At 42.7% G+C, this 141,004-nt stretch overlaps 10 protein-coding genes across 21 annotated transcripts in view; 5 read left to right on the forward strand and 5 right to left on the reverse strand.

Moving 5' to 3' along the window:
* The first annotated feature begins 3,603 nt into the window (after window positions 1-3,603).
* Window positions 3,604-16,941, forward strand: brpf3b (bromodomain and PHD finger containing, 3b). Its single transcript, XM_071513619.1, has 13 exons — window positions 3,604-3,643; window positions 3,686-5,177; window positions 5,329-5,485; window positions 5,785-5,916; window positions 6,606-6,734; window positions 9,078-9,390; window positions 9,954-10,256; window positions 10,958-11,566; window positions 12,306-12,387; window positions 12,499-12,587; window positions 13,498-13,592; window positions 14,070-14,224; window positions 15,527-16,941. Exons 1-13 carry the CDS (start codon window positions 3,604-3,606, stop codon window positions 15,708-15,710), a joined length of 3,780 nt encoding a protein of 1,259 aa, XP_071369720.1. The 3' UTR covers window positions 15,711-16,941.
* Window positions 16,942-17,470: 529 nt separating this feature from the next.
* On the reverse strand, window positions 17,471-26,986 carry nr1h5 (nuclear receptor subfamily 1, group H, member 5). Its single transcript, XM_071513824.1, has 10 exons — window positions 26,890-26,986; window positions 22,814-23,212; window positions 22,170-22,310; window positions 21,644-21,768; window positions 20,495-20,593; window positions 20,289-20,385; window positions 19,279-19,395; window positions 18,790-18,879; window positions 18,551-18,664; window positions 17,471-17,796 (listed from the first exon to the last, which is right to left on the reverse strand). Exons 1-10 carry the CDS (start codon window positions 26,984-26,986, stop codon window positions 17,594-17,596), a joined length of 1,482 nt encoding a protein of 493 aa, XP_071369925.1. The 3' UTR covers window positions 17,471-17,593.
* Window positions 26,987-33,476: 6,490 nt separating this feature from the next.
* On the reverse strand, window positions 33,477-42,410 carry LOC139639640 (lysosomal amino acid transporter 1 homolog). 2 transcript variants are annotated; one of them, XM_071513792.1, is made up of 8 exons: window positions 42,335-42,410; window positions 39,002-39,195; window positions 38,774-38,903; window positions 38,561-38,648; window positions 37,811-37,971; window positions 37,625-37,717; window positions 36,420-36,605; window positions 33,477-34,714 (listed from the first exon to the last, which is right to left on the reverse strand). In XM_071513792.1, the coding sequence occupies exons 2-8, from the start codon at window positions 39,190-39,192 to the stop codon at window positions 34,628-34,630; spliced, it is 936 nt and encodes a 311-aa protein (XP_071369893.1). In that variant the 5' UTR covers window positions 39,193-39,195; window positions 42,335-42,410; the 3' UTR covers window positions 33,477-34,627. The 2 variants fall into 2 exon arrangements, with proteins under 2 accessions (XP_071369893.1, XP_071369884.1); XM_071513783.1 differs by lacking the exon at window positions 42,335-42,410 and adding an exon at window positions 39,798-39,860.
* Window positions 42,411-45,149: 2,739 nt separating this feature from the next.
* On the reverse strand, window positions 45,150-72,926 carry trim33 (tripartite motif containing 33). 6 transcript variants are annotated; one of them, XM_071513727.1, is made up of 21 exons: window positions 72,329-72,905; window positions 67,106-67,224; window positions 66,307-66,460; window positions 65,616-65,748; window positions 64,036-64,152; window positions 63,764-63,878; window positions 62,223-62,369; window positions 61,810-61,927; window positions 61,238-61,521; window positions 58,211-58,405; window positions 56,386-56,586; window positions 56,121-56,253; window positions 54,755-54,818; window positions 53,908-54,061; window positions 52,513-52,653; window positions 52,214-52,440; window positions 51,491-51,602; window positions 51,327-51,401; window positions 48,779-48,931; window positions 47,151-47,201; window positions 45,150-45,954 (listed from the first exon to the last, which is right to left on the reverse strand). In XM_071513727.1, the coding sequence occupies exons 1-21, from the start codon at window positions 72,903-72,905 to the stop codon at window positions 45,730-45,732; spliced, it is 3,495 nt and encodes a 1,164-aa protein (XP_071369828.1). In that variant the 3' UTR covers window positions 45,150-45,729. The 6 variants fall into 6 exon arrangements, with proteins under 6 accessions (XP_071369828.1, XP_071369844.1, XP_071369803.1 ...); XM_071513743.1 differs by having other exon boundaries at window positions 52,214-52,653; window positions 72,329-72,926; XM_071513702.1 differs by having other exon boundaries at window positions 52,214-52,653; window positions 53,908-54,043.
* A 12,192-nt stretch (window positions 72,927-85,118) lies between these two features.
* Window positions 85,119-89,526, forward strand: bcas2 (BCAS2 pre-mRNA processing factor). Its single transcript, XM_071513771.1, has 7 exons — window positions 85,119-85,294; window positions 86,715-86,807; window positions 86,903-86,973; window positions 87,581-87,742; window positions 87,882-87,932; window positions 88,036-88,116; window positions 88,769-89,526. Exons 1-7 carry the CDS (start codon window positions 85,202-85,204, stop codon window positions 88,893-88,895), a joined length of 678 nt encoding a protein of 225 aa, XP_071369872.1. The 5' UTR covers window positions 85,119-85,201; the 3' UTR covers window positions 88,896-89,526.
* A 2,463-nt stretch (window positions 89,527-91,989) lies between these two features.
* On the reverse strand, window positions 91,990-96,157 carry otud3 (OTU deubiquitinase 3). 3 transcript variants are annotated; one of them, XM_071513805.1, is made up of 8 exons: window positions 96,059-96,139; window positions 94,708-94,938; window positions 94,348-94,496; window positions 94,062-94,174; window positions 93,835-93,957; window positions 93,512-93,644; window positions 92,910-93,097; window positions 91,990-92,831 (listed from the first exon to the last, which is right to left on the reverse strand). In XM_071513805.1, coding segments are annotated over exons 1-8 (1,104 nt in total). In that variant the 5' UTR covers window positions 96,061-96,139; the 3' UTR covers window positions 91,990-92,666. The 3 variants fall into 3 exon arrangements, with proteins under 3 accessions (XP_071369906.1, XP_071369913.1, XP_071369919.1); XM_071513812.1 differs by having other exon boundaries at window positions 91,993-92,831; window positions 94,708-95,011; window positions 96,059-96,157; XM_071513818.1 differs by having other exon boundaries at window positions 92,719-92,831; window positions 92,957-93,097.
* A 4,174-nt stretch (window positions 96,158-100,331) lies between these two features.
* On the forward strand, window positions 100,332-111,066 carry tmem240a (transmembrane protein 240a). Its single transcript, XM_071513846.1, has 4 exons — window positions 100,332-100,388; window positions 100,795-100,901; window positions 104,433-104,641; window positions 110,912-111,066. The coding sequence occupies exons 1-4, from the start codon at window positions 100,332-100,334 to the stop codon at window positions 111,064-111,066; spliced, it is 528 nt and encodes a 175-aa protein (XP_071369947.1).
* Window positions 111,067-112,503: 1,437 nt separating this feature from the next.
* On the reverse strand, window positions 112,504-124,033 carry LOC139639551 (uncharacterized). Its single transcript, XM_071513676.1, has 16 exons — window positions 123,947-124,033; window positions 122,659-122,735; window positions 122,478-122,579; window positions 122,249-122,308; window positions 122,095-122,164; window positions 121,099-121,264; window positions 120,890-120,959; window positions 120,288-120,443; window positions 119,074-119,130; window positions 118,826-118,951; window positions 117,915-118,039; window positions 116,855-116,906; window positions 116,698-116,768; window positions 116,422-116,589; window positions 115,984-116,092; window positions 112,504-115,887 (listed from the first exon to the last, which is right to left on the reverse strand). The coding sequence occupies exons 2-16, from the start codon at window positions 122,701-122,703 to the stop codon at window positions 113,956-113,958; spliced, it is 3,309 nt and encodes a 1,102-aa protein (XP_071369777.1). The 5' UTR covers window positions 122,704-122,735; window positions 123,947-124,033; the 3' UTR covers window positions 112,504-113,955.
* A 2,066-nt stretch (window positions 124,034-126,099) lies between these two features.
* Window positions 126,100-130,776, forward strand: LOC139639615 (succinate dehydrogenase [ubiquinone] iron-sulfur subunit, mitochondrial). Of its 2 annotated transcripts, none has more exons than XM_071513754.1 (8): window positions 126,100-126,212; window positions 128,143-128,276; window positions 128,378-128,463; window positions 128,657-128,793; window positions 128,928-129,044; window positions 129,642-129,743; window positions 129,872-129,994; window positions 130,099-130,776. In XM_071513754.1, exons 1-8 carry the CDS (start codon window positions 126,147-126,149, stop codon window positions 130,177-130,179), a joined length of 846 nt encoding a protein of 281 aa, XP_071369855.1. In that variant the 5' UTR covers window positions 126,100-126,146; the 3' UTR covers window positions 130,180-130,776. The 2 variants fall into 2 exon arrangements, with proteins under 2 accessions (XP_071369855.1, XP_071369863.1); XM_071513762.1 differs by having other exon boundaries at window positions 126,124-126,209.
* A 679-nt stretch (window positions 130,777-131,455) lies between these two features.
* The window catches only part of atp13a2 (ATPase cation transporting 13A2), a 21,978-nt gene continuing 12,429 nt past the window's right edge, over window positions 131,456-141,004 (forward strand). The window contains exons 1-10 of one of the 3 annotated variants that reach the window (XM_071513632.1): window positions 131,456-131,566; window positions 136,945-137,021; window positions 137,648-137,815; window positions 138,436-138,494; window positions 138,633-138,699; window positions 138,779-138,858; window positions 139,681-139,758; window positions 139,847-139,916; window positions 140,095-140,229; window positions 140,370-140,436. In XM_071513632.1, coding sequence (XP_071369733.1) covers window positions 131,554-131,566; window positions 136,945-137,021; window positions 137,648-137,815; window positions 138,436-138,494; window positions 138,633-138,699; window positions 138,779-138,858; window positions 139,681-139,758; window positions 139,847-139,916; window positions 140,095-140,229; window positions 140,370-140,436 — 814 coding nt within the window. In that variant the 5' untranslated portion in view covers window positions 131,456-131,553. Of the gene's footprint in view, window positions 131,567-135,936; window positions 136,063-136,944; window positions 137,022-137,647; window positions 137,816-138,435; window positions 138,495-138,632; window positions 138,700-138,778; window positions 138,859-139,680; window positions 139,759-139,846; window positions 139,917-140,094; window positions 140,230-140,369; window positions 140,437-141,004 lie in introns of those variants that run through there. The other 2 variants (XM_071513650.1, XM_071513641.1) reach the window with 2 other exon arrangements.

Raw genomic sequence — 141,004 nt, forward strand, 5'->3', positions numbered from 1 at the left:
AAAAAGTAAAACACTGCTAGCCATACTTAGCTTAGCATTCCAGCATTTTGTGGCTTTGTGACGCGTAGGATAACGCACATCCACACCACTGTTAGCAAAATAGTTTTTAAGAATTCAATACCATGTTAAAGTATGTAATAACTTCGTCATACGTCATGTCCATGTCTGTTACTTCACCCATTTTCAGAATACAACGATTGGCAAACAGGATCCAAAAATCCCATCATTTTTGCTATTGGCGAAAAAAAACCAAAAAAACTTTAAAGCCCCAAAATGATGACAACACTTTTTTTGTGACCAAGTTTTTATTGAATTTTACACTTGAGAGGACAATATTGACTATTTCTGCTTTCGAAGGTTCCTCTTTTATGCATTCTTTTGTTTGTTGAGGTGGATTCTGATGGGTTTTGAAGCTGCCATGACAAAAATAAAAAAAAATCGCTAGCCATACTTAGCTTAGCATTCCAGCATTTCATGGCTTAGTGAAGCCAGGATAATGCAACACCTGCACCATGGTTGTTTGCATTATTTTTTAATTCAGTAACATGTTAAAATATGTAATAACTTCATCATATGAATGTATAATTTCAGTTGGAATATGTGCCCATGATGATGTGTATGATGCTGTGAGCAATGAACCCTTATACTCCTGTCTCTGCTTGTAACATTTTGTGATTAACACTATAGTGCTTTATTTCACTCTCGCACACAGTTTTACACCCATACTATTTTGGCTCTGTTAAATGTGTAGTAGCATATGCATAACTATTTGACTGGGTACTTTATTAGGGGCTGATGCATGATGTGCACTGTTGAATGGGGTTATATGAAATTCTATTGTTTGGTTGTGTATTTGGGGTGGGGTCCTGGACTGGACTTCTTGCTGCCCAGGAGAATGATTTTGACCGCATACTACCTTAAAATACTATATTAGTCTGTTACCTTTTCTCTGCGAGTGAATGCGTGAGAGCGTGTGTGCATGTGTGTACACGCATATTCATGTCTTTTGCAATGTGAACATGAATAAACAATTAAACCTATGCATGTGTGTGTGTGCGTTCACATGCACGCACTGTCTATGTACATGGGGTGACAGGTGGTTCAAGTGATCTCTATGATCCCAAAATGATTAGAAATCTATGTAGTTCAGTAATGTGTAGACAATTTGCGCTTTGTTAATTTGTGTATTGGATAAAATTATACATTTATAATACATGAAGTTGTGATATATTCATATATGGATATGCTATGTTGACCTACTATATTAGAAGATCTAACAGTGCATTCCCCTATTCTGTAGCTCGCGCGCGAAAATCATGGCATGGTGACGGGGGGGAGGTGGGGGTTCGCTCTCATCAAGTTAGCTAGAGTTGACCCACATAATAGCGGAAGTCAAACGATTTTGGCATCAAAATAAAAGCGTACAATTTAGCTCCCGATCTAGCCTCAGAACAATTACACCACTGCTGCAGGTTTTTAGAAGTAAACCTAGTAGACATCCTTGTCTGGTGTTATGTTTTGTGAATGATTGCTTAAGATTCAATAAGATGATAAGATACATTTTTCTTTATCTCTGTGGGAAGATTTACTTGTTACAGCAGCAAATAATGATAGGATGTATCAAGGAAAACAGAATATAAATACAAACTAGACTATATACACGAATACAGCAAATGGAAAACATATGTGACAATTACAACACGTATGATTAGTATAGTAAATAGTATGTTGTATTTTTGTCCGTCCTGTAGGCTCCTGTATACAGCACCTAGCCTAGGCATGTATGGCTGTTATAGCGTGAAGTTGATATTAACATAATTATTTTTTCTCTTTGGTATGCCTACTTCCTTTGTATTATCAAAACAATATTCGTTAAGGGTTTTATTTTGAAAGATTTGCCCGGAAGTCGTATGCTTTTACTTTGGCTAACATCAACTGAAAATATTAGCGCACATTCAGGGCTCCAAATAGCTAGCCAGCTAGCTGAGGCTAGCATTTATCCCTCTCACAAAACTGGGTCGACAACAAGCTGTTTCTCAGACTGAGTTGGGGCGTTTATAGCACTCATGTTCTGAGTTAGTATTTTGTGGTGATTGCCCGTTTCCCAACCGCCGTGCTGTGAAGAAACGGACGCGCTCTAAAACAGTGAAATATACCGGCTTAAACGGCCAAGGAGTGGAGCTGGCTAGCGGTAGCTGCTAGCTTTGGGAGTATTGCTAGTGAGGCTACTGGCCAGGCAACCATTACTGTTAAAGCGGCTTTAGACAGGCTGTCGAGGTACCTGTGTCAGTCACGTACCATAACAGGTAAGACGGTTTCAGTTTACAACCTCATATCTATGAATGGCAGAATAGTTCATGACTTTTTACTGCATTTCAGCCAGCAACGGTTGGAATTGCTCTACCGCCTTGTCAACGCCAAAGCATGATATCTAGCTAACGTTTGTGCTATCCATCTGCAAAGTTAGCAGGCTAGCCGGTATCGTTACTTGTCTCTGTACTTTTACGACAGAGTATACTATCGTAACACTGTTAATTTCTCATCCTGAATATATGCGTTGAACAGTTGTTACAAAAATCTAAAGCTGCTGTCATGATGTAAATAGGAGAGGAGCTTTTAACAATGTTTTAAAACTGTAAATATGGCTGACATTTTACTCTCAAAATAAGGACACTGATCTGTAGAGGCGGTGGCATTCTGGACGACGATTGGCTCCGGGGTGGATCAGTCAAAATTCCGCGGAACGTGATTGGATGAGCCCGGTGTGTTGTGGCTAGACTTGATAGTAGTTGCCAACAGTTTTATGAGATAAAGTCGTGAATAACACTGATCATTTGTCTTCACTGTCCATGTATGTTTTGGCTGTGGATACCAATCCACAATTTGACAGTAGGCCAGCTGTCATCACACTGAATTATGATGCAGTTAGGTATTTGGTGTGAGGTAGTTTCGTTTGCGAGAAAGTGTGTGAAGGAATGTTTACACTACAGTTACCACGACCATAACCCTGCCCCGTAACATGGAGCAGAAAAATATAACCCACGCAACTGTGGTCTGGGTATTTTTTGAGTGTATGTGTCAACGAAACTTTATAATTCTTTTAGCCTCTCGAGACTTGTAACCGGATTTGATTCAGAGCTTTCCGGATCAGTTTTTCTGACATTTTCACAGTGATGGCATTAATTTTGGCTCATTACTGTAATGATTTCATTATTCAAAACAATACGCATTGCCATACAGTGATGCATATGGAACATCTTTTATTGAGACATATTTATGTCAAATTAGCTTCACTGAGTGTTCCAAAAAAAAGACAAAAGTCTTTGTTTACACTAAATTCTTTCCTGAAATTGTTAATTGATGTAGAAGAGATGAAACTAATGATTCCTTTTGGGAAATTAATTTGTTGAAGCAGCGGAGAATAAATCTAGATAAGAATAAGACAAACAGTTAGTACATTAGATAATAAAAGCAAATAATTACAGCAAAATAGTTACACTGGCAATGGGAAATGTACTGTATGCGTGTATCGTTGTCACATAACAATTTTGTCTTTTATTAAACTTTTTAAACCAGCAGGAGGGAAAGCGTGGTCGGAGGCCTATGAGGAAGCCACGCCGAAGAGGCCAGCTGGCCGGGGGAGGTGGAGCTGGAGCTGGAGCTGGAGCTAGAGCTGGAGCTGGAGCTGGAGCTGGTGGCAGGAAATCTGATGGGGTGGTCGGCGGGCGCGGGGGAGCCCGCCAGCGCTCCCCTTCCCCCTACAGCCTCAAAGCATCTCCCAGCAGAGAGACCCTGACCTATGCCCAGGCCCAGAAGGTGGTGGAGGTGGACCTTGATGGCAGGCTCCACCGCATCTCCATCCTGGACCCCCTGGCAGTCATCACTGAAGATGAGATGATGGCCCAGGACATTTCTGAGTGTAACAGCAACAAGGAGAACAGTGAGCAGCTATCCCCTCCCGCCAGCAGTGCCCACCCTGTACGCAAAGCCACCACACCCCGAGGCCGCAGGAAAGAATCCAAATATTCCTCTGTCAGATCGCCCCCATCCTCCCAGAACCACTGCCCCAATTCTCATTCACAAACACCGGACAAGTTAAACTCATCGCACCATCACCACATGACCCTCCCTGAACCTAAGTTTCGCGTGCTAGAGACTTTCAAGCCGGTCGAGGCACCTCCTCTGCCCACAGCCTACTACCGCTACATCGAACGCTCGGCAGAGGACCAGGAGGCCGAGGCGGAATACGACATGGACGAAGAGGACATCGCCTGGCTGGAGATGGTTAACACCGGCCGGACGTCAGAGGGTCACTCGGCTGTCTCGGCAGACACCTTTGAGCTCCTGGTGGACCGGCTGGAGGAGGAGGCGTACCGGGAGGCCCGCAGCCGGGCGCCCTCCCAGAGCGCTATCGACGACGATGCCTTCTGCTGCGTGTGCCTGGATGACGAGTGTCTCAACAGCAACGTCATCCTCTTCTGCGACTCCTGCAACCTGGCCGTGCACCAGGAGTGTTATGGAGTTCCCTACATCCCCGAGGGCCAGTGGCTGTGCCGCTGCTGCCTCCAGTCTCCTCAGAAACCCGTCGACTGCGTGCTCTGTCCAAACCGCGGCGGCGCCTTCAAACAGACGAGTGACGGGCGCTGGGCGCATGTGGTCTGTGCTATCTGGATCCCCGAGGTCTGCTTCGCCAACACGGTGTTTCTGGAGCCGGTGGAAGGGGTCGGTAACATCCCCCCCGCCCGCTGGAAACTGACCTGCTACCTGTGCAAGCAGAAGGGTCGTGGCGCATCCATCCAGTGCCACAAGGCCAACTGTTACACTGCCTTCCACGTCACCTGCGCCCAGCGTGCTGGCCTCTTCATGAAGATCGACCCGGTGCGAGAGACAAACGTCAACGGGACCACATTCTCTGTTAAGAAGACGGCATTCTGCGAAGCCCATTCGCCGCCAGGCCAAGAGACCGTCTCGGACGAGGAGGAGAGCGGAGGAAGAGTGGTGGGCGGCAGGGGGAGGGCTAGCAGGGGACGCAGTGCCTACACTGAGGTTCCCGCAACGCCGAAACGAGGCAGGAAGAGCGATGCCACGCAGGGTAAAAGGAAAGGGAAGAAGAGCGCAGAGGCAGCAGCACGCCCTGCTTCACCACTCGTCATAGTGCCTCAGATACCCACACAAAGGTATGAATTGCTTTGTACCTGAATAAAATCAAAGGATGCACACATGTAAGACACATACAAAACACATTTTTCTTTAGTGGAGCTGTTTAAACTGATGTCAGTTAATCTGTAGATGATGAGACCAACCTGTATCTCTCTCTCTGCTGTACAGGCTGAATACCATCTGCAAAGGAATCCTCTTCCAGAGGAAAAACCAGTTCATGCAGAGGCTGCACAGCTACTGGTTACTGAAGCGCCAGTCAAGGAACGGCGTGCCGCTGGTCCGGCGTTTGCACTGTAACGTCCAATCCCAAAGGAATACTGAACAGGTCAGGACAGGAAACATTACCACAGGCTTTGGACTAGGTTTTGACTGATACGGGTTTTTTGAAGGCCAATGCCAATATTTTTGGATTGAAGCTGGCCAATATGAGCCAGTCCTACTTTGGGCTACATGTTTGCAGAGTAGCAGAGATAAAAATTGGAAAAACAAAGCTACAAGAACATTCTTATCTCCAAAAAATGCATTGGCTAAAAAAATCTGCAACAATTTATGTTTGCCTTAGTAGTATTTATTTGTCTAATGGTGTGATAATGTGTGCTTGTGGGTATCCGTTGTATTTTTTAGCCTGAGGTGGATGAGAAGGTTTCTGCAGCAAGAGAAGCACTGAGGTATTGGCAGAAGCTTCGGCATGACCTGGAAAGAGCCAGGCTACTGGTGGAGCTCATCCGCAAGAGGGAGAAACTCAAACGAGAACAGGTAACATGCAAGGATAAATCTCACATACTAGGAGGCTGACTGTGCTTTATATTTATGCTTGTTATTTGAAAATGTGACCATACATGTACATTTTGAATATGACTGAAGCTAATAATTCATATATAGGCCTAATTATGGTTTTGCTGCTGAAGTTGCAGTGGATTTGAATCAGTAATATTGAACAACTGTGTCCAGACTTGCATACTATTTGTCTGAGCAATTACATCCAAATGAGTTTCACATCTTGGTAGTGCTATCAGTTCCAAACCAGAAAATGTGTCCTTCATTAAAAAATGAAGAATATGGAATAGGGCTTGGCACATTTACCTTGATAACAATAAATGAAACAACGATTTTCTTTACCTTGGTGCACAAATATTGCATTCTCCATTAGGGTCACTGACATCAGTGTCATTAGTATTGGCCAAACTGCTTTGCTAGCTCAGTCTAGTAACTAAAATATTTGTCCCACATGAATTAGCCACCACAGTTGCAAACACACATTGTCATACAAATACATTTTTGGTATACCGCCCAGCCCTAATATGGAAGCTACATGTATTGCAGTATCTGAGTATGCAGTGTAATCAAGTGTAGTGTTGTAGTTTTGAATAGTTTGGATGAGAACTCTATTCTTAGCCTGCCCCTCAGACTTTTTCACTCTCCCTCTCATCATATGACCCCCGCAGGTCAAAGTTCACCAGGCGACTCTAGAGATGCAGTTGACCCCAATGCTGGTGCTGCTTCGTTCCACTATGGACCAACTACAGGAGAAGGACACGGCCCAGATCTTTGCAGAGCCGGTCAATATCAAGGAGGTAAGGCATTTCACTGTTATAATAACACTGGTACAGGAAGCATACCGCCTGGTCTCAATTTGATGCAAGCTATTTCATTACATGGTTTATATATGAGATTACTCTGATGCAGGGAAGCATCCTGTACTTAACATTGTGAACAGTCGACATGTAGCCTTTAATGTTTATGTTTATGATGGTCAGTGGTTTGTCCGAATGTTGCTTGGCTGGCTGTTGTAGCTCAGGATGTAATGAAATGTAGAATCTGGTTTGGGGAGCTTTTTCTCTTGCAGGCTCTGCTGTGGTAAAGTCTGTATGATCAAGAATATTCAAATGATGTATGGCAGGGCTATTCAATTATATTGTTCGGGGGGCCACATTGTCAGAAAGCTAAGGGCCCGGGGGCCGGATATTTCATTATGTATGTACACTTGACACAACGCGCCACCACATTTTCAAAACTTTTATTTCGCTATATTGCAAAAGTAGCCTAATCATAAATTAAAAAAGAAAATAAATAGGCATTCTTTAAATAATTAGGCCATGTGCTTAATTTCATTTTCTTTATTTACACATATTTCTCAGTCCAGTAGCTGTTGAATTGCCAATTTTCGGCATCAACTTTTCTTTTCTTCAGCGTTGATAGTGACACTGATGATGTCATACGATAATTTGCATATCAATATATACTGCTGCACTTGTTATGCACGCCGCTGACTCCGCCCACCCGGGCCAGTTTCGGCGTACGCCGGTAGCAATTACAAGTGGACCCTATCCTACAGTCCCTGCTCTCAGCAGAGGGAGGAGCTACGCTGTGATCATCAGACCTCTCTGGATTAGACAAGCAAGTAGAGAAAACCAGCATCAGCCGTACCAATTTATTGCCAAATGCTTTGGGATTCAACACATTAACATTGCTTCCCATGGTCAAAAAAAGTCGCCAGATTTGTTGCTAGTCGCTTCTGAGAAATAAAGTCGCCAAGGGGGTCTGAAAAGTCACTAAGTCTAGCGACAAAGTCGCCAAGTTGGCAACACTGCACCTACCCGAGTATGTAGAACAGAATCTAGTTTACAGTACACAGGAGCGCTCTGCTGGTTTGAAGGATTTATTGTTTTTTATTTATTGTGATTTTTTTTCTTCAGGTTTCAAATTGAATTTATTTGTAAACAGAACTGATTGGCGGGCCGGTGAGACTTGATTGGCGGGCCGGAGTTGGCCCGCGGGCCGCCAATTGAATAGGCCTGATGTATGGGATGTACTGATGTATGGGATCGATTGTTCTATTTCCTACTTGTTATGGGTCTGTCATGCTGTATGTGAAGCTGTACTTGCCTGGGAAGAAGGGACACATTTCTGAGCAATCAGACAATAAAGACTTATCGTATCGTAGGATGTCATGACGGAGACAAACATTAGAACTATACAGCGTTCAACCTTAACAATTTTTTTCCACTTGTCCAGTATGTCATAGATCTACTTGCACCTTGCATGTTTTCACAGGCTTAGCAGGCAGAAATGAAAATAAACACATTTTCAGAAATTGAAGTAATTACAAAATGTTCATAATATACAGCAGCAAAATAACTGAAAAATCTACAAAAACATAAATAAATGATTGATTGTGAATACATTTGAAATTCATGATTTGTAACAAATCAGTAAAATTCCAATATTCAAATCGGCCTGTGTTCCATTTACTGTATTCATAACCAATTGATAGAAACTTTTCTGTAAATGTAACCAGCAGTGACATGGAAAAAAACAACACCAAACCTAGAGTAGAAATTCATGAGGCTGGTAAGTGTCGATCTCCACTATCAGCTAGCATTTTTGCTAGCATACAGGCTTGGTGTTGTTGGCTCTTGGCACATGACATGCCACAGTGTGTGTTTGCAGCAACTGTCAGTGCCGATAATGAGATAGCTCAATCCGCCTTAGCCACAAATCACAGACAAACGGCATAAAGGGTACAGGATTGATTCATTGTGTTCAACCCAAGGAAATGGGTGCTTCCACAATAAAATAAACAGCTCTTTTCTTTTCGCTTTGTGATTGAAGGTCGCTGCCACCATGTCTACTTCTTAAAGATCTCTGACTAACTCTGAGGTACAGTCCACTGTGATTGTTCAGAAAAAGCAAAACCTAGAGGAGAGTCAAAGATAACAGGCTTATCATCGGGTGAGAAATGGCAAGACTAGAAACTTTTTTGCCAGAAGAACTGGCCCAAGTCAACCACTTACTGGCCCTGGGCCAACAGGTTATCCGTAGTGAATTTTATGCCTATGCATGCCACTAAGACAGGTAATATCATTTGCGTCTCCATTTCACTCACTAACCCATGTGGTGTTGTGTCATGTACTCAGGTCCCAGACTACCTGGAGTTCATCAGCCAGCCCATGGACTTTACCACTATGCGCTCCAAGCTGGAGGCTCACGCCTACCGCTCCTTGGCCGACCTGGAGGTTGACTTCAACTTGATGGTGGCCAACTGCCTCCTCTACAACGCCAAGGACACGGTTTTCCACCGGGCAGCGCTGCGCATACGGGACCTGGGTGGAGCCATCCTGCGTCACGCCCAACGGCAAGCCACCAACACTGGCCTGGACCTGGACACCGGCATGCACCTCCCCGAGTCGCCCCAGAAACGAGACTTTTACACCTGCACATGGGAAGACGGTAAGTTACACTGTTGGTATGTGAGAGCAAATGGGGACGATACTGCATGTGATTATAAACAGTCTGCAGCACTGGAGATGCAACAATGTTCAAGGTAGTTATATCTCTAGGCAGTGATTTGGAAAGCTGTGCTGTTTTTAGACCCTTTTGATATTCGGCAAGGAGAAAAATAGCTGATGGTTAAAACTTATTTTTAGAAGTCACAGTTTTCTCAGTATAGTTCTCCTCCATTATGTGGTGGGAAACAACCAACTTGATTCTTTTGGACTGTCTGACAGTAGTGAATTGATTTACGACCGGTTCATTTGACTCACCTTTGCAAAAATGACAGTTTTTAAGCCAACAGCACTTTGGGTACTGCAAGTGTGTCAGCTCATGTAGAACTGTAGCGCAGTCCAACCACAGACACTGACATTTTTTTATAGAAAGATAATGAACATGGGCACAATATATCAGCTAATGGCAGCTTTGATCCAAAAATGTCAGTATTGGTCGAACCCTAGTTGTAAATGCATGCCAGCCACAGACTCTAACTAACACTAACTCCTCCCCATCCCACCCAGTCGACAGTGTGCTGGATCCAGACAACCGGCTTCACATGTCGGTGGAGGAGCAGCTGAAGGAGCTGCTGGACAAGCTGGACTTTGTCACCTCCATGCGAGGCAGCGGCGCCCGAACCCGACGCATCCGCCTGCTCCGCCGCGAGATCAACAACGTCCGCTACCGGCAGGGCCAGCACCCCCGCCACGCCCTCCACAACGGACACCTCAAAGAAGAAGACGACGACGACGACGACGACGAGGAGGAGGAGGAAGACGACGAGAAAGACGCCGAGCCGGACAATGCCCTGTCGTCTTCTGATAAAGGTGGGTGATAAAAGCACTGACGGTTTAACAGTATGAAATTACCAATGCATGTACCTTTAAAAGCCACTATTTTCAATGAGACCACTTGCGAACATGAGCTAACGGAACATTGTCCTCAGGTAATTGAGCCAGGGTCCCCCCCACGCACCAACCCCAACCACCCCACTGTCTACAGTCTAGTAAGTAGGGGCCCACAGAGTCTCGTTAGCCATGGCTGCCTCACAACTCCTCTCTCCAAGTGCACTCTATGTCTGCACCCCTTCTATACATCACTCTCATGGACTCACCACTCTCCATTGGCCACGTACAGTCATGCCATATCATCCCACTTCTGACACCAGTTTAGTCAAATGAAAGGATCTAGCTACCATAGAGGAGGGCAGCTGAACACCTGTGATTTGTGCCAGTTAAGTCATAAATACTGCCATGTTACCATGTTGCTGGTGTACGTTCAGTTTACAGTTGTGAGAGCAAAGTTATTGATCCACTCGTCTTGATAAGGTGTTCCATACCTTTAACAAATACTTAACAACGTTTAGGGCTGTATTTGTGCCAGAATGCCTGACGTAAATCATTACAAATTGACGTCATTCTCCAATGTGAATACTGCACCACCGCATCACACTACATACTAAATGGACATTCATTTAGAATAAACTCTTGGAATGGAATTTAAATTACTTATCCTCCTCATCTTCCAGAGGACCTCAAATCCACTTCGCCCCCAACACTGGAGCCTACCGGGCCGGCTCCTCCTCCTCGACAAGGGGACGCACCTCTGGAGCCTCCCACCCTGCGGCCAATCACCGGGGAGCCCCGGCCCGCGAGCTGGCCCTGCAAGCGCCTCAAACTAGGTGCCGAGCTCTCCGACAGCGCCACGGGGGACATTAATTGCACTAAAGCAGAGGAAAAGCCGGCGTCGCCACCTCCCATTTTGCACAGCGGAGGGCCAGCGGTGGCTAACGGTCTGCCGGAACTCACCACCCGTCCACGGCCCACCACCGGGGGAGTCGGCCGACGCACCTCTGTATTGTTCAAGAAAGCAAAAAATGGAGCGAAGCTCTTCAGAGAGAGAGACAATCCCTTGCTGAATGGGAAAGGGCCGCAGGAGGACAATACAGGCAACGCCCCTCCAACACCAAACTCCACGGCCAGCACCCCATCCTCCACGCCTTTCTCTACTCCATCCAAGACCCCACAGAAAATCCCAGGACCCCCCACCCTCACTACGCCTGAACATTGGACCCCCAGTCGAGACGTCGGCTCAGACAGCGAGCTGGAAAAGACACCGAAGCATACACTGGAAAGCGGTGAGTAGCCTAACTCGGTAGTTAATTAGACAAGGCGCCCCCCCCTCCACCCCCAGTTTGACCTTCTCCCCTCAGGTGGGCATTTTAGAATAGGCTACCCAAGGCAGTGACCACATAGGATGTGTTTTTGAATATGCCTGTGCCTTTCAGTGGTTTGGTTGCAGCAGGCATGCGTCTCCATCTCATGCTCAACTTCAAGCTGAGCATGTCACAGCCGTGCCACTCAATGTCAGATAGAGAAAAAATTAGCAGCACCTGGAGGGATGCAAGAAGCCTCCTACCGTTTCCCAGTGAGTAACGTTAACTTTAGCTACATCCTCCGTTTCCAGGGGCTCCTCATCCTCTTCTTCAAGAGCAAGCAGAACTATAGCCAACTTTCTCTTGGCATTCTCTTGTTTTTATGTTCAGCAACATCATCCCTAGTGTTAACTAGCTAAGATAGCTTGCCAGTTGTTGTAAAACTTGGTGTTGCATAGCAGCGAGAATGATGTAATGCTCCTTGCGTCCTTTGAGCTTTTGTTCTTTCTGTTACTCATGATGCTCACAGCTGAGCTTTGCGTTTGAGCAGGAGGAGAAGGCGTCACATCGGATCATGGCCTAAGACTTCTTTATGTGCCCTTTTCCAGCCTAGGTTGGACAATAAAAATGTATTCTATTCTGTTCTGTTCTAACCAGTTGTCCTCTTTCTCTAGTCATTTCAATTACCGCTGTTTTGAGACTGCTTCCCTTTGGTTTTCAGGACTGACCAATGGGTTCAACAAGCACAAAGACGGCGGGTCCGACTTGGAGTACAGCCCCTGCCCGGTCCTCCACAAAGAAATGTAAGCCATAGTGGATCTGTTCTCATTGTCTGGTTTTCGTGGTGATTGTCATTACATCCCAACTCTGTTTCTCATGTCACTGGTTGATGGTTGCAATGTGGCGTCTTACAGCAGCTCACCACGCAAACGAAGCCTTGGGAAACCAGCTCTGTCCAAAGTTCCCTTCCTGGAGATGGTCAATGGAGACTCAGATTACACTGGTACAGACATTTTTTTTTTATCCTATGCAGGAATATTAGTTGTGATCGCAGCTGAGGTTGGGTTTGTTATTCAAAAAAGGGTAATGTATTAACACATGACTCATTTCAAAATTAATGATCAGTAATTACTGTACACATTATATTCCTTTTCCATTACTCCAGAATTGGAAATTGCATCTTCTCTTACCTTCAAAAAATAGGATATGGTAGTCCAATGATGTCCAATGTCCTTGTCATCCAAGTAGTGTGAATGCTTCCTCTTGGGGAAAATCAACTTGTTTTGCCATTTTCTGAGCTTGGAATTATAAGTTTCTATCTAGGTGGAGTGCAGTTCTGAGAAATTAGCTGATGAAAAGATTGAAACGACTGAATGAAAAGAGTTGACATACCATCGTGCAAAACTGTTATGTACTTTCATTTTAAATATTTAACCCAAAAAGGTTCTTTTTTAAAACATAACACCACACAAGCATAAAGTAACATTCAGTGATCATGAATATGTGGATAACAAAATTTTGATTTAAAAAATAAAAAGTCATACAGCACAAACATTAAATATCACAAGAATGAATCAGTGGATGGAGGTGGGATATCATTTTTGGATAATTCAGCTTCAATCTGGTATTTAGAGGGGGTGATTTTATCAGTACTTAAATAAAAATAGTAATTCATAACACTGCTCATTACTGTGAAAAGTAATATTACTGTAACTACTGAGCAACATCTTGCCACCCAACACTGAGAGCTGATAGTGGACCAGAACCAAGTGCAATGTAGTAAAACACCAAACAAATATGCTCTCTGCATAGTATTAATTTGGGGTTACAAAGTACAATATGTTATGACCTTATTTGGTTCTGTTTATTTTCATCATATTCAGATGATTTGACCCTCTGTTGTCTTCATGCAGGCAACTGCAGCCAAATGTCTGAGGATGAGACGGAGCTGGAGCCTCTAGATCTGGTGTGGGCCAAGTGTCGGGGATATCCCTCCTATCCTGCACTGGTAATTCCTTACTCCTCTTAGGACTACTGAAGCAGGATCACACATGACATGAACAGGCTGTCAGTAGGTGGCAGTTGCACACAGCTGCTAAATATGCAGCTTTCACCAAATCCACTTTTTCTGAAATGATAAGAAAACAGGTTACCAGTTGGGATGAAGTTTTTCTGAATCAGATAAATCCAAAATGCCAAAAATGTTAACCAGAATACACTGAATTCAACAGTAGAATAAGCTTAAATTAATATATCACCAGAAGAACTATAATAAGAGCTGAGGAGAAAGATAGTAGGGATTTTTATTTCAGGATTCAAATATTCCCTCTTTTCAATAATACTTTTACCCTTGTGTAGTATTTTGAAATGGTTTCCCACAGCCAGTATGTATGCTGTTAAATGTTATGTTGTATAGAGAGTTGTGATAAGCACCTAAAGCCTGTCTACCAGCTACCCGTTGCGCTGACTGTGCGTTTCTCCCCAGGTCATCGACCCAGAGATGCCCGAGGAGGGTCTGCTGCACAACGGGGTTCCCATCCCCGTCCCGCCCAAAGATGTCCTCCGTCTGGGGGAGCAGAGGCAGGAGGAGGCAGGCGAGAGGCTCTACCTGGTGCTCTTCTTCGACAACAAGCGGACATGGTGAGGGTCGAACCTATTGACATGCAATGTGATACTTCATTCATCCCCGTAGGGATATTTTCTCTTTTCTCTACAGCCACTGCTGTAACGCACATCTGAGTCTTGTGTCTTTGTAGTATTAACCTTTGAAGCTCTAGCCTAGTCAGTCTCATTATTGTTGCTAATATGAAGCAATAATAATCCTGCGGAGTATCATCCCTCACTCTGGTTTAGGGCTGAACGATTTTGAAAAAATAACTGTGATTATTTTGAGTGATTATTGCAATTGCGATATGATTTGTGATACTAGACGGAATGATAATTTTTTACATCATTATTCTCATTTTCATTGAAAAATGTATTAAAATGATTATGGTGTGATTCTTGCGGGGATCTGTACCAAACAAAGATGTTTTCTTAAGTCTGTAGAATATGATGTGTAGGCCAGGACATCTCTGCAGCACCACAACATTTCATTTAAAATGGTATTTTGACACATTTCGCCTTTAACAAATATTGCGATTGGAAAATTGCAGTAGGCCATATTGCGATTTCGATAAAATTTCGATTAATTGTTCAGCCCTACTCTGGTTTGTGCCTCCTGAAACAGAAAAATAGTGGAAGAATTTTTTGTTGAGACATTCTGATGTCACTTAAATTTGTCAGCCAATTTAGTGCTGTGAAGAATGTACTAGGGGAAGACAGACTGCATATTCATGATGAGGGCTCAATTCCATAGGAGATTCTCAAAAAGGAGTCAGATCAGTCAAAAAGATAATTTCTACTCGGGATCTGCTGCCTTTTTCTATTAATATGATTTATTCAAGGTCTCCATGGGCCTTGAAAATCCTTGAAATTTGTGGATTTGACAAAAATAAAATAAGGCCTTTTAAAGTTTTTGAAAACAAATGGATGGCCACGAAATTACCTGATTGTCTATTAAAATGCAGCACCCAGATTCATCAGTATGCCTCTGCTCTATGGCTCTCTCTCCACTTCACATCCTGAAGAAAGCCCTGTGATGGAGATTTGTGTTGCTATAGAAGCAGTTTGAAAATGAAGGGTTTCACCGGGATTTCTTGACAAAGTTGCGAATAAAATATGAGCCCTCTGTGATGTCTAATTTTGACCAATGTAATGTCTTAACCCAAAACATGTCAGTCATTGAAAAGCCCTAATGTCCAAGTGAGTGTGGGAACTCGCAAAATTGAACATTAATGATGAATAATAATACAGACATCAAAAGCAAAGGACCCCTAAGTGGGCATTGGCACTGTTGTTCAAAGGCCTTCATCGTTCTGGTCTGTCTCTCCTGTGCTGCAGGCAGTGGCTCCCGCGCGACAAGGTGACGCCCTTGGGTGTAGACGACACGGCCGACAAGCTGCGCATGATGGAGGGCCGGAAGACCAGCATCCGCAAGTCTGTCCAGGTGGCCTACGACCGGGCCATGATCCACCAGAGCCGCGTCAGCCACGACCACGGCTTCATGACCTCCAACTACCTGTAGAGGGTGACAGTAAGCCCCCCCCCCCCCCATAGTTACCCACTATGCATTTCTCCTCGGTCTTAAAGCGGCGGGACGGACGAGAGAAGAGTCCCCTCCCTCCCCCCGCGCGAGTAGAGAGTAAGCCGTGTTCCCACTGTGGTGTGATAGGAGTGTGTTGTGGCAGCACGGGGTCTCGGACTGTAGTTCTTCATCACCAAACCACTAGTGTCTCGCAGAAAGAGCGGTGGTATATGCCTTCGTGTCATTATTTAGTAGATGTGGAGCTCCGGATGTGAAAGAAGTTCCCTGCAGTTCCCGCGTCCCTGTGGTCAGTAAGCATTAATTAATTGTTTTCTTGAGGTAAATGCTTACTCCACTCGACGCGCTTGGAGCTGTGCGGCTGGATCAAATGTAAAAGAATTCCCCTCTATTTTGTATAATGCTACTGCCAAGGAATCAAATTGTCAGAAAAGAGATTTCACATATTTATATGAAACATGGAAGACGTATGAATGGATCACTGCCATCTTTTATACAATAGCTTTTTACATTTTAATCTTTTACAAAAAAAAAAAACACTTGTATATTGTAAAGGCACACTTTGTGTACATATGTATGTGTATTATCATACCCGATCTAATTTAATGTCGCTGTTTTAAAATGCGTTATTTCAATCAAACCCGCAAGGGGTAAAGAGAGGCTGTGTATATTTGTGGAGGAAGAAATAATTCCCGACTTGCTGCAGAGTGTATTTAGCTTGTCTTTGATGTAATTTCATTGTGCTGTGTGTGAGCGCGTGTGCGTGCGTTCAGAGCACACAACACAATGACCCGTTGTTCTTTATATTTGAATTCTCTTTTTGATACAGAGAAAAATAATTTATTTATGGAAGACAGAACTATAGAAATAAAGTTATATTGGTTGAAGCTGAGAATTAAATCTGTTATTTAAAACGAATGGAATGAGGTTTTAAAAACATACCAAGCCAACATTTTACAGATATTGACTTCAGGTGTTGGGTTTATACTGTCGTTGGCGAGCTTTCAGTCCTGACCAACCCCGATGTTCACTATAAACACCCAGAATATTCTATTTATTGTTGAGTGTTCCTCGGAGCCCCAGTTTATCGAATGGAAAAAATACACCTTTATAAGCTTGTACAAACTGCAGATTTTACCTACTCGCCAAATACTTTGTCTGAATCAGTATTTTCTCATATGGGGAAATAAATGCTCTATTAAAAACCTTTTGGGATTCCTTAACTATACTGTCCTTTCTATTCTTTTTTTTCCATCTACATATAAACTTGTTTCCTAGCTTGTAACCACTTTGCCAATCGCTAGACATGAACACTTTTAAAAGCCAGATAGTCACTTTTCCATTGACAAACTCCAATAAGCACATTCATTTTTATTTTAACCTTATTTAACATAGTGAGAAGTACTGTAAGCGTATGTGTTAGTTGTATAGTACAGGTATAAAATGACCTTTGCTTTAACAAAACCACCACAGCCCACAATCATCATTTCAGTCACATTATAAGCTAATGGACACAAATAATTGCAATACTAACATACATTTCAGTCAAAATGAGCCCAAACAAACTGAGAGGAGGGTGGAAGTTGTCGGTGTGAGCTATTAGAGAATAAGGATTCAAGACAATCCTTTTAATCCAATGCAGTCAGATCAATGTTGGGTGAAAACCTTGTATCTCCAAGATGTTAATTTTCCATAACCTAAGAAAAACTTGATTTTAGCTTGACCGCCATGCATTTTTGAGTTTATCCAATGGGTTTTGAAAGGGTTTCTAACCCAAGGGGTCATAGAATTTTAAGAATTGGAGTTAGGAGGTTTTCACATGACCACAGTGATTTGCTTGCAGAAGGAAACGCATTAACGCTCCATCAGTGTCCGGGTTGCTGTCTGGTCAGGAGGAGGTGGTTGTGACGGAGGGTCCGCAGCTCCGTCAGTCTGCCCAGGAGGCGGCCGAAGCGCTGCGGTCCCCCGCGAGGAGCTCCGCCCTGGGCCCCGCACACCCTGGACAGCAGGTCCAGGATCAGCTCTTGCGTTTTCTCGACGCAGCCGGCCGCCTGCAGGGACGCCCGGTCTGCGAGGACAGAGGCACACAGAGAGAGGCTGGTTCATATCGCCCGAAACTGAATCTGTTTCTTTATGTTTCTTTCCAAACATGGAAGAACCACATGGAAACCGATCCATTCAAACTGTGAAACGGCAATCTATGGGAATCCATGATTCTAATGCAACGTTTTGATCAGATTCCATAAAAGTATGCATGAACATGTTATTTTCATTCTTAATCTTACTATCCTGTTTTGTTTCAATGGAGAGTTTTAGTGTCCCACGGGCTAAATCCTGTTTCAGAGGCTTTTCCACCCTGACAAGTACAAAATTCTGGGGGAAACACTGCTTATTTGTACATTTTTTGGCATTAAAATGGTCCAGTTTGAAGCTACTGAACACAAAATATCGGCTGTCGGTATCTATCACCTATATAGGTCGAACACTAAAGTCCAGCCAGACAGCAAGAAAACAGAGCAGAGCAAGTTTCAACCCTGACAGAGATCCAGTGTCCTTGAATGAAGCAGAAATCTATAGGCAGACAAGCAGCGCTCACCCACAAAGACCTACAGAGATAGACTGAGTTAATCATTGTAGAGGCACCATTTCACTATCTGTTCAAGAGCTCCAGATAAGTTTATAATCGTTATTTACCCACATTGGAACAGTTGAATACTGCATGTGCATCTCTTGACTTGATAAATGATTGGATTATCTTGGACCAAACACCCACAAAGTAAAAAAAAAAAAAAAAAGAAAAAAGTAAAGATTTCTCCTCTGACCTGAGCAGAGCAGAGCTGTAGCGGTGAGCAGGGCGTACTCGGACTCGGTCACCCTTAACGCCGCCATACTGTGGAAGAAGTTGAGCACCGGCCCTAGAAGATCCTCACTGGTTCCTGTACATGCAAGCAAATGGGAAATACCTCACTTCTTTTTATATGAAATACCTTGAAACTCCTTTCACAGAGCAGAATACTGACTTAAAAACGATTGTTTCAAGTGGCTGTATCCATGGACTCACCTGAATTGACCAAGGTCCTACTATGGATGTTTTCCTTGGACTCTACGTTTCTCAGCCAGTAGTGTGTTGACATGTTGAAAGGCTGCAGGGCTGATAATAGGGAAAATATAATAACACTGACAACGCTTTTTGACCCCCTTCCCAAACTCCACTTAGATGAAGAAATTAACCTTGCCAGCTCATATGACCGACAATCCTTTGCTGCAAAAATCTACCATCAACCATCTTAGTGCAGTTTTGAGTCTTAAAATCTTATATTTCTTAAAACGTGAAAGAATCTGCTCATGTGATTGAGATCATTTCAACTTGTTTCCAATGCAAATCAACTGGTTTCCAGAATTATCTTGAATCAAGCGTCATCTTCTTGATACTAGAAGAGCGATCTGCCTTATTGCGCATTGCTTCAAGAAAATTCTCTGAACAAACAACAAGCGTTGGAAACAAGTGGAATTACTCCACACCACAGAGATGTTTTCTACAGGTCGGTACCTGGACTGGGGCTCGTTGGGTTGTGGGAGAACTGCTGAGCCGAGAGCAGGAACATAACCTCCAGCGAAGAGCTGGACAGGAGAGCGCTCTGGTCTGAGAAATCCAGGAGGTCAAAACCTGCATGGAGAACATCAACATTTGCTTTTTTCCCATTTAAGCCATGTAGGATTTTCTATAAATAAAATGTTACTTGAATTCTGGAAAACAGAACCATCCATTAGCTCATGTGCTGCTTTCTATCAACATGTTTTTACTCCTTTCCTATACTGCTTTTGAGTCTATTGGAGGTTATTTGTTAAGTTTTGCAGGGAACCAGGCCCAAAGAACACTCAAATTTTAAGGAAGCTCATTTGACACAATGATAAACATGGGTTTCAAATGGGTATAACAAGGGGTGGGACTTTCCATACCCCAGCTTAAGTAGTAGTTTTTATTTTTATAATGTAGAACAATGATCAAGCAAAAATTGCCAGAAAACTATCTGGAAATTTGGAAACCATATCTAAAAAAAACACATATGGGAAGTATTAAGTAACAATGTTCCCTATAAACTGGTAGTTAGTTGCACATTGCATATCTTATCAGTCATTGCTTCATTTTGTCCCTAGAAATTTAGTGGGTATAAGGAGGTTTGGACGTTTTGGTGGCAAATGATATTATGTAGATGCAAGGACTTTGATATAGCTTAGATTTGATAAGCTATCAAGATACCCTTGATTTTGAAATCGCTTCTGTAGCAAATTAAAGGTTAACACCAGTAACTTCATTGGACATCTTTGACATCATCAAATCATCATCATCATCAAAACAGTAGTATTACTTTAAAAGAGGAAGGCACCACAGAGCAAGAAACGGCTCCTTTCTTTCTTATATCCCCTTTGAACTGGAAGCAAATTTAGCATCATTTTCCCTTTGTTGCTATTTGGTTTCTGTGTTAATCTGGCATTCAAATGAACACAGAGGAAAGCAGATTTTAGATTTTGAAAGTCACTTATTGGAGTTCATCTTACCCGGCACTGTCCTGGCAAACTGCAGCAGTCTCTGTAGGTGAGGTGATACTACATCAGACAGACCGTCCCCTTCATCTATACATGGCCACTCAAACACCTACGCAAATACAGACAGCAACATACAGCAAGCAATCATGAGGGATAAATGATAAAAGGAAACATGTTTGGAACTACTAGTAGTTTCTCCACAAGGAATCGTGACCCACCCTGCAATGAGTGCTGTCCTGCGCCCTGTACTGTCGATGGGCCTCCACCATCTTGTCCACCATGTACTTCTGTTCTCGGGATAAACTGGCAGACAGAACCTAGTGCAGAGGCAATAAAGCAGGGGGGTGTTTGATGAGGAGAACCAGCATTAGCATTACATGATGTTGTCGCTTTCGCATTTTAAAGCTACAATATGCAACTTTTTTCACATTAAAATAAATAAATGGAATATACACGATCAGTCTGTGTGTGTCTGTGACCCTGTGTGACCCCCTGTTTACCTGAAATTTACCTTTCAATGATGTTGGGACATTTTGGGGCCAACCAACCAACCAATAAACCAACCACCCAACCAACAATCAAACCAACCAACCAACCAATCATCCCACCAATCAAACCAACCAAACAACCATCCATCTATCTAACCAACCAACCAAACAAACAACAATCCAATCAACCAACCAACTAACCAACAATCAAACCAACCAACCAATCAACCATCCAATTAACCAACAATCAAACAAACCAACCAACCATCCAATCAACCAACCAACCAACAATCAAACCAACCAATCAACCAACAATCAAACCAACCAACCAATCAATCAACAATCAAACCAACCAATCAACCAACAATCAAACCAACCAATCAACCAACAATCAAACCAACCAGCCAATCAACCAACAATCAAAGCAATCAACCAACAATCAAAGCAATCAACCAACAATCAAACCAACCAACCAACAATCAAACCAATCAACCAACAATCAAACCAACCAACAATCAAACCAATCAACCAACAATCAAACCAACCAACCAACAATCAAACCAATCAACCAACAATCAAACCAACCAACAATCAAACCAATCAACCAACAATCAAACCAACCAACCAACAATCAAACCAATCAACCAACAATCAAACCAACCAACAATCAAACCAATCAACCAACAATCAAACCAACCAACCAACAATCAAACCAATCAACCAACAGTAAAACTAATCAACCAACAATCAAACCAACCAACCAACAATCAAACCAATCAACCAACAGTAAAACTAATCAACCAACAATCAAACCAACCAACCAACAATCAAACCAACCAAACAACAATCAAACTGATCAACCAACTTGTGGTCCAGTACCTGTCCTGGTAGCCTGCTGGTAGAGCTGACCCTCCTGCTGTCTGTGTTCTCCTCCTCCTCCTGTCCTCTGGCTTTACCTCCTTTCCTCAGTCTTTTGGACTGGCACTGCACCTCTGTCAGCAGGCCTGGGGACAAACCGCTCACCTTCAATCACCTTCACTAGATCTGAATGTCATTTAGTGTTGAGTCTTAAACTAATATTTTTATAGAAACAATTGAAAAAAAAATTACCAATGGGGTGAGATAATTTCACTTGATTCCAATGTAAAGCAACATGTTTCAAGGATTTTCTTGTATTAAGTGTAATTTTCTTCATATCAGTGGAGGGATCTGATTTATTCTGCCTCATTTCAAGCTATTGACACTTGTTGACATTTTTGCAATGCATGTTGCTTTTGGAAAGCAGTCCTAACCAAGCTATGTCCAGTGATTTTAGTATCACTCATAATTCTTTCTGCATTACAAAAAGTAAAATGAGAGTTCAAGCACATGAATTAGGTGTCATTAGAGGAGGAGTTGCCCTCACATTCGGCCAGCATTCCCACGGCGCGGCACTTCCTCAGCCGGCAGTCTTGGCACTTCCTCCTCATGTACATGTCCATCTCACAGCCACCGCCACTCTTACAGCGATACACAGCCTTTTTAGTCACACTCCGCCTAAAGAAACCTTGTGGGGGAACGGGAAAAAGAACCAGATGAGGTTAACTAAAGAAATCTTTACTTGAATAGGTGCCTGTCAAAATACAATTACAAGACAAAAACCTACGTCAAATGCAAAGACAGCAAGGTAAGAAATGTGAGAACATAAAAACAGACCATAAGAGGGAGGGAGAGAAAATCAGGGTCAGACTGAGAGTTTTCAAAGGCCGATACAGATACTGATATTATTGGATTGAAAGTCAGCTGCCAACAGATGATATTTTGTGTTGATATTCAATGTCTTTTGACCATTTGACCATTTTCATGTTATTGGCAGCATGGAAAAGCCTCTGAAACAGCATTTAGACCATTATGGGACACTAAAACTCTAAACAATAAAGAAGGGGGGAACCTCCATCATATCAACGGTGGACAACATGACAAGCTGAGACCCGACTTTTAATAAAAGGCCAACATCGACCCGATCAAACCAATAGATCGGTCTAACCCTAGACAAAATACGTCCTTTACCTTTGCAACCCTCGCAGGTAAGAGCGTTGTAGTGATACCCGGACGCTTTATCTCCACAAACCACGCACAGCTCGTCCTGAGCTCGGCTCTTCCCTCCCGGCCCCACTCGGGTCCTCCGCCCGAGGGCGAGGGGCAGTCCTCCCACCGCGACCACCTGAGCCAGGCCCCCGCACTGGGGCTCGGGGCTGGGATCGCAGGGGGCCTCCATGCAGTGAGGGCTGTAGAGGTAAGGAGGGTGGCAGGGCTGGGAGGAGGAAGAGGAGGACGACGAGGTGGAGGAGGACGGCGATCCATAGAGGGAGAAGGGGAGGTTGACGGGGCTGTACTGCTGTTGGCTGTACGGGAGCGCCTGGAGGTCAGGGTCCTGAAAGGGGAAGCCCAGGGGGTCACCGAGCATGTCTGGAAAGGAGAGAAGGGAAAAGACCTGAGCAATTAACAGCTTGGATTATTTCATCACCCCTCACAATTCATGTTTTTAATCGCTGATGCTCATGTTGGGCATAAAGGCAACTTTTGCTGATTGTTCTAGAAAATTATAACCCAGAACTAGGTTTAAAAGACTGGGAAATGGTATATACACCTGCAGACTTAGACACTGGAAGTACATTTTACCCAGTCAGTACCATGAATAATGACCATATTGGGGAAATGATTGACTCTGCATGTATTGTATTCCCATGCCTGACGAGTCGGTACACATCTGCGTCCAGCCTTAGGTCTCAAAGGCACCAGCAGTGACGAGATCAGCCCCTGGCCTCCCAAATCTGAACTACGGAACAGAAAAATAACATAATGGAGGGAGACTGATTGTCAATGAGTGTATCTGCGTTTGGCCCGGCCTCGCGACTCCCCCTTGCGCAATCATAACCGGGAAAGAAAAAAGTGAACGAACGTTTCGAGCAGCGCGGCTATGACGGTCACACTGCCTCGGAGTCAAAGTGCGTTGTAGGAATGTGATCCTTGTCCACCATCGTACGTGATTCATGTGTGACTTCATTGCTTTTATGGGTCTTGGGGGATACAATAAAAACGAGCTGAGAGTGAGAGCTTGTGAACGAGTTTGAAAGTGCCACAACAGGATGCAGCTGAGAGTTTGAGAGTTTTGATCAATATTCCGAGCGCTGTAGTCAGCCGTTTATGTCCGTTCAGCGATGGAAACATCTTTGAGTGTGGCGCAGCAGCTTGTGTTTTGCAAGTCCTTGCTCCACTGAGGAAAGGCCGCTGGCAGCCGCTTAAAGCGCAGCTGGACCAGGACGAGGACTGGTCTGGGATCTGTCTACACATTAAATGGAGAGCCCACCCAAATGTCAGTGCTGTTCGAGATGGAAATTACAAGGATGATACATTTTATATTAAGCTGGGTGTCAGTTTCATTCACTGACATTAACATTGACTCTGATTTATTTTGAACTAGAAGGACACTCGGAGAGCGCAGACCTCCGCCAAGGTTCGTGCTATTATTGCTTGTTCGTGAGTCGGATCCGGATCCGCTCCAAAATTGAATGGGTTCTTCCTTGGCCCATGCTACACCCTTCCACGAAGTTTCATGAAAATCGGGCCAGTAGTTTTTCCGTAATCCTGCTAACAGACAGACAGACAAACAAAACGGCACCGAAAACATAACCTCCTTGGCGGAGGTAACTATGGTTGAAGAATCCCTTTAAGCTGGGATGGAGGCAACAGACCACCCTCTGTGGTTAATGACGAATTCATGCAGCACTGTGAGTAATGTCAGCAAATCAGCATTGTTTTGGTGAACCATTAAAAATAGACCCTTTAAACTAAATTTGGCAACAAGCGTAGCAATCTTCCCATCCGATCACTGTTGACAAGACTCCCTCTCATCCTTTCACATCAACTCCCGGAACCACTGGCCTTGCTTTCCCTCTCTTTCCCTCGCCATGTCCCACATTCCTTAGAACTACTGCCTCCATGTCCATTCCTCATCAACCTATCACCTTCAAAGAACCATTGCTCCCTATCGTTGTGTCAAACAAGATCTCCAAGGTGATGAACGAGTCTTTCCCTCTCCTGTTTTTGTTGCGCGGTGATGCTGAAGAGACGGACGGCCCTGCCTTTTGACCCATGGGTGTTAATTGGTGACACCCATGGGCCACCAATTGGGAGAGTTGGGACAGTTCTACACCTTGACCCGTGGGTGTCGAGGTGTAGAACTGTGCGTACCTTAGCCCATGTCCTTATTTAAGTCTCGGTCCTAGGTCCAAATGTGATCTTGTTGTTTTTAAAATTATAATGGTGAGCAAGCAAAAATCTCTAGAAATGTATTTGGAAGCCATGACTGAAAGAAGAATTCTAATGTTCCCTCTAAGCTGACAGTTTGGCGAGCTACATCTAATAATTTATCACACTGACCAAATCATATCATGTCAGTCATCAGTCATTGTTCCATTTGTCCTGAGAAATTTAGTGGATATAAGCAGTGCGTCAACTGAATCAATGGTTCTGAAGGGCATGTATCAATTTGACTCCTCCTTTCTCCTCTTACTTTCTCTCTCCAGATGTTTCCTGTCTTAACCAGAGTGTGTGTGTGTGTGTGTGTGTGTGTGTGTGTGTGTGTGTGTGGGATGGGGGGGGTTGGGCGTGCGGGGGGTGGGGGGTGGGGTTGGAGTCCATGGTTTCTCGTCATGTGACAGAGCCGTGGATAGCACTGTTTGTAAACCATTTTAACGCTGTCTAAACACTCGTCAGCCTCCCTTCCATCCCACGCACGCTAGGGAGCCAACGACACCAGCGATCTACCCCCCATCGAGCTCCACCCCCCCCAACCCCTTCACAAGGGCAGGAGGGGAAGACAACAGGGGGGGGGGGGGGGGGAGTTTGTTGATACTCCTCATTATAAATAGATACTCCGAATGCACGCTCGGGCCCCCTCCTTGCGCGCTGGAAAACGCAGCGAGGCCGGCTGAACTCCCTCAAGAAGATTTTTTTTTTTTTTTTTCCATGTCAGCGAGTGCTCAGGGGCAGTAAATAAACACTTAACATTCATTCATCAATCGCGAGGGTGAATGAGACGAGGTTGCGCACATGTAAACTGCAGCGGCGGACATGAGTGTGCAGAGTACAGTCACATCCTCGTTGTGCAACAGTGTAGAAATTGACATATTTCAATTCAGCTGCATTGCATTGCATTGATTCATCTGCTTGCATGTGTGGGGAACAAGCTACTTTATCTTAAACTAAAGCTTGATTAAACTTCATTATCTCTGAAAGCAGTGCATAAAAACTTCAGATATCAATGAAATATACTGCCTATAGTTTTACAGTATTAAAGTAGGACTGAGGTCAAAGCAGGTCAATATTCCTGTTTTTCTTGGATGTTCACCAGATCTAAAATTTCATACATTTCTGCCACGTTAAAAAATTTGGTTAACAACCTGTACCTGCCAATGTCCCTAATGAACCATAAAGTTATGCAGCATCATTTGAATTCACTCAAATAACTTTGTGACATGAATGTTCATGTCTGAAGAGAACAGTCTATTTCATACACTTGTTAACTGAAACAAATGTTGGTTTAAATGGGCTTGATTTAAAAAAAAATGCATTTATTGGTAACCACATGTCCCTAGTCTAGTCAAGAATAACCATAGTAAAAGCTAATGTCAGTCCAACTTTAATGTATCTGTTGTTGTAAGTCTATATATCAGCACTGATATCACTTCTTATAGCAGTAGAAGAAGAAGCATAACTGGAAGTAGAAGCAGATGCAGTAGAAGTAATAGCAGAAGTAGAAGAACAGGCAGAACCAGACGCAGAAGTATATGCAGAAGTAGAAGCAAACGTAGAAGTTGAAATAAAAGAACCAGAAGCAGAAGGAGAAATGGAAGAAGTAGAAGCAGAAGTGGAAGAAGAAGCAGAAGTTGAAATAGAAGAAGTAGAAGCAGAAGTGGATGGAGAAGCAGAAGTACAAACAGAAGAATTAGAAGTAGAAGCAGAAGTGGAAAGAAGAAGCGGAAGTAGAAATAGAAGAAGTAGAAGCAGAAGCAGGAACCAAAGCAGAAGTAGAAGAAGCAGAAGTAGAATTAGAAGAAGTAGAAGGAGCATTGTGGGCTCACCATAGTACTGGAGTTGCTCTGTGGGGCAGTAGCCATCTGAGGCAGAGAGAAACCCCCCGGCCGAAAAGCTCATCTCCAACTCAGTCCACTCTCTCATCTGGACAGAAGATCCTCTCTCCGCCTAGTAATACAGGAACTGTCCTCAAACACACATAAACACACACACACACACACGGAGACAATCACTCGGAGGATTCACAGATATGAAGGATCTGGGACGTTCAGAGACATTCCTCAATCCCCGGGACGCGTCCAGGTCTCTTAGCTGTCCGAACCGATATCCCAGCCTATTTTTAAAGCAAAGGGCCCCCGCGACACCGAGAACAGAGAAGAAGGAGAAGAAGAGGAGGAGAGCGCAGCTGAGGCTCCGGTCTACGGCGGGTGATGCACTAGAGGAGGGCCGGCGGTCCCCCGGGGGGAGGGGGGAGAGACACAGGGAAAAAGCCGGGACACCCAGGAAGGAGAGAGACGGGACGGGACTCGGGTCCAAACAGCTGGTCCTGGCTGGGACTTCACAGATCAGAAGGATGAACGGATGGAGGGAGCGAGAGAAAGCTGGAGATATCCTCCCTCATGGGTGGGGGGGGGGTCCCTCATGGGGTGTGTGTGTGTGTGTTGCATGTTCAGGTTTGGCCTGCATGAGTGTATCCCAGTGTGCAGCAGCTGGGCTGGGCTGATGAGACATGTTCTCAATCTAGTCTTCAGGGTCAAATTAATGAATTCCCACCACTGAATTACTATACTTACTAGAATAAGACTTATGTATCGCTTTGCTGATAAATGGGCTGTTTATTAAAAAGAAAATCTGGATCAGCCAGAGTCGTCCACCTCTGATATGATGGTAAATATGTAATCAGTTTGGTAGAATTGATCAATACTACACTGGTTGTCTATGGGAAGCATTTAGTGATAGTAATGAGACTCCTGGTTTCAGTGGAGAGTTTTAGTGTCCCATGATGATGATGAAACGCTGTTTTTGAGGCTTTTCCACTCTGCCAAGAATAAAATCCTGGCGCAAACACTGACTAATTGTAATTTTTTTGTTATTTTTTGGGATGAAAATGATCAAATTTGAATTTAGACCACCTTTACTTGACACAAAATATTGGCTATCGGCAGCTTCAATCTAAAAATATCAATTAAACCCTAATCCTGATATTGCCGTTATTTACTTAAAATGTGTGTTTGAGTGTGCGTAATGTACCAACATGACTGCGCGTTTGTCTTCCGAGCCTTGGGAGTGTGTTTACTCGGCCTCTTGTTTGCCACTGCTCTGTTTGTGCTGCAGTTAATATTGGACAGCGGTGAGATTTAAGGGGCTCGGGGACCTCCGCCTCCCCCGCGGGCCGCTCGACCTCGGGCCCGGGCAGAGCCAAGGAGTCGAGGCCCGAGCTGCCCCCCGAGGAGAGAGAGGAGCGACCCCGACGCTGGCCCGTAAACTCCTCACCAGGGGCGTTAGACATGCAGCATGCTTACTGAGGATTAATGGCGTCCTCCCACCCGCGTATCATCCCTTCTCTGGCTCATTATAAAAGGCCTGTTCCCAACCCAAGCGCTGCGTTAGGAAAGAGGGAACGCCGATGTTCTTTTCCCATTGCTTACTGATAGCTGGAGCCGTCACTGATGGGATGGCGATGACAAATGAAACAGGAATTTGGTTGAAACAAGGTCGTTATGTCCAAAGTGCACACTGCGGCGGCGGGACACGATGCCGACATGGCCTAAGGGTAAACACAAAACTGTTAAAGCAGCTGATTGGAGACAACAGGCGATCCGAGAGCAAATAGGCTCCTAAATCTAGAAGAGGCTGTTCTGTAACTGTAGAACGTAGCATCAAACTAGCATCAGCAAATAGACCTAAAATAGATCTATATGGTTTTATGTGGTGCCAAAATTTTACCCAAGCAACTGCTTTTTTATGTTTGTCTGTTTTTGTGATATAGAACCATACAAAACACGAAAACCCTCACCCATGGAGACATTAATGATGTAATCTACAGGGTATTTGCATGTCTCAGAAAGCCAAACTGAAGAGAGCCAAACTAAGAGCTTTTTAATGCTACCTGCAATTGAATTTAAAAGTAAATTATTAACCAAAATAAAGACACAAAGCTGGCAAAACCATTTCTGACTAAACATAGCTAATGAAAGTTGTGAAGCTATAAATGGACAGAATAAGGAAAAGGGACAGCAGGAAATTCCCTGTTAAGGGACACAAAGTCCAACTGTGTTTAGTAAAGCAGACAGGATGCAGGTTGTACTACTAACCCTGTTCTGGATTCATCTAAGAGTGGACATGCAGTGCAAAGAAACCTGGAAAAATTAAGGCCTCTAATAACTGCATTTAAGACATTTTAATACTTTTAAGGCCTTCAATTTAGATGAATTTTGAAAGACTTTTTCAGACTCTTTAAGGACCTGTGGTGAAGAAGTTCAACTCCACCAAGCTCAAGTCATTCTTGTCTGTGCTAGGGACAGATTCGGTTGGTTCTCTTGGGTCCAAAAATAAATTTGAATCCCAAATAGTAAAGTACTCTAATAAAGCCCATGGTGAGCGGGATCATAGGAGTTGCAGGTAAAAGAGCCATACAGTAGAATTTAATGTTCCACCTTGCTCCATAGTTGAAAAAAGTCCTCTAAGGCCCCTGACTTAACATCATCATTTACAGTTGCGTAGATGAATGCCTCATGCATGACAGATTTGTGGTAATTTCTAGAATGGCATGAATCCATTCCTGGAGAAGAGGTGGTCTACTGTTATTTTTCCCTTCACAGCGATGTTTCACGTATCCGGCAAAACAAACCGTCCCTCAAACTGTCTCTGACTTCCGAGAAAAGGCAGGAGAGAGGAGGAAAAAGAGAAAGTAGTGGAGAAAGTAGAGTGCGGAGAGGCCAGCTTGTGGTGTCCATTTATTATCATATGACGCTAAGCGATGGGGGCGATGTCTTAGAGCGTACAAATGTCACCATGGATCTTCTGTTGTGGCGGAGGTGTCACGTTGTTGGACACGGGCCTGAACGCAGGGCTCGCCCCGTGGGAGATGACTGTCACGAGAGGAGAGGAGGAGGAGGGGGACGGAGGGAAAGAGTGGACATTTAAGGGCGCGTTCACGGCGAGCGGTTCTCGAACTCTGAAGCGTTTCCTCCTTTAGTCCGGCTTGTTTGGCCAGGTGAGAGCGATGCCACTCGGACCCTGGTGGCACCAAATAAGACGCCAGAGAATGCGTCTCAGTCCTCTTCCAAGAGAACTGTGGTGCGATTCATTAGGAAGGAGAACGTAATCCCAACCTACAGGAAACCACCCCGAGACACAAGGGTTTATGGGTACAAGGAGACGCATGATGACATCTGATAGCAGTTCCTCATGCTTGGAAAGCCTAGCATAACAAAGCACAGCTATTTCTTCATGTGTTCTCAACTGGTACGAACACTAGAGAAGAGCAGACAAGTCATTACAGGGACTGAAATCAGATTTGTTTTGACCAAGGTACTTGTGAGTCATGTGACTTTTGTGAACAAGCCCTGTTTGGCTTGTAACTGGCCAGTGTGAACCTAAACCAACTAAACAAAGTAAACTTTTCCCACTATGGTCCAGACCAAAGAACACCAGCTGTAGGTGTGATCGCACCTTTAAACCAATTAGTCCTGCAGCACTGCCAGTATAAGCCTGGGGGTAAAGCGCACCATGGGTCCCGTACAGGGCGTCCCATGCGTCTGGCTCCAGCTCTCTTCTCTTTATCAGAGAGCTGTTTGCTGGTAGCTGCGGCTCGATAATGGGCCGGACTGTTTACTGATCCTAACAGGAAACAGACGCTTACATTAAAAGTGGCCTTGCAGCCCGGGATTTGTGGGTAAAGTCCATGGCTAACGTCTGAGCATATGTGTGTGTTTGTGTGTGTGAGTGCGGGGGGGGGGGGGGTATTTGGCTATCATGACATGAGGAATGCAAAATTGTCCTATGTTAGTTATGTGTAGTTATTTATCCCTATTTCAAACTATTTTCGATATTTGGAACTTCTCTAGAGGTTATGATGATTTTGGAATTTCAAAGCACAGTATTTGCTCATTGTTCCCGTCTACAAAAAAGGCTATTTTGATAAATCCCTTTCATACCAACCTGAACCATCGACTTTGCATTGAGATTATGGATAAAATACCTAATAATTCCTCAGAGAAACAATACGCTACTGTAAAGAAATTACAATCAAACTTAATGCTTTTGTCAAACGCCACTTGTGGCATGCAAAAACAGGGCACCACAGTAATAATAACCATAACAAACTGCAGCATTAAAGCCCAATGACAAGATAATAATGTGATGAGGCAGAAATGCAGTGTTGAGAAAATGTTTAACTCTACAGGTCAAATCAATTGCTCGCATTTCAAGAGTTATTTAGTCAGGAAGCAGGACAGAAGCCAGCTGATGTTCGGGTCAAAGATCGCTAAAGTACACCGTCTTGACATTATAAACTATTCCAGCTATGTATAAGTTGTGTAAGTTAGTAGCAGGGGTTATGGACTCACCGCTGATGCTGCTAGTCTTCCTGGTGCTGCTGTGTGTCCTGGTATCCTCTCGCTTTTTCCGCCTCTTGCATTTTGTAACGTCGACTCCAGTCCAGCCTCCATCCTCACACACTGAACTCACACACACACACACACACACACACACACAGAGTAAACAGAGCCTCTCAAATGAGACAGTTACTCATAATATGTATTTTAGATGGAGCAACATGTGGCCGTATGGAGGGGGAATCATCCCGACCCAAGATCTTCTATTACAGTGAATGTTCTCAAAATTGGTCAGTGAGGTGAACGGTTTGTAGAAATAATTCCTAGTCGTGTTTTGGGGAAGAACTTGGGGAAAACCTGTAAAAAAAAAAAAAAAAACTGAAATGGGAAACAATAAGAGCATTTATATAGACCAGTGGTTCTCAACGTGGGGTCCGGGGGCCGCCAGGGGTCGTTGAGGGGGTTCCAGAGGGTCCCCAGCAAATTTCTGAGTTGTTAAACTTCAGCATTATTTCATTTACAAGAAGTTAACACAATTAGAGAATGTAGAAGAATGACAATTTTGATCATAGTTTCACTGTTATCTCTCTACCTGCAGTGCATATAGTCATGGAATTCTGGACAAAATCATATCTAACAATAAAGATAGATCTCAGATTTGGGTTCAAGAGACAAAATCTCATCAAGTGGGGGTCCGTGGCTCTAATGTGGACTAAATTAGGGGTCCTTGATATGAAAAAGGTTGAGAATCACTGCTATAGACGATGTAAACATTAACTGAGGATGGGATGATACGTGATATCTCGCGATACGATTCAATACACGATATGGGGTTCACGATTCGATACAACCACAATACGATGTAATAAATAAAAGTTAATTGACTTTGCAGAATTATGTTTATTTTTAAGTCACAGATCTTTCTAGCGATGGCATTGGCTTGCTAGAATGTAAACAATTTAAAAATGTCATTACAAAGTGCAAATAATAGAATTTGGATGGATGAAATTGTGATGGTCAAGCCGTCTCATTTGTGATTACTACAGCACAATAAAATGGAGCTAATATCGCGATTCATTTTTCTGCCCCACTATATGTTTTGTCACTTTTTTGTATTGCGATATATTGAATTTCGATATATCTGCCCATCCCTAGGAGACAGGTTCAGTCAGGTCATTCCCTCCTTCTCCGCTGTGGCTGATAGTCTCCCACTGGACAGGTTGAATTACAATGGAGCGAATACAGGCTCTTCATTTAATCCTGGTGCAACCGAGACGCCAACATTTCTATTATTCCTTCTTCTTTATCCAGGGAAAGTTGACAGAGCATCACGCCTTTTTTTCTGGCTTCACATTCACTCACTTCCACACGTTCAGTTTTGGAGCTGCCCAGTTAAGGAGCAGCACTGGAGCACTCACTTTCCCCAGCCAGTCCAGGGATTCAAACCGGCACCTTTCCAGTCACAAGACACCCCCCCCCACTCACACACACACACACACACAAACACTACTGGTAAGGCCCCAGCAGTCCTGGAGTCACCTCATTAAGACATTCCCAGTATAGTGTGTTTATAAACAGCCTCTTAGTTCATATCCCTGATGATGGATGGAAGCTCCCTATCACTGGCTCTTCCTGCTAACTCCCCGTCCCGCTTAACAATCTCTCTGCCCCGTTTCACAACTATAAGCCATACCCCCCCCCACCACCACACACACACACACACACAGAGTTCTCCTCACTGAACCCGGCATGATAGTTTTTGTTCTGACCTTGCTTCCTCACTGGGTGGGCCCTTAATGTCTCTTGTGTGTGTATGCATATGTTTAAGTGTGAAGGAAAGTGTGTGTGTGTGTGTGTGTGTGTGTGTGTGTGTGTGTGTGTGTGTGTGTGTGTGTGTGTGTGTGTGTGTGTGTGTGTGTGTTATAAGGGAGGGAGGGAGGGATTCCCAGGGCCAGAGCGAACAGTGAATCGGCTAATGAAGAAAAACAACGCGGCTGTCAAGGCCTCCCAGCAGCAGGTCAAGCCCGGTCCCGGGGTGCCGAGGTCATCGGGGGGCGGGGGGGTCAAAGGTCAACATCAAGGCCAGGAACAGGCCTTGGCCCCCGCTGCTCTAACAAATGGAGGTGGAGGACGTACACAGGGAGGGGGGTGAATGAAAAGAGCAGAGAAAATTGGTAACTGCTATTTATCCATTTAATGTTCACCGCACTTACAACGGACCCACTGAACACATTTAACAATTTTTCAAGGTACGAAACCAACTTCTGTGTTAAAACGTGTAAAGAAGTGAGGATGAAGTGAGGAGAACCAAAAAAAAAAAAAAAAGTTGTATGTGAATGAAAAACTGTAGTGAAAATCTTGAGTGAGCAATGTGACTTAACACCAATCCGAATGTACAACAAGTCAAGTGTCTGGATGTGAGACAAATAGCAAAATAAACTCCTTTCAAGGAAAATTGATATCTAAAATGCACAAAAAAACCATAAATGCTAAAAATAAAAACGTTCTTTTTGATTAAGGCAATTGGTGTAAACCGATCAATTAAAAATAGAACTTGACTACATACATTTACACGTTACAGTTTTACAATACATTTTTTTTACATTTTCAAATGAGACACATCACTGCGGTCACATCTCTGTGAGCCCGAAACACCGAAAAAGATTCAAGTTACACGTGCTGAATCGCTGTAAACGGGTTCTTCTACATTTATCAGTCAGGGCTTCATGCAGCGGGTAGTGTCATAATCTTCAAAGCGTTTGGCAACTTTAAAAAAAAAACACTAGAGCGATTTTAGAGAAAACCTCTGTGCGGCCTGGCCTCTCACGCCAGCAGGTTTCCCATGCCTAAAATCCAGGTTGTGACCTAAAATCGGGAGAGGGCTGACAGGAGGAGCTTCCCAGCCGTGTCTGACAGCTGAACCTCTCAACCGTCCCTTTAAAAACGAGAAGATTAAGAGCGATTAACAGTACGTCAGAGCACCGCGATGCGACCCGACGAACAACCTCGTCTGTCTCAGTACTTTTGGTGACAAAAACCACAGATCGCATACATTAAAAAAAAAGAAAAAGAATAAATAAAACTATAAAACTGAACAAAAAGGGATTTTCTTCATCCTGCGCGTCTGTCCAGCCATGATTACGCGTTGGGAATGTGATTCTGAGGGTTCATTGGGGGGGGGTGAGTGTCTGGTCGCGTCCAACCAGTAGACCCTGGGTTCGCCGGTCTAGTTGCCCAGCAGAGCGGCGGTCTCGTCGCAGCGGCCGTCCGCCTCCACCGGAGCGTTGCGGTAAATCAAGAACTGGATGGAGATCTGAACCGGGGCGTCAAGGAAATCTCAAGAACACACTATGGTGCTAGAAAACACAATTAACTGTGAAGCAGAGGTGTGACCAAGTCCGCTTCGCTCGAGTCCCAAGTCAGTTTCAAGTCTTGAGGCACAAGTCCCAAGTCAAGTCCCAAGTCTAAATGTAGATTATCAAGTCAAGTCCATGTCATTAATGTCAAGTCTCAAGTCTAAATGTAGAACAGCAAGTCAAGTCAGAACAAATCAAGAGTCCAGTATCAATTTAATATCTTAAAGAAAACTAAATATCTAGGACTTTTCAATGCAATATGGTTTTAATAGGATAAAAACTTGGTAAGAGCGTCATGAGTTTGATTTCTATAATCAGTTTCAACTTCAATAAATTCAATCATTCCATACAAATTCAGACAACAGAATTTAAATTCAGTCGTCTGCTGGAACAAATCTCATCACTTTCAATCTAAGTCATTTACACAAACACAAGATCTCAAGTCAAGACTTTAGAAACCTTTTCAAGTCATCAAAGCACAAGTCAGTGTCAAGTCCCAAGTCACCAGAACCCAAGTCTCAAGTCTTCTCTTCATGCATCAAGTCAAGTCTCAAGCAATTCAAACTGTGACTTGAGTCTAACTTGAGCCCAGGTCTTGTCACTCGGTAGTGACTCCTTTCCATCTGCTTTATCATATACTAGGGCCGATACTGGCCTTTTTTTTTTTTTATAAAAGTGGATATCGGCCTGTCAATCTCATCTACCACCAATATGATGGAGGTTTCTCCCTGACTGCAGCTACATCAAAACAGACTGTAAAAACTGCAATGAAATTTTACTTTGCACTTGAATTGTTCCATAATGTTTTGTAAATTAATTCTTCAGTTGAAGGCCTAATGCATCTCAAAGTTTCCCCTACCAAAGCTGGGTGGCTCATCCTGCCTTAACCTGGGAATAATTTCTTTAGTCTGGGTTTCAGTGGAGAGTTTTAGTGTCCCATGAGCATCTCAATGCTATTTTAGAGGCTTTTCCACCCTGACAAGAATACAATTCTAGGGGAAACACTGCACCCTTATAATAATTTAAGAATTTCTTTGGGCATGAAATGTAAAGACACTGAATACTGGCACAAAATATCAGCTGTCAGCAACGTCACTCTTAAGATATCATCATCAATCTATGGAGAGAAACAACTGACGCAATCCAGACCTTTTGAAGCTAAATTGAAGGAATTATATTTTGAGTTTCATGGTCCTAAGAAAGCTTTGCAAACTTGAAATAAAGAAATCTGTCTTTGTCATTCCAGTTTGAATACTTGTGAAAACATTTTAAATGCTTGTAACTCAACGTTTGATTTAGCCTTAATTAATGGTTGCATGTAATGAAGTTACAAAACTTTGACATGTAACGCTACAAAACTCTCTTCACAAAGTTTCCGTATTCTTATTCATATGCTATGTTTTCTTTGCTGTCTCCTATTACTATTTTGCTATTTCCCTGTGGGGAATCATAAAAATGTCAAAAACTTACGACTTTTGATATCTACCATATATCCACCCCCCGTCCCCCACCCACACAAACACATACAATCACGAGACCTAAACCCATGTGACATGCTGTCCCCTCCTCTAGATCAGCGCTGCCTAAAATGTAGCAAGTACATGGCATTAGGGAGAGCCCCGAGGCCCGGCAGCATGTGTTTTTTTTTTGTTGAAAGGATACCATGAGGTCGAGGGAGAGCGTGCCCAGGCTGCCGATGAGCCAGGGCAGGTGGTGGATCATGTAGCTGCCCTCGCCCTCGCCCCGGTCCGGGTTCTTCAGCAGGACGCTCAGGCCGTACGTGGTGTTACCCAGGATGACCAGGGCGAACAGGAAGTACGACACGCCCTCCGTCGACTTCCTCTTGTACTGCGGGGGGGGGGGGGGGGGGTAAGAGAGGACGGGAGAAGAAGAAGAAACGTGAAGGAAGAGGGGGGGGGGTAAGAGAGGACGGGAGAAGAAGAAGAAACGTGAAGGAAGACGTTTTCACAGCCACCTCGCATTTTTCTTTCCCCCCCTGTCAGAATTTCGAGCGCCTGTGGGATCTGTTTCATTTTACTGGGTTTAAAAAGTGGTTTTAATGGACGTGTTTTCTCCAGCATCAGTATAATGAAAAATTCCCTGGTGTTATGCGGCTTTCTGGATTTGAATGCTATACTAGAAAGTAGGATTTAGAGCTGCAACGATTAATCGATTAATCAATTAGTTGTCAACTATTAAATTAATTGCCAACTATTTTGATAATCGATTAATCGGTTTGAGTAACTTTTTAAGAAAGATAAGTCAAAATTCTCTGATTCCAGCTTCTTAAATGTGAATATTTTCTGGTTTCTTTACTCCTCTATGACAGTAAACTGAATATCTTTGGGTTGAGAACAATAACACATTTGAGGATGTCATCTTGGGCTTTGGGAAACATTTTTCACCATTTTCTGACATTTTATAGACCAAACAATCGATTAATCGAGAAAATAATCGACAGATTAATTGACAATGAAAATAATCGTTAGTTGCAGCCCTAGTAGGATTATACTGATATATCTATTTTTATTATTATTAATAGTAGAACAGGTGTCCTGGGTTTCAGTGGAGAGTTTTAGTGTCCCATGATGGTCTAAATGCTGTTTCAGAGGTTTTTCCACCCTGACAAGAATAGAAACGCTGAATACTTGTAATTTTGGGGAATGAAAAAGGTCAGATCTAAAAACATTGATATTGGCAGCATCAATCCAAAAACATCAATATCGTTATCAGCCTTCAAAAACCCATATTGGTCAACCCCTACTGTACAGTACACCTAGAAATGCAGTTAATAGTACTTATCATTGTGCATGTACTAAAGGGATTTTGGACACAGTGTATGTTTCTACTCAGCCTGTCCTACTCACATTAGTGTACATCTGGGGGAGTCTGGAGCAGAGGTAGAGCACCGATGACACCGAGCCGATGGAGAAGCCGATGATCTCCTTGGTGGTGAAAGCCTGGAGCGGACGGAGAGGGCGTTAACACCAAATAAAGCCGGGAATAACCGGTTCACCTCGGTTCGCCGGTCGACCGAACGAGGCGCGTCTCACCTGAATAACGCCGACGTCAGAGGTCGAGAGCAGGGCGCGGCCTTTGAACCCGGAGGGCGCCGCCTCCCACCGGGGCCCGGGGAGGGGGAGGGGGAGGGGGGCGAGGCCGGCGGTGCAGCCCAGGACGCAGGCCAGCCCCACCGCGTGTAAAACCCTCCTGCCTGGAGAGCAGAGAGAGGGGAAGACGGTTGGGGTCCGCCGTCAATACTGGGAGACTCAGCACATTCCTCCAGACAGGGCGGACCGTGTCGAAGGTCAGCAGCAACAAGGCACGTGATGACATCATTACAGGGTTCAGGGATTACCTCTTCCCTCTGTCTGCACTGGTCTTGGGCCATTGTTCCTTATCTCTGATCTAGGAGGCTTGTTCACTATGCGGCCATGTCAGATAAAATAGATCCTTTCAATAAACAGTAGTGCCTTGGAGGTTATTGAACTGTTACTTCTATGACCTACTGGGGATAAAAGATACTGTATGCATGACTTTTATAAGATAATGACCACACCAAATCATTTAATTGCCTGTGTTGTCCAAGGTACACAGATGCATCTGAATTGTGCATTTCAGTTCTGCTTCTGTTTACCAGGACGTCTGTGTGTGTGTGTGTGTGTGTGTGTGACAGATACCAAACAAGGCTTTGATCAATCTGTCAATGCACTGGAACTCACACAGTGAAACCCAAAGACAATGGCTCTCACACCGCGGGATTAAGAGTGTTAAGAGCGAAAAAGCAGAAGAAAAACACTCACTTTCAGCCGCTCTGTTCCTTGTTTTGTAGTAAAGGTACATGCCTAGCATCACCAAATCGGCCAGGACGTAATAGACTGCTGTATATGTCTGGAGGAGAGGAGAAAGAGAGAGAGAGACATGAAACAAAACAAACAAAAACATGTCCACTTGGTCACTATGGTTAGCACCCAAAGACTGATTCAAACATTTTGTGTGTCTGAACTACCAGTCACCTGAAGTGGGAGCTGGTCAGCTAAGAAGGAGCCCACTAGATTGCAGCTGTCACCTCCCAGCCACAGCAGCAGAAACCAAATAGAGAGCGCGCTGTCCATGTTCCCCGTTCTGCAGGAGCTGTAGTACTGTCTGCAACCGGGGAGACAACAGAATTTAAAGATACGAGGCGTTCAGATGGGTTCAAGCGCTGCCTGTCAGAGGGCTGTTATTACCGTTATTTCACTTACGGGAGCGAAGACACCATGAAGCAGAGAATGGACAGCAGGCCTAGGGAGACGCTGGCCATGTCCCTGCCGTCCTGGGCGCATTCCCCAAGCCCTTCCCAAACCCAGACCGAGCCGTTAGGGCACAGGGTGGTGAAGTTTCCCTCCATGGTCCAGCCGACGGCCCCCCGCGTCAGGACTCCCTCTGACCACATGTTCTGCGGGAGAGAAAAGCCTCGGTAAAAAAAAACCCCAAGTCATCCCAAGTCTACAGCTTTCATTACAAACTGGGCAGCACCTGATCTACTACATTACTGATATGTTTTATTTTCACGGTACTTCTCTGAAAGCAAAGTGCTTTACATGAAGGCATAAAAACAAGATTAGTTAAAAAAAAAATATATGGCATATATCTTCTCATTGCTTCATCACACAGTCAAAATCAGCCACATAAACAGCAAAGAAAATAGCACACTGGGTCACAAGTAACACAATTTCCAGTTAACACGATCGTAAACGGGGTCAATAACCACTGACGACAACATAAAAAACAGGCTGTTTGGATTTACATTTTGCTTTGGTTTGCTGATTAGTTTAACAAAGTGAGACAGTTCCGGTAACGTTAGAATAATTACTTTTGGTTTTTCTTTTAGCCTACCATAATATCAGCAGAGAAAAAAACAAAACGGTTAGCCATTTAGCTAGCGACCATAACAATGAATAGCTCGCTTTCGTCTGTGATTTTTACATCGAAAACGTCTAGTAAACTACCTGTTGGCACACTGGGGGAAAGGGGGGGGAAAGCATAAACTGCTCTTGCCTGTTAAGCCGCTGATAACTGCCGATAACGTCCTTTCCAGAACAAAACCTCTCAGACGTCTGGCGACGCTGACAACACAACAAGGAAGCAGGCTGTAAACAATGTGGTAGCGACTGAGCGGATTGGTCGTTAAGCTGCAACGTCACGGAAACGAGGCGTGGCTTCGCAAAGGTAACCGGTGACCAGTGGCTCGTGAACCCCAACTATTCTCCAAAAACAAGCCGCGTCAAACCACCCTGGCTTTCAAAATAAAAGTTTAGCTCGACACTTTATTCTAGGAGGCCGCATAGCCTTTAGGAACATTGTGCAATCATAGCTTCATTTCATTATTGCTTAATTCATTTGAAATTAGGACAGTAAGAGAATGATATAAGCTTCACTCCCACTGCTACCTCCTCACTTGGAGTATACACTGACGTCTCTAGTTCTATTCCAAACCACATAAAACAACAAATATCTTCTGAGACTGGGGTCTGGGGTCCCCCAGACAAATTTTTTTTTGTATTTATTTTTATTATCATCAGCATCAGATATACAAAGTTATCCAAAAGCATAGATGGAGTAACAGAACAGTAATAAAGAATAACAGACATACAAATATACAACGCCAGGGGTTACAAACAAAGTTTGACACCCTTCTCTCCTTTCCCACGTGAACTACTTCCGATTGCACAACGCAAGACCCGCCTTAATGGGATGACTGACAGGTAGACGCCTGTGACAATGTTAATACAGTCAAAGATGCTCTATAAAATGCATTTGCAATTGCATTTTGCCAGGGAATCAGCGCAGTGGTGTGTGTATTAAATGGCCAAGACAGGAGGCGCTGTTTCGCTTTTTACATTTGGATAAGCATTTAGGCTACATTTTGCCACCTTTACAGCATAATATTGTCTTTAATAATGAAATGTAAAACACCCTATTAGAGAGTGTAAAACCATATAAGGTAAATGACATATCAATTATAATTTTGACACCATTATTGCATAATCACATGAAACATATCTATGCAGTTCGGGAAATACATTTAAATTTTCCAATTTGCATCATCATTTGAATAAAGCTAAAAATAAAGCGTGCAAATTCCTGTTTTAAATGAAATGTCAATACTAGTACAGGAATTGTCAAATGCAAAAAAACAATATTAAATTTTCATTTTGAGCCAAAACCTGCACATACAAGTGGTAAATATAAATTCAAATGTAGGATTACATGGCCATTTTAGATATTACATTTCCATCTGAATTATGCATGCGATACGCTTCCATACAAATGAGGTTCAAATGTGTATCTATGTGAGGGTCAAAGCTGACAAGACAAAGCCTGGGAACCCCTGCACTTGGGTCAGCTTGAGTAATTCCAGCTTGGTGTCCCAGCGGGCGCACATTTCACATATTCTCAACACATATTAATAACCCTTGTTAAGCAGCCTTTGTCGCTCCGCTTGGTAATTCAGTCATTAGTCTTGAGCCGTCTACTTCGACATTAGGCTCCCACATTCTTCTACGAGCTTTGCATTTTAGTATTAAGCTGTGAAAATATTGCTAATCACATCCAGGTCCACGTCCTTTGCTTATATAGGGGCAATATTGCTACTGACGGGTCCATCTAGTCACGAGAAATCGCGTTCTCTAGTGCAGTGGTTCTCAACGTGGGGTCCAGGGACCACCAGGGGTCCTTGAGGGGGTGCCAGGGGGTCCCAAGCAAATTGATGAATTGTTAAACTTCAGCATTATTTCATTAACAAGAAGTTAACATAATCAGAGTGTAGAATAACTGTTTCATAACTGACATATTTTCACTGTTATTCCTCTACCTGCAATACAGATAGTATAGACAAAGTCATATCTAACAATAAAAAATATTGTCAGATTTGGGCTGAAGGCACTAATTTAGACTAAATTAGGGGTCCTTGATATGAAAAAGTTTGAGAATCACTGCTCTAGTGTATGTAGAGACGGTCACAACAAACCCCATCAAAAATCTCCCAATTTAATGTTACTTTGCTTATTAGGCAAACATTAACACCTGATAAAACATTACTTTAAGAGCTTATACGAATTGTTAAGAGCCACTCTTCAATTCGGCATACACCCAATAGACCAGTAGCACTTACTTCAATAACATAACATAACCGGATTGTTTTCCAACAATATTCTTCTTCCACCAAAATACACTGTAAAGGCAGACAGCGAGCAGTGAACCAATTATAAAACTGGGATATTATTATAATAACGTGCTGCTTGGTGGATTGGATGTATGCCGAATTGAGTAGTGGATCCTAACGACTCAGAAAGTGTCTTGCCATATTCTGCGAGGTGTACACGTTTGCCGATAAACAAGGAAACATTAAATTGCCAGGTTTTGAATGGAGTTTGGCGTTAGTGTAGATACAAGAGAGAAGGGAGCGTGCCATCTAACCCGGTGTTATACCGGCCTGTTTATATCAGTTGAAAATATTTGAGTTTGAAAGGCTTAGTCTAGATAAACCAGTCACCTGAATATACACCCTGTCTAGTCGAGAGAAAATATCCTACCTCGGGAAGAAATTGACGATTTAAACCGCAGTCAGACTTTGAATGAAATTGGGTAGAAAGGCATCGACATGCTACTTCCGTAATGTCTGAGATGAACTTGATGTAAACAGCTGACTGTCTGCCTGCCTGCCTCTCTGACGACTCAGCACCAAACTACGCTGATGTCAGGTCCTGCGGTCCTGTTTCCAGATTCAGTCAATCACGCTTGTGCTGCCATCACGTGCTTCTCGTAAACTCATACTTCAGACCTCAGCGGGTCATAAATGCAACTTTTTCACGTGCCTTTTGGTCACTTTTACCATCAGTTGGTGACACAACTTCCACATAACCAGTAGAACAGCCACTCCCTAGTGTTTCTGTAGTGGTGACAAAATGTTAAAAAATAAACATATTGGCAGTTTGAATTAAACTGAAGCTCCCTGCGCTCTCCGGGGAAAATATTACGCCAAACTCACTTTAAGAAATATGACATATTAACAATTCATTACGTGTCCGTAAAAACACATAACTCTAGAAACACAAGATAAAAGGCGTCATATGGAGACAGTCTTCTTGTCAATTCGGCATTAATATAATCCATAAAGATAAACTGTATTTCCGTACAAACTTTACATTTTGGATTTTGTCGTCTCAACTCGCTACCAGCCTCCGTTGGTTAACGTTAGCTGCGCTATTTTAGTGGGAGAAGACCGTGGGAATGAGAGGCGAACCGTTTAAAAAAAATAGATTTCTCACTGAAATAAGTGCTGGTTGGATTCAGATACACGCCGAATTAAACACCGACTCATAACACTGTTAATTCACCGTCTATCATGTGTGCCTGACGGTATTTGAGGAGTTTTTTCGGCCGTTACCAAAGTAACTACCCGGTTTGCTGCTTCCTGTTTGGTGCTGGAGAGAGCGCACCTACCTTCCGATAATGTTAAACATGTTTGATTGGCTGGCGAAGTTAGCTACCGTTGACTCGCAAATCGGTTCGGCATTTCGGTGACAGTACAATCCTACTTTTAGCTAGTTTAAAGTTTGGCTGGAGTCAGTGGGCCAAGCAGGTTCATTCAACATATGCTAGCCTATCTTTTCCTATGTTCTATTTTCAGTCAATGATCGCAGTTAAGCTAAATGGCATGTTTCTTACCTTTGTAACAGACTCCCGTGTGGATTCATTGACAGACTGTGATTGACAGCCAAAGCATGCTGTGGCAAACGATCAGCGACGGGTTCGACTGAACCAACTCAAAGGGTGGTCCAAAAATGTGTGATTTTTTTATTACTTGTTTTTGTCAGTTGCTGAAAATAGTAAAAGCATCATTGATATAGGCTGCTTAAATATAATCACCTGATTGCGGGGACTGTATGATGATAAGTTTATTTTTTTAAAAGACAAAAAGTGGGGTAGCAAAACCATAACTTTGCTCCCCCTAATTGAATAATGGGGATGCATTTGCTCCACTTGCTCGCACTAAACCAATGCTGATATCCATGACGTCATCAAAATTTCTGTGGCAACCATGCTGAGGTGCAGGCCAGTCAAATAACCAGTGGATGGCGCTGATGTGGTCAGGTGTGGCCATTCTAATCATTCCAGGTCTGTGTCCCATGCTCTTTGCCCTCATCAATCTCCCCCAACTCGGTTATCATAGAATATTCCCACTTTCCCAGGAATATGTACCACTTTGTTGGGTCATTCATGTGCAGCTCAACTCGTAACTGTGTAGATGATTATCAGAATCACTATTTTAAATTTACATGTCTGCTGCACGTTTTCTCCTCTCCTTTCTGCAAAGTGCAGCTACAAAGCAGCTCTGTACCATTTGGTTTCTAAAACGCACCAGCCACCCAAATCTACTTTTATTAGAGGGTTCATTTTGTTACTACGCTAAGTTGTATTTAGCCTACATCTTTGCAGCTGGGAAGTAGGAGCTTATGACGACCACCTGAAGGCAGCATTTGACTGGCATTTAGCCATAGAGATCAATTGGGTAATTAGCCTATATTCAAGTAACATAAAGGGTCCTGTGTACAATGTAGGTCAAAGTGGATACATTTAATTTTCATAGTAGCTACATATCAACATAATGACTGGAGGTTGACAAGCCTGGAAGTGGCAGCAATGACATTAAAATATGCTGAGCGGAAATTAACCGGGGCTCATAGCACAATACTATTAAATTTAATGGAATGTGACAATTGTAATTTATGTATGTATGTATGTATAATTTTCACGAATGTATAATATATGTAGGCTGATTTCCATAATCTATTTAAGCTATAAGCCACAAGAGGCCGTGGTTTGCAGTGATTTTAGAACAGCCAAGAGGCGTTGTTAGGTTTTATACAGTAGTATTAAGACGGCAAAAGTTCAATAAATCCGCCTAAAAATATAGTTCTTGAATAGCAGCTTAACAAAGTGGTTGAGGTTGAGACAGAAGTAACAGTTAGAGCACTGATTTCAATTTAGTGTTCTGATATTGAAATGAACCGTTATGAGGTCACAAATGTGGGTTTATATCATAGGGTATCATCATTATTTAAATTAACGGTTGCATGGTCACAGGCGTGCATGTATATTAAAATGTCCATACTAACTTATGTGGTCAAAAGGTGTGCATTTATATTTCAATATTTAATTAATGTTAAATTAACGGGGTTATGTATCTATATTTAAATGATTTATGTTGATTTATTTCCATGTTTTATAGCAAAAAACAGCAAAAATGCAATATTATTTTAACATGGTCAAAGTCAAGTATTATATTCAGGCAATCCCAGCCCTACTCAACACCACACATTTGCTTTGATATATTTCAAGAACAGGTTTTATTGATGACGCACCCAAACATCTATAGGAATACCTTCAGTGGGCTAGATTCTCTTATTTACATAATGCTTCCACAAAGTCATACAAATACTTGGTAGGTTTCATGTCAAAGTATAGATATAATACATTAAGACCTGGGAATGGGAGAGTCAAATGTTTTATAAAGCAAATGTCACAACAAATCTACAAATATGATAATTGATGATAGAAAAGAATTTACCAGTCATTAACTTAACTACCGCAAAACAAATCCTACTTCAAAGTCTGTACAAGCGAGTTCTTGAGTGTCCGTGAATGGAGGAGGAGGAGGAGGAGGAGGAGGAGGAGGAGGAAATGCAGCTCTTCTATTGTTCTGTCTTCAAAAGTTCAGAAACAGGCAGATTTCTTATGCATCTGACAGTAAATCTTTCAGAAGGCAAGGATGAGATAAGCCTAGCAGTTTGTACAATGAGCCTCGTCCTTGATGCGTGTCGCCTCGCACAAAAGGAGAAGCGTGGGCGATGAGGAAGACGGTTGTTTCGCTTCTCTTGTCCTCTCTTCCGTGGTTTCCTTTTTTTTGTTGTTTTTTTTTTGTTCCTCACTTGATGTGCACCACTTTCTCGTCCGTTTTTAACCGCTTGCGCCTGGGCTGTACGAAGTCGTCCTCCGAGTCGTCGGTGGCCTCCTCCTCCTCCCTCTCCTCCGTGTCGGGCGTCTCGGGCTCGGGCGTCTCGGGGAAGCTCTGCCCCGGGAACATCTCCTGCAGCTTCTCCTCGAAGTAGACGCTCACCGCCTTGCCGGTCGCCGCCATCTCCGATCCCACCTGCCGGAGGATGGGGGAGGGGAGGGGAGGGGTGGGGGAGGGACGTTGAGGGCGAAGGGTGATATGGAGGGAGGAGGAGGAGGAGGAAGAGCACCGTTGAGCAGGAGGAATGAATGGGTGGAAGCAGGGAGGAGGGGGGAGGAGGAGAAAAATTAGAGCTGGTTAAGACTCCTGGTGGCAGGCTGGGTCCCGGCTCAACCTTGCTGTACAGAGCAGAGATATCCTGCCCCCCCACTGTGGCTCCAGGAAGCATTTACACTATTCAGACTGAAAATTTCAATAAGGCTGGTTCCGAGTCTGGCTCCACACAGTTTAACGGTTAACCAGTAGGACCAGAACAGGGTATCTGCAAGTTTTTAAGACTTTTTAAAACCCTTTTATCCTCATTAGAATGACAAATAAAACTGTGAAACTGTGAAAATGTGAAAATTGAAACTGTCTGCCTAAATGTAGGTCTGCAGGACTGGGCTGGTTTTTCCAACAGAAGAACAGCACACAGAGAAACCGGAACATTTTTAGGAACTCTCAATAGGTTATCAGGAGACAGATGACATCTGATACAGTTCCGCATGCTTGGAAAGCCTAGCATAACAAAATAAAGTCTGGCCTGATTATATTTAGCTATTACTTCATGTGAAGAGTGCAGACAAGTCCATCAAGTTACAGGACAGGAATCAGATCCTGGTACCCTGGCAGGATGACAGGTTACCAAACCTCTGTCCAATAAACAAGCTACATGAGAGTCATGTGACTTTTGTTTACAAGCCCTGGTTTGCTTGTAACTGGGCAGTGTGAACCTAAACCAACCAAATTCAAAAATGCAACAAAGTGAACTTTTCACTTAAGGTTTGGACCAAAAACAAACTGTTGGTGTGATCACACCCCAATACTTAAATATTCTATTAAACTGCATTCAAGGATGAGTTTAGAAAATGTAATGCAAGACATTTTTAGACTTTTTCAGGACCTGTAGACACCCTGCAGTCTGTCATAACAGGTTTTTGCAGCTTGTTTTATGTATCATTTTTACAATGAGAAATTCTATGACATCCTGTCTGCTGGCAGACGTCTAGATGTTTTGGACTTCTGAAACCAGCCCTTGTGAAAGCTCCATGCTAAAAATATATGGTAAAAACAATTCTTGGAACCTCAGTAGGGGAGGGCAAAACATCTGTGCTCCATTTGAAACGGCTTACCTGCGTATTAATCTGTTTCTCCTCATCATATACCTGGATTATTCGAGACATCTAAAAAGGGGCAATAACATTACAATAAAGACAGTACAGCAGCAGGGGGTGGGGAGACAGAGTTCACAGCACAGGCAGGTTAGGTACCAACCCCATGTGTACTGTAAGGTTGTGCTGTAAGGTTCCGAGCCGCGACTACAGCCCTTAGCTGACTGAAGTGATGTCTCAGTGTAGTTTCTGTGTCATCATTCAATAAATGTTATATTACACACACTCTATATTGATGTCACCTATCCCTGTCTGTTGAGAAAATTATCCATTGCCTTGTGGGTCTTTGGTTGATGGAAGTGGTAAATTTTGGTTTGTGGTAGTGGGTCAAATGACAGGCAAACATATAACACAGTCTTATAAAATGTCATCCACCCAGAAGTAGATCAGATTACATAACTTGGGCTGCGAACTGCAATATGTTACATTACAGTACAGACAGAGAGTAGATGGTTTTCAGAAGTAATTCATGGGATATCCACACCAAGATCTAAGCGTAAAAGAAGCAGCGAAAATAAAAAGGGTGGACGAGGGACATAGATGTACATTCACCAAATACGTCATTCTTAAAATCACAGAAAAATCTAAAACAAATTGTTTCCATAAAAAACAAAATCACAATATTTGAAGGCTGTGTTTAAACAAAGACAAGTGGAATTGTAAATTTAAAAATCAAGTGACCACAGCCATCTGTAAAAAAGGTTGAGTGTATTATCGTGGTGATGCTGTGTTAATGACACTGAGACAGCGTTCCAGGAGCCAATATGAAGTGGGCACAGTGATGGCTTACCACTCCATAGCAGCCAGTGTTAGTAAGTGTACACAACTCCATGCACACCGCAGGCCGTGAGCCCCTCTTCCCACTTCTCTTGTAATGTCATGGTGCGTCTTCACATCTGTATTAGGGTTAGACTGATATATCGGTTTGCCGATAATGACTTTTTTTTTTAAATATGAGATATTGGCTAGTCATGTCTTTCACCTGCAATAAGTGAGGCCCGGAGGGCGTGCATGTCACAATGTAAACATGGGATGTAGACAAAACATTCCAGCAATCGCTGACATTGGTTGTAATTACATTACACTAAGAGAGCAGTGCAGCAGCATGTTTGCTCTTTAAGGAGCTGTTAACCCTCAAATTTAATTGGTGAGTTTTAATGTACCATGATGGTCTAAATGCTGTTTCAGAGGCTTTTCCACCAAATTCTCAGGTATCCTGGTCTCTCAGTGGTCTAAGGTGCGTACCATGTAATCTTGATGTCCTGGGTTTGAATCTGGCCTGGGACCTTTGTCACATCATCCCCCTCTCTCTGCCTATCTGTCGTATCTCTCTCTACTATGTATCTAATAAAATGCAAAAAGGCCCCAAAAAAAAGTAAGCTGTAAAAATAAAGAATTAAATTCTGGAGGAAACACTGAGTGCTTGTGAATTTTGGGCATGAGAACGGTCAAATTTTAAGATACTGAATATCGGCTATTGGCAACTTCAGTCGGCCTTCAGAAACCCATATCGGTCTAACCCTCCACTGTATGCACATATACATGCAGGTGCCATTCCCCAAAGCAGGCCTAGGACTCATGCCACTCACCTCATTGTACTTGGCGCAGTTTTTGAAGACGAGGCGCACATCCGAGACAAAGTCCTGGGGCGTCTGGTAGTATTGAGAGCTGCTCACCAGCAGCCTCTTCTTCACCTTCTTCAGGTCCATGGGCTGCTTGATGATCTTGTAGTAGTTGGGCACCTGGGTCGAAGACAAGTGGGTCAGGGTTAACGAAAAGGAACCAAAATGATTCTTGTGGCTTGGTACTGCCCTATGAGTTCAGTTTTGCAGAAACATCGACACAGAAGGCAGAGGAATTGCGAGGTCATCTAGAAGTCGTGGTGTATGGTAAATATTAAACTTGACTCTTACTTCACTGTCGTAGGCTCAACATTAGAAATATTTTCCAGGGTTCCGGGTCCTACTTGCCCCTAGCATGCTTTCACTGGCCCAGTGGGCAAAACTTAAAATAACCACTTTTGCATAAAATTAAGTAATTTTGAAAAAAACAAAACAAAGCAGTAGTCAGAGTGGAAGTGAATGAGGCTGGTGAGTGTCTCTATTCATGCGTCTTTCTCGCCAATACATTAATCAGACCTGATGCTGTCTGGTAGCTGATTTGCCAACATACAGGGCAAGGTGCTGCCAGCTCTTGCCATGAGCATTCAGTGTGTATTTGCAGTAATCGTTGGTGCATTTAAAAATGAGTCTGTTTGATATGTTTTAGTGGGAGATTGCCTGCAAAGGGTGCAAAACATCCCTGGAATCCATTCATCATTTTCAATCTAGAGAAACTGCTGCTTCCAAAACAAAACAAACAGCCTTTTACTTTTGGCTTTGTAATTCCAAGTAGTCGCCACCATGTCTGCTTCACACAACTTTGTGACGAACTCTGAGTTGCCGCCCAAACTGATTGGGCAGAAAAAGCACAACAGAGAGGAGAGCGGGCCAATGGCAGAGCAGAGGGGTAAAGATGAAAGGCTTATCACCGGGTGACAAATACATTGCTTCAAAGTCGTCAGAGTCAAAAAAGGTGACAGAGCTCCTACTTTAATAAGCAAATTGTTCAATTTTGCATTATCTTGCACTATTTTAGCATATCACAGAGCTCTAGTCACTATGTAAAGACTGTTTCTCCCCCCTAATTCATTAAATTCTATAGCACTAAGCTGATAATTCGACCAATACCTTCTAAACCAGCTTGAAAATGTTGATATTTGAATGCCTTAGATCTCTGTCATACAGTTCATACAGTAACATCCATCCAAGACCCAAGACTAAAATTCTAACTAAGGCAAGGGACCACTGACCACAGAATCCAAAACATCTGGGCCCACTCAAAAACTTGCCTTTCCTTTTACTTTTCAAGAGACAAAAACAGCTGCAGGCTACACTACAAACGATGTAAAAGCGGTTTTATCAGCAATTACACTTCCTAAGATAAGGAAGTTGAGAATTGGGACAAAATGGGAGGTGGTAATAACGGACTGAGTGGGGAGTATAACCTCAGAAACCCTAGCTCCTGCAAAAAAGGGAAAACAAAAGGGACTGAGTTTGGGACTAGGGAGCAATATGATCTATCCCTTTCTTTCATGCTAGCTTTGCAACAAGTCTAACTGAGCTCCATTTCTCATAATGCATTACATCTCCTGTAAATAGACTGCATTTTGCATTTAGGCTTATCACTTGTATATTATAGGGCTGCTCACATTGTACTTGTGCAATCCGATTTGACAACCACAAATCCTTTCAACTTTGAGCGGAAGACACAAGTGTAAAATCCATCCGTACACAAGACACCAGCAGCAAAAGAAGACAGAAAACAGTGGCAGGATAGTCAGCATCAAGGGGAAAAGTTAGAGGAGTGTGTGCCTGCTGCTGAGCTGCTGCGTCTCAACCAATCAGAGACTGAACACAGGCACAGTGAACTTGGTGAGAGAGGGCCAATCAGAGACCAAGCGACTGTAGCGAAAAAAATAAACACTGAAAACAAGCCTTCAATAACATTTGAGTAACAGTAGCGACAGTGTTTCCCACAGACTGACAATTTACTTGGGGTGGTGGTTGCTGGCAGGTGTGTGCGTGTGTTTCACTTTTTTTTTTTTTTTTACAATGGGAGGCTCTGTCGGACTGAGTGCAATGCTACTGGTCTGTGCATCATGAAGTGACAGTTGCACAGCCAGCTCTCTGGTGTGTGTATATAGCCTCGCTCCCACTGCAGACAGATGTTTTCTCACTCATCCAACAGAAGAGCAGAGAGAGAGAGAGAGAGAGAGAGAGAGAGAGAGAGAGAGAGAGAGAGAGACTAATTTCGCCTAGCTTGCAGCTCTGCAAATAGTAAGAGAAGAATTTTTGTGGGGAGCACCGCTGGGCCAGTTACTGAATAATCAACTGGCAATCCTTACTGTTGAACCCTGTTTCATATGAACTGTACCTTATGTTAGTTTTATGACTTACAATGTGGGTTTGACAGAAGTTTAGGGAAGGCCAAAATAAAAACCACTTTTATAATAATGGAAGACGCCATCGAGCACAGTCACATGTACTAGTGTGTGTGTGTGGTGTGTGTGTGTATATAAGGAAGCGAGACACTTACAGAACTAGGAACAGGTTCCCTGAAACCCACGCTGAGCTCGTGGCAGAAGATGTACAGCAGGAGGCGTTCACATCTCTGGAAACGGAGAGAGAGAGAGAGAGAGAGAATTAGCAGCGTCCTACCAACCACGGAGAGGCCGCTGAGGCTGTGCCGGCGGTACTGACCCTGCGGTCCTCAGGACTCAGGCCCTGGTCACATTTGGCTTTCTTGCCGTCTTCACAGTATTCAATCTCTGGGTTGCTTAGGCTCCGGCAGAACGTGCAGAGAAAGTCGCCCCTGAGAGATGAAACCACACAGAGGGAGGTTAGGCCACCGTCTTAGTTTGTTTCCCCCCCTTCGTCTGCATGGTCCATAATAGCAGGGTGGGAAACTAAATGATAACACTGGTGTCATTTTAGTTTTTTCCTTTCGCCATCAATGCCCGTGAAAAGTCTAAACCCACCAATGTATTTGGTAATGTCAGAAGCTACTACTATCTGTACTATCTAAACCATTGTTAAGAATATAGACCAATAATAGTAATCTGCAGCTGCCCTCATCAACAAGCCCCAGGACCCCCACTGACACGGACCCTTATCCCCCCCCCCTCTATACCCCATACTGTAACCTTTGCACATTCTCTGGACAATATTTTGCACATTCCTGTACAACTATACATCTTTTCCATTCACTTTAAAAAACAGATATATTGCACATATATATTTATATATTTTTAATTTCTTATCATATTTTTATTTTTTATTATTATTATTTGATCATTTTTCTCCATTTTTATGTTTATTGTATGCAATAAATTCCTTGTACTGTGAAAACTTACTTGGCGATAAACCTGATTCTGATAAATAATAGATAGTAATAGAGAGTAACAGAGTATGCCGACCACCTACTTGGGGAAGATTTTGATGGTGGGGACATGGCATTTCATGTGGAACACTTTGGGACAGTGGTCGCAGCACAGCAGGTCGCCCCCGTTGATGCAAACGGCGCACCAGTCCTCGTTGGGGTCGTCCTCCTTCTCGCCGGGATTGGCCGCCTGCGCCCCGCCTGCGGTCGTCTCCGCCCCCTTGTCCGAGTTGCCGTTGGTGAGCGGAGCGTCCGAGGCGCTGCCGTTGTTCTCGGTGGACGACGAGGTAGTGGTGGTCATGGTGGCGGCGGTGGAGGTGGAGGAGGAGGAGGAGGAGGGGACGGAGCTGGAGCCGTTCAGCCCGGAACAGGGCGTGTCGGACTGCGGCTCGGTTTTGATGCGCTCCCCTAGGGCCTTGAGGGCATCTTGGCCTGTGGATATGGCTCCCAGTACAGGAAGAGGGCTGTTCTCAGGACTGCTCATCTGGGGGGAAGACACACCACAAAGGATTAGGCCATTTGCAAGACAATATTGTAAGTATATTATATATATATATTATAAACTAAAGATCAATATAAGCACTTTAAATAGATACTTTGCAAGTCTTAAAAAGAAAAATCCACCCTCAGATCCTCTTAGTTAGAACTCATCAATCTGTGATGTTCAATACATCCCAGGAGTTAATTAAGTGTTGTAATTTCCTTTTTGGTGTATGCAGTTTTCCTCAACCTGCCATGTCTACTTCTACTTCTGTTAGTGATTTCCTATGTGTCCCAGAATGTCTTTCAATAACCCCCAGAGACGGGGTGTGAGCTTGCTTTCAATGGAAAAGTGGGGATATGGGCATATAAATACATCAAGCTATCCAACTAGTTCATGCACACTGGGGTGTGCCCTGCCCCGTACTCAAAATGCAACATGTCTTGTGGCTGCATTGCATTCTGGTCTATTGAAGCTACTGTCAGTGGAGAAATTGGTCTCTCTCTTCTTCTACGATGGATTTCTCCCTGTATGATTGCTGAACGTCTCTTGGTGCAAAATGGCGGCTCTAGATTGACCCCCTTGCACTTTGATTCTGAGGGTCTATCCTCAAAACCTAACATTAAACTTAATGTTAACTTTTAACTTTTAGATAGCTGTCAAACCCCATTGTAGCTGCACTGGAAATATCTGGATGTGACGTCACAGCGTCTATGTTTGACCGGTTTGGCCAGTCTATGTTTGGCTAGTTTGGCCAGTTATCCAGATCTGTAGTCACAGGTTACACGACTACAAGTTTTTGTTGTTGTTGTTGGTTTTTTGACATTTTTGATTAAAAAACAACAAATACAAATTTAATACCAATTACACCCCCACAATGAGAAAATACAAAAAATACCAGTAGATATATAATATCAGAGGACATGTTAACAAGGGAACTGAGAAAAAGCAACATTTTTAAGACCTCTGAACCTGTATTTAAGACTCAAATGCACCTTTAAAAGCCTTTAATTTTGATTTCTCAACTTAAAACATGTGAAGACTTTTCAAAGACCTGCAGACTACCTGAGCAAACACTTAAAAAGACAGTGGGTCTACTGTGGTACTATGTCGTCACAGGTACTTTGGGACTGAACTGTAATGTGTGTTGCTAATACAAATATAAACCTTTTTCTACAATTTCCAAACTTTTGAAGATTTCCAAGCTAAATTGGGACTACTGTATAAAACCATAAAAAGTGTGGAGTGTATTCGTACCATGCAGGCACTCCTCCCTGCATCTTTCCCACGCTCCGTCTTGAGAGAGGAGGCTGGGCAGCTGTAGTCGTCCTCGGCCCCGGGCTCCTGCTTCACCCGCACCTGCTCCGCTGGAGCTCCGCCTCCTGGCCCCGCCCTCCCCGCAGAACTACAGCTTAAGTACACACACACACACACACACACACACACAAAAAAAAACAAAGTTGCCATCTAAATTTAAATGTTACCCTCAAATTCCAATAAAAGTGTTCAATCTAACTTGAGACTGCACCAGATCATACTGTAGGTATATAAGGCCAACTGAGAATCTGCTCAATACTCATTCTTGTGAACCATATGCATGCAAATGTGGACAGACTAGGGTGTCAACTGTTGCCCGTTTACAGACAAATTCTTCATTCTGATCTAAAATATGCAGAAAGGCTATTATGCCTGGTATCAAATCAACAAATTTCTTCAACTTGGTTGTGTGTGTGTTTTTGCAAATGTAAGTGGTTGTTTCATATGAGGTTGTTTTTGTAGCAAAACACCGGAGAATTTGCATGTTGGAATTCATACTCAAAATACTCACACACCTGTGTCCAAAATTTGAATGAACAGGAGAAATTTACAAATGTGCGAGTCAATATTTGAATGATTGGAATAGAAGCTGCAAACTTGTAATATGGCGAACCTGCACGCTCTCACTTTTGCTATAGTTCATTCATTCAAACAATGGCTGGCACATATGTAAATCTTGCCGGTGTATTCAAATGTAGGAGACAGGTGTGCATATTGTAAAGTGTAAATTCAAACAAGTGCAAGTTCTCGGGTGTTTTGCAACAGAAATACCTTGATAGCTTCTTACCTGCCTCTGCTGCCTGTGCTGGAGGTACTAGAGGGTCGTGCTGGCGTATGGGCATTGGACAGGCCTGTAGACAGAAAGAGACAGGGAACAGATGAGAGGCTGTGAAAACACAACAGGCCTCAGTTTACAACCAGTTTTTTCTTAGGATTTGTTTTGGACAAATGCTTAGAAATACTTTGGCTTTTCCTCATTTGTGTCTTCGCTTAAATATAGATGATATATCATTTCTAGAGTACTAATGTTCATGCAAGTTTTATTTCTATACTATACCACAATATCTAGGAAAGAGACAAATCGCTGACATTAACCAGTACACATGATCTGATTTAACTATTACTTGTGCTATTTGGGACTGATGTAAAAACCTATTTTAGAGAACAGATATGGTTTTCATGTGGGCTTCTCCCATCACAGATGGTTGAATTAGTCCCAAGACACTTCCAGAAGGATCAACAGGAATTTCTGATGTCACAGAAACACCCCCTTACTATACTATACTCATCTGCATCGTGTACCTGCACCTATCCCTAGTTCACAACATTACACCCATTAATTTCTAACCTCGCTGTTGGTTTCAACAACAATAGGCTTGGATGGCTGATCCTGCTGGCTTAGCATTTCACAAACAGAATGGTATCAGCAAACAGTAAGCTTAAATATGGAATATAGTTATATCAAGAAATGAGAATGGTGTATGACTACCACAAAAAGCCAAATTCAGGAGTTTTTAAGACCTATTTCTAGCTGAACACAGCTAATGAAATTTCTGAAAGTGTAAATGGGCAGTATAAAAAAAAGACACCAGGAAATTAATTGTAAAGGGACAAGAAGTCTAATTGTGTTCAATAAAGCAGCTATACGGAGCCCCCCAGGGGTCACCTGGTTAAGAAAACAATAATTAATATGGAAATCCGTACCCATGGATTAGTAATCTGTGGGCATGGATTGGTAAACCGTGTCCATGGATTAGTAAACCATGCGCACAGATTTGTACAGTGGCCCGAAGAGTTGCATATAACATTTATAGATGTATGCGTTAATATGTACAAGCATGATTTATAGGCAGTAAATAGGTTTCATATTGTCACCAATTTGGGAATAAGAAGACCGCAAATCGGATCATATCAAATGTAACTATCCTAGTCATTAGATAGATTTCCATACTTTGGACCCTAACTGGTGTCCTTTCTTTTCAGTCCCTGACCACGAATCCCCAACTCTGAGATGTTATCATGGATGTGATTAGGATGACATTAGAAAGTAGGAAATGATGCATAGAAAAACATTAAAAGACGAAGCTGTGTTTGTTGTCTGTCCACAAACCCTGCAAAGTCCCCCTCCCCAGTTATCCAGAGGGTGTGCGTACCTGAGGATCCAGGGGAGTGGGTGGAGGGTCCAGGCGAGGGATTCATGTCCACGGAGCCCAGCTGCGGGTGGGTGCTGGCCGTGATGTAGCGAGTCAGGAGGTGGCCGAGGTTGCTGGAACCCGCGTCCTCCAGCTGATGAGGCACAGTGGCAGGCCACACATCAACAAGAGCGGATCAAGTTGCGCATTTTCATTTGTACATGTCCACTAAACCTGTTGTTAAAACACTGGAATTGTCGAATGTGTTATTTTTAAGTGTGCGTACCTGAATGGGTGGGATCTCAGGCAGGCAGGGCAGGTTCTCAGGGTTGGTGACGGAGGGGATGAGCTCGATGGGACCTATGATGGGGCTGGCGGGGCCTCGGTGGGTGTGGGCACCGGCCATGCTCGCACTGGTGGGGCTGGTGGGGTTGGCGTTATGGAGGGATGCCACCGGGAAGGGCCCTGCGTGACCAGGGTTGGAATGCTGCACGGAAAAAGAGAGAGGGAAGAGCGGAAGAAAAGACGGATGAAAGGAGGGAAGAAGGAAGTAAGTAAGACGGGAAGAATGAGGCAGGTCACTCACTGAGTTGTATCAATATTCTGTGTAGTGAAAAGGTCATGGTTGCATGATCATGCATTTGGGTGACAACACATGCGGCACAGACACACGAATGTCAAAGTAGGAAAAAGGTGCCAAACCCCTGATTGTAGTAAGAAACGAAACCTTTGGTGGCTCATCTCAGATTCTATAGACATCTGGACACAAAGAAAGAGTGGCCGGATATAGTGCAGGTTGCGCTTACCTAACCATACATGCAGGCAGTATGTACACAATCATGGATTGTACTTGACCTGAGCAAATCAGTTTTGTATCTATGGATACAACGGCGAGACAGAGCTAAGCGGGAAAACAGAGGAAACGGAGAACATTTGTACCATTCTCTGAAAAGGTCTGTGACTTAAGTATTTTCAGGTTTTGTGTTTGTGGTTTTTACGAAAGCTACGAAGGGTAGCAATGCCGCCAACCTTGCCTTTAAGCATATACCTTTATAGATTTCATGAATGTTCAACCAACAAAATTAGCCAATCTTTGAACCCCTAGAAAGGACTGCTCCTACCATGCACCTACCATGTAGGCACGACGTCCTGGGTTTGAACCCGGCCCAGGACCTTTGTCGCATGTCCTCCCCCTCTCTTTCCCAATCTTTCCTGTCTAGTTCTACTTTGAGCTGTCAAATAAATGTGAAAACGTCAACAAAATATATATACACCTGCAAAAAAGTATTTAATTTGGTGTTTCTGATTGCCAGATCCTCATTTTCAAGGAGGAATTTTACTATTTGCAGTATTATTAATGAAAGCTTCAGAAAACGGCCTGATAGCAATGGATACAGACTGCTCCTGAACTTGACTAACCTGGGATTAGAACCCTGAATCTCTGGCATGGCAAATCGTTAATTTACCAACTGAGCGAAACTCAAAGTGATGCGGCAATCGGGCTCATAGAGCCTTCATAGCTGTGGCACATGTGCAGTAATGTTTTTGGAAATTCTTGGGACTGACAAAAACAGGCGCAAAAAAAAAAAAAGGCGGTTGAATGGCTGTTGGCAATCCCAAATTACTTTGCATTGTATGCTCAGTATTCAGCAGGGACAGTCAAGTATGCGTATGTCAACATGACAAAGTAAGGGGGAAAAAAAAGAGACAAAAAAAACCCTTTGTTTGGCTGTACAAACGCACAAATATGCTGTTTTGTTGGGTATTACTAATGTTTTCAACGTCTGGGAATTCTCCCACTTCAGGCCCATCTCGCCGTGTGTATCTATACATTAACTGCTATTATGCCATGACTAACATTTTGTCTGTGTCAAACGAGTAATGCATCTGTCAACAGTCACATTTGCACATTAGTAAATAATTGGTCATTTTTATCCAACGCTTACTGCAGCGAGTGTGTTACACAGAAAAGACATAACACCACAAGTAAAATCACACCACTCAAAAAAGCAGTCAAATAAGTAGTAACATCTGTTAAGCTACTTCCATATTGTGAAGCCTGTGTGTGTGTGTGTGTGTGTGTGTGTGTGTGTGTGTGTGTGTGAACCGACCTGTCTCTGTAGCTGAGGCTGCATCATGGGGGGATACTGCTGGCCGTTGTGTCTTGGCTGGGCCGTGGGCATTCGGCCCTGCGGCGGACCCGGTAGACGCATGTGATGGGAGGAGGGGTACATGTGGGGACCTGGCCCACCGTTCATACCCCCAGGGCCCCTCGGCAGCTGCTGCATACTGATGAGTCTTGGAGGCTAGTCACACACACACACACACACATACAGACAGAGAGAGTGTGTTAAAATTCAATTTCTGTAGTTCTCAAATCAATGAATAAACAGAGTGATGGGAAATGCTGGGAAGTGGGAAATGTTCTGGTGTCCAGTATGTATCTCAGGCTCGTACTGGTGTAGGTACAACACATATGGATGCTGGGAGTAACAACAAGCACGTAATTCATGATAACCTAAAACCTACCACACATCCCATGTATTGCTGTTTTGATGTGCGCTTTCACCGTTTTGCTTCTATTTCTTGGCAATTGCCTTGGGGTGCAGTAGGTGGTACGCACAAGGTTTGATGTCACATGTTTACATTAGGCTTGGGTTTGACGTAGAGATTTGCAAATATATTCTAATGTTTCCTGGTAAGCAGTTACACTACGTTCACATTGTGATGAGTTGACCACTTTTGATACATTTTGGCGTTCCTGACTTTGGTCTCATGCAACAACAAAGTTTTGATTAGGATAACACCCACAGAAAAAAACATAATTAACTATACATTGTTATGCGAATTTTGTAATGTATAGGTGTGTTTTGCTTTGCTATCAAAGAATAACTTGCGCAACACCCTGGGTTCTAATCCAGACCAGGACCTTTGTCACATGTCATCCCCCTCTCTCTCCCAATCTTTCCCGTCTCTCTCTTTGTACTAACTAATAAAGGCTAAAATGCCCAAAAAATAATGTAAAAAAAAAATACAACAATAACAGCAAGTATACTACTAGGGAGCAATAATGATGCTGACAGTTGCTTAGAATATCAAAATGAAATGCACATCTTTAAGTAGAACTTGTGAATAAAAAAAAAAGTCAACATATAAATGAGTAAAGATGTGTTTAAATAAGAGTAAATAAGTCAACATATGAGTAAATAAGTACACAAGTAAATAAATCCATAACTAAGCCATCAGTCATGTCAATGTGACTTTGGAATCAATAGAAATATTTAATCAAAACACAGCAAATCAAGAAAGGGGAGGGGCTTAAATGAAATCTCCACTGGAGAGAACTCGTTTTCACAATATGGGCGCTGTGAAGCCCTTTGAGACTGTAACTGTGATTAAGTGCCATTCAATTAAACTTGAGCCATCACACATTTTGAGATGAATAAACCTTAAAAACAACCAATCAGGAAAGGGTGAGGGCCTTAAATGACATCACCAATCAATAAGGCTCTGTGTGCCGAGTCCAACGCGCCATCACTCATGTTAATGTGACTTTGGAATCAATAGAACTAGAAAATCAAAAAAAACAGCCAAACAGGGAAGGGGGAGGGGCTTTAATGACATCACCAATCAAGAGGATCCTCATTCCCGAGTCTGACAAGCTATCAGTCATGTCAATGCGACTATGGGATCAATAGATATAAATCTCAGGGTGACTTTGGGATTGCGTCAGTGTGACTTTGGGATCAATAGATATAGATGATGAAAAACGGCACATAATATTTTTAAAATTTTTGGGACAGACCGACGGACAACCTGCCAACCTATAACCCGGTTGCTGCTAAAAAGAGATACCAGGCACCTCTGACCCCAGTTTCCAATTCATAACCAGTTGCTGAGGAAGCTATGTGAAGACAGCTGTGTCAGCAGTCCCTGTGGCTGCCAAACAATATGGGTTCTGAACTGCTGAACAGGTAACGGCAAGTACTGCAAGTAATGCATGGAAAGCAATGAAGTCTCTCACCTGCTCAGAGGCTTATACGAGTGAGTTGCATCAGTCATCTCTATAAACTGTGCCTGCCCATATGGTTTCTGAACTGCTGAGGATAAGTCTACAATGTGGTTTAAGGAAGGACTAAAATGTGGTTTAAAAACTGTAGAGGGCAGGACCATAGCCTGGTTTCTAAACGTTACGCTATCTGAAAAGTGAAAACAGTGAAAAACTGAATAGTAATAAAATGTTATATGGGAGTGTTGCCATGGATTCTTTATTACTATAATGTTATTTGGATGAGTCAGTGCGGTGTATAAAGCAGATTTAAATGTGTTGCTTTGTTATTAACTGCGACAGACAAGTTAGTCATTCCTCTAGAGAATTTGTGTACTTAATTAACTGCTGAGCAGAGTATGTCATGCCAACAGTGTCAGCGGCCCTAAAGCCTTGGCTTGTTGATCTTGAAAATTGTGGCTGCTGAACTGCTGCTCTCACAATTTTTAGATTATGTCACTCTTATGTGGCAAGTGACTTGTTTGGACAGCTTGTTTAAGATCTACCCAACAACACACTAAATAGAGGTGGTGTCCATTTAAAGGCACCGCTATTTAGTGTGTTGTTGTTGGGACATACTGCATATCTGCCCTCGAGGCGATATCTGTCAAAGTTCCAAGTGCATGTTCATCCTGGATTAAGTCATGCAGGATTTTGGCACCAAATCCACTCAGGTTACTCCCTTTTGAATAATCACAACTAGGCCGATACATATTGTTTCTAATGCCACATTTTGATCATATGCCACACACATACACATTAATGTTATGTTTATCATTATTATCACCACCACCACCACCACCACACTGGGTTTCAATGGAGAGTTGTAGTGTCCCATGGTCCCCTCTGCCAAGAATACAATTTTATACTTGTCATTTTTTGGAATGTTTTAGATATGGGAATGGTTACATTTTAAGACACTGAATATCAGGTAACAATAAACATCCATAATCCAAAAACATCAGTATCAGACTTCAAAAACCCACGGTTGATCCCTAACCAAGACACACTGGCAAGTCTTTTATTCACAAGAGCACAGAGGTCCATTACACACACTGGTGACTTATTAAACTTGACCTGTCCTTCATACCTGCTGCTGGACCATCGGCGGGCCGGCCTGTCTGGGGTGCTGCTGGGACATTTGGGAGGCGATGCGCATCTGCTGCTGGATCTGCTGCTGGTGCTGCTGCTGTTGGTGCTGCTGCTTCTGCTGGGCGTAGGCCGCCTGCTGCATGTGCTGCAGCCGGAGCTGGGCCAGGTTGATCTGTCCCGGGTGTTTTCCCGGGTGGCCCTGGGCCGGCGAAATGGGAGGACCTCCCACCATCATGTTGGGCGGGTGTGCCGGCTGGGGCGGCTTCTCAATTACCAGGTTACCTACAGTTGGGTGGAGAGCAACAGAAAGTTGACGGGAAGGGAAGCACACACTGATGATTCACTACACAAAGCAGTGAAAGCTGTTAACTGCTATTGCACAGCGCCATATAACGCGATCTGGTGAGCCAGACGATTGTGTCATACACAAATAAGTATGCAAAGGGTCATAAAAAATATACAGTGAAACACATTTCAACTGCAAATTAAGTCTAAGCATTTTGAATAAGTGAATAATGAATTCACTGTCTTTCAATCAAAGGGCCAATGAGGTAATAGGGCTCCTCTCACCTAGATTCACGACATTCTTGGCCCAGAAGGTGGGGTCACAGAAAAAGCGCACAGCTCCGTTGGCCTGAGGTGCCGGCTCCAGTCTGGCCTTGAAGACCTGGCGGAGCTGAAACAGGATCTAAACACACACAGAATAATTCTCTGTTACTGAGCCTACCTATATCAGAGCAATACATAAACCGCCCCACAAAAAAACCCAATCTCAATTATCTAATTTGCTATCTGTGGTCAGTAGTGAAATCCACATGACAGAAAACGGGTCCCTCATTTTGGCCAAATGAAACAAAGCATAAAGACACTATGCAAAGTGTGTGGTTGGAACAGCTAGGTCTGCAACTCAACCCACACATCCAGGCAAATAGAAAGATTAGCTTCTCAAACTACTGAACATCCGGGGCTCGGGGGAAGCGTACCAGCCTCTTGCTGTAGAGCAGTGCTGTGCTGCTGCCGGTAGAGATGGCCCAGTGGCAGAAGTTGAGCACATGGTGGATCTGCTGAGCCAGCTGGGTGGTATCCTTATGTTGGGCCACAAGCCTCATGCTGCGCTCTTTGGTCACACTCTGGACAGATAAGGGAAATTATTTTGGTTGAGGGACTGCTACTAATAGAGTCTGAACAGCCTAGCTACATGAATGAGCAGGAAATATGTGCAGGAAAAGTCCAGATGTGCAAACTTGAAACCTATCTAAAGATTCATTGTAAAACCACAGATTGTCAATTTGCTGTTTCAGTGATGCCAGGAGTCAAATTAGTAAATTCCAGTTAGTGAGTCAGTAGGCACTGGTTTTGAACACAAAATCCATAATGCAGATTTGAATCCACTATAATAAATGCACCAATAATCTCTTAATTATTATTAATTAATTATTAAGCAGGGCTCTTGATTTTCCAGCACCTTACGAAGCTCTTGGGCAGCCTGACTTTCATTAAAGGTATAGCCAACTAAAATATGCAATTTCTTGTTAAGCCAAACGAGCTGTTTTGCTGGGGTGATGGATTAAAAAATACTTTTACATGTAAAAGTGGGGGAAAATCCTATCAGAATACGACCTCAACATGCCAGAGAGTCAGAGTGAACCTCGATCGACCAACGTTTGTAGCAATGTGCGTTTGTAACTAATCTGATGAATCTATGCTAGGGCTGGGCGATATGGTTGAAATCAATATCATGATAATCATAAGGATTTTTCTCGATATCAATATATATGGTTCATGCATGCAAAATCACGTTAAATAATCAAATGAATGTTCATCTCATTGAACCGAATGGTAATGTTAGGTGTGATGTCAAACAAAACAGAAATATTCAAATAATATTCCTACCATACCTTATTTTATGAGAGTTTTTAAGTAAAATTTACTTGTCATCATCAATTTAGACAGCAGAAATGTGTGTCACGATATCAAAATATCTTCATATCATCACGATATGATTCCACTGAAAGACAATAAACGATAATATTGAATTATCGCCCAGCCCTAATCTATGCTGACAAAAATTATTTTTGCTGGGGAATGTTTTAGTTAATACTAGATCATTGCGCTAGCAAAGCTGTGTTTTGTGTTTGTCCTGGCTCTCATGCACTTGCTTAAGCCTTGTTTGGAGGGAGGAGTTACAAGAGGGAGGGAGGGAGGGGGGGATTGTTTTGTTGTATACTTTCAAATTCTTGCTCATTTCTCCAAAGTTGCCTTCCCCAGCATTAACCCACGTCACAGGCATGTCAGTCAATTTAGGCCACGCCCACAAGCTTCAGGCAAAGGTAACGCCCAGGCAGCTCTTGAATTGTATAACTATAGAAAATGCAACACCCAAAAGCTCCATTTTATTACAGTTATTGAATGTAAGGAACACTCAAATCATGGTGGATGACAAACATAGTAGTCAAAGAGTAATACTACATAAGAAAATTAACAATTTTAACTGGGGTTGACCATCCCTTTAATGCTCTCTTACCTCCAACTGCTGCAGCAAGGACTTGCCCTTTTTGTTGATCTCATTGATAAGAGTGAATACTGCAATCTTGATCTCGTGCTCCACCTTCCTGTGCGTCTCATTGAGCTCTTTTAACCTGGATGAAAACAAGGCAAGCAAACACTTCACTTAGAGACGCTAGCCACCAACATAACATAACTGTGTCAATGCACTTGTCAGCCCATTGACACAGTTATGTTAATTACGCACACCAACCGCACTGGAGGGGAAGCTGGAGAAGACAAAGCTCGCACCTGCTTTGCACCTGAGAGACAGAGTAATGGACGTAGTTCTTCTTCTCCTGCAGTTTGGTCATGTGGGTCTCAATGTTGCCTTTCTGGTTCTGGAAAGCCTCCTCCAGGAACTGGTACCTAAGTGTAGAGGGAACACACTCTTAAAATCACCAACCAAATCACCTTCAATATACTGCTTAGTCTCTTTCAGCTCAACACAAACCAAGGGAATCAGAAATTAACACAGACTCTGCCCATTGGAAAAAAAGTTAATTTCTTACCCTGACTGGGAAATTACCAGTAATCACTAGCCAAATGCTGGCAAATATTTGACTGTAATTGATGAGTTTGTCTAATCTACCAGTGACTTTGTAGGGTAACCAACCTTGTGCTGGAGGTCCTATTCTTTTCTAAAAATACAGCTGCCTGGTGGAACAGTGAATTTGGAGAGACACCAGCTGACAACATAAGTTGGCTCCCTGTTTCCCTGCTGTGATTTAACACCTTGAAGGGACTAGAAAATCTAAATCTTGTGTGTGATTGCGCAACCATGATAACAAGTGCACCTGTGGCCATGGCCAAAACAAGAACACATGAAATGCAGGAAAAAAGGGTACAGAAAGTAGGGCTGGACTGATATATCAGTTATATCGGTGGGCCAATATTAGCCTTTTATTAAAACATGCATACACAAGTATGCATGAATATGAATTGTTGTTATTATCCTGGGTTTCAATGAAGAGTTTTAGTGTCCCATGGTCTAAATGCAGTCTAAGAGGCTTTTCCATAAATGAATAAAAGTCTGTGGAAAACACTAAAAGCTTGTAACTGTCTTGGAATTTTCAAATTTAAATAGTCAAATCTAAAGATACTGAATACTGGTGCAAAATATCGGCTACTGTGTGGGAGAAAAACCTTCAGCTGGGCCAGATGTCTTCAGGTCTTCCACCACACTTTGAATTTCTCAGTAATTAAATAATCAAACAGATTCAGTAGAGTTCAATATGATATAGGTTTACTGCAAAGTCACAGAGTACAATAAACCGAGCTGGTCCATGGAGCAACTAACTAAGCTCTGCAATGCATCTTCTTTTATGTCATTCTATTGACCCTTCCCATTGTGGGCTTGGTTGAAAAGTCCCACCTTCTGATCTTTCCCCAAACTTTCCCCAAACTTTCCTCCTTGTCAATACACAATTATTTACCTATCTTGGGGTCTTTCTTCCGTTTTATGAAATGAATGGTGTCTACTCCCCTCAACTGCTACACTTACAGGTCATCATGACCTCTCATATCTGCATTGCAAACCGCCCATTCTTTCCATCTGGAGACACCATTATTTCCTGCAGTGCTAGTATGCTGATAAAAAAATAATGCCTTTAATAAATGAAAATACACTTATCATGGATACTTGTGCTTATTAACAAATTCACACTGAGTATTCATTCATTTAGCAAGTCCAAGTGAATCAAAATTTCCCACAACTGGCACCATCAGTCAAAAAAAATATTGGTCTTCAAAACCCCATATTGGTCAAACGTAGAAAGGCAGTAGAACGAGGCTCCACTAGTAATGGATTGGATGAGTGTATGCTGGGCTACCTGTGCTCTTTGTGCTCCAACAGTTGGCAGTCCCTACAGGTCAGAGTGTCACAGGTCTCACAGAAAAGCTTCAGAGGCTCCTGCTTGTGGACGGGACAGAAGACGGGCCTCTGCCCTGACGTACCGACAGACTCTGTAGACACACAGGAGAAAACATGGAGACACCAGTGATGCTCGTGAACCAGAAGAGAGAGAGGAAAAGAGAAGGATATTAAAAATGGGAATTGGTGAAGGAAAGAATTAAACGTGTCGGAATTAGCGAGAGAAGGACAGAAGCAAAGAATGACAAAGGAAGACAAAATAGACAGGAAGAAAGACAGAGAGCAAGAAAGAAAGCAAGAAAGCAAGAAAGGAAGGAAGGAAGGAAGGAAGGAAAGAAAGAAAGAAGGAAAAAAGGAAAGAAAGAAATAAGAAAGACAGAACAAGAAAAAAAAGAAAGAAAAGGCCCCAGAAAACTCTGGTCAGAGCTCCAGTGTGTATGGCCATCCCAGCTAGAGGTACCATCCACGGCAATCAGACTCTGCAGCGCTGTCACCATGGCAACAGCCTATCAGCAGGACTGCATTTGCTGTGCTTTAACTAGGGTTTGTCTTACTGAGCCTTTTGCATGTTGGGCTTCGGCAAACCTTTCTGCCTTTCTCGCTTGTTCACCACGAGGGTCCGGGATGTGTTCGCACGGCGGCGTTCTTACCAGAGGCGGCGTCGGCGTCCTCCTTGGTGCGGATCTTGTGGTCCTTGGTGATTTTGACCCTCTGGTGGGCCTCCACGCAGGTCTTACACAGCCACTCTCCGCACTCCACGCAAAAACCTATGGTTCCTGCGTTGTCCTCGCAGCTCGTACACACCTTGAGAAGACAATAAGCACCTAAAAGAACTCTGGATACAACTACAAGTGCGCCCACAGCATATGAAGCATCGATATTGGTGTCGATCCAGCTCCCAAGTACTTGCGAAATGACACTGTCTATTACTACTATTGATGCTTTAAATTCATGCACTTTGGCCTAATGTAAAAGCTTTTCAGCAGGAGGAAAAATTACGCCTGGCGTGAAAATGCTAAAATGCTGCTATTACTGAAGTTCACAGGCATAGCACCTATTGTTTAGAAAAGGAAACTGGCTAAATGTCATTCTGTTTTATTATGGCCTAACCTACATAACCTATTCTGAATAAGCTGTTTTAGCTGCAATTGTTCCTGCAACTGTTCCTGTTGCTGTCTTATAATAATAGGTCAATACTAGGCGGCATAAATGACTTAATTGAGCAGTACTTGGATCTGTACTCATATCAGTCAATCTACTTAGTGAAGTATTCAGTACATGCATTGTTTCTGGAAAAATGGTACTGGTGCGCATCTAGATACAACTGCCCTGGACCTTCACTAAATCCCAGAGAAGGCTGCCTTTGCATTATTAGGAGGAAAGTAAGATACTAAGTACATTAGTATCCTGCAAAGCATCACGGCCCCAAGGCCAACTGCTGTGAAATACCTGTGCGGACTTTTCATCAGATGTGCTGGTGGCCTCTGTGGTATCCTTGACAAAGTAGTTGTCAATAATGTCACTCTGTTTGTAGTCCTGGTGGCATACTGTACACCGCATGACATTTACTGAAGACAGAGGGAAGACAGGACAGAAGGAGAACACAGGTCAAATGAGGTGAACGGTCACACACTGAGCTACAAATACAATGCTCGGTGATATTTCGGATTGATATGGGAGGAGGTTTTCAGAGAGCTGGACCCAAGGCCAGATGAGAAGTCCCTGTCTTGACAAGCCCATATGCCAGCTATTACCTGGCTACTCTTATGAGGCCCCATTAAGTCTCGGCTAAGAATAGTCCAACTTCAAGCAAAAGAGGATTAATAAGAGGCCTTCAGCAGACTTTCAGCTAATTTCCATAATTTCCTTTAGGAAAATTCCTGTTGTTATTAAAAATTCTTGGCACTCTGGGACACCCCAATGTCTATTCATGGGGGCTAATTGATTTAGCGCTCGTCTACAGAAGATTCGATCACATCATCCTTGGCATTTTTATTATAATATTAAATCACATGGCCAAACAACGAGGACTGTTTCACTAAATCACTTTAGTTGGCCTAGTTAATGGAATTAGTTGGCAAAATTGAATTACTGCTATAATCATACACCCCAAAGAATAATTAGCTCAGCGCATTATATAACTTTGCGACTATTTTTTGAAGTCTAATATTATGCACAAGATTAAACTTCACATAAATGTTTTAAATTGAGGCAGCATAATAAATCACCCCCTCCTCCACCTCATAAACCCATAAACTCCCCCTCACCAGCTGGCTGCAGTGAAAACCGGTGTAAGCCGGTTTGAGCCGGTCTACACCGGCTTGAGCAGCACACAGCCGGTTTGCGTAAGCTCCAGCTGCATGGGGCCCAGAGTGATTGGTTGTGAAAGCAGCTGGACTGGGATTGTGTTGAGGAACCCATACAGCCCCCGCCACCAACACACACACACACACACACACACACACACACACACACACACACACAAACAAATGTAACTCACAGCTGTCACTTTGAACTGGAGCAGTGCATGCTCAGCTACATGTCTGTATATGCACCCCCCCCACACACACACCCCACCCCCCCACCCCCAAACAACACACACACAATATTGAAATTAGATTTTAAACAGGATTAGGGTAGTGTTTCCCTACATTTACTAATAGCACCCCCCACTGCTAAGGAAAATAAGGAGGGAAAAAAGAGCATAATAGCCTGATTTGACCCCAATACCAAGTTCATTTAACCAAATCAGGTCATTGCTTAGCCACATTTAACCTGGCCAACTGCACAGGGGTTCAGACCAGAGCTACCACCACAGCTGTAACTGGGACCAGGGTAGAACACCCCCACCCTCCCCCTACAAAAGTCTCAGGGGAAATCACTGAACTTATATAGAGGTACCTGATAACTCAACATTTCAACTCTGCTTACTGGTAGTTTTCACTATAGGCGCTCAGACTGTGCTGAATTTCAAGCAGTGAGCATAATGAATTGCAACAATACGGAGACTGCAAAGTCAATTTGGTTTAGAGGAACGCTGCCACGACAATTTATTCAGACTATATTGCATGATGGAAATTTTGAGAACATTGGCAAATCTTTTGTAATATGCCTAGCTAACTCAATCACATTAAATTGTTTTCAGAGAATATTTTTTACACATTAATACCAAAGCACTGACTCTCTCACTGTGGGAAAAAAAACAACCTTAGTCTAATCTGTGTAATGAAGCAACTAGTATTGTACAGGTTCATTTTAGCTTAAATTGATGCATCAGATAATGGAGTCTTCAGACCCACCTGACTGGATCTTCTGGATATTCTAAAATATTAGTAAGAAGCTACACAACATATAACATTACATGTTGCTACCAGCAGACAGAAAGGTAAATACTAAGGTCAGGTACTATGTCAAAACAAGCATAACCGAGGCATTAAATGATAAGCCAGGCCAAGTGGAAAACAGTGCAGCTGTTTCTATAGTCACCATACTCCATATGCACTTGAACTGATTATCAGCTTGACAGCTCTGGCAATTACCACAAATTTTGGTTGCTTATTATAGGTCTGCTTTCCTCTGATTTGGCTAGTACTGAGTGAAGCACAGGCCTTGTTAATACTATCAATCAGTAGCCCAGCTAACTGTTTTGACCTGGCAGTGAGGACTAATTCATAATCCTTTGTGTCAGGCAATGTTACTCAATAATGTAAATGTAGTTACTAACAAACTTTGTAGGAATTGACTCTCATTTTCTCAAAGTGAAAATGGTTAATAAATACTAAATATAAGAGGTCACTGCTTGCATGAACTGAAGAAAATAGGTCTGAGACTAAGCCAGATCTTGTGTACTATATTATTATGTTAACCAAGATGGAGTGGATGAAGACCCCCTCATCCAACAACCCAGCCTGAGTATGACAGAGTCTGGCAGTGATCCCTGGTCTAGGAAACACTCAAAGTAAAAATTCTTTCCCCTGTTGATTTCAGTATTCTTGCTGATTCTTCAGTAACTTGCAGAAAAGACTGAGTCAAATAATTTTGACCACGTCGTCTACAAACTCCCCACTAAAACAGAATTTGCGGATTTATTCCAGTTTTTACCCAAGAAATGATTCTTTGTGGTGGTGGCCAGGCCTGTGAAATACAATTTAGACCATGTGATACTGAACATCTCCTGAAACCAATACTAATGTGATTCTTGAAAACAGCATTTAGACCACGTGATGCAAAAACTCTCCACTGAGGCCAAGGCTAATCAAATTAATTTAAGCTGAGGCAGGTATAGTAGGGTGGCTCACCCTGACTGCTCAATGGCAGGTTAAACACTGTGTTGCTATGGTCTTAGACTAATCAGTCAAGAATGCTGTATATCAATGAGTCTCTCACACAGCTAAAAACACAAGAGTTAAAACTAATCCATGATGTCAGCATGACACACTTGAGACATTGAAACATGACACTTATTTTGTGTACACTGCCAGTGTCAAGATCAATTTTACATGGATGTAATTACATTTCCTGGTTCAGTACTGGTACAGAATAAGTTGGTCTGGTGTAGAGGCTCAAACAAACATTGAATGAGTCCAGAAGTCAGCTTCCAGTATAATGTCAACATAGTTGCTCTAGAAAGTGTCAACTGATGTCATCAAAGGCTGAATTGTGATTCACTGGCTTCTAGTTTTGGGAGAGAGGCTATGTGATCACAATTATCACTTCAACAGTCCAAGATTATAGGAATACATTGTAAAATTATCCTTTAGGGTGGATGTTTCTTTTTCAGCTTGGTTGTTGCTTCCCCTCACTGAAAACAGACCAAGCCTCCAGATTTTTCTTCAGCATTAATCTTCTCTCAGAATGGACCTTTTGATATGAGAGCTGAATTGTTGTTGACCGAGTGTCGGGACTTTTGCCAGCAAATAACTCAGCCAGGCATCTGACAGGCAAGCTTTCCGCAAATGTACCTACATAATGCACTCTATGGGGCAGACGTTGTGATGTATGCATCTTGTACAAGCAGTAAACATGGTAACATGACATGTTCATTTGTGCAATTATACAACATGGGAAATTATAAGTTTCACAAAAGAGTAACCTATGCTATTTTAACTCTGCTTTAGGCAAACAAGTTGACTAGTAAAGGTATATTATACAATAATGGCTCTTGTAGGTGCATTTGGTATGGCAGGCTCATTAATATCAATTATTCCTGAAAATGCACTAATTAGCCACTAGTACTTATTTTTTGCTCACTAGTCATTATTCTGCCTGTTACTAGTTGTTACTGTAAATTCACTAGTTACTGAATTATATATACTAGCTGTAATGTGATAGGTACTACTGCCTAATTCGGCTTTTACTAGGCACTTTAATGAATACTAGTACCTACTTTAATTATGTAATTTTAACTCATCACATTTCCATCCTTATTAATCTTAGGGACAAATTTCACTCATACTAGTTGTAAAAAGTCAGGAAATATTCCATTGTGACATTTAGATAGCTACAACATTCCATTTAGGTATCGACATAGCATTTAGATATCTATAACATGCCATTTAGGTCTAGATCTCAACATGACATTTAGATATCTAGGAATCCAGGCAGAGTATTTTCCATTGTTGACATCTTTTCATTAGTAACTAGTCCTTATTTTGTGTTTTACCAGTCTCTTATCCAGTTCCTCTAGTTATTATTCATTAGATAATAGTAAGTATTTATTAATGACTAATTACCATTGCAGTCTGCACTGGTGAATGTCCCACTGTTTCCAACAATCACTAGTTGCTATTGCATTCCATCAACATTTTCAGTTTGACTAGTACAGCCCTGTATGATCAGCATTTTGACAAGTATTGATTATGATATCTACACTGCTGGAGGAAGAGAGATGTTCATTCAAAAATATAGCAAATGAATGCTGGCTTGCTTACTGGCAAAGGTACATAACTGGCAGAGCACAACTTAAAGACTGTTTCAGATTGGTAATGTCTTGTGATAAATTCGGCATATAGATGATTCGCCAAGCAGTAGGCTACTTTTTCAACAAATTAACATTTTTAATTATAGTTCACGCTGCCGCCAATCACTGTGGATTTTTGGTGAAAGTTGATTGAGGGAATGACGGGGGGGGGATTGTAAAAGGTGAGATTTTATGTAAACAAATGTTGCTTGGTGGATTGAATGTATGCCGAAATTAACAGTGGATCATACTGATTCGTAATTAGGTCTCATGTTCTACCAGTAATACACGTTTGCCGATCATCAAGATTTGATTAAACTGCCAGATTTTAATGAGTTTGGCATGACGTTCTCTCCATGCAAGACAGAACAGCACATATCGGGGCCTAGCCTAGGACTGTTGACCATCGAGCTATACGGTAGTTGGGAGATTAAATGCCTTCCTCACAGGCACTTTAGCCAAAGGTGGTTGTTGGGGGAGATGGGAGAACGTTAAACCAGACAGAGGAGCCACTGTCAACGCAATCGTCTAAAATATAATTGCCTGTCTGGTAGGCATCCATATCGCTTAAAAGTTTTAGATGTCCTCTCATACAACCACCACTAGCCACCACTTACCCAATTTCCCCCTTGGGAATCAATGAAGTTCAGCTTACCTAGGTGACAGACAGAACTTAGCTGAACGGTAGCTCCACTTCCATGTGTGCAACTCACCTATGTGTGTGTCAGTTTGCCCGTGTGGTCCAGGCACCTGTACGCTTATCTGTCTGTCTGGTTGCGGGATACATTTTAGGCAAAAAGAGTGCAGGCAAGGCAGAAGTTTTGGTTCACAGTCACGGCTCTGAAGACTTTGTTTACACACTGCGCACGTATCCAACAAATTGATGGGGGTGGAAACCGGCGTGGCTGGTGGAACCGTAGGAGGGGGGGACATTTCAGTGGTGAGTCCACCTACGGGAGCATCCCCAGCAGCCAGGGGTTCGGCTGTCGCGGGCTCTGCATTGGTGCTGCTGCTCCCAGCCGGACTAACGGTGTTGCTAGTGCTGCCGTTGGCTTCCCCTCCCGCACCGCCAGCCCCGCCGCTGCTAGCGTCCCCTCCGTCGCTGGTGGGTGTAGGTGTCTGGTGAGCATTTTCTCGGGACTCCGTATCTTCGCCGTCCTTCGTATTCGGTTCTATGACTATTACCGCATTCTCGGCTTTCGTTTCTGGGTGCCCGTTATCTTGCGCTGAAGGCACCGTATCCGAACTAGCAGACGGTTCCATATCTTCCTCGCCTTTGTTATCCGCCATCTTCCTTCCTCTTTGAACCGCTGCACGTCGTGCGTAACTTCTTGAATCAGGAATACGTACTCTTACGTCATGGCGTCGTTTAATTGTTTATTTTTTGTGGGGAGCGGAGGTCGATGGGTCTCAACCTCTGTTACAGGTGCGCTTATGCAGTTCAACCCTGATTTTTCCTTTTCAGGTTGTTTCATTTGATCAATTATCAGATGAGGAATACATGCATAAAACTACGGCGTATTTCACAAGAAAGAAGCAAACATTTGAGAAACATCAGAAAAAATAGACATGATAGTAAATCTGTATAGTAGATACTTTTGTATATATGTTTTTACAGCAACAAGGTTGTGGGTTCGAATCTCTGCGCCTGTTTCTTTTGTGTGGAGTTTGCATGTTCTTCCTATGTTTGCAGTGGATAGATGCAAATTAGTGAGCAGATATCCAAATTATATTGCAGGCTACCGTTTTGACAAAATGAGTTCAATTTAATTGTAAAGTTTTTTCACTACCCCCTTTGTTAAAGCAAATTCCAGATTCTTGGACACTCCTTCACTGCCTCAATGGGTATGTCAAGTGCCTGTGGAGGCCAGGGTAATGAGTTCAAATCCCAGGTGGTGCAGCCAAAATACAACAGTTCCTTTAACAGCACTAACTTTGAAGCCAGGGTCAACCAGGTCACTGAAAAAGCCAGCAGGTCCATACTGAGTGTTGCAGTGATGCAGGAAGTACAATGCTTTTTACAAGGAATGCAGAAGAACCTTCTTACATCACTGCTATTCAAACAGTGTTAACAAGCAAATTTACGTTTTGGCCAATAACTTCTTCTGTCCATCATTCCATCCATATCATCAATTACTTCATGAATAGGCTACTCATAGGGCGAGCACCTGTAGGCCTATTAGATTTCATTCCAATGACTTTCATACTTTCTCATTTATAAAATAGTTTTACACTGGTGTTATTCACTTCCACTGTACCTTGAGGTGCTCAAAGGACAAATAGATGGAGAGTGACTTTGTGAACACAGACTGAACACGGAATGTTTGAGCTTTTACATCCAAATGAGTTCTATTTCATTGTAGTGCTAATGGACATGAAAAGGTGCCTATATTCCCATAAAATGAACGTCACTGTGTCCAAGTCAGCCTTACTGGACCTGCCAAGTCCTGAGACACTTGGTCACATGACTATTCTCTGCAAGCTCACAATAATTAACAGTACTAGATTAATAGTATGGTCAATTAATCATAATCATAATGTCTTAGGTGTCTTAGGTTTCTCATTTTTGGACAAATTAACATATTGTGCTTGGATCCCGCTATATTTAACAATACAAATGCAAGTTGACAATTTACAATACACATTAACTTCGACAATAATAATACCAATACATCAGATAGCCATTAGGGTGTTCAAAAAAGGTGTCCAGATAAAAGGCTTAAGCGTTGTGATGCATTAAAATTACAGTTACCGTTGATGGAGGTGCAATCAACCGGAAGGATGTTCCAATGGTAGCTGTAAAGAAAAGGCAGATTGGCCAAATGCTGTATGGCGAAAGACTATTGTACAATCTCCTCTGGAGGAAGTTATCCAGCAGTGTAATAAATAAAAGTGTAATCACTTCAGATAGAGGTGGGGGTGCTGAACTGTGAAGATTTTTATACTCAAGTCATGTCAAAGTAAAATCTAGCTGTCAAAACTTAGCAAGTTATACTTATGAGTATATTGCAGTGGTGATATTGGACAGGCTTTTTTTTAAGAGTGCAATTATACAGAGATTGAAGTGGCTTGATGACAGTTTCACTAGATTGTGACCAAATTGTTGCACAATATGACATATGTGATAGAACCATAGCATGCGTGTAATAGCAGCAATCAGTGGAAAGACAGTTTTGTATTAGTCTAAAATTGTTAGAAAGACTCCCACACACTGTTCTTGCAACTTATCACCATTTAATACTTTATTGACGCTTCCGTCTATTCGGTCTATTTTGTGGAATAGAGAAGGCACATCTTCCAGTCAGAGGGAGTAATATAAACAGTATTTTAAACAGAAGAGAAGTCTTTTGAATATATAGGGGAGAGCGGGGTAAGATGAGCCATTGGGTAAGTTGAACCACCCCCTGTATCCTAGCAATGGTAAGCACCATGTCATGTGAACAGGGCCCTCATTTATTAACGTTGCATAGAAAAGGTTCTAAATTCTCTCTTACGAATAAAATTTAGAATATGCATACGTACAAAAATATCGGTATTTATCAAACGTGCATACCCACACCTGTAAGTAATCTTCCTTGATAAATACCACACTTTCTAAACCACCATCATGCTCGTGTACAACCACTCATTAACATAAATATACGCCCCCAATTGACCATATATGGTGACAACCTTCCCTTTAAATGCTGCAGGAAATGTCATTGACGTCTCCTCTGTGCTGAACACGGCTCGGACAAAGAACTCAGGAGGAAGAATTTTTCTGATGCAGAAATTACATTTTTGGTAACTGATGTTGTGGCACACCACAAAGTACTTACACTCGATGGTAGATTCATAAACAAGCGAAAAAATGCAGCCTGTCAGCAGGTGTGAGCTGCATTAAACTGTTTTATCTGCAGAAATACTGTGTCTGTGGAGTACTAGTGGGTTGTGCAACAACCAATCTCGGAACCCATCGTCTATCGGTCTGACGACAATTAGACTCTGGGGGCGAGATATTTATATCTCAACTCCAACTCCATTCTCACGTCTCAAGTTGCTAATTGGACTGTAAACAATGACCGGCGCATGGAAGAGGAAGTCTTCGCCCGGATGTCCACTGGCTACACCGGAAACCCCAAAATATTGGCCGTCGCCCCGAGTCTAATCGTCATCAGACCGATAGACGATGGGTTCCGAGATTGTGCAACAACTGAATCTTCCTCAGTCAGAAGGAAATGGCAGGCAATCCAGGGACTAAATCCAAGAGTTGACTTAAATTGTCACCACCACAGAATGCAATACAGACTTGAAGACTTGAGCATGGGCTACTGTGATCTCTGTCCCTTTAGGTAATCCGTTTGGTTTGTGAGTAAATAATGCTACATGTATACTTTTGCACTTTAATTCCTAGTTTCTTTTTAAGCCGTCGTGTTGTCAATGTCAAATGTATAGTAACATTTATTTTTTTCATGTTTTTATGATGTTCTTATGTGAAGCAACTGTGTCAAATGCTTCTCATGTTTTGTGATGTTTTGTGATGTTTTCTATGTGAAGCAACGGATTGTAGCACTGTGCCCAAGACAAATTTCTCCTCGGGGACAATAAAGTATACTCTACTCTACTACTATATGTGGATATGTGGATGTGTGTGGTTTCTGTAGCCTAATAAAAAGGCTACAAACAGAACATCAGTAAATTATACCTAGTTTGTACATAGAATTATGTAATTTGGCTCAAATATCAATTAAATGATGGTTATAACAATCGCAAGATGTAAACTCACAAAGTATGTACAGGCAAATACACCCATTATCATTAGTTACAGAGAAAATGCATGCTCAATATTTGCAATACTGAAACCTTCCACTAGGTGGTGCTCTATGTCCAGTATAACCACAACTATTCGAGCAGAACAGACTGAAGGATACGTGAGGGACAGCTGGTCATCAACTACATATATCACAGTTAACTATGTAAATCACACACAAATTACATTGCTGCAATAACTCAAGCATAGAGATAAGAACAGTTAACATGAATGAAAATCCCCAGTCACTATTAAACATAACCTTTACCATGCTAATTTGTAGAGACTCATTTAGCAATGTCCGCTAACTAGCCTGCTAACAGAATAAGCTATGACAGTCTACAGGCACAAAATGATTATTAATTATTAATTATATGAACATGATGTAAGTATGATTCTGCTACAATATTAACATTACTCACATTCATATAGATGCACACAGGATCTCACAAATTAAAAAGGAGATAGAGGACACTCTATGAAATGCTGATAAGAATGGTGATGACGCGGCAAAAGTCCATGCCTGCAAAGCGCAGTGAGCAAAACAGTAAATTGACATTTTCTGTGGTTGTTTTTTCTGTGTTCTAATAATTTATGTGAAGTGTGTAAAAAATAACTTTTTTTCTCAAAGTCTCAAAATGCTAACAAAGTCCCGGTTAATCAGAAGGGGACCTGCTGGCATCTTCTGGTACTTGAGGCAGTTCAACCAGTTTAGACACTGTTCAAGTGTAGGTACGATCCCTCTACAGAGCATCCTGCCGTCTGAACCTGCAAACACTTTAGTGACCGTACCCACTGGCCACAGGGCTCTAGGCAGCTGAGAGTCTACTATCATGACCACTTGACCCACATTAAGGTCAGTAGTAGTGTTCTTCCATTTCTGTCGGAGCTGTAGGCATGGGAGATACCGATGGATAAACTGACTCCAGAAATGGTCGGCTATGATCTGACTGTGCCTCCAGTGTCGGCTGCCCAGAAAGTCACCGGACCCATATATAGCCTGAGGCAGTGAAGCATCCCACCACCCCATCAACAGAAGGTTGGGTGGGATAGTGTCTGGATCAGCAACTTCCCACGACGGGCTATGAACCTGCGCAAAGACATCAGGAACGAGTCTGTGTCCAAGCTGGACAGCAGGTCCAGATGTACACACCTTGTTAGACATTTATAAATGATCCCCCAACGTTTCTGGTGTCTGCGGCCAATCCTGATGGTGACGGGTCCGAAGCAGTCCACACTCGTTGACCAGAATGGTGGCTTCTGAGGACGTTGTTCTGAGGGCAGGGCAGCCATTCTTGGTGTAGAAGGTTGTCCGCACCATTTCCTGCAGTCAACACATTGGCGTTGGTGTTTCCAGACAGCTTGATGGCCTCTGATGATCCAATAGGTACGGCTTATCACTGTGAAGACCTGCTCTGGGCCAGGATGGAGGAGTTGAGGATCATAGTGTTTCACAATGAGCTTTGTGAGTGGGTGCTCTGATGCCAATACAACAGGGTGTACTGTGTCTGGTTCTAGGCCAGATGCTTGCCGCAGACGCCCACCAACTCTGATGAGTGCTGTAGCTGGATTGTACTCAGTGAGCTCAGGCACTACTAGATTGAACAGCACTGAGAGCATGGACTTCCTCTAGGCTGTGTTTCTGAGTCAAATGGAGTAAAGCTGTCTCTGCTTGTATCTGGTCTGCAGCTGACATAGTGGTAGTAGCCGCCCCGTGCAAAGACTGATAAGTGGCCTTTACCAGCTCCCATGAAATATACTGGCTGGGATCAGGGGTGTTGGGAGTGGTGACAATCAAATTACCACAGACACATTCTTCTGGAGCTCTTAATCCTCGGTCACTTTGAGGCATGTAGGTTTGACTGGCCAGTGCTCTGGCGGCTGATGCAGAAACTGGGGACCCTGAGCCCAACAGCTTGTTGGAATGAGGTCAGATAAGGATTTTCCCACTTGTGATATCGTCCGCTGCATTCTCTTCAGAACTCCCGTATCGCCACTGCTCCGCTAAAGTGAGCTCCTGAATCTCCACGATCCGAGTCCCCACAAAGACTAGCGACAAGACTCTTATTGCAGCCAATTCAGCGCTGTCACTGAGTCAGTCCACAGGAGGGTGTGTTGTAGTGGTAGGATCACCCTCATCACAGAGCTCCAGACGAGGTATTGACAACTGTTTCCAGGGGGCAACACGGGACCTGGCCATCAGGAATGAGACATGAATGTGTCCCTGAGTATGTCCTGAGATACTGACCCGTAGGCACATTCTGAGGCATCACAGAACCCATGTACCTCAAAGATGGAGTCGATGGGGACTGCACAGGTGGGTGTATAACACCATGGGATGGTGATACTCTGCAGGTCAGTGAGCTCACTCTCCCATTCCAGCCATGCTTGAAGAAGCTCTTCTGTGATTAGCTCATCCCATCCTCGTCTCTCTTCCATAGGGCCTGCACGAGGATCTTAGTTCAAGTTCAAGTTCTTTTATTGTCATATGCACAGAGAAAAACAAGTTGCCCTGGACAATGAAATTCTTAGTTTGCTGTCCTCTCTGATGCCAAGAAAAGCATAGAAGTAAGACAATAGAAATAGAAAGTAAAACAATAAGAATATTATATATATACACATATGTACACTAGCATAGCTAGTACAAATGTAATGTTAAAATAAATAAAATATATACATGACTATAAATAATAAAATGCTAACAGAAAAATGTGCAATGAGTGCCTGACATGTACGTACATGTTGAGCTATCAACAACAGTCAGTCAATAGCAGCAAAGATGGTCAGTTAAATGGCAGCAGACTTCAGCAGGCTAGCAGCAGGCCTTTACTTTATAGTGCAAATGACAGTCAAATGTTCTTTAGGGAGGGGATTGATTGGGAAGAGGCAGTTGTTGACTGAGGTGAGTGGGAAGGGGGGGGGGGGTCTTTATAGTGCAAATAACAGTCCAAATGTCTGGGGTGGGGGGGCTGATTATTTGGCAAGAGGGGGTGGGGGTAGAAACTGTCTCGTAGCTTAGTGGTCTTATACCTCACCTTCTACCAGACGGCATGAGTGTGAAAAGTTTGTGTAGGGGGTGGGTAGAGTCCTTGAAATCTTAGAGGGTAGAGATGATACTGTGGGCCCTTCTATGGACTCTTGTATCATAAATGTCGTGTAGTGATGGCAGGTCCATTCCCGTGATGTTCTGGGCGGACTTCACTACTCTCTGGAGGGCCTTCCAGTCCCGGGCCGAGCAGCTCCCACACCACACTGTGATGTAGCTTGTGAGAATTCTCTCAAAGATGCACCTGTAGAAGTTCCCGAGGACTCTTGGTGGCATGTTGAATTTCCTCAGCCTCCTTAGAACGTACATCCGCTGTTGTTTCTTCTTGACCAGTTGAGTGATGTTGTGTGACCAGGTGAGATCCTCACTGATGTGGATGCCAAGGAATTTAAAGCTGCTCACCCTCTTGACCTCAGCCTCTCTGATGTATAATGGCAGGTGATGGGCCTCTTTCTTCCTTCGGTCCACAATCATCTCCTTTGTCTTACTCACATTCAGGGATAGGTTGCTCTCATCGCACCATGACACTAGTTCTGCCACCTCTCTCCCGGTCGTGTAAGGGTTAATATAATCCAGTGGGACAGTTTGTACCCTAGCATGTCCGTGGGGTAATGCCAGCGAAGGCCAAAAGTGGACTCATGCAGATCAGCTCTGTTGAGAGTCAGCCAGAGCTCACAGCTGTCTGATCTGGCAGCAATGGGCAGGTATGAGACCACTTCGGGAACATTGCTAGTCCACTGTCGTATGTCAAATCCTCCCTCTGCCAGGAGCTCCCTCATCTTGTCAATGAGCTGCTTTGCATCGTGTTGGTCAGTAAGGGACTGAAGGCAGTTGTCTACATAAAATGAACTGTGCACTAACTCAAACACTTGCTCATAGCCTTCTCTGTGGTCTCTGACATGCCTTTACACATACATACCAGGCTACTTAGTGCGCCGAAGGTAGGGAGCAAACTGAAAGCAACTACAAACAATCCTGTATCATGTGATCATAGAGTTAAAGGGCACACTGAGAAATTGAGTCTCTAGGGAACAACAGAATTATTAACAGTCTCTAAGGAATAACAGGGAGTTTTTAACAAGAGCAGTGGCAGAAATTTAAAAAAAAGTTTGACCCGAAGCCAAAAGAATTCTAGTCAACAAGAGGAACATTGCTGCAACAGGCCGAGGACAGACTGAGACCAGCCTGTCCGATTTGGACCAGCCACTTTGGACCAAACACTTGCCTCCTGTCATGATAAATAATTATCATTTGAATATATTTCTCTAAGCCTGCAGGTCCTCCCTGAAGGAGAAGTTGAGGGAGGAGGTCCAATAAAACAGGCCTTGGAAAACAAAATCTACCGAGTCGCCACTCATCACTTTTAGTTAAAACGTTGGTGCGCTCTCTGAAAACACCCTCCATGCACAATGCTCCATCAAAGCAAGATGAGCCATGTTACGCACACAGCAATCAATGTCTTATTGTTGCCTTTTATGATTGCCTATACCCTGAATTTCATCACCCATACTAATATTTAAAATGATGCCAGTAACTCGATTTAATTCAGTATGCTTAAATTGGCTGGATAATATAGTTGGACAATATGCACTGTTGAAATTGTTTATGAATAGTATAACATGCACTTTTAGTCTCAACTACTGTAGCCTAAGCATTTTCATATTAATAAATATGAAAAGGCCTGTTAATTTGATTGTCTGTTCGTGAATTCATTGTTTAATGGCTGTTGTCTCAATATCAATACATTCAAACATACAGTAAATGTTGGTCTACTACCAAGGATTTTTCAAAAGGTGGCTGTGGGGTAAGTTGAGCCAAAAGCCAAAGGGTAAATTGAGCCAAAGGACCACAGAAGTTGTTATTTTCATTCTTCTTTCATTTAGCTGCATTCTTACCAGTTCATGAAAGTCAACATCCTGAAATATGGGTGGAAGCATTTGTTAGTTCTGTCTCATTTTTCCTTGCCAAGATAACATTTTGAGTAAAAACTGTCTCATCTTACCCCGCTCTCCCCTATGCTGCAAACACTAGCACCCAAAGGGCTAAATGATTAAATTCCATGGCATGGCATACTTTAATGTGTTACCACGTTGTTGCTGAATTGATGTGAAGATTCAAGAATGATTTATGAAAGCCGTAAGCCTACTGTATGTGTCACATTCTTATTGAAAAACTTTTTGAAAATACTTTGTGTATTCGTATATGTAACTAGTGACACCTGTGTTGGATGTAGGATCCAAGGAGGAGGCTAATTCAATCATCCAATCACTGTCACACACGAGGTGGAGTGGAGTATTGTTTATATAAGAGATGGACTTCAATCTCAACTTTTTTTCTGGATAACAGTCTACCACATGCCTACTTTATCAGCTACCATCACCCTGCACTTAGACACCGCCTTCCTTACTGAGGCTGAGTAGGATTTGTAGACAGTTTGAAAAAAATGCAAAAGACGTAATGTAAATGTTTTTCTGAAAAAGGCTATAGTGACAAATTATTAAATTGTCTTAGAGCAGAGTAGAACAAGCATCTCTACTGCACTACAAAAACAAACAAAAAACTAAAAGAAACAGTCTTTCTCCACCTACGCCCCCATATCTAACAACAGGCTGCTATAACGCTGCCTAATGTCCCGCCATACTCACCATGATACATTACACATAACCAGTGATGCTAATGAGCTCATTAATTAAGCTAATTAATGCATTCATCAGCAAATATCTCTCTGTCAACATACTTGTCTTCACACAACACATGGGTATTAAAATGAACTCTGTATCTTAAAGCATTAAGGAGTTACAGTAGTTTCAAGAAAATCAGCTTTTCTTCATTAATATGTAAATTTATGCAGCAAGCTGCTCCAAAATCTAATCAGATCATCTACTCTATAGAAGGAACCTGTGGTGTATTAAGTTTCTATCATGTATCATGTACCATGGTGCTGGGACATGAAATAAATAAAAATGATGAAACACAATGTAAACATGTTACAATTTCAAGGCAATGAACTGGTAAAAAGCCAGAGCCAACCTTCCATTAAGAGCTGAGACTAAATGGATTCATGTATTGGACACAGTTAGCTCTAGGAGCCTTAATGAAGAGATAGATTTAACTTGTTTTTTCTGAATCTAGGTAAATTATGTATCATGGCATCCAGTGGTGTATTGCTGGGTACTGAGATACTCAGCTGGAATATTTGTATATACTAAGTATCTCTTATATCTAGTATTTTTTTTTTTTTTTGTATGCGATCAATAAAGTGACAACGAACTTTAAACTTTTCAGTATGGTATGTAATATGGAAACTTCTTTTGTGTTCAGCTCAGGCTGTTTCCCTGGATAACGGTGTTTAGATGGATTTTTCAGCTCTTGTAGAATGCTCTCTTGCTCCCTCCTGTGGGCAGTCCTTGAGGCTGCACCTATCCTCAGTCACCACCTGGTAGAAATGCTGCATAGCCAAAACATGTTCATCATGACTGCTAAATAAAGACAGCTTAGTATTTTGGGAGGGTGCTGGCTATTTCTTCACATTTCTATTATTGGTTGAGCCTTAGCACCTCACACCTTCTATTTTTGCTTTCTGAGTTGAGCACCTCCCCAGTTTCTAGCCTACTTGTTGTTTGGACTGCTCATGATTTTGTACGGAGGCCCCCAGGGATCACCTGATAGAAATACTTGATGTGGAAATCCCACGGTTTACTAATCCATGCCCTATATACAGTGAGCCATTATAGCCATTATACACCGCATGGCATACATATAGTAAGCCATAACAGTCATTTACTAATCGGTGCGCACAGGTTAATCTTAGGGCATGATTTACTAATCCGTACCCATCGATTAGTATCGTAGAGAGTATCGAGAGAGTATCGTAAATTGGATTTTCACATCAACTATGCTATGTTTTTTTACCAGGTGACCCTTGGAGGACTCCGTAATTTCAAAATGGCCGCTTGTACAGAACATCTGTTGATTTTCATTGTTTTTTTCATTGTTTTTATTGGTGTTTATTTGTTGTTCACTTTACATGGTTTACATTAATAGCCATATATACAGTATATGTATATGTTATATGTTGTGATATATACAGTAGGATGTCCACATATGCTGTGTGCAAAATTTTATGGGAATTGGGATTTAACGCAAAAATGATTCTATAGGCCTTAGGTTGTTTTTTTTTGCCTATTTACCAAATGTGATTGCTGTAACATGAAGCAGTTAGGAATAATGCCTTCCTTCCTGTTTGTACATCTATATCTATATCTATATCTATATCTATATCTATATCATCTATATCATCAGCAGAAGAAGAAGAAGAAGAAGAAGAAGCAGAAGAAGAAGAAAAACAATAGTTTACTAGCGCCTGTGGACTAATGTCAAGTGTATACAGGACAGGATTAGTTGTCACATTGAATCTAGTTCACATGCAGTATTTAAGCAAACCAATTGCTCGTCCGTTTGATTATCTGTAGAGGAACTGCCTCATAAAGTGTTAAAACAAAGTGAGCATTTAAGTCACCACACCATATTTCCTTACAGTGTTCAGTCTCACCGGCAATATTGCTAAATAAATCCCTTGTCAATGTATTATAAGAACTCTAGGAATTAATTATCCACCTTTACATATGTCACTGACCACACATTCATATACAGCAGAAGACATCACCCTATATGCCAACCCCCTATTCAGAAAAGCGAGGAGCAAGAAAAGAAATCAAAATGAAAGAGTCTGAAGAAGAGGTGAGTACAGAGGTGTGCTCTGCTCTTTCTCTTCCAAATATAAATAAAAACAGAGAATTAAAAAAAAAGAATAAATTGTTTTGTTTCTTTTTGGCAAAGATACAGATTTGCTATGAACTTTAAAATCACCAGAATATGTCAATTCCCTCAGGTGGGATTATATCTCTTCTGGGAGAGTAACTACTTGCACTTTACTTGAATATGTACTTTTATTTCACTGCATTTCAAAGCAGCACCTGGGTGAACCCTGACCTTTGACCCCTCTGGTGAAATGTATACATGTGTGCTTCAAAGGGATATAAAGACAGAAATTCCTAATTACATATACGTTTACTATAGTAGCCTAATTGAAGAGCTCTGAGAAGGATGGCCCCATACTGAAATAGGAAAACATATTCAAGATGTTGATAGGCTATAGATGTAGATGCAAAATCAAACAAACATAAATTCTGTTTGTTTTGATTGAGGTCTAGATTAGACAAATACTTAGTAGCCTTGTTTAAGTGCATTTGGAGTCAACAACTTTTGCCAGAGTACATTTCTGTATGGGTTTTTCTACTTTTAGGTTATATTTTTTGCAAGCTTAATTCTTATTGTTTCCATCTTCATCACTGCTTAATGTTCAATCAAGCTGCAGTTACATTCCTCCTCACTAGATGGCGCAAACAAAACTCATGACTGTTAAACTAGTTTGACACATCTTGTGTGTTGCATAGGCTTACGGCTACTAAGATAACACGCTATGAAAAGGATATTTTACAAAAACAACAACAGCAAAACAATTTAATTGAATTTACTACAGACTCGTTGAAAGCATTGTGTATTTCGACTTCTGTACTCAAAAACAGTGAAAAATCTATTCGTCAACAAGGGTTTTATTTTGAAGGTGACACCGGAAATCCCATTAGTAAATTCCGGTTCAGTTCAGTTTTTGGCTTGGAAAGTGTTTGAGCTGAGAGAGGAACAACTTAAACAAACACCACGAACTAGCCTACTTTGATAAAAAAAAAAATGGCCGGGACGGCTTCAGTGGCCGGTGAAGTGTTCGTCGATGCTCTGCCATATTTTGACCAGGGTTACGATGCAGCGGGCGTCAGAGAGGCGGTGAGTTAACTGGCTTCATCTGCACGAGAGAGGTATCGGCTAACGGCAGCTAGCTAATCATGCTAAACCGGCATGGATGGAAAAGGTGGAACACAATTGGTCTAGTTTATTTCGACGAATTTCAACAGTCAAGAATGGAATACAGATTTCATATAACAGTATTATGTTAACAGAACCATAATTTCAGTTACTCGGTGACTATATAGCAGACATCTTTTAACCATGACCCTGAAGACTTGCTGGCTTGAGGTCTACTTTAGCAGGTAGAGGAAGCTTATTCTAATTGACCGCCAGTGTCTATAAACAGGGGCAATGTCCTAATTTTGTGTTGTACCTTGGTAGAAACAGATTGGCTAAACTTGTTCTGGTGAAGTGGCGGTATGTCCCATTTACTCTAGGAAAATATAGTTTGTAAGGTATTCGGGGTCCTTGTTATTGATACTCTTGTGCACATTATGGAGCCTAAGTTGGGTTACTATGTTTCCCACAAGTTGTTTAAAATATTTGAAATAACGTTTGCCTACGTGTTCTTGAGGCCTGAAGTTTCTTCTTTAGCAGCCTAGACCAGAGGTTCTCAATTGTTTTTCAGCCAATGAACCCTTACAAGTTAGAGAATATAACAGGGACCCCCTCATTCTGATTTGTGATTTTGGGCTACATAAATAAAAATTGACTTGACTTGACATGTATGTCTCTTGGAATAATATGTAGCCTATTTTTTACACTTCTATAGTCTTAGTTATGTGAAAGAACAACACAAGAGAAATGTATTAGAAAGATATTAGATATGTATTAAAAATATTTGCACCATCTCAACACAGAATACCCATAAAACAATCAATCAATTAGCTGCAAGTAACACTGTACCTAAACAAAATATCAAAGGGAAATCAAGAGAAAAGTACTAATTTGAAGTGCATTTCAGAACATACACACACACACACACACACATCAAGATAGTGTTTCACTCTTAGTTCATAGTAATGATTGATAAAAGTCTAATCATAAAATAAATACAGGCTATAACAAACTGAACACATGCCTGCATTGCAACATATGTATCAAGTAGATTGCAAAACATCTGCAACATTGCTATACTCCCACACCACTACTTTGTTTTGGCAGCCAGCTCTGGACACTATAATAAAAAAAACAAAAAAAAACGTCTTTTTATATCATGATAATTTAAATGAATGAATCTGAAAACTTTTCACGGACCCCCTGGCAGAGTGCCGTGGACCCCTGGGGGTACCCGGACCCCACTTTAAGAACCACTGGCCTAGACAGCCTCTCGTTCCAGACCACAGCCTTCAGAAACTGATACTGGTCAAACCCTGGTAGAAATTATAAAGCAACATGCTGGCAGTCACAGTGCTTGACCTGTGTATATAAGATTTATTGAAGTCCTTTTCTACTTCAGGCTGCAGCACTGGTGGAGGAGGAGACCAGAAGATATCGACCCACCAAGAACTACCTGAGCTATCTACCCACACCTGACTTCTCTACTTTTGAGGTTTGACAAAGGCTTCACATCTCTGAAACAAAAGCAGCAGTGAAATTTCTCATTTGACATTGTTGTTCTGATTTAATGTTCCTATCACCCTTCAGACGGAAATCATGAGGAATGAGTTTGAGAGGCTGGCGGCTCGGCAACCCCTGGAACTCCTCAGCATGAAGAGGTAAACCCCCATACACCACAGGAGCCCGCTCTGATACTTCAGTAGAGTCACATTTTATACATTCAACGATTCAGCAGATGGCCAGAACACACTCAGAATTCTTTTATTCTGCATTTAGGCTACAGCCATAGAATTAACTCCGAATCTGTGGCCTCAGCACAACAAATCTGTACAGTTCTGTGTCAAGCAAGTTCATCTCATCGTGATAGACTTTACAGCCGTATTGCACAGGCTTGCATTGTCACCACAGCAATTAACCCTTAAAATTCCATAATCGTCCTTTTATGCTGTACTAGCTAAATTATGGAATGCTATTTCTATCCAATTCAAGTTCTGTGGACTGCGCCATCCGATATGTTGATGGTAGTTAAGTTGAAAGTTTGCCCCAGAGAAAGAAGTATAACAGACAACAGTAGTAGTGTTTACATTTTGTGAAACTTATGTTCTGGGCCAATCACAGTTATTGCAGTCTTGCGATGGGTGTGTTTTTATATATAAAATCTTGTCTAGTGTAGCTTTAAAATGGTCCAAAATATATATATCTATTTTTCCCATGAGGTCGATGAAAAATTACTTTCACTGACATTTTTCTTTCTTCCCTGTGGAGATATGAGCTCCCAGCGCCATCGGCAGGACAGAAGAATGACATCACAGCGTGGCAAGAGTGTGTGAATAACTCAATGGCCCAGCTGGAGCACCAGGCGGTTCGCATTGAGAACCTGGAGCTCATGTCGCAGTACGGCACCAACGCATGGAAAGTCTATAACGAGTACGTGACGGCAAGCCACATGACAATAAGAGTCACTCCATCATTACTTTAATGGAAGATGACCATGATATTTGAATGGACCTGTCACATCGCACCAAACTCATAACTGCTGACATGTTATCTTGTCTTCCTCCTTCAGCAACCTGGCCTTTATGATTGAGATAGCTCAGAAGGAACTTCAAAAATTCAGGTGAGCAATCAAGTCAAGTTTGTGCTCAGCAAATAGTGTTATCTGATCAGGCTGCAGTTTCTCTATGTTTTCTAATGTAACTTTTGTTTTTTTTTGCACGCAGGAAGCAAATCCAAGATTTAAACTGGCAGCGTAAAAACGATCAGTTGGCAGGAGGAGCCAAACTCAGAGAGCTGGAGTCAAAGTATGTATTATGTTTTGTTTTATAGAGCTTACACACATTCTTCACTGTATGCAGGGAATCTGCAGATTCTTGGAAAACAATGTAAAAATTCTTAAATTGGATTACTCGTGTTCTTAAAAGCCCTGCAATAGTGTTGAATACAGCCTTTAAGTCTTAAATTCAATTTTTGACATATTTTTTGGTGTGCTGTTTTTCTAGTAAGAAATGAACCCAATAATGCAGATACATATTTTGATAGGACTGCAATTTCAGTTGTATTTCAGTGGTGAAATTGGTCTTGTATTTCATTCTAACTGCCATTAAAAAGTTCTTAAACATGCTTGGATGTAATTAGGTGGAACTTGCAGACACCTTGGAATACTGTGTGTTCTATTTATATGAAGTCTGTCAAACTTGATGGCAGGAATTGAAATTAACACAAGTAAGATAAATTGAACTTGATTGATCCATGATGGGAAATTGGGTCCCTTCTACTCTAAAAACTACTTTGTCAGCAAGGTAATTGAAATTGGCTTAGGAAATTGTGAATTCATTTGACCAAGAGGTTTGTTTCATACCCTGCATGAACAGCCAGATGTCTCTAGTCCTGACTATGGAATAGAGATTTATATGATTTCTGTCCGTAATGACACCCATATCCTCCCCTCCACAGTTGGGTGTCTCTGGTCAGTAAGAACTATGAGATCGAGCGGGCCATCGTCCAGCTGGAGAACGAAGCGGGCCAGCTCAGACAGCAGCAGGGGGACGAGAACAAGGAGAACATCCGACAGGACTTCTAGAGCGGCGGAAGCTCTCACCCTCAACAGCACTGACTGGAGTTTCCAGCCTAAAGATCCCTTCAATACGACAGATTGATTTTTATTCCAAAAGACTGACTTCACATGAACACCTCTGCTGGACTACAGTGACCTAACTGGACACGAACAATTGGAACTTGAAAGTGATTTTTTTTCTCACTCAGAGTTAATCCAGTGCCACCATTCAACTACTGTACAGTCAGGTGTGGGTAGGTAATCCAGTTGTGGTCTACTAAGTTAACGTAGTGGTTGAGAACTAGCTTGAAGTGGGAAAGAGTATGTTGGTGTGAACTGTGTTCAACTGCATCCTCACAAACCAAATTAGGATATTCAGAATGAGCTACCTTGATGACATAGCATCTTACCAGAGAGACCGTCTTCATGCATCTGTCAGATATTTAACATTGAAAACAGTGCTGTGACCCATTGTGGCATTTTTCAGTGGGTCATATACACATGACATGTTTTTTGTATGTTTGTATGTTTCAGTCTTGGATGCAGATTGCCAATGTATGAGCATGTTCACATATGAGCAATGAACTGTACATGCTCTGTCAGTAGAAAAAATGTTTTTTTATGCTATTTTAATAAAATCAACATTTTTTTCGTTGAATTTCTCTAACATGGATTGTTTCTTTTTCATACCAGATATTGCTGTAGGAACCAAGATACATTTTATTTAGAAGGTTACTGTCAGTGAGGCACATGCGTTGGCATTTGTGTGTGTGTTCAGTTCTGTCTTTTCAAATCATGACATGGTCATTTTTCTTTTTTCTGTTAATCTTTGTTCTCCTTTTTTATTAGATATGCAAGAGACAGTCAGACCCTCATGGCTTTGGCCAAGGGTGGTAGGGATGTGAAAATGTCAGATTGAACATGGACACTTGAAGCAACTGAAAAGGAAAGCATCAACTGAACTAGCTCGGGTGAAAGAGGGGATGATAAAATGAGAAAGTCTGGAAGGTTGGAAGACTTTAAGGTGCAATTTAGACTGAGTGTTGGATTCAAATGCTCTCAAGACTACTTCCTCTCAGAGTCAGGAAATTGGGGACAGATTTCAAGCTAGAATTCAGTGAGACTTAATTATATTACATTTTTTACCAAATGACATCTAATGACAATTGTCCCTGTTGCATCTCCAACTGAACAACAGCTGCTCATTTTAACCACTGAAGGGCAAACTGAGCCAAGAGATAAATACAGCACTGGCACTTACATGTTGCCAATATTAATGGCGTTGTATTTCATAACTAAATAGTACTAAATACCAGTCTACAACTCCAGAAAAGTGTTGTTCTTTAAGGAGGAGTCCATAGCAAATGAAAATTCAATTGTTTCTTTATTTGTTTTTTTGCAAAATGCCCTTTTCACAGCATATTTGCAGTCGATGGTGCAGTCCTACAAGTACCATATTTTATCCTATCATGATAACTGACAAAGCAGCATGGGGAGATGCTCCTTGTATCATCTCTGGGTGCAGAGAAAAACACACAATGCAAAATAGCAGAACTAATAAAATAATAAAAGCAATAAAATAGATTATAAACAACTGTGGTTATGTAAACATATGCTGCTGACAATTTCAGCACATCAAGTAGACTCCTTCTCCTAACTTATAATAAACCTCCAGGCAAAAATCAAAGCAAGACTGCTCCTTATAGAACAAACCAGCGTGATCAGTTAACTGGCTCCCTGTATATACTGGTTGGAAAATCCATTGGCTCACTCTTACACTATAGGTCTGCTAAATGTAAACATATGTTGTATATGCAAGTATAAGTAGATGGAATTCAATAGATATGTGTATGTATAGATCTATTTGCCTATGTAAATGTTTGGTAAGATGTAGATCACATGAAACCAGTAGGCTATGTAATGAAGGCTGGGGATCATTTCCTTTCTTTGTTGAATGAATCCATATTTTTTTATGCAACAGTAATAATCGAAGACACTGATGAGAATGAAATATTGAAATATTTTGTCTGCTGGTGTGATATTTTGCACATTTTGGGGAGCAGAGCATGGATTCAAAAAGTTCTTTTTGATGTTTAGTGGTGGGCAGGTTCTCTCCCTTTTCTCTTCATTATGATAAATTAAGATATGATTATGATAATTAACGGTCAATTATTTTCCGTACCATTTATACACGCCATTTGCTTTTCAAAATAAAGTCTGATCACATTGAATTGATTTCTCCAGTGCAAACGCCCACTGAGTTTTTATAGTAACCCTTTTAATACATTTTGATGCCTGAAAATGATCCAATATGATACCAAAAATACCAAAACTGCCTGCAAACCAGCATCGTTTTTCACCATCTAGACTTATATAAATATAATAAGAGAACACAGATACTCACGTCACAATGTGTCTTCCCTCGGGGGTTAATTGATCTTCCTGGAACCAGCATGATGTCCTGAAAATAAAATCTAAATACTACGCAAAGCATTCTGTTCTATCAAAGTGAACACAAATTTGTAGAAATGTATGTCAAAAGTATCAAATGAAAATAACAGAAATCTACTTTGCATAAGTATTGAACCCCTTTGCTTTGTTTGGACTAAACTACCACACACAGTACTACTAGACACACATTTCTATATTGTATGTAGATTGTATTTAGTGGTGGTGGTTCACTAGATCTTAATGGGAGTCAATGGGATTTTACGGTGTAGACTGGACTTTCCATCAGAATACTTAAGCAGTGTGGGATACATGGTTGATTTATGGATGACATTAGAGTCCAGTTCTGGAGCTTTCAGAGAAAATAAATCATCCCTTTGCAATCATCATAATTGAAAATACAGAAGGTGCAGTTTCAGTGGGTTTCTCCAGTCCATTTATACTATGGAAGTCAGTGGAGAAATTGGACAGGAAAAACTTCCGTATTTTCCCAAGCTGCTAATGTGAGGGGGATGATTTATATTTTCTCTGATACTGCAAGAACCAGACCCAAATGTCACCCATAAAAACACACAAAAAGTAGTTACTGATGTTTGTCTTGTTGTAGTTTTCCAATTTGTCCAGCAGAGGGAAGGACAGGCCACACATTGCTAGGATTTCATGCAATTTGATGGGAGATTATGAGATTTGGTTTGAGTTTCATCAATCTCAAGAAAAGCTGACAGTTCAACACTTGAAGACAGAATAACATGAATTTACCTTCTCTGTACGTTGAACCTCTTAATTTGAAAGAAAACAACAAATCGCTGCACTAGATAACGCCCGACATGACAAGAGCACAGTAAAGATTATTATTTATTGCCACATTCCTCACTCTTATTACACAGTGTGCAAAAACAATCACTCATCAGCCGCGCTTCCTTTCCTTTCGTCTTTGGCCAGATCCAAGAAACAGAAAGATCAACTCAATCGAACGGCAAATGAAGAAGCCCGACTGCACCAGATTATGGAAAGCCAGATGTCGTCGGCCCAGCGTAGAAAGGGGCTAGGTAGCTTGGTAGGAGTTACTACAGAGACCAACCAGGTATCAAACGAAATTCAAAGTCCAACGCAAAGTACTGAATGTCATGCTGTGTCACTCTCTCTTTTACAACTTCCACACATGTGCACACCTAACGCACAGTCGCAGGCACCGGTATACCATTTGCGAAAGAAACTAAAGGGTTTGTTCTTTAGGAAAAGTCATCCACTGTGATTGAGTAAAAGTTGACTATGTGCAAAACGTTGTGGTCAGCGTCAAGCCGCCGGTAGCTAGGGTAGCAGAAGGTTATGTTTGGCCATGCTCCGAGTTTATATACTGAGAGTGTTGAGAGCGGGTACTAAAGTGACCGCTTCCGGCAGGTTCTGGTTCTGGTCCTGGTTCCCTTTGCTCTGCAAGACCTTCTGCCGGTGCCTCTCCTCCTGCCGCTTCTTCTTCTCCTGGCGCTGCTGCTCTTTCCTCTGCTTGTTAGACACCTGGGAACAAAGGGACACAGAAACCGTTTGTGTTCTGTAAACTCAATACACGGGAAAACCTGAAGCCTAAATTTTTACCTTAGGCTTGTGTGTGTTACCGCCCTCTGGCGGCTGCTTGTGCTCACTGCAGTCTGTGGCTGCAGCTCTGCAGGCCGAGCAGGATCCCGAGGCGCACTGGCCCTGGCAGGACTGGCCGAGCACGGAGCCCACTAGCCACTCGGCGTTGATGGTGGCCGCGCTTAGCTGGAGCAGGTTCTCCTCCTCACCTGGGTCACACAACACACACACACGAGCGGAACCAGTCAGTGGGACTTTTGAATATCGGCACAAAATATCAAGCAAAAATATCGGTATTGGCCTTCAAAAAACCCATATGGGTTGAATGTTAATGACGACCCTTGCTGGCTGATTTGCATGCTCCTCCTATCTTTTCCTATTAACAGAGTGTGCATGTCAGCACTCACAAAGCCCTGTTTTGTGACCTGCAGGTGAAACATTGCTGAGCCTGATGCTGAATGCCAGATTTCATACTTTATGTAGCTTCTATGTAAGACTGAGATCCGATCTAAGACGGCATTGAGACAAATTAGAAACCAATAGGTACAACAACACTCAACTTGCTAGGAAAACAGTTCAACAGACTCTTGGCAGAAACACGGCAGTATGAGCGAGTCCCTGACCTTGGAGTCCTCGGTTCTTGATGGAGCTCAGGATCACGCTGTCCTCCTCCAGCGCCGTGGGCGAAGGGTTCGTCTGTCGGCCCCTCTGGCCGTCCCCGAACTCCCGCTGCTGGCCTCGCGAATTCTGCAGGTTCTGGCCGCGCCAAAGAGGAGTAAACGTCAGCAAAACACACCAGTGAACAGCTTTTTAATATTACAATCTCACTCATATCAGGGATTGAAGCCCATTTGATGGCCTCTTCTTTAGGCCGTGGCTTCCAAATGATTTTTCTGATGATATTTGAGGTGTAGAGAGTGCCACACCTGACGCCCACAGTGCGTACCTCTATGCGGAGCTGAGCGGGACTCTCCGAGTTGTCCCCGATGCGCCTCATGCTGTCGTAATGATCTCCGTAGCGGTAGGCGATGTGCAGCTCTCGGCACACTTGCTTCTCGGCGCCGTTTATCTGCGACGAGAGCGTAACGTACGGCGTGTGATATCACACAGTAATAAGGCATTCGATTATACGGGTGTCGTTTGAAACGCTGTGCCTGTGCCTCTTCCCCCTACCTCCCACAGTGGCGTGTTCAGCTGATGGATGACCACTTTCAGCTGTTGGCTGCGAGCGAAAGCCACAATAGCGTCGTTGCCAGCGAACGTACCGGGCTGGGAGAGGTTGGACACTGCGGGGAAAAGAGGAAAAAGATTAGTGACAAGACCGTCTTAGGCCATGATCACATAAGATGCTGTTTTCAATATAACTGTCATCCACACAGTAATCCAAATTTAGTTTCTAGAGTTCGTATTCCTCATGAAATGAATGGATGGTCTAGATTTAACACTGTGGTTTTCTTACAGTGCTGTGCAAAGGGCACGTCGTCCTCCACGAAGGGCTCGAAGTCTTGTCGATGGGACATCATGTACTGGACGGTCTCCTGGCGAAGCCGCAGGTGACCCCTGGAGTGACCCTCCAACTGGTCACCTAGAGCTCTGAACAGGCAGTTCCTGCGCCACACACACACACATTGGTATTAGACACATGAGAGTATAATGATACCAAAATGTGGCTTTGAGCTAGATGGGTCAGTGTTACAGTACTCGACCAAAAAGGAAGATGTGTCCCTGATTAATGCTGTTTGTTTTTTTCTCTTCATACGTACCTCACGGAACATAATTACAGTTTAGCTAGACTTCACCGCCTCTCTCTGGGTCTTACCCGTCTCCAGGGACTTCTCTCAGCTTGAGCCCGAGGGCCTGCAGCTGATTGGAGAAACTGACGAACTCTGCCCCCTCGTCTCCATCCTGAGGCCGGTTCTTGCGGTCCTTGGCGATGGCCCGGCGCGCCGCCCGCTCGTCCCTCTTGCGCTCCACTTCGCTCTTCTTGTTGCTGCGGACGGGTTTTGCCGTCTGCTTCCTAGACATGGTGGCTGCAGCTGTTTCTGCGGGCCTACAACAGCAAAGTATTACTTCTTATGGCGGTGAACTGGCACATGGATCACTCACTTCCACACATGTGGAACCTATCAAGACAGACAGATGCACACAGGAAGAGAGAGAGAGAGAGAGGGAAGGAGTTATTATACAGTCAAGTTTTCAGGACATGTAAAGAAATGATTGCTTAGTATAGCCAAAGCTTACAATTTCCTTCAACATTAATTGGATGTCAGTGTAACTAAGGTTGCCACTTCAGCCAGTTAGTCAGTAAAGCTATAATTTGCCTGAGACACATATTTGACAATGTTTTAGCCCTGATGGAGAGAACCTTGCACCAAACTCCCTTCAAAAATCTGCCAATTCTATACTGCTATGCTAATCGACGTGCATACCTTGTAGATCATGACTTGGGTCTTTTTTCTGAATCTTGATTGTCTACTGGTGTATTGATACAGTATAAAATTGATTTATCAGCCAGTACTTATTCTAATAAAATCTGTACTTGGTTTAACACTGCTCGCTACCGCCCTAAACAGCGTGTTTTGTTGGCAGAAAATGGAATTGACAACCAAATTAAAAACAAAACAAATCAAACAACCACATTCTAAAAATTGCATTTACACTGAAATAAGTGATTCTTGGTATAGTAAATGTGTGCCGAATTGAAGACTGTACCCGATCTATTCGCAAAATGACTTCTGCCTGTTTCTACAAAGTGTGCCATTCTGTCAATAAGCAAGGCAACATTGCATTGCTAGACTTCAGGATGGAGTTTTGCGTTACGTATATGAAAATGTGACTTGGATGTTGTTGATGCATTTGATAACGCTAGCGACGATACTCATGAATGTAACTTAACGTTAGCTGTGGGATAAATGGTTAGGTTAACCATCGCTTAATGTTCCTATTTGTACTTCAACTAGCTAACTAGACTGACTAACTAATGACGGTTAGTTGGTTTACTCGACCCAGCGCATTTCTTAGCCAACGTCGTTAGCTAAGTTAGCGAAGATCGAAAGCTAGCATTCAACGACTATGGGGTTGTTACATAATGCCATATCTTCCCATTTCATAATTTACGTTAGGTAGCAAGTGATTGGGGAAAATGATGCAGTTCATAGACTCTTACTTACATTCAACAAGATGTATTCGGCAATAAATGTCTATATTCTTTGGCTACAGAGAGAAATATCCTGTGACTTCCCGTTTGTTTACAATCCAGTTCCACACTTACTTCCGTGTACGACAGAAAGTACGGAAGGGGGAATTGGCCAAACTTTAGAGGCACTCAATATACATAGTACATGGATACACACGTTTTCACTATCCTCAATCCAGACAAACAGGCATTATCGTCTTGTCATACATGTATTAGTGTCATACATGTTTGTATCTATTCAATAGAAGCGCTAATTATTATTATTATTATATATTTTTTTTTTTTGCACGATTTGACGAGAATTAAAGTTTGCTATGTCCGAATTTTTTAGTGTGGGGTGGTAGGTACTCACCATTCTGGGGATATGCAGACACATATTCGCAGGACAAAAGCAGCCAGGATCTCTCCATATATGGATAGTGTCATATAATGCTTACTGTTGCCTAGTTCTAAAGACACATCTATCTATCTATCTATCTATCTATCTATTTATCTATCTATCTATCTACCCCTCTATTCAGATTGATAACTGCACCAGCCAACATTTGTTAAGTCAAAAAGCTTTGAGTCATGTTCATACTGCCAAATGTGCTCCAGCGCAGACTATGACTCAGGGTAAAGTAGGAGGGTGAGTTATGTGTTTTAAAAGAGAGAAGGAAAAAAAAGAAAAAGAAAAAAGGAACGCTTCTCAAAAAACACTCCACCTTCTGCGCTCCTCACCTCTCAGAAAGTCTACTCACCACCGGCTCCTTCTGATGACAGCACACAGTTGGAGGATACAGTGTGGGGGAGGAGTGGGCCGAGAAGCAATAAGCAGAATGTTTGCTATGTAAAACACCAGCAGACACTGAGACAAAAAAAAAGAAAAAAGATATAGCCTCGAGACATAAAACTGCATCACAAAAACGGAGGAGGGACTGAGACTTTATATTTCCTAAAAAAACCCATTACAAAACAGTACTACCCCAGTTGGTGGGCTGGTTTTTAAGAAACGTGAGCCATGCAATCTGGATACATCTGTAGAAGGACATTGGCATATGGCTTAGGATAGACCTCAATGAGTGATGTGCTTGTATGTGAACAGATGTAAATGGCCTGTAGGCTATATGCATGCATTTGTGCAATTAGCCCCAGTCACATGAGCAGACCAGGCAGCCCAGGACATTGTCTTTCATTACAAATGCACTATAATATGCAATATAAAATATACAATATACGTGTATGTTTATGTATATATCAGGATGTAATAGGGGTATATGTAGGCTATATATATGTATGCATTTCTGTGTGTGTGTGTCAGTGGGTGTGCAAGAGTGCAAGTGCATGCATATCAAATCATCACTCTGTAGGTGTAAGACACCAGGCTAAAACAGGACATCGTACCAAAGCATCTCCCCAATACTACATTTACAGTTACATTTGACGCTTTTATTCAGAGCATGCAGCTTAAAATTAATGAACAGATGATGGCTGATGTGTGGATCAAACCTTCTGGTTATGAGACAGTCTCTCTAACCCCTAGTGCAGTGATTCTCAACCTTTTTCATATTAAGAACCCCTTATTTAGTCCACATTAGAGCCACGGACCCCCATTTGATGAGATTTTCTCTCACAGACCCAAATCTGAGTATATTTTTATTGTTAAGATATGATTTTGTCCAGAATTCCATGACTTCCTGTATTGTGGGTGGAGAGATAACGGTGAAACTATGATCAAAACAGTCATTCTTCTACATTCCCTAATTGTGTTAACTTCTTGCAAATTAAATAATGGTGATGTTTAACAATTCATCAATTTGCTGCGGACTCCCTTGAACCCCCTCAAGGACCCCTGGTGGTCCCCGGACCCCACATTGAGAACCACCTACTACTCCTTATACTAATATCCAATAGAAGAAAAACGTGTAGAAAAGGCCTCTATGTTGGATATCAAAGCAAACTTGTTGTATGCGTTTTTCACACATGGAGGAATGTGAGATCCCTCTAACGGTGAATGCTGGACTATCATTTTCGCCCACTGATCTAACAGTTTAAGTCGAGCCTCTGTTGTTCAACAAACATTGGATTGCTTATTTGCAGACAATACATTCATTTTAGCACTCGGAAATGATGTGAGCCGTGGAAAAAACTGATCTCTACCGATGTGACAGAATAGTCTTGCGTTTTGGCTGTCTGGAACAGGAGATGTTTTCAAATCTAGTCCGTACCACAATAAGTGCACGTTGTACAGAAGACCATGAGATCAGCTGTGTTCTGTTTCCATATTTCCAATAGTCTGTTTATGCCTTCACTCCACTTTGGGAGAGAGGAAGAAGCCCTTCACTGCCTGCTGTGTAAAATGTAGGCCAGCCGTTAGACCGCTGTGTGGCCGCTGTCCAGGGTGCTGAAACCAGATCCACGCCTGGAGACGATTACGCGGACCGACATTAAACAATCTGCAATAACCTTATTGTTTTTTTAACTCTGTTGTTGATTACTGGTTAGTATAGGGCCACTTGAAGAAGCGCTTGCGGGAGTGCTTGACACATTTTGGGGATCTTGTTAGCCTAGATTCCGCCTTGACGTTTCTCCTCAGGTTGTGTTTTACATTTAGAGGATATGGCTCTCAGTTTGGTCTGAACAGAAATAACAGGAAGCAATAGTAAAACATTAGTAATGTATGTATGGATATGGAATTTGTCATACTTTTGCCTAAATTTGATCTTGTAGTTTTTAATCTTTATAATGGAGAGCAAAGATCATAAAAAAAAATCACATCAGGGAGCATTCAGGAGCAAAGTCCCCTCTAAGCTGACAGTGTGATGAGCTACTTATAATAACTTATCCCATTAACCAAATAATATCTTGTCAGTCATCAGTCATTGCTCCACTTTGTCCCCAGAAATTTAGTCTATTTATATAAAAAAGGTTTTGAAATTTTGCTGGCAAATGATATTAAATGCAGGGACTTTGCTATAGTGTTTAGTGAACTGACACCTCTGTCTCTGGGTAATAGATGGTTGGTTGTAGCCTTTTGACCCGAGACTCATTGAGCACTTTGGACATTAAACCGGCAGGATGGTAGGACCAGGAACAACCCAGCCTGGTAGGAATGGTGCCGCATCAGAAACTGAAGAGAGAGAGAGAGATAGAGAGAGAGTAGGATGGAGTGTGTGTGTTTGTGTGTGTGTGTGTGTGTGTGTGTGTGTGTGTGTGTGTGTGAGGGGGGTAATGGGGTGGGTGGGTTAGGGTTAAATCATCATGGAGAGTGCTCGCCTATATTCCTCCAAATCTGCTCCACTGCACCTGCAGGCTTCCACCAGCAATAAGCCTCTATATGCCATAAAGGCAAATTCACAGTTTGCAGTTCCCCCCTTCTTATAGGCTACCGCCCACTACACACACACACACACACACACACACACATACACGCATGCACACTCACGCACACGCGCACACGCACAAGAGGTGGGAGTGGGTGCTCGTGTACATAGCCGCTAGAAGACACACAGGATGGGAAAATCATGCGTGTCTGGCTCCGGGCGTTGATGCAGCTGCCGTTGCCGGATCCCGACCGGGCTGGGGGTGCAGGGTGGGTCTAGTTCCCGACCGGAGCTATCTGGACCTCATGTCGATGTTATCAACCCTTCCGAGAAAGGCCGGGGCCGCGCGAGGAGTTGGCGCAGCTCTTTGAAGACATCCAGGCGAGAGACACTGGCTTGGTTTGCGTCGATGGAGGACAGAATCCACCGCGCTGACTCTTAGAATTAAGCCCAGGAATAACTTGGAAAAGGGGGGTAGGTTACTGAGGGACACCGCTAGGACCCACTTGTTTTCTTTCTTTTTTTTTAACGCACCGGAGAAGGGGAAAGATCACCTTTGCATTAGTAATCAGGATAGGACCCCCTCCTCAGCAGCCGGACCGCGGTTGGACCCGGCAGCAGCAGCAGCGGCGGCGGCGGGCGGCAGCGGCAGCATCCGACCGGCGGAGATTTTTTTTTTTTTTTTTTTTGGATGGAGAGGACGCAGTGAGGGGCTGAGAGAGCCGCGTTGCCGTGTGTAGGGGTGGGGGGGACGGAGACGGGAGCCGGAGCCGGAGACGGAGACGGAGGGAGACCGGGCAGTTTGAAAGGGACGGGGAGCCAGGAGCGGTGCGGCGGCTCCATGAGCGGCTCCTGCCGGGACAGAGCGCCCAGAGCCCAGCCGGAGCGTCTCCACCGCCGCGGGTAGAACCGGGCACCAGGACGGCGGCCAGTTTGGAAGTTTTGATGCATATGATCACAACCACCATGATTTTTATGATTCTTGGTGCTTCAGTTGTAATGGTAAGACATCATCATCCACCTCAGCCCTACCGGGGGGTTTTCTTTGTATCCTCATTTACTAAATTGAGGCCGATGTTTAAAGAAATTCTTACAAACGTGCCATAAATCCTACAACACATCTGTTTTTTTTTGTGGGGAACTACCTTGCAGCAGGCCTATCAATGACATGTGGAAGTAGGTTAGCCTACCTATAATTACCTGCTGTCATAAATAAATAATCTAAGTCCGTTTCGATGCAAGAGTTTCCCCCCTTAGAATCGGGAGGATCTGCCAAGGCAATTTTCTTTTCTTCATTATTGTTATGATAATTGTTATTTCTCGTTATAATAAAGAACATTTGCTGTCTGTAAGAGTAGCCTAGCCTATTGCCTGACATGTCCCAGCTGACTGGAATGGTTCTTTGCAGGCGATAGCCTGTTTAATGGACATGAACGCACTACTGGATCGCTTTCACAACTACATCTTACCGCATCTACGAGGGGAAGACCGCGTCTGTCACTGCAACTGTGGAAGGTAAATGCCATCATCCTCTCATACAATATTGGGGGTGGACGTGGTGTTGTGTGTTATTTTGCCCGTCAATTCTTAATTGCTGAAGAGGCCTCGAAGATTTCTGGCGGTGAAGCCCCGCAAAGCCGCGCTGATATAAGCCTCTCCGTCTTCTCAAATAACCGGATAACGCTTGTCCCCCGTGATTTTATTCGGGTTGTCTGCTTAGAACGTTTAGCTCGTTTACACATCGTGTCGGTGTTTTTCGGGGCTACCGGGGTTTCGGTTTTGCTGCATACGAAGGTGTGTTGGAGCCATAAATAGGTAATGAATTATGAGCAATATAGGGCCGTTCAAAAACAATCTGAGCATCAAGTGCGTTTTTGCGTTTTCCACAGGCCTGCATGTTGTCAGTGGCAATATGAGCCTGCCGAGCCAATTGTGAACATATGACTATGGGAGTGAAGTGGCCGTGGCTTAAGGACTGCTGTGGGGTGACAGTATGGGCTGCTGACCAGGCTGCCTGCTGTTTGCTCTCACAATGACAGCTCGTATTCCTCCATGGCAGCTTGTAGCCCAGGTTTGAGAGGAGGTTCGTTAACATTTTCAACCAGAATCCATCAGTGCTGTCATGCATTTCCATCAGCAACAGGGGTCTAAGTAGGATTAGGCTGTATGTGCAAAAGTGTGGATGAGCACAAAGTGGGCCTCTGCTGGTCTGATGGGTGTTTTCTGCTCTTTCCCAAGGGTATGGCAACAGTGTTGGACTAGGATTTAGGATTTCCACACCTACATTCCCCTATGATATTAGAGCCAGATGTAGGCAACCTAGTTATGCTCTGAGCCATCAGATCAGATGAGTAACTTTAGGCAGGGATTCGTCACTATTCATCAGTGCATAAGTTGAATAGACACACAGTAAAAACCTATAGTGTTCATACTGCAGTGTGGGGGGGGGGGGTATCCTGGCTGTTCATTAGCAGCATTAAGAGGCCGGCTCCACAGTGTTTTTAAGAGGCTGTAGATCCAGAAATGGGTCATCATCAGGTGCTGGTAGATTACACTTGACACAGAGGAATAATCGGACCCAGGCTCTGGAAAAGGCCTGTCTCCCACATTAAGGGTTTAGCCCATGGTGGGATATAGACAAATCAAGACAGTTCTCAAGCAACGGCATTTTCAGAGAAGAAGATTTGGGATGAGATGATGCATTACCTTGGAATATTATAATTTATTTAATTTCCCCCCCCCTACAAGTACCTGTGGATGCATAGGGATTGTTCAAATACTGGAACTGGACAATCTCCGCGGCCAAACCTCTGCCCAAGCCGTCTGTTTTCAGGCTGCTGTGGCCAGACATTGTCTTTCACTGACCTGGAAACGCTCCTGAATGAGAGTCAGTCATCTGTTTCTACATAAACAGCATAAAGCACCTGAGCTCGGGCTCCGCTATACGCCTGGCCCTTCCTTCTGTCCGTGTGGTGTGGAGGTGTCGTGACGCCTAATCACACTTGAGGAGAAAGCCACTGTCATTTCATCTGCTAGTCTGGTGGTCTGGTAGTGTGTGCTCGGATTTGGATGTTGCTGATGTATTCCATACAAGTATGCGATTCTTAATATTAACCTGGGTTTCAATGGGGAGTTTTAGTGTTGCGTGATGGTCTAAATGTTTCAGAGGCTTTTCCACCCTGACAAGAATACAATTCTGGGGGAACATTTTAATTTCAAAACTAATACTGCACTGCACTTCCCAGAGATCACCTGTCCATCAGACAGTGTGGGCGGTCCTGTGACTTTTCCTTGGATTTTCTGTTGATGCCGTTTGAGTTTTTCTTTTCCTTGTCTGTTCAGCCACGGTGGCTATCACTGCTCATGCGAACTACCCAGTTCTTCTTCTTCTATTTATTCCAAACCACCCAGAAATTACTTCCTGTGCAGCAGAGGATTTTTCTCAGGAAAGAGCTACCAGACACCGGGTGTTTAGAACAGCAAATGTAAAAGCTTTCATGAACTGGATATAGGTTGGATCACTATTGTGTTACATCAATCAGAGAGTAGCAAAACAGGCATTTATTTATATGAAAAATGTCACAGATTATTAGTATAATGCCTACCTGCACACCAACCAGAGGACAAAAAGAGAATTCCCATAGCGGGATGAATGAAGTATATCAAAATCAAAAAGAAAATGGTCAAATTTAATGTTGAATATCAGCACAAAGTATTGACTATCAGTAGCTCTAATCCAAAAACTATTGCTACTGGCCTTCAAAACCCATATCAGTCAAATGCTATTATCAGCCCTCTCCAGTGACGGGGATTGAACATAAGCCAACAGCATGCCTTCACCTGTCTCACACTGTAATGTGCCAAAGTGTGTCACTTTACAGCTATATATACACTTCCACCACTTTCTTCTATAAACTTCCAGTGTGTCGTGCTGTGATACTAGCTTCATATCAACTGGTGGTGTCTCTTTAACAAGACAGAGGTCGCTTGGTGGAATGTAGTCAGTGTTGAATAATGTGGCATGATGAATGCAAGGATGGATGATTGTTGATCAGTGGTTTACTACAAAAGTAATTCCCATGTAAGACTTTTTTTTTTGTCAAAATCTACTTAACATTGACTTAATTTCACTATTTTTTGCCTAAATTCCTCTATTTATGTGTGATCTGAACACCTAGTTGGCAGCAGTCATGCACCCTGTGGATTAATGGAAAAATGATTCAAATTGCATTGCATATTTAGTCCGTACATGTCTTTGGTTCTAAATTAGGAGTTTCATTCCAAAATGAGATATCACATTCGACTAACAGAAGCCTCCTTTGGCAAAATAATTGCTGATATTAAGTAAAATTCACTGTACCCAGTAATATTACTATAGTTATTAGATAACTTAAGACCTATATTTACACACTTGGTACATTTTAGATCATGTATTTATCTCTGTAAACTTTTATTTAGTGTACAAGATATAGTTGGATTCAAACTGGTGACATTCCAGTCACAAGCCTGCTTCCTATTGTTGGACCAGTGTTCTGAAAGTGGGGTCCTGGGGTGCTTGAAGGGGTTTCAGGGGCTTTCCAACAAAATGAGGAATAGTTGAATTTCACTAGAATTTAGGATTGTCTAGAAATGATCCCAATTAGAGGATGTGTATGAATGACTATTCTCATGACGGGTTTCACTCTCACCACAATTATCTCCCCAGACAGTTCTGCAATTCAATAGTAAATCAACATCTAAAATCCTGGGACTAAATCTTATCCAATGAGGCTCCATGGCCCTAATGTGTGTTTTTAGAGGGTCCATTACATGAAAATGTTTGAGAACCCCCGTTTTAAGCTATGTTTACTTGTGTTTTTAATATATCTAAGCAATGCACATTTGTATAGTTGCCTTTCCACAATAGATATGCAGTGTTTTGCACCTAAAGTGTAAGTTCAAGAGTAAATTTAGGGGCCTGTCCAGGTGGAGTAAATTGATCTAGACTTTTTCATACAGTACATCTAACCCTCTGCTCGCCCTCCCCTGTCCGGTTTCCCCCCCTAGACATCATGTCCACTATGTGATCCCATACGATGGCGACCATTCCTTGGTGGACTCTTCGGAGAACTACTTTGTGAGCGACAGCGTGACCAAGCAGGAGATGGACCTGATGCTAGGGCTCCTGCTGGGCTTCTGCATCAGCTGGCTGCTGCTGTGGCTGGACGGGGTGCTACACTGCGCCGTCCGGGCCTGGAGGGCCAGCCGATACTACGGTAAGCTGGGCTGTGGTTAGTTACTGGCCAGTAACGCTATTGTAGCACAATCTTATGCTTTTATACAACATTTTTACAATAGTATCAAACATTAAACCAAGATACAAGCTTTGAGTGTTCAGTTAATAATTGTATTTTGGCCTTCTGGCAATAAAAAAATTAGTTCCCCATTTCTATGCAATAAACATCCTTGCTTACATGGAACAGAGTGAATAAATTAAATGTAAACCAGGCGGTGTGATACATACTTAAAAGGTACAAGTGTGTACATTCGGATATAATCACTCGCGAAACGCATCTCAGCCAATCACAATGTGTAGTCGCAAGCAAATGCTGTGTAATTCAGCGTTATAACATTAAGCGTAAAACAGATTAAGGCTTTATAAAATGTTAAATGAATATGTGAACATGATCTGTTTATCGCCAAGCACTAAACTGTACAGCTAAAACTGATTGTGACTGCTTGGAGATACAGTTCTTCCGTAGCTGAAGAACACTGCCCTAGTTTCAGATTCCCCAGTATCAGATCGTAAATTGAAATGTCTTTTTAGCAGAAATTTGTATATGTGTATTTTAAATAGAAGTCCTAATAATCCACTCAGTAAGCATGTATCTGCCTGTATCAGCGCTTGCCAAGTTAACGCAGCAGTTGGTGGAACTCTGGAAAATGACCTTCCCCCCATTGCTTGGCCCATTTCTGGCTCTTCTCGCCTGCTTTTTTTTTTTTTTTCCCTCAGTTTACTGCGACCTCTAGGAGAATCGCAGCCAAAAACCTTCCAACTGTGTGATGATTCATAGGTATTAGTCCAGATAAAACACAATATGAAGTGCTGTCATGTTGTCTGGAGAGCCTTAAATACCGTGAGCATTATTTCACTGATAATCCTTTTTGCTTTTGTTTTCAGCAAACAGCAGGAACAATAAAGTAAATAATGTGTAATTTTTATAAGCACCAGCTATCACAAAGTGTAATAATTGTGTTCTGAACATATTCAACTCTTTAATTATGGGAAATTGATTTTAAAAAAAAATGCCCAAGAAAAATCTCCTTTTTGAGAACTGTGATTATATTGAATCTAAAAAATAGAAGTGAAATTGTAGTGTTGAGTCTGATAGTGGAACTGACATTTGTGAGTCTGTCAGCAGACCGGATCAAAAAATATTAAATGTTTTGTGACATCCTAGTCTGTATTTCAAGCCACGACTGATACAACACCAAAGCTCAGTATCAACATTATGCTGAGACAAGATGAAACTTTAATGATCTCTGTGGGGGAATTGGGTCGTTGCAGCAGCAAAGCTGTAAAAGGATATAGCAAAGAAAAACAGAATATTAAGAGAGAATAGAGCTAATGGAGGCCATATAAACATATGCAACTGACAATTACCACACTAAAACATGTTAAGTAGAAATGTATGAATAAAAAGAATGAGAAAAAGTAAGGATTAGTGTGTTACAGATCGAAATTTTAGTTCTACAAACATGGAGGCGGAAAAAAGCTAAACTTGTTGATTGAGTTAAACCTCAACGGATAAAAAATGTTTTCAGAGTGCAAGTTAGCCAAGTGGCAAACTTGAACGGCAAAGAAGGAACTGAAAAATATTACAAATATAAATGTCAATGATTTTTTGTTTTCTTTCATTCATAACTATGGCATTTATGATGTTGGAAGGTCAGCAGCTAGCTAACTAGCTTACCTAGATAACTATAGGCTAGTATGGCTTGTTTGAACCGGTTTGAACTTGGAAGGTCAGCTAGGCTAACTAGCTAACCTAGATATCTTTGTACAGCTAGATTGCATTTTTTTCAGTTAGTAGTAGAGCACGAGGCTTCATAATATTAGCTTCCTACCCCTTACCCCTTACCTTTTTACTGGGCCTTTTTACTGGGTTTTACGGTCTAATGTTAGTCAGAAAAATGTGGTTCTTGGTTCCACCCATTGAGGTTTAAAGTCACAATAAAATGAAAGACCTTGTCTCAATTTTCCATGTCATAATATACAACTATTTAACAATAAATGCCAAAAAAATTCAAAATTTTGGAAAACAGTGTATCTTTAGTGGCTACCTCATTGTGTACAATAAAAATTCCAACAAATAATATCATTACTGATTTTTGAACAATCCCGCCCCTCCCATCAAATATAGCTGCCTTTCTCTCCCTGACTGATATCCCATTGGTTTACACTTTCCCTCCTCATGTTATGTCTCTCCTCAATATCCTGTTTCAACAGGAAATACATCACATTAAGGAAGCAAGATGCTGTCAAAATGCCATTTCAATGTGACTTTAACTCAACCCGATATTAGCCTATTTCAGCAGCTCTCGCTCCCAGAAATGCTTGTGTAACTAAAACTCTGATCTGCTTCAGCATGATGAGGGTGAGCAAAATAACAGCACTAAAACTTACTAAGGCAAAGAAAGAGTGTAGAATATGTACCATATGAAAATATAACAGAAATAAGTGGAACAATTATAAAAATATCAGTATATAACAATGAGAAGGATATATGAAGAAAATAGATGTTCATTTCCAGCACATACACATGATGTGCAAAATGTGCGTTGTATTCACATTAACAGGTCTGCAGAAGCCATAGATATGTACAGAAAGTGCACAGGTGTGTAGATAAAAATAAACACCTTGTCAATGTATTGACTTCACAGAGGCAGATAACCCTCCATATGTACAGAATGTGCACATTTGGATATGTGCAGTTCTATCCGCCCGTTTTAATAACATGATACGGCACCATGTACTGTACCATGTGTTTAAACCCCACTTCATGTAATAGGGCTGCCGCTTAATTTCCTGTCTCCTGTCACTGTTGCTGCTGAAATATCGGTTTCATTCCTTCCGCTGTCTCCTCTTGTCTCAAAAAGACGGATGAAGGATGGATGTTGCTTTAATGAAAGAAAAATCCGGCTGATTTAATAAAACAGAACAAGTGGTTTACAGTTAGCCGATATTGTCTATGTGAAAGTGTCAGAAGACCCTTCTTTGTCCACTCACCTTCTTCTGTCATATGTCCTCATGTATACATGTTGAATGTAGAATTAGACCAATATATCAGTTTGGGGATACAAATCAGATATAAGCCAGTCAAGTGTTATCCACATCTCATATGATGGATATGATGCAATTTGATTTTTTAGTGTCCCATGATGGTCCAAATGCTGTTTCAGAGGATTTTCCACCCTGACAAGAATACAATTCTGAGGGGAAACACTGAATACATTTTTGGCTTTTTTCCCGCATGAAAACGGCGTTGAATATCAGCGCAAAATACCGTCTATCGGCAGAAATATCGGCCTTCATAAACCCCATATTGGTCAAACCCTTGTTGAGCATTCCGTCGGCGTCGGCTCTCCGCTGTACGGCACTTCAATGTCAGAACGGGCCTGTGTTGCGGAGGTGGCCTGGATCCTCCGCTTTAAGAATAATGCTAAACTAGGTGATGTGTGACCTGGATATATTTTGGCCCGCCGTGGAAAAAAAAAGCTCCACAGGCAGAAAGGGCATGGTATCAAAGAATAGGAGGATTCATTCTTCACTGAATCGGTAGAAATCAAACACATGGAATGAAGGGAAAATGAACAAATATGGGGGTTTTAAGATGGTAAATGCCTCTTCATTTGGTCAGTGTGTGAGCTGATGCTGGTTAGATTCAGGTGTGGAAAAACTTTCATTTTGCAGCAGCGAGCGAGGCGATGGGGGTTTTCTCCAGCGCATTAGCACACTGTGCAACAATACATCAACATAAAAAAACCACCCAGAGAGGGAACATCCATATTCATTAGCACCAGTTATAGAGTGGGGGGGATATAGGCTTCTTCTTTTTGTACTGGGAGGGGAATGCCCCGCTCCGCTGGTGTGTGTGTGTGTGTGTGTGTGTGTGTGTGTGTCGGCTGTGACGTTGATGCTAGGTCAGACTCGTTTAGCCTCCCCGAGATGAGGAGTGAAGGTGAGGCTGACAGTGTGGGGAGGAAGGGGGGGGGGGGGGGGGTGAAGGAGGAGGAGGTGGGGGGGGGGGGGTAGGGTGGAGATACTGTCACATCCCCACCCCCACCTACACACACACACACACACACACACACTAGCTCTCTCCTCCGGAGCTATAAATAGAATGAGAGAGAGCAGCTGGAATAGCGAGTGAGGGAGAAACACACACACACACACACACACACACACACACACACACACACTGCATGGAGATGCGCATTGATTCCCATTGCCTTTTTTTTTTTTTTCCTTCCTTCCTAATTCCATCTATAGCTCCTCCCTCTCCCCCGCCCTGTTCAGTTATTGAATCTACTCCTGGCCATTTCCTTTACAATGCATCCTTCTGCAACTAGTCCCCCCCCCCCCACCCCCCTCACCCTCCTTCCCCCTTCCCCTCCTCCCTTTACGGTTGATTTGACATGAATATCTGATTTATTCACCCTCGCGCCGGTGTGTCTTTTGCAAAGACACCTGGGGAAAAGAGAAATAGAAGAAAAAACCAATATAAAACAAAACAAAAAAGAAAAATGATGACTTGGCATTCACCATTTACCCCCCCCCCCCCCCCCACCCCACCCCCTCTTTCCCCGCCCTTCCCTTCAAAAGAGCTTTTACAATTGTGTCTTCACATCCCCCACACACCCCCCCCCCCCTTCCAATTTTTCCGCATTGCATTATCATTTTGATTTTTCTCCAGACTTCCATCTCCATCTCTCTCCATCCTTTTATTCAAATGAGAGAAACCTGTCTTGGTTGCCTCTTTTTCCTTTGGATACCCTTCAGAACAGTCCTTGTGGATTGCACACCCATTCACGGCTATAAATAACTCACTCTCTCCCTCCTCCTCCTCCTCCTCCTCCTCCTCCTCCTCCCCCCCCCCCAATCCTCCAGCAGGGCCATTTGCTACTGGGTTTGCTGTCTGGGGCTCTCCCCTCTCTCTCTCTCTCTCTCTCTCTGTCTTTCTCTCTGGTCTCAGCGGACCTCGCTCCGCCTCGCCGGCTCCAGCTTATAGCCTGACAAGACACAAATCCGTGCTCCGCCATTCCTCCACCTCGCATTCATGAAATCCCGGTTCATTTCAGTCCAGTCACCGATTCGCGGCGGGTCGGCCTCTTATACCGTGACGCTCGGAACAGACACACACACACACACACACAGATGGTGGTTGATTGGTCGAAGACAGAATGGTGCGCTTGGCAAGTGAGCGGCGTTGCTTATTGCACTCTATAAAATGGGGGTTTGGTCGGTGTCCATTGTGAAAATCTTTTGTGGTAAAGAAATATAGCCATGACATATGTGCAAAGTCCCAAACCCAAGTGTGGAGAATCAAGGGCACGCCACGCACTTGAAGAGATTGATGCCATTTTCCTTTTCTCCTCCAATATTTCAACGCTCCAATCTTTTATCCGGTTTCTGTCATTTCTGCCCTCACTGTAAAAAACGCTCACCCCCTACTTCCCGGAATTAAAAGTTGTTAAAGCCACGGTTAAGCCGGCGGCTGGACGACATGTTAAAGATATAGACCGGCTTTCCCCCCGGGGGGTTGAGGTCTCTGTGGAGCTCATAAGTCACCTTTACGCCGCAGGCCTCATGCGTGGGTTTCACCGGCGGGTCGTTTTTTTGGCTCGAAATATTGGGGCGGAAACTATTTCAAATGATTGTTAGGTGCTGAATTCGAGATGCGTGAGAATAAAGCGGTCCGGCCTCCGAGTCCGAGTCCCTGCACTGATGATGCCTGATCTAGTTTAGAATATTCACCAGGGTTTGACCAATGAGTTTTTGAAGGCCGACTGATACCGATATTTCTAGATTGAAGCTGCTGATAGACAATATTTTGTGCCGCTATTCAATATCTTTGAATTTGACCATTTCCATGTTATAAAATGCCAAAAATGTATTCAGTGTTTCCTCCAGAATTTTATTCTCATCAGGGTGGAAAAGCCTTTGAAACCGCATTTTTAGACCATCATGGGACACTAAAATTCTCCATTGAAACTCAGACTACTTGTGTGGAATCTGATCAAACTGTCTCATTTGTATCTATTCAGGTTAAGGGCTTCCCATAGACAGAAAATGTAGTATTGATCAATTTTACAGTAAATATCAATCAAACTGCATCATATCCATCATATCAGAGGCGGACGACACTGATTGGCTGATATCAGATATTTACAGCTCGATACATCACCCAACTGATATATCGTCCTGACCCTGATACTGCCCCCTCTGACCCCTCTGTCGCTTCTTGTTGTCCCTCCCCCCTCAGATACCCCCTCCTGGTCGTGGCTGCCCCAGTTCTGCAACCTTCGAGACCTCCGTCGCCGGGCCCAGCTCCGACAGCTGGAGGACTCCAGCGGCAACATGGTCCACATCAAGCAGAAGCTCTACCACAACGGCCACCCCAGTCCCCGCCACCTCTGACTCTAAAAAAAAAAAAAAAAAAAAACCCCAACAAAAAACCAACACTACATCCCCCCCCCCCCCCCCAATCCAAACCCCATCTCCTCCCCTCTCTAAACACCCCCCCCCCCCCCCCCACCCCACCCCCTCCTCTCCACCACCCCCCAAACTGCCCCATGGCCAACTGCTGCCTCAGAGACCCTGGAAAACTGCCCTCCCACTTGTTCATAACGTGGCCCCCCCCCCTTAAACCCCCCCACCCCCACCCCCACCAAATGGCGGGATTTTCTTACGACAAACCCCCCCCCCCCAGGCGCCCATCAGCACTGAAACAACCGGAAACTCCAAAAAAAAAAACGGAGGAAGATGATGATTATTTGTTTGCCACTGAAATCTTGTCTTATGTCCATGTCCACCATTGTGGGGGAGGAGGAAGAAGAAGAAAAAAACAAAACATTTTTAAGGGTGTTTTTTCTGTATAGAGACATTTTCTGTGTTCATTGTTAAAAACTTGGCATGCTCTTTTAGAACAGGGTAAGATGTGGGCAGCGTATGGAACGGGGCGGTTAAGACCGGGGTGTCACGACTATTTTTTTTCTCTATCAGGGCGGGAGGGGGGTGGGGGTGAGGGGGGCTTTCTTTGGGGCGGGGAGGGGGGGGGGGTGGGTTTCAACATTTTTTGTGATGAAACGGTTAGACTGCTGCTTCTGTACATAGTTATAAATACGGGGCAAGTGGGATTTAAGTCTTCAAAGGGAGGGGTGTGTGTCGGGGAGGGGGTGGGGGGGGGATTTTTGTGTGAGTCGTTTATCAGTAGAAAACCCGATGGCGGGCTGTGTGGGGGAGATAGTGGAAATGCGACGGGAGAGACGAGTCTGTTTGAAAACTGGATGTGAAACCATGTGATTTCAGCTAAAAACACGGATTAATTAGCTTTGTTACTTAGTGAATTAAATGAATGTATTAATTTTTTCCTGTAAATATGTGAGGGGGAGGGGAGTGTGTCTGTGCTTGCGGTCTGGGTTCTCTCTGCTGTATTATCCTTGTTTGTTGAGACGCGGGAGGAGACATTCATGCCAGCCAAGATGAGACGGAGACAGTTCAGAGCTTTCCCCCCCCTCCCCTCCCCCTCCCCCTCCCCCTCCGTCTTCCCGACGCTGTGTTCAGCGGCACAGTTCAATTTGCTACATCCAATTCCCTCACACTTATCAGGAGCAACCAGCCTATCAGCAGAGGGAACCCTCGCCCGGCCCCCCCCCTCGCCCTCTCTGTCCAGACATTGCTGTTGTGAGGATGAAATGTCTGTTTTATTAAAAGTGCCATTGAAGCACAACAGTGACCTCTGATGTTTGATTGTGTCATTCCCAGCTTATCGGCGATGTGAGAACGCCGGTCTCATACCGAAGGGGTTTATTTCAGCAGAAACAATAGACAGATTATGAAGCGAGGTCCCGCTGACAACTTCAGAGTCTGTTTTATTGTAATTGACATGGAAATTTCATAAGCACTGACTAACAACACTTTTGAAATGACTAACAATGTCAATAACATCCTGATGCAATCTACTACCGTCAAAAGCCCTCCAATATTATCTAGTGCTACATTATGACAAGTTCTAGTGGCAGTGAGGGAATTTGAAACTATATTTCACCTTGGTAGGACTTTGTGTTTGTTACATAGACCCTAATATTGCCTGATGTCATTTTCAGATTCTACTCCATTAGAATTAGTATAGTTTGGACATATATATAAACTACATCAATGATAGCTTTTGTGCCCATAGTCTTGATTTTTAAGAATTGTGCCCATTTGCAATCATTAATGAAGAAAGTTGTCAAAAAAAACCCTGTCCAACAGTGAATATGGATTCCTCGGACTGTTGAATTGTTCCCAAACTCCTTTTAAAATGTAGTGATTTAGCTTGCACTCTTACCCAGAGCAACTTATGGGTGCGCAGGTAGGTGTTCAGTGTCTTTCTCATGGACACTTTGACAGGACACATGGTGATGTCTCTATGTCTCTAACCCTAACCAAAAATGTCCCACCAAAATGAGATACTACAGAGTTAAAACCCCAGCCATTTTTACAAAAAACTTTGAAACACTTTATTACTGGCATTTCATTCTGTCCTAAACAATGTGTGAAAAGACAATGCACAATATCAGCTCTAGACACTCTCCCACATGTAGATCCCAAACTGGAAGAATATACCACCACCAAACCTAGTCAGCGATGACAGGTTCAGATGTACCAACTATCTTCTGGTTAGTTTGACTTTGCTTTCAAGCACTGATAATTCAAGTTAAACTTAACAGCATGAGAATGTGCGCCGACACCACAATTCCCAAGTTTATCTCTTTATCCCATTTCTATGCCATGGACACATTGCAATTCCGTAGAAACCGTAGAATAAACTGAATCCACCTAATACCGTTTTTGTCCACGGCATCAGCAGCTCGGAATTTTGTATTAACAGAATTCTCACAAAATTCTCAGGGAATCACAAAGGGTTACAGATAGAAGAGAAGTGCCACAGGTGGGATCAGCCCATACAGAATGGTATCATACTTATGGACTGTGGCACAGTCTCATGTGATATAAAATTTTAATAGGATGTTGAAAAGTTCCTGTCAGCTGCCGACTAGGCTCTGGCCCCAGAAGAAAGATTATGACAAGAGTTTAGAGAGTTATGGCAATGCAAGATTAGCTCATGACTATAGCATAGGGGATATAGGGGAGCAGAGGGAATTCAAGGTGAATGTTTCAAACTTCTCCCTTTCAAAACTTCTGGAATAAGGCATGAGTGTTTGAGAATACCAACAGTCCTACAATCACAATAGCATATTCATACAATATCTTTAATTGTCAAAATTTCATTAAAGATACCAAGTGCTTGTTTTATCACTGAAATCATTTCTTAGGACTAGGGTGGGCTGGTGGTTTGTCACCATCTCCATTCTGTTTGTTTGAAGCAGGGTCCTCAGTTTTGCTGGTTTCAGCCTCCTGAGTGTTGGCAGTTTGAGTGGCAACTGACTGCTTGGTGGCTGGACTTTCATGTGTCTCTGAGTGTTTTGAAACAACAGTGTCTGCATCAACTTTTGTTGCTATGTCAGGAATAGCTGCTGTGTCTGCCTCCTCAGTGACTTCAGTTACTACAGCCTCTACCTCCTTGGCAACCTCTGTTGCTATGGTTTCAGCTTTCTCGCTAGCAACCTCAGTAGTAATAGGCTCGTTCACAACCTCTGTAGCTATAGTCTCAGACTCCATGGCAACCTCTGTTGCTACGGCTTCAGCTTCCTTGGCAACCTCTGTAGCTGCAGTCTCCGCCTGCTTGGCAACCTCTGTTACTATGGCATCAGTCTCCTTGGCAACCTCTGCTGCTACGGCTTCAGCTTCCTTGGCAACTTCTGTAGCCACAGTCTCCACCTCCTTGCCAATATTTGGTGTTACGGCTTCAGCCTCCTTGACAACCTCTGTTGCTACAGCTTCAACCTCCTTGGCAACCTCTGTTGCTATGGCTTCAGCTTCCTTGGCAACCTCTGTTGCTACGGCTTCAGCTTCCTTGGCAACCTCTGTTGCTACGGCTTCAGCTTCCTTGGCAACCTCTGTTGCTACGGCTTCAGCTTCCTTGGCAACCTCTGTTGCTACGGCTTCAACCTCCTTGGCAAACTCTGTTGCTACGGCTTCAGCTTCCTTGGCAACCTCTGTTGCTACGGCTTCAACCTCCTTGGCAATCTCTGTTGCTGCAGCTTCAACCTCCTTGGCAATCTCTGTTGCTACGGCTTCAACCTCGGTCACAATCTCCACAGTCTCCGTCTCCTTCACCACATCTGTCACTGCTGCCTCAGCCTCCTTAGTAACCTCTGGTGCTTTAGATTCAGCTTCCAAGGCAACCTCACCTTCCATAGCTTCAACCTCCTTGGTGACTGCCGCCTCCATCTCTTCTGCCATGGTTACTACAACATCAGCTACCTTAGCCACATCAGTTGCTATGGCCTCAGCCTCCTTAACAATGGTTGTCAGTGATTCTGCCACTTGAGCAACACTGGTTGCAACTGCCTGTGCCTCCTTCACAGCATCAGTTGCTAGCACCTCAGCAGCAGTGATGGGTTCAGTTACTACACCATCAGAGGTGGCTGCTGACTCAGATTCTTGGACAACGGTCTCCTGAGAGATTGCAGGCACTGTAGCCTCTGGCTCCTGCACAACATCAGAGACAATGGCCTCAGCAGTTTCCTGGACAGTGGAGGCCGGGAGGGCCTCAGCCTCTTGCACCTCGGTGGTCATCTCCTTCACCTCGTGCACAACAGTCTCTGTAACTATAGATGCCACAGGAACCTCTTCAGTCAGATCCTTGATGGTCTCAATCTCCTGCACCAATGGGGCAGCACTGGCCGTCTCAACAATGGTTTCGATTGGTTCTGCCTCTTCGAATTTTGGAGCTACTGCAGTTGTCTCAGCAACAACAGAAGCAGCAACTTCACTCTCTTTAACCAAGGTGGCTGCCTCTTTGAGGATAGCATCTGCTTCCACCTCCACTGGTTCAGCTGCCGTTGCTGCCTGGGCACTGGTGATCACGGCCTCGACCAGTGGAAGGACTTGTTGGATGGTTGGGGCTGTATCTTCAGTTTGGGCAAGTGAAGCAGCTTCCTGGGCTGTAAACCCAAGGGTAGCTGCTGCGGCTGTTTCCTTAGGGAGAACTACTCCGATCTTGCCAACCCCTTCCCCTGCTTCCATCAGCAGCCAATCCATTTTCTGTGCATGCTGCTTGATGGCGTCATCAACTCTTGAGTCAATCATTGCTTCGGTCAAAACTCCATCTTCTGAGGAGTATGCCGCAGCCTTCGAGAAAAACAAATAAAAAAAAAAAAGAGGATTGGCTTTGAATTTTTCTTCTAATCAATGTCATATGTTGTGTCAATAGTCCTCTCTACTCACCTGCCAGGCCACACCAAGTTTGGAGATTTCACGACCAGACATGCCTTCTGCTCGATTTGCAATGTCTGAACACTTCTGTCCATAGTCAAACTGAGCCAACTTCAGTCTCCTGTTGAGTTAATGCAAAGGAGTAAGTCAGCCTTGGGATCTTAACTTGTTTCCTATCATTGATCATCTATATATTAAAATGTTTCCAACTGGCCAACGCGATCTGATACAGTTACTGTACTACTCCCAGAGGACTTAAACACCATTTCATGAAAGCAGTGTGTAAGACTCAGGCACCATATCAGTGTCAGGACTGAACACATTATGCATGTCATTATGCAACTTGAGCTAGCAAGGCGCCCCTAGGGACCAATGTTTTCCTCGCTGGAATAAATCACTTCTGCAACACAGAAATAGCAGGAGCACTATTGCTGAAACGAGTATACTCACTGTCTCCCTGCTGTGGCGGGACCCAGCACAAATTTGTCAAAGTATAGGCGCACCAATCGCTCCCTCTCCGCCAGCCCTGGCAGGGCAAAGTTGACAATCTCATCGATACGGTCGTTTATGGCCCAATCAAACTGTTCTGGCTGGTTACTGGCAAGCACCAGCATGAACCTGAGGAGAGAAAACGGGATTTACTAACAACCAGCCGGTGACCTTTTCAGTCACGGCAATGACCTTTTCATGCACCGCCGCGCACATTGAATAATGTAAGATACTGACTTGTTGCTCTGCTCCCCGGTGCGGTAAAGGAATGCGTTGAGGGTGGCTCTGAGGTCCTCGCTGATTTTCTCCTGCAATGCAGAAATCATGAGTCATGAATATATGATTAAAACACATACCATGATCATCATGCATATGGCTCTGCTGCTGAACTCACAGTGGCTCGCTTACGCAGGAACGCATCCGCTTCATCTACAAACAGCAGGAGACTACAGAGGATCAGAGAACATCAAACAGAATGAGGTTAATAACTTCACCGGGGGCTCTGACCAGAGGAAGCTACAGAGCCTTTTTTACATTTCAGCAAAATGCATCAATCTGGTGCAATTTCACATGAACATACATGGGTGTAAATAGAGCAGCATTGTAAACACTTCGAACAGCAGTCTGTCTACTATGCATTAGTAACATATACAGAGGCACAAATTCAAAATACATTTTTACACATATTTTCTCACGTTTAAGGCAAACAATGTCTGAAGTAGAAAATAATATAGACGTTTCATGTGAACAGAATTAGTATTTGCATTTAATGTTCAGCAGCCCACATAAATAGAGCTGAATGGGAGGATGAACCTGACATGATATACTTCAGTAGCAAACTGACTAACCAGCTGGCACACTGAAGAGAAATAGTGACATTTTGTTTACAGTGATCCAGCATTATACTGACTTAAGCAAAGCTCAACATCTTTAAAGAAAAATGTCTAACAAGCCATTTTGCATTTGGAAACATGAAGTTTTTAGCTGTAGCTTGTAGGCATCTAACCTGGAAGCTACCAGCCAAGTCTATATCCTACCTTTTTTCCTCTTCTGAAAACGTGAAGATCCATATACTCTGCCTTGTCTTTTCCTGACACTGCGTTTCCTGGCTCTACCTTACCTCCTCTGACCTAGGCCGAGGACCGACCGATTAAAATCATCCATAACGTATCCTTTAGTTCGACTCAAATGAACTGACAGTGATTGACAGCGCCCTACCAAACACACACACATACCAAGCGTGGACAGGCGAGGTGGATTTGTGTCCCGGCATGTACCTCGACGCACCCAAATCCAGATTTTAAAGCTGGCAGCAGCACTACCAACAAGCTGACATTTGCAGTATAGCAGTATTTAACAAGTCTCCACTACTGAACTTTCAGAGACATCGTTAAACACAAGATATACAGTGTTAATTCAGTGAGCGCTAATGGAGTCGGTGAAAAGTGTCCTACCCCCGCCTGCTGGTGCTGGCCCAGTCAAAGACTTTGTGCATGGCAGTCACTCCGTCCCGTCCCATGGGTGCCACATCCCCACCCGTCATGATGGCGTAGTCCATGCCTGAATGGAGGGCCAGTTTCTGAAATGCAATGTGAGGACCATGGATCAGAACGTAAGAGTGGTGAAAAAAACAAAAAAAAACAGCCGTGACTTATTATTCATATGCTGAAAATATACTGCATTACAACTACATGAAATAAAGGATTTTCTCAGAATTCATATGTTTCCTAAAATCAAAAACGATGTATATATGAGCATTTTAAAGTGGTAACCTGCAAGATCCATCATTTTTTTATTTTAGCGACATTTTTGGTCATAAACATGTGTAAAGGTAGTAGTAGTAGTGAGTAGGGCTGGGCGACAATTCAATATTATCGTTTATCGTCTTTCAGTGGAATCATATCGTGATGATATGAAGATATTTTAATATCATGACACACATTTCTGCTGTCTAAATTGATGATGACAAGCAAATGTTACTTAAAAACTCTGATAAAATGAGGTATGGTAGGAATATTATTTGAATATTTCTGTTTTGTTTGACATCACACCTAACATTACCATTCGGTTCAATGAGATGAACATTAATTTGATTATTTAACGTGATTTTGCATACATGAACCATATCGTGACATATATATATATATTGATAGAGAAAAATCCTTATGATTATCATGATATTGATTTCAACCATATCGCCCAGCCCTAGTAGTGAGTAGCCAAATTCATTCATTTATATAAAAATGTTGCGGATTATTACTTTAAAGGACAATTGGAAACACTGTACTTTGACCTGGCATCCCCATATACCACTAGTATACTGTGTCTTACATCAGGTATTGGACAAGTTATCGCCAAGTTCTACCTTGGCAAAGAGTGTCTTTCCAGTCCCAGGTGGTCCGTACATCAGGATGTTTCTGTACAGGCCTTTGTTCTGCCTCGTGTTGCGAGTGGCGATGGCGATGTCCCTCACACGTTCCTCCAGAGCCGGCTGTGTGACGCGGACGACAAGGACGGCGTTCAAAATACGAAGAAAGCACGAGTGGCGTTAAATTGGAACTCGACATGTAAGATAAATGAATACCAATCGTAAACCATGTAAAAATCACTCACACTAAGAACCACACCCTCCAAGGCGTCCTGGGGTCTGCTTCTCAGACGCTTGGTCGTCTAAAAAAAAAAAAAAGAGGAAGGAAACAAATTGTAGAGAGGCTGGCTCCGCATCTCCATTATAAACGAGGCCAGAGCGGGTTACGGCTACATTAGCGGAGGCACAACTACTCATTTTTACTGGCCGACAAATCACGTTAACCACTTAACTACACGACCGGTCGCAGGAATAATGTCTGATTTGTGAGTGGTTATAAATAGGATTTCTTACACCAGATCAAACACACAGCCTCATCCAATCACATTATATACAGAGAAGCTACTTCACTTTGAGTATTTTTAAAACACCAATCAATGACTGAAATTCAGCTTTCCGACAGTTTCTCGTCTATCACGTAGGTTTGGTTTTCATTTTCTGCTCTATAAATAAGTCTCCCAAGTTCGGTCCATGTGGAAGGATTAGCGCGATGTGTTGTAGGTGACAGCTGAATGAACAAATCCACTGAAACCATTTGTTGTCAGGAGCTACATCTGCTGTGCTACCAGCTGTTACAGGCTGATGGAGAAAACGTCGAGTAAAACAACATGATGGGCGGCGAACATTTCCTTGTGATCCAGCCGTATCACAGGCTACTCATGTAGGGGAAACTATTTGACTGATAAACAATGCCCAGACAGGCTAAATTAATTCACCGCAGTTAAGGGGACTTTACAACTTTACAAATGCAGACTTGCATTACAGTAAATAGCTAGGTTGGCACTCAGTAGAGCTCATACCCCCGCCTATGCAATTGTCAATATATGCCAGTTCCACATGTCAGATTTTCACCAAAAGTTCATAATTTCTTCCATTCCACATTACCAACTTGTTTCACATTTTCATGACTGGACCTGAAATGGGACATGAGATCTGCCTGTTCACATTCCAATCAGCACTATACCTGTTCAGTAGTTATTAGAGCTGGCCCTCTACCAAGTTTTGGGAAAATTACCAGGGAGGTTCTATCTAAAACGGAAATGAGCTCTCCAGGGGCCCCATGTTGTTTGATTGGGCCAATAATGGAGGGTTTGCCTCTTCTTCTGTCTGCTGATCGGCCACAGTTTGATGGTGTTAATCGGTGTGAAAATTTAATCAGTTCTTCCTTCCCATGACCAATCTTTCCACAAACTTTCTTGCAAATCAAATAAAAGCTTTAAAAACTGGCATCTAGTTGTACCTTGATGGGGTGTTTGACGGCCTCCCCAGCAGAGATCCTGGAGGTCTCCCGGACCAGCGAGGGTTTGCCTAGGCGAGCCTCTATGTAGCGCCCGGCCACCCCCGTGGCATTCCTCGCAGAATACACTCCTACTGCCAACAGGGTCAAGCCAGCGGCCTGCAGAGAAAACACACTCGTTTTCAAACCTATATCAAATGTAAAGACTAGGGACGGGATGATATGCTTATCTCATGATACGCGATATGGGGTTCACGATTGATTACAACCACGATACGATGTAATAAATAAAAAGTTCAATGACAACAAAGTGTGACTGTGCAGAATTCTGTTTATTTCTGAGCCACAAATTGTTCTAGCGATGGCATTGGCTGCTAGAATGTAAACAACAACTATCATTACATAAGTGCAAATAATAATTAGGACGGTCATTTTTCTGCCCCACGATACGCATCGTCACATTTTTGTATCGCCATACATTGAATTTCGATATATCGTCCCATCCCTAGTAAAGACCGTTGTTTCCTTGTCTGTAGATGAAGATCTTGTATAATCCTCAGCAGGCGAGATGTGACAAAGCGGGGACAGGTCTGCCTTTGTCTTACCGTGGCTGTGAGTTTGTCCCAGTCGGAGACGAAGGCCTTGAATCCCTCCCCAAACACTGCTCCTGCCGTCCTGCCGGGAACAAAGCGCGATTATCACACCGGCTGCCTCCATTATGGCAGCTGCAGACACCGCTGCACCCGACCAGAAATAAACGACAGGACAGACAGACACTAGAAGAGAACATTCCGGTTACTCTCTCCACCCTCACTTTATCGATTCCAGGACGGTCTGTCTGTGTTCTGCAGCTTTGAGGCGGATCTGCTCCCTGATGAGGTCGGCGTTCTCCCGCTCCACCTTGGCGCGGGCCTTGGCCTCCGCCTCGACGCGGAGCAGCTCGTTCTTGTGCCTCAGGTCCATCTCGTGCTCGATGGTGGCTAGGTGGGAAAGAGGCGGGCGGGATTCAGCCTTGTGAATGAAGCACTGCATGCAAAACACTTGGAAACTAGACTGAACTGACTTAGAAATTCCTTTCCTCTGAGTGCCTAAACTTGCTGGCACTTAAAGGGGCATTAAAGAGTCACTAAACCCAAACCTGTGTAAAGCCTGACATATAATGGTAACAATGCTACTGCAATTGCCATCTGCTATTTGCTGATCTTTGGTGCCAAGTGATGTCACCTTCTAGAGTACAACAGACGGTGACATCACCTGGCACCAAAGACGAGTCAATAGCAGATGGCAATTTACCATTAGATGTCAGGCTTTACACAGATTAAGGTTTGGGCTTTAGTGCAATCCTTGACTTTTATTGACCTACTTTGAAAATGTCTTGGAACTCCAATGGGTGGGGAGTTATTATTCCAAAACAGTACAGGTCAGAAAGTGAGGTTTGAGAGCCAGAAATCTCAGCTCTTGCTTGAAATCGCTGAGTCATTGGTATTAAATCAACAACCCTGTCAACACCCCCCCAGATATATTATAGCCATTTGGTGCTATGGGGCAGCAAAAATCTTACGTATTGCACCTTTAAGTAGGATAAAACAATGAGCACGGTTGGTTGTCAGGGTTAGAAGTGAATATCAAAAAGGATACCAAGACAATTTGACTCGCAGATAAAACAAAACATTGTAGTTTTGCCTCAATAAATGGCTGCAACATTCTGCAAGCCATGGCGCCTTGGTATACTTCTTCTGAAAAACCATAAAAAGGTATATGTAGGTATTATTTGACCCGAATCTGGGCAAGTGCGAGTATTTTCTTGTACCTTTCCTCATAGCCTCCTGCTTCATGACCGACTCCTCTTGTTTGCGGAGGCTCTCCTCGTTGAGGAGTTGCTGCGAGTGAACAACGCACGATAAACACTCCATTCACGTATTGATACTTGATATTCATGAACAATGTCACTTCAAAAAGATTACCTGTTGCCTGAGCTGATCATCATACCTCTGCCTGGCCAGCTTGTCTTGATACTGTGCCCTCTAGAGGAGATGCACAAAAGAATGGATCAATCAAAAACCGATTACTTACAATTGAAATTTGGACAATGGAGACCAGAGGGGAATGTGGATGAATGAGAGGGAAGCCTGTAATCCTTGTGCACACATATCATGTTGCACTATAAGAAGTGAACAGCAGCTAAGTCCATACTGCCTGGTTTTGCTTGGTCTCCTCAGCAAGTGTTTTCCGCCTCTCCTCCCCCTGGACCTGGATCTGCTCTCCCTTCAGCTGCTCCACAGCCGCCTCGTATTCCTGTTGGGGAGTTCGACTGGGTTAGTCACGTTAACCACCTACCCCCCCCCCACACACACACACACACACTCCTACCTACCTTCACTTTACTCTGATGCTCCAGCTGTACGGACTGCTCTTGCATACGAGCCAGATCCAGAGCTTCTTTGGCATGGCCTATAGTTCCAGACAGTGATGTAGTGGTAGATTTAAAAAAAAAAGGTGAATAAACAATGAGCTCCAGTTTGATCATCATGGGCCAAAACAAACACCAGTGTAAACAAAACTCATACTTTCAGAAAAGCATCATGTTTTTTCTCGTTAAAAGCCTATCCTCATATAATTAAACAATGTTGGATACTATTTACTCTGATGTCTATGATGAATTTACATCATTAAGACTTACATCAGCTGAAAAAGATATGTAAAGTGCATTTGAGTTTACCCTCCAAAATATCCCTGCTGCCTGGTTTTGCATTAATCCCTCTATTTCTCAAATACAGTATAGAGGTCTTCCTTGAAACATAGCATGGGCTATTTGACACCCACTGGCTAAAAATATACCCACATAAAGCGACCTGCGGTAAACATGTTCTTTTGCACACACTGACATGGAGGGAATGTGATCTGAACATGTGGGACAGGAGGAGTGGAGCTCCCAAGGACACTTTGTTCCTCTTTATTCTCTGACACGCCCACCAAAGCTCCCGAACTTTGCTGCAGGCTCGTGCAGGACAAACGTTGTATGACCCTCGTTGGTGTAGGTCAATATGAAGTATGCACGTGCCGTTTGATCCAACTTGATACTTTGTAGCGGGTGTGCGCCAAATTAAAGAATTTACAAGAATGTTCCGTTTGTCTCGCCAAACTCCATTCAAAAATCTGCCAATTTTACACTGCCTTGCTTATCGGGGAAACACACGGGCCTCGTGACTTTAGACCTGTTGCGAATCGTTAAAGGTTTTCTGGAAAAGTCCAATGCATCAAGCAGTCCTTAAAAAAACAAACAAACAAACAAAAAACTCAGAAATGGTTCACAATGCTCTCCTGCCCTGTACGGTGTTTCTTGCTAGCAGAAGATTGTGGTAATAACAGGGGAAGCAATTTTAAAAGTTGAAATTCTATTAAAATAATGTTTTTTGGTGTAACAGGTGTATGCCGAATTAAAGAGTAGGTCTTAACCATTCAGGAATGGTCTTACATAATGTTCTTCGACGTATGTTATTTTGCCAACAGGCATGGCAACATTACAATACAGGATATTATATGGAGTTCGGCATACTGGACAAGAGAACTTAACGTACCAAAAAATAATAATTTGCAAATGACCCAACCGACAAACAATGAAATACAAACACGTTTTAAATCTTGATTAAATCGTTACGCACGTGATTTGTCAAGTTCCCTCGCAGCTTTTGCAGCTCTTTCCAGTCCAGTCGGGTCAAAGTTGCTCCACTTGTCCCTGGGTTTGTCTCCCCCCGCACCGCCCGGAGCCCCCGGCGCTCCCCCTGCCTCTCCTCCAGCCGCTGTCTGGTCTTCCGCCGGCGGCGTCCCGGAGCCCTTCCTCCAGCCGAAGAGCCACGACATTATGCTCTAGTGTGGGCTAGTAGGCTGCAGAGTCTCGGTGCTTCACCCTCTACAAGCTGCACGGCTGGTTTACACTGGAGCCATGCTGCTTTTAGCCAGTGTCAAGCCAACTCAAAAATAACAAGAACACATCCGGTAATTGCTTTCAAAATAAAAGCCGTATTGATGAACATTTAGGCTACTGCTACGTTTTTGGAGCATTAAGTGCAAATAAAACATATACCAGACAACTCGGAAGGATGTCTACTGCATTTTTTTTCTCCTTTTATGTTTTTGTCTTGCTTTCAAGTTAGGCCAACCCATCCATAAGGCACTCCATGCACCATAATGTAATATATTTTCTGCAGCGAGATTATCACTCCATATTTAATGTAACGATTTCACTAAGCATTTTTATATTATGTTTGTTTTACTGTCGGCTACGTAATGTATAATAATCATTTTTTTTCCCCACGTGACAAATTTTGCGTATTTATTTTGAAAGTAAAACTTAACTTCTGCTATTCTTCCAGTTAACTGCGGCCAGCTTGTGGTGCGTTGAGTTGGTATATTCACCACGCATGCGCAACCCGGCCGGATCACGACGTCTTCCAAGTCTGGTTCTCAAAGTGGGGCCAGGGGACACATAGGGGCCGCTGAGGGGTTCCAGAGGATCCTCAGCAGAATGAGGAATAGTGTGATTTTGCAATAATTTAATTAACTAGAAATTCGAGAATGACTATTCGTATCCTAGGTTTCACTCTCACCACTATTATCTCCCCATGTACGGTGTAGATAGACAATTCAATACTAAATCAATAATATATTCTTTTATGGGGTCTCTGGGACTAAATTTGGGTTTGGGTCTTTATCTCCATCCTTTAATTCTCCACCATATGTCTTAGTCCATAGTGTGTATGTCTGTTCCACTGATTGGCTGTAGTTTTGTTAAGGGCATCCATTCTGTCCTGGTGAATGGGAACAGCCTGTCCACCAAGGGAGACTGGCAGATGGCTGTTACGCAATCATGATATTGCAGCACTATGATACACACCTATGATAATGTAGACATGATAATCACACATGATTTGCAATTTAGGCTGAGAGTGGTTCATGTCTGTCTTACTATATTAAAGGGGTAGAACCATCTGGGCACATGACAAAGAAGTGTGAATGCTCCTTTAAAGATGAGATGGAACTTGAATGATTCCTGTGGGGAAATTGGATCAAAGTAGTAATAGGATATATAAAAATAAACTGTCAAGAACAAGATACAGTATATCAAGATATGTGCAATATAATCATATGCAAAAGATTATGAGAATAAAAGAAGAGGAAAGCAAATCATCATCATAATCATCATAATCATCATTTATCCACTTAAACTGAAGCGCGCAGAAAGGCCTGTGTAGCACTGATGGTCATTCTGTAACTGACCCCCGTTTACAGCAATGAGAGTTGTGAAAGAGGCTCTGACGTGCTGCCTTCACATGCGGTCGGAAATATCACAATTCAAACTTGAGCAGCACATGTACGAGCCAACATAGTGAAACATGAGCTTTTTGGCTTTTACACAGAAACATGACTGGGAAAGAGGGACTTTTCTCACTGATTTGTATGGGAGAAACATACATTACATGCCTGATGTGCAGTTTCCCCTCTCCCTTCTGCAGCTGCAGCACAAAGTATGCCGACAAAGTGTGCCGATTCATTTATAAAATAAAGAAACACTAACCAAAAAAAACCCTTTTATTAGAGTCAACTTTGTCAGTATTTCCCACCCAAAGCACTGGACTGAGCGGCAGGTCGTATTTAACACTTGGAAAAGGGGAAGAAGGAGCATGTGGGGAGCACTTGAAGGCAACAACAATGACGCAATAACTCCATTCCTATTGGGCCATTGCTCCTCAACGTCACGTAGAGGCACATAGGGGGCGGGGCTTAGGGTTGTATAGAGTTGAGTGGTTGAAGTCACTGTACACTTGTCTGCTGTTCTTAAGATATAGAGACGACGGCAGGAAGATGTCGGTGGTTTGTGTCGCTCTGAGCCGAAATGTTTTGGCTATTAGGAATGCTGGCGCAATGGTAGTAAGTGCAAAATAATTCAATATATGTCATATTATTTTTTAAAAGAATAGAAAAGACTAATGTCACCCAGTCTACTTAGGCTACACTTTGCAAGACAGGATATGTCTACTTATTGGTGACTGTTTGTGTGTGACTATTTATGCTAGGCTATATCTCCCAATAAGGGCGTATATTTTTTAAATGACACTAATTTCTGTAACGATAAATGAGTCTGTCTCCCCGGGCAGGGTTGCTTGCTTAAACATGACAACATGTTGAAGAAGCCAGTCAAAGTGCATTTTAGACTGGTAGCTTCGCTGTTAAATGTAAATGAGACTGGCGGTTATTATTTGAATTATGTAATACAACCCACCTTTCTGTATCAATATACTATGACCTCTACGCTTGTTTGACTTATGCATTGTGAGAATGAGCTGGGCAGTTGTGCAACTCTTCCAGCCTTCCACTACAGATTTGAGGGAAATTTGGGGGTTTTAAAGTCGTTATGTGACAAAAAATACACTTTCCCTCTGATAACTATAGAATCATTTAACAGGTATTATTCTCAAGTCCAACTTTCATTGTGTCGAGAAAGGCAGTTAGGTAACCAGAAACTGCAAAGTGATGTAACAGTGTATGTCAGTGTAGCCATGCTGCCGCTAGGGGGAGACTCATCACCTTGTTATGAAAGGAATTTCAATGAAAGGAATATTTCTAATAATCATTTGTAATAGTAACAATACTCATTTAAAATATGATGATAGTTCCAATGGATTTAATAGAAATTTATAATATTTATTATTTTATAATATTTATAATATGTATTTTCCCCTGCTGTTACAGGATAGGATTACCAAGTGCTGCCTCATATAGCCTTTGTTGATGTAAACAACTGCTATTTCAGACATCAGTGTGTCATGGTGTGTCCTTCATAAAGTTTTGTACACAACCCATGCTTTTATTAATTTCCAGTAAAACTGCTACTACTATTACTACTACATAATAATAATAGTTAGCTTTAGTGTAAGGCATAAAAATAGTAAAATATAAGGCGATAATAGGAAACAGTTCCAAATAAAAGAGGTGAAAAATAAAAAAAACAAGCACATAAAATTAGATAATATAAAAACAGGAAAAAACACAAGATTGCAAGTGGGCATTACGCAAAGCAAATCTGGAAAAAAGTGTTTAAAGGAGTGATTTAAATGATGATACTGAATTGTCCCCAGTCTAAAAAAAATCACCTCCAGTTTGAGTCTGGACTGAGGGACAGTCAGAAGGCCCATTGGAAATGACCTGCCTAAACACAACCGACACTAACACCAACCAACTCAAATCTACCCTCTCCCGCATGTCATCAAAAATCATCTGCTGTCTGTAAATACTGTATTTGTCGATCAAAGACTGTTTGATACCATGGCCACGTCTGAAAATGGTATAATCAGAAGGACTAGAGAATTTCAGGAGATCTGCAGCGTAGCCAGGGGCCAGACCTAGCCATGGTTTAAACATGATCAGCCAAATCTTAAAACCAAATCCAAATCTTAATGCTAACCGGTGGAGGGATGTTAAAGTCGGGGACAGCTGGTCTCTTCACTTGGCATCAGTTAAAATCCTAGCTGCTGCATTCTGGGTGAGCTGGAGATGTGAGAGTTACTTTTGACTGAGGTAGGCGTAGAGAGTCGCACTGAACTAAACAAGATGAAATAAAAGCATACAAAATAAAAAGCATTACAAATTAAAAGCATCTCCTCTAAATCTCTGGAGGATAGAAGAAACACTTGATTGTGAATTAAAGAAGGAAATGAACATTAATGTCACATGCCATCGCATAAAGATTTGTAATTTATTCATTACATCGTGTCATGGCTGTATTGAATCGTGAACCCTGTATCACGTATCGAATCATATGCTCTCATCCCTACTGACTCTCTGTTCCTGCCTCCATCAGACGGTGCGGTACGCCCAGACCGCGGCCGCCCCGGCTCCTGAACCCAGGATCAAAAAGTTCCAGATTTACCGCTGGGACCCGGACACCGCCGGCGACAAACCACGGATGCAGACCTACGAAATCGATCTCAACAAGTAAGAGATGAACGCTCCCGTGGATGAAACAATATTAGTCTTAGTATCTTCACGTTCTTCATCAATCGCATTAACATATGAGCGTGTTCCTCCTACTGCAGCTGTGGCCCAATGGTGCTGGATGCCCTCATCAAAATCAAGAACGAGATGGACCCCACCCTCACATTCAGACGCTCCTGCCGAGAGGGTAATAGGAAATAACATTCGAATTCCCCTTGAATATAATACAGACATATTCCATACACAATTTTCCTGTTAAATGAAGCATGTGAGAGCAGATTAAACATATTGACAGGCAGGGATGGGACGATATATAGAAATTCAATATATCGTGATACAAAAATGAATTTCAGTGACACTTTGATTGTGTATTTGTTCAGGTATTTGCGGCTCATGTGCCATGAACATCAACGGAGGCAACACACTGGCCTGCCTCAACAAAATCGACACTAACACAAGCAAACCGACCAAAATCTACCCTCTCCCACACATGTATGTCGTCAAAGATCTGGTGCCTGTAAGTAAAAGACACAAAACTAGTATGAATATAGAAGGCGTTGTATAAGTAGATATTCAAATGATTTAAATAGACAGATAGCTATTGTCTGCCTGTGTGCCTGTTGTGAGTTTTTCTTGTATGATTTTCAACAGGATATGAGCAACTTCTACGCACAGTACAAATCCATCGAGCCCTTCCTGAAAAAGAAGGACGAATCGCAGGAGGGAAAGGCGCAGTATCACCAGTCAGTGGAGGACAGGCAAAAACTGGTACATACACATACATATTTTAAACAATATAGGGCTCCCAGGTGACCCAACACACACTCTGGCAGCCGTGTTGGAGGTCCTCAGCTTTTGGACAACAATGACATGTATACTATACTGTTGTTCATGGTGCTGTGAGAGCATACATTTTTAACAGCTGCAGTTAGACTCTGCAGTCTTTGAGAAAAATCCTCCCTTAGATTCACTGTTATATATCATCAGTTTGTGATGTTCAGTGCGTTCCAGGAGTTATTTTGTGATGAAGTGCTATAATTTACTTTTTTGGTGAGCCCACTTTCCCTGAACCTGCCTCTACTTGACTTAGTGGTTTCCTACATTTCCCAGAATGCCTTTCGACAACCTTCAGACAAGGGGTGTGAACTTGTTGCTTTCAATCAAAGGGGAGGGGGGGTGTATGGGCGTATAAATATAGCAAGCTAGCCAACTGGTTCATGACCTTTTAAGGTTTTTATTATTTTTATGCTTTATGTGCGTAAGTTTGGCTTTTTTTAAAACTGTTTTTCTTTAAGTGGAGGCTGCTGTCATCTATGTCAGATGTGATGTGACTGTCAGACTTACCAGTTCTCTTTAATCCAACAGGACGGCCTGTATGAGTGCATCCTGTGTGCTTGCTGCAGCACCAGCTGTCCCAGCTACTGGTGGAACGGAGACAAATACCTGGGGCCCGCCGTCCTCATGCAGGTGGGTACATGCACCGTAATTCAAAGTCAATAACCTTTTTCTAAAATATGAGACGCATATCGCTGCAATTCAGATGATAATGTGGTGAACAATTCTACATGATAATGATTCTACATGTTTGCCAACAGGCGTATCGCTGGATGATCGACTCCCGTGACGAGTTCACTGAGGAGCGTCTGTCTAAACTTCAGGACCCCTTCTCTCTCTACCGCTGCCACACTATCATGAACTGCACTAAGACTTGCCCCAAGGTACATTATAGGACATGCACACACACACACACACACACTCACATGGGTTTCTGTCCCTCTCACATTCACTATCTGTTTAACCGCCTCATCGGTTTATCCCACAGGGACTGAACCCAGGGAAGGCCATCGCAGAGATCAAGAAGATGATGGCGACCTACAAGGAGAAGAAAGCAGCCGCCTCGTGAGCGTCTGAAAGTCCAGCCGCCTCCACTTCCACCTGCGATACCTCAAACTGAATTAAGAGAAGAAACCAATTATGAACATTTCATTGCACATTTGCCTTTTTAAACAGTGTCTGCACATGGTTCAGGAGGTCTTATTCACTATTATTATCCTTATAGTTGTCAAATATTAAATCTCAGTGAATTAATGGGTAAATTTTAGGAGTGATTTAAATAATGGCAACTTAATGAGACTGACTCTTGCTATAGGATGCAGGCACTTTTTTTTTTGAGAGTGTACGTGTGAATGACAGTGTGTGTGTGTGTGTGTGTGTGTGTGTGAAGAGGGGGGTGCTGGAAAGAAAAGGAAGAAAGGGAATGCAAGGTGTTCAAAAGTGAGCTTAACTACAATGTACAATATGTAGAGAAGTATTAAACCAATCCAGGGGTGTATGCTGCTGTGTTATAATTACATCAATATAAGATGTAACGCTTCGGACCACGATTCTAATGTTTGTCTGTTCAGTGAATATACTGTAGGCTCTGTTGTATTAAATAACACTCTGGGGTAAAGCTGTCAAAATGTAAATATTATTTAAATACATGTTCATTAAAGATGTGTTGAGCTCAGTCTGGAAGTTAAAAGTATAGTTTTTAATGACAACACAAGAAAGCACCTTTTTTTTTTTTACTGAAGCTATTTAACTTGTCAGAAAATGACATTATCTGGTCATCTTTGCCATATCACAGGATTCACTCTGTACACCATTATCTCCCCACCTACAGTATAAAGTCTGCACTAAGTAATACCTAATAAGACAAACGGGTCCTTGTTGGTCCGGTGGTCCCCAAGTAAAAGGAAAAGGAATAGGAATAGTTTAGGCTATTTATTCTCTACAAGTTAGTTCAATGAGAAAGCAGAATAGCTGCTCTGATCACAGATTTCAATATTCCTTGAACAGACAGACAACAAATATCCACTAAGATGAGGTTCCCGAGACAAAAACGTTATCAAATAGCAGGTCTGTGAGACCCTTGCAACTAGCGCCGAAACCCCTTTCACATCATGTCAGTTCAATGTTGGCTTGTATGCTGTATTTAAGAGTGGACTTAATTCTTCTCTTTGGTAAAAATGTGTTAAATGATGTCCTACCAGGTTTGCCGATAAACACGGCCACTTAAACTGAGGTTTTTGAATACAGTCCGGCGTGAGAGAACGGCACGTTTTGTGGCTATTTTTGACCACGCGACTTCCCGTAGAAACACATACAGTCGCAGGATATGCATCTCGTAGCGGACTCAGCAGTTGAAAGAGCCCTTATGTCTGGGTTGAGTTGAACTGCTTGTTAAATATGGTGTAAAATGTTGTAAAGTGGAGGCTGCCACCGTGACCGGAGGATGGACAGGCGTGGTAAGTGTGTTTGGCGGCTAATAAGTAACGCTCCCTCCCCTCCTGACAGCAGACAGTTTACACAGCATGGTGTGTTTACTAGCTAAAGCCAGCCAGCGGTTGATAAGGAGCTAGCTGACAGTGCATGGGGCTGTCTCTTTATCACTGACAACAGTTTTTGGTGGCAGTAATGTTGTTTGTGTATTCACAGAGCGAGCTGCCCGTCAGTTCATCTATAAACTTTACCAGTTTATCTTAGCTTTGGCTTTCAAAAGATGGGTTAACTATATTCTGCAAATACAAAACTGGTTGAACAGAGTTTAGATGGGTTTACTTTCAGCTAACATAATACAACTGTAGGAAGGGGGGTTGTAGCAGCAGCAAATAGTAATAGGACACGTCAAAGAAAATAGAATATACAGTAAATAAGGATAGAGCAAATAGGGTATTTAAACATAATGCAACCGACAATTACAACACCAGAGCTCAACAGCATGTTTCAGGGTTTGCAAAATAATGGCAGTACAACATTCTCAGACAAACATGAAAAAAGAATATGTGCAGTATAAAAATATACCAAAATTATTAAATATAGGCAGTATGACAATAAATGATCAATTGATGAACTTGATTGACAGTAAAAGCCCTCTTTGCTTTTAATGTGCAATTTAAAATCTAAACACTTGTCATGTATACAGTCAAAGGGCTGCCAGTACATGCAAAATCATTGGCAACTAATCAGCAAGGTGCACTTTGAGGCTAATATGGTCTCATTGTTTATGCTATGCTGCTAATACTACTGCCAGTGCTATTACTACAGTATTGATACTGCTACGGCTACTGCTACTACTGCTACTACTGCTACTACTAGTATTCCTTCTCTTCTTCCACCAACTTTTCTTGCCTACCCCGCCCATTCAGACACCCCGGCTGTAGGGCTGGGCGATATGGGCCAAAAATCATATCTCGGTATTTTTAGGCTGAATGGCGATACACGATATATATCTCGGTATTTTCTACACAGTGGGCTAAATGTTCAGTTGTAAGTCAAAGCCACATGTGAGATGTCTCAAGCACTTTTATTAAAACGAGACTGTGATCAAAATAAAATGTAAAGACAGGGTTTCCTTCCCTATTTGAAAATATACTGCAACTGAAAACCCTTTCGGAAGGGGAACTGGTGGCTGGTATGCAAAGATACTTCTTTGCCAGGTGGCTCCATGCTGGAAAGACAATTTCATGTTCCTTCCACCATTTGAGAGGATCTGTATCACTCTCTACACTAACTGACTGTAAGTAGCTTGAAATAGGGCTGGGCGATATGGACAAAATCAAATATCACGATATTTTTGACCAAATACCTCAATATCCATATTGCAACAATATTGTAGGGATGACTATTGGTGCTTTCACAAAATATTTACACAATGAGATTTTTGATAAATAATCATCAGTAATGTGGATATAATGACTAAGTGGGTAAAGGCAAATAATAGAACAGCTAGAACAGTGTGGTAAGTTCAGAAAATGACATCACTTTACTGTAATGCAGCCTTTAAAACCAGGAAAAGACAACACTTATGCCATATCACGATATTACGATATCCAAAATCTAAGACGATATCTAGTCTCATATCATGATATGGATATAATATCGATATATTGCCCAGCCCTACCCGGCTGTGATATTCAACCACCTCCACACTGGTGAAGCAGCTCTATGATCCATGACATACATCTTCCCCTATGTCTGCCCCCCCCCCAACATTCGCCGCTTCCCTGGTGCACAGGTGTGGGACATTGACTGCAAGTTTTACAACATCCTGGACCGCTACTCCCATGCAGACAACATTATCATGCACAAATGACACCAGAGTCAGAAATCCTTAAGAAAGACTACAAAGCACTTATCAATTCACTATTGGACACTGGCAAGAAGATAGTCATCTCAGGCTCCCTCCCCACCAGAGCACTGGAGAGCTGGTCTCGCCTGTTCTATCTCCACACCTGGTTTATAGGTCACTGCACTTCAACTGGGGTTCCCTATGTCAACAGCGTACAAGCTGATGTGGTGCAAGATTTATCTTCCTATTCAATACCGCCATTTTATAGGAATTTCCCATAGATAAGATCTTCTCCTGCCTTAGACACTCCCTCAGAGCCTCGCCCTGTGGTCATTAACACTAGGAATCTGGGTTACATTCCCCTGCAGCCAGGAACTCTTTCCATCCCCGTTTCAATATCCATCAGCTTTGGCCTACTTAATGTGATATCCTTAAGTAACCAGTCCTTTATCTGTAATGACTTCATTACCTCTAAAAAACTAGACTTTTTCTTGGTTACTGATACCTGGCTGAGTCCAGATGTCTCTGCTCCGTTGCCTGTTCCTCTTATGTTTTAACGAAAAGGTGGAGATGCTCGCCATCTCCCCTCCCGACACAGTCTTGTTAGCTACTCAGAGCAATAACGCCTCTCTAAACCAATTCAATCCTGTTTCCATTTAATCTCTAAAGGAAACTGTATGTCGTATGAAGAGCTCCACGTCTCCTAGATTTGGTCCAGCAAAGTTCCTCGCGGAGGTCTTCGGCACAGCTGATTCCAGTATTTTGTAAATACTAAATAGCTCCTTTGGCCACTGGAATTTTCCTTTAAACAAGCAGTAGTCCAACCTCTCCTGAAGAAACCTAGCCTTGACCTAGCTAAACTCAGTAACTACAGACCTATTTCCAAACTGCCATTTTTTAAATCTAAAACCAGAGAAAGTTGTTTTTAACCAACTGACTTTTTTAAACAGCAACAACATGAGAAATTTACTGCTACTACTACTACTACTACTGATGCTGCTACTAATACTGCTACTACTAATAATGATAATAATAGCAGTGACAACCACAACAATATTAGCATTACACATTTCTTAACAACGTTGCAAAAACCATAGTTTAACACAGTCAGGTGTCACTCAGGCCCACCAAACAAAAGAGAATGCTGCTGACCTTGGCATATCATGTGGACTAAACTGGTGTCAGAGACAGTTTCTTGAGGTTCAAGTCATTCTACTGGGTGGTTTTTGCCTCTTCAGCTCAGATGACTGTCTTGTGTCTGGTGGTTTTTAGCAGAGTCACTTCCTTTAGTGTGCTTTGAAACGCTGGAAAGTTTGCCCTCTGCAAGGCTCAGTTTCAAGATGAAACTGATGGGATTTCTCATGCTGGTCCACAGCTCATGGGGCAGTGCAGGATTTATAAGGTCATATTTCTAGGACTATAATTTCTACACTGACCTTGTTAAAAGTAGTCTTCTCCTCCAAATGCAGGTTGCCATCTAAGCAGAGTCATTGATCTTTGGTTGAGAAGGATGATTTACTAGTGGCATAATGATGACTTTCACATGTCTGGAATTCCTGTTTTGGGGTCTGTTTAGGTGTGGCATGTGAATGGATTGGTTACTTGAAACCAGTTGGAAATCGACACAAGTTTAGCGTAACTGACCGTTTAGGCAACAGGGGCTGCTACATTGTAGTCTTATTGTGAAATAAGGAATGGGTTGCTCTTTAAAAGGGAAGTTTAAAATTTGTCCCAGTCTAAATAGTCTAACGCATAGTGAACCAGGAAGGATGGCTTGAAACCATGTTCAAAAACTACTGGGGGTTGTGTGCAAACCTGATGTATAACCTGATATTTTGGGTTGCTTTTGCTAGGCAATGGCCTAGTTATGGTAAAGCAAGCCAGTGCTTTGGCAAAGAACCCACTGCTTTTTACAATCAGCCTTGATAATAAACTGGCGTGATTAATACAAGCACATGCATAGTACTGCAACTTAATGAAAATTCAGATGGCCTATAATTTGTTTGCTTCTCAGACTGAATTACAGAATTCAAAATTGCCCTTACTGCTGGTGGAAAAGATAAAATGACAAGTTTAACAATCTTATAGCCTGTCTTCCTTTGTGCGCATGATATAACGATGCCAGCTTTCCCAGCTTGTCAATGTGATAATCGTGACTACTGACTACCAATATGGAAGTAGCCTAGATTTAAAACTATTGATCTGTCGTTGGTGTACGTATCCTACGTCTATTTGCCATGTGATGGACGTTTACTGATGGAAAACCAAAAAAATACCAGACTAGAAGGTCTAGTTCCATTGTCGGACGTGAAACTAAGCGGCTAACGCCTGTTACTATTTTAGCCTTTTTCCTGGCATTACTTCTCCTTTCTCATTGACGAAATGGGAATCTGGGCACATGCATCGGTAAGCCTATTTAAATACTGTGGGTTCACTGTTTGTGGTGAGCCGTGGCCCAGACTTTCCAATACAAAGTCTAGCTGTCCGAAAATAGACGCATTGGCAGTAGGAGGAAACGTCAGCAGGTGGAGTGCATGGAGGTGGAGTGGCTCGTGCAGACCGACAGGTAAACGCAAACAGGTGGGAATTCCAGTCGCAGCCGTCGAAATTAGCCCACTTTATAATGACAATTTCGGGAAACGTTGAGCATAGGTTTGCGGTCTGGAGTTGATGGTAAGCAGGCTTCTTCTTAAATGTAACCTATTTAATATATAAATGTATATAAATGAAGTGTGTATTGTTATGAGGTTTTCGGGAACACGAAATCTTTAGAAGCGGAAGCGATAAGCGAGTTTTTGGGAAAACAAACGACCCACTTTACGGTACTTTATGGTATTTTTTTTATCTCCTATGGTATCACCATAACATTCCTATAATATTTCTATAGGGACTCTGTGGTACTCAATAGTGAGTTTATAGTGAAGATATAGTACTTTATGATACTTTTTGTTTTATCTCCTCTGGAATCCCTACAGTATTTCTAGTGTATCCGTGGTACTTAGTAGAGTTTAAAGTGACCGTTTTATACTCTATGATATATATATATATATATATTTAAATCTCCTATGGTATCTCTATAATATTCTCATAATATTCCCATTGGGAGTTAACGTGTGTCTGTGGTAGTCAATAGTGAGTTTTTGGTAACCTTATGGTATTTTTTATTTTTCATCCCCTGTGGTATTACTATGTGATTCCATGTAGTAGATGGATGGTATTTTGAAGTTTTACTATCATTGCATGGTATCCTCAATTCTGTAATAGGATTGCTATAGTGCTTTTTTAAAGGAAGCACATGGAAGAGAAAACATATTTATCCATGAACACTTTATTGGACTTTCTGACCCAGACCCAGACTCTGACCCAGAGTTGCTTTCGTCTTGCATACCAAAGATGTGATTTATACCATGCCCAAAGGGTCAGTCTGCATCATGGACAACTGCTTTACATTGTGGGTTTTGTTAATATTGACTCTATGGGTGCAGCTCAGCTCAGTTCATGTGAATGTTTATGCAGAGTAATGCCTGTGTTAATAGTGTGTAACCTTTCCTGTAGGTAGTGTGCTGGAGCCGCAGAGCGGGCTTCCCTCCCCCAGCCCAAGAGACCCCCTTCTCAGTCCAGAGTCACACATGGTAAGAACCTTCCATAGGGTTTCTACTGAACCAGACCAGTGATGGTTATACACCGAAGAACTGATGGGTTTAAGTCAGATCAGATCAAACTTTAATTCCCTGTGGAGACATTGGGTCATTGCTGCAGCGGAGAGCATGAGACAGCTGGCAAACATATTGTGAATAATAATTCAAATTAATAAAGATAGTGTCTTCCTTGACAGATTTACAGATTGAAGTGGTTGTGTATGTGTGTATCCCTTATGAGTAGAACATGGATAAAGAAATGTGATGGGGTGTGAAGATATGCACTGTAAGCCATTTTACATGAGTATATACAGTAGTAAGTATACACAGATATATGTGCATTGTATGAGATACATGCATTGATAGCTATCACCTTGTTAAATTTACAGATGGAGTTAGCAATTAAACAGAAATGAGTCCGGATGTGCAAAATGTGAATTGTTAGCGTTCACGGATGGTTTTGATTATATTCTATGTTTCGTTCGTACATGCTGCTATTCCAATCTGGCAGCTTCACTGCTTTTTGTCATGCAGAGTGGGTGTTGATAAGCTAAGCTGCTGGCTGTAAATGAACGACTGAATGACTTTGAGCTGACTGTCTGCCTCCTCTCCCCTCCCAGGACGTGCAGGGGTACAGGTGGGTGTGCTGGCGGGTGTGGCTGTGTCGCCTGGCTGCCGTCCTCTCCCTGGGTCTTCTCCTGATCGTGTTTCGCTGGCGCCCGCGGCTGGCCGTCCTCGCCCGCTGCAGCTCCTGCCCGCTGGCCTTGGCAGATATTCTACTACTAAGAGTAAGAAAATAACTAGCTTCCTATGACCCTTCTCATGTATACATGTTCAAATCGGATTTCTCTTTACAACGTGCACGTCTCCTCTGGTAAAGTCCTTTTAAGATTGACAGTAAATACTAGGGTTAGACCGATATTTGGGTTTGCTGGTATATTGGTATGTTGGATATTTGCCCCCTGTCACTGAGTAGGTATGGTGGGTCACCCTGCCTTAAAGAGCTGCTAACCCTAAAATAATTTCATTAGTCTGGATTTCAGTGGAGAATTTTAGTGTCCCATGATGGTCTAAATGCTGTTTCAGAGGCTTTTCCACCCTTTTGTATTTTTTTTGCATGAAAATGGTCAAATTTAAAGATGTAAAGATATTGACTATCAGCGACTTCAGACTAAATATATTGGTATCTGTATCAACCTTCAAAAACCCATATCGGTCGAACCCTGGTAAATACCTCATCTTGATTGTTCCCCATCCACCAGTATCCTGACAATGCATTTTGACAGCATTTACAAATGGCTTGTGGAGAAACAGTGTTGTTTGTCCCATTAAATTCCATGTTGTGCTCTGATTCACTGCATAAGATGCTTACAAACTATATTGTGTGTTCTTGTGTCTCCTCCTTCAGGACAGTTTCGGCCAGCAGTATGTGGTGGAGGTCCTTACGGAGGAGGTGGAGGAGGGCAGGTCGGCTCCGTGTCTCTATCTTCTCACAGCATCACCTTTCAAAACTACGTTTAAGAGAATTGTTGAAAAGTGATAAAGGGGTTGTAGACTGTATGTAGGAGACTGAAGACTCTACTTAACTAGTTTCTCCCCTTTCAGTATGGAGCTGGTGGGAGACCTGGAGGATCGTGACTGGAGAGATACAGTCCAGCTCCACAAAGAGGAGGTAAGGAAGGAGGAGAGTGTTTTAACTGACGTGCTAAGAGATCTTCCAAAGAATGACATGGATCACTGTTGTCTTTCAGAAAACGCTGCTGCGCTACTACCTGTTTGAAGGGCTGCGCTACGTCTGGCTGGCCAGGAAGGGGGCTTTCTGTCGCGTTAGGTACTGAAGGGGCTGACCATGAAACTGGAACACTAGCACCTGATGGAATTTAACTGAGAATTAAGCACGAGGGTTTGACCAGTATGGGTTTTGAAGGCCAGCGTCGATACTGAGATATTTTTGGATTGAAGCTGCCGATAGCCGATATTTTGTGCTGATGTTCGGAATCTTGAAATTTCACCATTTTCAGCCCAAAAAATTCCAAATATGATATTCAGTGTTTCCCCCAGAATTGTGTTCTTGTCATAGTGGAAAAGTCTGTAGACCATCATGGGACATTAAAACCCTCCATTGAAACCCTATGGCTTCCCATAGTCAACAAGCATCTAACAAACTGCACCATACCCATCATATCAAAGGTGGACGACACTGACTGGCCATTGAATGAACAACCAGTATTCTGTTATATTTGTCTAACACTATTATGCACAGAAACACATAGGTACAACAGGCATCCCATTAGTTTGGCTGGCATTTAAAAAAATAAAATAAAAGATAGTTCTTCATTTTTTGTTACATGCAATATTCAGTTGGTGTTTTGGCATGAGATTAGTCAAGTGAAACTTGCACAGTTTGATTTTCTGATACTGCTAAACATACATCAGCAATATTGTAAACCACTGTAAATCTGTCTAAATCAACAATATATCATTATAAGCACGATTAGGATGAGTTTGCCCATGATTTGAAACATGTCATGTTGACCCCTATGTCTCTTAGGCCAAAAAACATCTTAATATCAAACAGTATATAAAACAGTTATGTTTTAAGTAATATAGGTAGGAATTGAACTTTTCCCTTTTGTACCCTCTTTGTCTGCAGTGTCCTCAATGAGGACTGGACCTGTAACGATCTGTATGGCTTCCAAAATGGCCTGAGTCTCCTGGAGCAGAGCTCGAGGTATGAAAGGGTGAATGAACGGAGGAACAAACCGGTTATTTAATCTTGAAGGGTGCCACTCATTTAATCATTACATCAACTCTTTCAGGAGGCACATCTATGGGCCCAACCTTATCGATGTGCCTGTGAAGTCTTACATGAAACTGCTGGTTGAGGAGGTGAGATAGAAAACGATTAGGCAAGCAAATTTAGTGTTGGAACAGATTAAACCAACCCTAACCGCTTACCAACCATGCTTGGTAAGCGGTTATTTGCAAAGAAGCGTGCAAAATATGTGTTGTATTCTCTCCATTGAACCTACTCCTTGCCTCTGTCTCTCTTTGTCTGTTTCTTTAGGTCCTCAACCCATTCTACATGTTCCAAGTGTTCAGCATTACCCTGTGGATGGTTGATAAATATTACTACTATGCCACCTGTATCTTTCTTATTTCCGTCTTCTCCATCAGTATGTCGCTCTATGAGATCCGCAAGGTAAGCCCAAAGACCCAGTCTGCTTACCCTGACCATAGTTGGCGTACTTTTTTCCCTCCAGACAATGGGGTATTTAAGATCCAGTTGTAATGGGTAATATTCCAAATATCCTATTTGACCTTGTACTTTACACTCCACAGCAAAGCACCACTCTTCGCAGCATGGCCCAGCTGATCACTACTGTCACGGTACGAAGAAGCTCAGGAGGTGAGTCCATATGTTTTCTTGCCAAATCCTCCATTAAAGCAAGATAAGCCATTTTATGCACACCACAATCAGTGTCTTATTGTTACCTTTTTATATGATCGAGCTGTAGTCCTATACCCAAATTGTCTACACCTTGAATGTCCACACCCATACTAATATTTAAAATGATTGATCAATTAGCCATGTTAAATCAGTATGCTTAAATAGTGGATAATATAATTGGACTATATGCACTGTCTAAATTGTTTTGCAATGGTATAACATGTAGTTTTAGTCTCCCTAACATAACTATGAAAAAAGTCCATTCATTTGATTGTCGTTCTTGGTGGTCTTGCATTAGGTAGATGGTAATAATACCATCTACCTAAACAAAGACCACCATATTAATACAAAATGGTCACTGTTATAACAACAAGTATAAAGCTGAATGGTTTGTGGTTTTTGGATCCAAAGGTGAGTGTCTACCACATGCCTTTTATAACTGAATTGAATCATGTTTAATGTTAATGATCAAATGTTTTTTATGTCTCACTGAGTGAGAGCCAGGTGACGCCTTTTAGTACACTGT

This window comes from Centroberyx affinis, unplaced genomic scaffold (genome assembly GCF_046629955.1).
Source record: "Centroberyx affinis isolate AG114_WGS23_722 - 3 ecotype Tasmania unplaced genomic scaffold, CSIRO-AGI_Caff_v1 ptg000282l_1, whole genome shotgun sequence".
NCBI classification, from domain to species: Eukaryota; Metazoa; Chordata; class Actinopteri; order Beryciformes; family Berycidae; genus Centroberyx; species Centroberyx affinis.

What these genes read in the sequence shown, in the direction of transcription:
- brpf3b (XM_071513619.1), top strand. Translation starts at nt 3,604, where the DNA reads ATGAGGAAGCCACGCCGAAGAGGCCAGCTGGCCGGGGGAG. An exon ending in AGGCCAGCTGGCCGGGGGAG is followed by an intron (nt 3,644 to 3,685) that starts GTGGAGCTGGAG and finishes CTGGAGCTGGAG; the next exon opens with CTGGAGCTGGTGGCAGGAAA. An exon ending in ATCCCTCCTATCCTGCACTG is followed by an intron (nt 13,593 to 14,069) that starts GTAATTCCTTAC and finishes GTTTCTCCCCAG; the next exon opens with GTCATCGACCCAGAGATGCC.
- nr1h5 (XM_071513824.1), bottom strand. Translation starts at nt 26,986, where the DNA reads ATGAGAGAGTGGACTGAGTTGGAGATGAGCTTTTCGGCCGGGGGGTTT. An exon ending in AGAGCAACTCCAGTACTATG is followed by an intron (nt 23,213 to 26,889) that starts GTGAGCCCACAA and finishes TCTCCTTTCCAG; the next exon opens with ACATGCTCGGTGACCCCCTG. An exon ending in CCCAACGAGCCCCAGTCCAG is followed by an intron (nt 18,880 to 19,278) that starts GTACCGACCTGT and finishes CCCTATTATCAG; the next exon opens with CCCTGCAGCCTTTCAACATG.
- LOC139639640 (XM_071513792.1), bottom strand. Translation starts at nt 39,192, where the DNA reads ATGTGGTCAGAGGGAGTCCTGACGCGGGGGGCCGTCGGCTGGACCATG. An exon ending in TCCCCCAGATGTACACTAAT is followed by an intron (nt 36,606 to 37,624) that starts GTGAGTAGGACA and finishes CCCCCCCCGCAG; the next exon opens with TACAAGAGGAAGTCGACGGA. An exon ending in CGCTCTCCCTCGACCTCATG is followed by an intron (nt 34,715 to 36,419) that starts GTATCCTTTCAA and finishes GCCCCGGTTCAG; the next exon opens with ATCTCCATCCAGTTCTTGAT.
- trim33 (XM_071513743.1), bottom strand. Translation starts at nt 72,905, where the DNA reads ATGGCGGATAACAAAGGCGAGGAAGATATGGAACCGTCTGCTAGTTCG. An exon ending in CAAGAATGTCGTGAATCTAG is followed by an intron (nt 61,522 to 61,809) that starts GTGAGAGGAGCC and finishes ACCCAACTGTAG; the next exon opens with GTAACCTGGTAATTGAGAAG. An exon ending in AGCACAGGCAGCAGAGGCAG is followed by an intron (nt 54,062 to 54,754) that starts GTAAGAAGCTAT and finishes TGTGTACTTAAG; the next exon opens with CTGTAGTTCTGCGGGGAGGG.
- bcas2 (XM_071513771.1), top strand. Translation starts at nt 85,202, where the DNA reads ATGGCCGGGACGGCTTCAGTGGCCGGTGAAGTGTTCGTCGATGCTCTG. An exon ending in AAGGAACTTCAAAAATTCAG is followed by an intron (nt 87,933 to 88,035) that starts GTGAGCAATCAA and finishes TTTTGCACGCAG; the next exon opens with GAAGCAAATCCAAGATTTAA. An exon ending in CTCAGAGAGCTGGAGTCAAA is followed by an intron (nt 88,117 to 88,768) that starts GTATGTATTATG and finishes TCCCCTCCACAG; the next exon opens with TTGGGTGTCTCTGGTCAGTA.
- otud3 (XM_071513805.1), bottom strand. An exon ending in TGAACACGCCACTGTGGGAG is followed by an intron (nt 93,958 to 94,061) that starts GTAGGGGGAAGA and finishes CTCTCGTCGCAG; the next exon opens with ATAAACGGCGCCGAGAAGCA. An exon ending in CCGCTCAGCTCCGCATAGAG is followed by an intron (nt 93,645 to 93,834) that starts GTACGCACTGTG and finishes TGGCGCGGCCAG; the next exon opens with AACCTGCAGAATTCGCGAGG.
- tmem240a (XM_071513846.1), top strand. Translation starts at nt 100,332, where the DNA reads ATGCATATGATCACAACCACCATGATTTTTATGATTCTTGGTGCTTCA. An exon ending in TTGGTGCTTCAGTTGTAATG is followed by an intron (nt 100,389 to 100,794) that starts GTAAGACATCAT and finishes GGTTCTTTGCAG; the next exon opens with GCGATAGCCTGTTTAATGGA. An exon ending in GAGGGCCAGCCGATACTACG is followed by an intron (nt 104,642 to 110,911) that starts GTAAGCTGGGCT and finishes CTCCCCCCTCAG; the next exon opens with ATACCCCCTCCTGGTCGTGG.
- LOC139639551 (XM_071513676.1), bottom strand. Translation starts at nt 122,703, where the DNA reads ATGCAAGAGCAGTCCGTACAGCTGGAGCATCAGAGTAAAGTGAAG. An exon ending in GAAAGACACTCTTTGCCAAG is followed by an intron (nt 118,040 to 118,825) that starts GTAGAACTTGGC and finishes ATTGCATTTCAG; the next exon opens with AAACTGGCCCTCCATTCAGG. An exon ending in AACTTGGTGTGGCCTGGCAG is followed by an intron (nt 115,888 to 115,983) that starts GTGAGTAGAGAG and finishes TTTTTCTCGAAG; the next exon opens with GCTGCGGCATACTCCTCAGA.
- LOC139639615 (XM_071513754.1), top strand. Translation starts at nt 126,147, where the DNA reads ATGTCGGTGGTTTGTGTCGCTCTGAGCCGAAATGTTTTGGCTATTAGG. An exon ending in TCGTCAAAGATCTGGTGCCT is followed by an intron (nt 128,794 to 128,927) that starts GTAAGTAAAAGA and finishes GATTTTCAACAG; the next exon opens with GATATGAGCAACTTCTACGC. An exon ending in GCACTAAGACTTGCCCCAAG is followed by an intron (nt 129,995 to 130,098) that starts GTACATTATAGG and finishes TTTATCCCACAG; the next exon opens with GGACTGAACCCAGGGAAGGC.